This window comes from Strix aluco, chromosome 1 (assembly GCF_031877795.1).
Source record: "Strix aluco isolate bStrAlu1 chromosome 1, bStrAlu1.hap1, whole genome shotgun sequence".
In the NCBI taxonomy this organism is placed as follows: Eukaryota; Metazoa; Chordata; class Aves; order Strigiformes; family Strigidae; genus Strix; species Strix aluco.
The window spans coordinates 100,855,211-100,988,020 of record NC_133931.1 but is presented as its reverse complement, the minus strand read 5'-3'; the positions used below and the strand labels follow the sequence as shown (position 1 = coordinate 100,988,020).

Here is a 132,810-nt window from a genome sequence, read left to right as displayed (position 1 = left end):
GTAGTTGCATGCACAACTTGAGCAGGCAGAAACCTTCACTGTCACCAGAAGCAGTCCAGCCTTTCACTTATCATTTGTTCCTGCCCCTGTGCTACCCCTCCCTTTGCTTGTGGCTGGGAAACTGATCTGAGTTAGAGCCAACTATTATTTGGGCTGGGTTAGTCTTAGCTTGTATCAGTTCCTGATCTGTTTCACTGCAGGGCTGCACAGAAAATTTTTTGTGCCAACACAAGGGAGGGGACAACGTAGAGGCAGGGATGATCCAAGTGCCTGGAAAAAAGGGAGCTGAGATGCCACCAGCTCAAAGAGTTCATGAAAGTCCATCCTTTTTCTTGATTGTGCTTTGCAGGGGTTCAGTTAATGAGGTCAGTTGAATTTTTGCTGTTTTGTCATGCTTCAATTGTTCTTCATCCATCTCTGCATAACAGGTCATCTACACTACTATTTCTCTGGGCTTTTCTTAACCACTCCTGCTTTCCAAGGTGGGACGCTGGGAGCACAGAGTTCGGTGAAGACATGGCTGTCACAGCTGCCTACATCCCAGGCAGGACAGTGGAATCTGGTGGTCAAAGAGAAAATTGCAACCAACGAGATCTCACCTTTCACCGTTGAGATCTTCAGCAAGCATCTTTGGCCTTAAAGCTTCTGCTCCATCTGCACAACAGCCCCACACAGGCTTCCTCTTGGCTGAACAAACTGCTTAACACTGCACGTTCTTAATAGCAGTCTCTGTACTATGTTGACTGTAGAACGGATCTTAACAGGGCTGATGCTTTCTTTTGTTGCTGTGGCTCTGGGCTGTGTTTGGTTTGTTAAGAGTGCAGCTGCAGACCCAAGTTTCCTCAGACCTGGCAGTAAAAGCTGATATAGTACAGACCAGCTGGCATTGTCCCACTCTCCAGGACTCTTCTGCATAAAATGCACGTAGGGGTGATACCATCTGCACCCAAACTCGAGGGAAGAACCAGCTGCAGATGCAGCTGGGACAAAAGCTACAGGAGCAGCTGTTGATCAACCTCTTAATCTCAGTTTTAATGCACACCTATCCATGGCAAGGTCCTATTTACCTACTTTTCTTATTATTTACTTAGGTTGGCCTTTCTCAGAACCTCCTCTCACCAAACCATGCCATTTCCTGCCACCACTTCATTGCAGCTGACTTTGCTTTGATCTCACCAGTCTTTGTCTCCTTAAAATAAAAATAATCTCTTTATAACTGAGTGTCATTGCACTCCATGGGTACCATTGCAAGGACAAGGATTATAAATATTACAATAGTTGTCTGTTGAGGTTGTGAGTGATAGTGGTGAGATGGGAGGGACTCCCAAGTAATATCACAAAGATGAGCAAATCTTTCTCCCTTCCTCTGGAGAACCTGCATATGCAAAAGTAGGGGTGCTATGATGTGGCTGTCAAAGTCTTAGAAAATGATGAAGCTTGTGGAGTGGACAGCTGTGAGATAAGACACTAATGTAAATTGCTCTGTACTTCTAGTAGGGAATAGTGTCTGTTGTGATGCAGTCCTTGCCCACAAGGAAAACCTCTTGTCAGGTTTTCTGGTCCCTATGTGTCCCCAGGTTTAAGCACAATCTGGTCATGCATGAAGATTTTAGGATTCAATTCTCAAAATGATCAGTCTTGCTATGCATCTTTTACAAAAACAAAGAGATTCAAGTCCATGAAAATCCTCATTAAGCCAGACATCAACATTCTGAGACTAAAGAGAGTAGCTGTTGAAAGAAGCATATACTTGCAAAGCATATTATTATTTATCAAGGTGAACAGAAGGGAAATGTTTCTCCGATTCTAGCTCTTTTTTTTTTTTTTTTTTTTTTTAAATTTTGGGTAAAATATCTTTTGTATTATAATCAGAACAAAGATAAGTTATGTCTCATTTTAATTCTAAACTTAGCAGAACACAAAATAGAGGGTTGTGCTTTGTTTTTCATAAACAATTTAGCATTTCATTTTCAGAAAATGTATGATATAAGTTGAGTTAGCTGTGCTGAGTTATAAATGCATTCTTGTTTTGGTCCTCAATTCACTTTTATGTCTGACTCATCTGGGAAGATCTTGTCTTTCTGGGAAAGAGATGGCAACAAATCAGTTGGGAAACAGCAGATTTCTTCAGATCTCACATTCATCTGATTTTGCGGCATGTCATTTCTAAGCTTGTGAGACAGATGGAAAACCTTAGGAGCTTGGAAACTTTGGAGACTGTTGCACTGAGATTTAGTGAGATCTTCATGAACTAGCCAACAACTTCATCAATGTTGTATCAAATGTTATGCCTCTTTGCATTCCAGGAAACACCATGGGTAAATATGCAATCTCTCAAAGATACAAGAAATTTCATTTTTGAGGTAAAGGGTAGTAAAGACAACAGGATAATTGCATACTCCTCATTTACCCAATGGGGCAGCACTACTGAAATACACAAAAACCCTGAGGATTGTTATAAAATGTGCCACCTGAAGATTGCTTTCTTGATCTGAGGACTGCCAGAAGCCTCTGAAAGGGTGCCATGCTGCAGGACAAAGAGCCAAGCATCATGTGCATGTACTTGACAGGTTCTCATGCTGCTGATGGAGGACACTGGAGTTAATTTAGCAGAGAGCTGTAGGAGCAGAGAAGGCTCCAGGACATGTGGTGCTTATGCAGGTCAGTCTCCTGCTTGAAGCTGAACTACTGCCTGACTAGATCAAGCCAGATGTGACCTTGAAGTGGAAGTGTCATGACAGGCAGCAAGAACAATCCCCTGATTATCAGCTCCCCAATAACAAATTGTAGATTTTGTTTTTCTTCCAGATGCACTGGTCATAAACTTATCCATACACACTTCCTCAATTCACTGACAACTCTCTGTTCTCTTCCAATTCATAAAGCCCTACTCACCTACCAAAAAAACCCCATGCAACATAAAAACAAACAGATACATATCCAAGTCTTCTCATCTGTTGCTCAAAATCCCTTTCCACCCATCACCACTTCACAATCATTTCAAATTACTGTGTACTTAGGTAAGCAAGGATTGCAACTGAGAAAATACTTACAAACCTAATAACTAAGTGCTGTCAAGCTTTTTAATAACTAGGTTTCCTTGGAGGTGCCTATTTAGGCTGATTGTGACTTAAGGTTAAAAAAAAATGGCTGTGCTAGTAGTACAAGTATGAGGTCAGTGAGCAATTTGGTGAATACTGATTTTAAGGAATGCCAGCAGAGTATGTTAATAAAATCAGCGCTGAACAATACAGTTTGCTTTTGCCTGCCATTGAGGCTCCTTGTCTCAAGCCCGGCTGTCTAAAGAGCATCTTCTTGTGCTCATTGAAATTATAACTTAAAACTGTTATTGCACCTGCTCTTGTGCTCATTGAAATTATAGCAGCTTAGAACTGTTATTGCACTCCCAGGCATCTGATAGTCTCCAACAATGTTAAAATGAAGTTTCCCTTCATACAGAGTTAACTGGTTACATCAAACTGATGTACAAGCATTAACAATTTAAATTGGGATGTAAATGAAAGGAATAGCAGAAGTAACCCTGCTGTTAACAGGCAGGGAATGGGGTGCAGGATAAGGAACAAAGATCATTACCTGTTTCTGAGTTTTGATATTTCCTCATCTTTGTTTCAACAAGACCCATTTCGGTTCAGATGATGCATATCTTGAGACCTTTTTGCACCAGGTGTGCAACATTAACCATCCGAGCAGGGTACATTTAGAAAGCAAGTGATGGAAGGTGTTGAGAAGGGAGGTGGTTTTCCTTCTCCTTCTCCTTCTTCCTTTCCTTTCCTTTCCTTTCCTTTCCTTTCCTTTCCTTTCCTTTCCTTTCCTTTCCTTTCCTTTCCTTTCCTTTCCTTTCCTTTCCTTTCCTTTCCTTTCCTTTCCTTTCCTTTCCTTTCCTTTCCTTTCCTTTCCTTTCCTTTCCTTTCCTTTCCTTTCCTTTCCTTTCCTTTCCTTTCCTTTCCTTTCCTTTCCTTTCCTTTCCTTTCCTTTCCTTTCCTTTCCTTTCCTTTCCTTTCCTTTCCTTTCCTGTGGAGGGGTGGTTGGCTGGAGGTGGGCCCAAAGAAGGTAGGACAAGGTGTGTGGGTGGGTTAATTCAGTGGTCTGTACTCATAAACTGTCCCATTGAGTAATTTTTCCCCCTGATTTTTGTCTAACATAGTTTTGCTGAGGAAGATCTTAATTTTTGTGTGCTACTGAATCATGCGGTGTTGCACCTTAATTCCTCTAGGCCTGAATTTAAAAAATAGCCTAATTTGTGCTTTTTTCTGTAAGAAAGAGAGAAATAAACAAAGAAACCTAGAAGCAAAAATCTCAAATGATCAATCAATCAATCTGCCCAGAGATGTATGTGTTACTAAGAAATTAAAAAGCATCAGGGAACACTGCTGGACATGCATTTTATTTTATTTTATTAAAAAGTTTTAAATTATTAGAATAGTTGATGGCATCGTTTTGGTCCAGACTAACTACCATTCCTCAAAAACAGTTCTGGGCAGAGTTCAGGAGCTGCTGTGGGCCCAGGACCATTCCTGGTAAACCACTTGAATGTGGCCACCCTGCTTCGGAGCACATTATGGATGCCTAAATTTCACTGATATATCCTACTAGTTTACCCAATGACTTGTGTTTTATTAGACTACTAAACTGCAGTTCCTGGAAAGAAATTAAAACTTGATTTTAATATCAAAAGAGATGGAAAATTCCCCACTTTTTTTGAGAATTTATTCATCTTAATCATTTGAGCTTACTGTCTGTTTCAAAGTACAGCACTCCAATTTCCAGTCACTGCTTGTGATTTTAACTTTTTTACTGTTAGCCTACGGTCATTCACTACTTCCTTCTTCAGAAGATACTTATACACTGTAATTGAACCTGATTTTTATAACTGACTGTGGTTTTCAGGTCTCTGTTCATAAAGCATTTTCTACGGCTCTGTAGTTAATACTGCTGCTCTTTTCTGTATCAACGCCCATTTTCAACATCCTTCTAAATAAAGATAGCTAATGCAGTAATGCAGACTTCTAGTCTAGTCTTAGTTCTCAACTCCCTCCTTCCTACCATTTCCCTCTGCATTATTTTCCAAGCCGTGACAATTCTCAGCATTGCACTTGGAGACTTTGTTCAGCTACTGTTTCCTGCAGTTCCTCCCAGAGTCACTCCTGTCCAGCCTACAGCCTCCCATGCTGTAGGCAGAGCCTCTGTTTCTTGCACAATTTTATGTTTGGCAACAATTTGTTTGAAAAGGCCCAGGTCATCCCAGAATGACTCGTATTGCTCTGTACAAGTGCCCTGTCCACTCAAGTAACTCTAATCAGGCAAATCTGTGTTGTCCATAAATGTTATGGGAAGTGATATTTACAGCCTTGAAACAATTTTACTATCGTCATTTAATAATAACCATAAATATAATAAAGATGTGAGACTAACAAGGCCCTACAAAAGTATCTTTCTGTCAACAGCAATTCATTGACCTTTATTTCCTAATTTTTATTTACATAATTTTTATTCTACATCGGGTTGCTATCTCCCCATCCATTTTCCATTTATTAAACATTTCTTTGAATACTGTCCATTTTGTCGTTACTATGGGATTTTTTCTTTAAAAAATAATTATTCAGCATATATTTAAGGAGCTGCTACAAACCAGATGCTTAGTGATGACATTCAGGCTTCAGCATCGTATTCTTTGGGGCAGGTTTCTGCAAGTATGGAGTGGTTTCTTGAGACTAGAAAAGCCTTAATAAAGGAATGTCCTGAGCCAGTTTCACTGTAAAAAACAAGGGGACAATGTCAGTTTGAGGAAGAGAAGGCTGAGGGGAGACCTCATCACTCTCTACACCTACCTGAAAGGACATCATAGAGAGGTTGGTTGCTGAGGGAATGGTTTTAAACTGCAACAGAGGAGGTTTAGACTGGACATTAGGAAAAAAATTTTCACAGAAAGAGTGGTCAGACAGTGGAATAGGCTGCTCAGAGAGGTGGTGGAATCACCATCCCTAGATGTGTTTAAGGGCCGTTTAGATGAGATGTTGGGGGATATGGTGTAGGGGACAACTTTGTAGAGTAGGGCTGATGGTTGGACTCGATGATCCCAAGGGTCTTTTCTATGATTCTAATGTCAAAATGGAGCTATCTGGCAATGAAAACAGTATTTGAAAATGCATATAGTATTTTGGAGAAGCTTTTGCCTGGCCAATTCTGTGTTCTCACCAGAGTGTTTTATAAAATATCTATCTAATTCTAAAAGCAATGTTATTAGAGAGAATAAAAAAACAATTTAACCTAAGTAGCAGCTGATGAACGTGACTGGTTGTAAATCTGGAATAAAGTCTTGATTGCACATCTGGAGTAAAGTAGAAGGTAAAACTTCTATCCTCATCTCTTCTGATATATCAGAGAGCAGAGCCCTCCATGAAGTTCAAGGTTCTCAAGATTCCTTAGGCCAAAGACATGCACATAGTTTATAGAGTCAAAATAAACAATTAGCACAGCTTTTAAAAAACGGTTAATCCATTTCTATGTGTTATTAGCTCAGCTGGTCAATTATTTGCTTCTCAGCATGCCTGCTAACCCTCTAGAAGCTTCTACCGTTATACTCCTTACCATGTATAACATACAACGTTCACTTCTAACTATTTGCAACAGACTTTCCTCTTTACGCTTTAGCTGTTAAATAGACTCTTGAAATATTTGCTTGAAGTAATAAGTAGTAAATATTTTCAAGTATGTAGTTTCTTGCTTTTCCTGTTCACAGTCTTGAATTCAGAAATGAACTTCAAGTGCTAAAAGCCATTCAGTTTTACTTTTCAGCAGTAAATAACTCAGACTATCTCCTAAGTTACAGAACTTTGAACTGTATAAAATGTAAGCCAAACACAATCTTCAAGAATAGTCACATACTTAGGAAATAATTGCTGACGTTTCCTTATAACCATGAAGCAGTAGCTGGGTTTTTCTTGCCCTCAGCCGTTGCAGGCTGAAGAACCCCAAAGATGGTGCCAGAAACTTGAAAGCTATTCACTGATGCACAGGACAGCCTCAGGCACATCTTGCTGTAGTAAAGGATGGTTTCTTTATCTGCTAGGAATATTCCTGCCAGTAAAACTATTGCAATTTTCAGATGGCAATGGGTGTTATGCAACAGAGAGTTAGTACCTACTGAAAGGACCTTGCTTTTAGGAACAGTGTGATTTTTGGGTCCACAACTTGTTCAGAATCCTTAGTGAGTCAGAATAACTTTATATCACAACAAATCTTGTAATCATCTAGTGGTTTTAATTTTCTTGTTTTCTTTCCATTACATCCCTTGGGAATATTAGGATTATTTGTGTGTTTTGCATTCTTTGCCATATCCAGAAATGAAGATGGATGCTTTCTCTGCAGGGATCTTAAAGAAACAAATTTGGACTTTTTGATGGAATTTTTTTTATTTCATGATACCAGCATGTGTGAGAAACACAAGTAACAGTTTGAGCAAGCAGTCAGCTCTTAATTATCCGCCCACTCAAACTGAGTTGAGTTAAGCAGAGGCAAATAAAACTGGGAGTTGCAACATTAGGTCACGCTTTCCCATCCTGTACAGAACAGTCTAGTTTTAACCCTCCAAAAGTCTAAGTAAAACACCAGGACGCTGTTACCAACCTGCTCTTCCACCCCCATGCCCAGAAAAACCTTGCATGATGAAAAATTGCTGTGCAAAGCTATGGTTTCCCAATGTGGACAGGACAAATAGCCTTGCTTTTCCTTCCCTCCCCCAGTGTCAAATCTACAGTTCAGAGCCATGTGGAAAGGTTGGCAAATCCAATGGAAAGGGGGAGCAGGGACTGCTAAGCAGGGACATTCAGAGTTAATATACTTTCAGCTCTATTAATTCTCTGTTGCACCCTGTTGTTTTCTTCTGCACGTCACAGGAGTCAGAGTGCTTTGTGGGGAGAGTCAGGCCATGAGAACACAGTCACTCTGCAGTAATTGAAGAGAGGGCTTTGCCTGTGTACATGGGGGTTTGGGACTGGAGTCCTGAGTATTGCTTTTTTTCAGATACTGTCCAACTACCTCTTCATTTAACTGGTCCCACAGCCTGGGTGTGGAGAAGATGCTTCCTGTTAGTAGACACAGTGGGGCAGCAGAGCTGGAACCACTCTTTTTCAAGACAAACAACACTTGGATGCATCCCTCTGTTTACATGGTAGACGTAAACTGCAATCCTTTATGGTTTGAATTTAAATCAAAATCATTACACTGCTTGGTTTCAAGACATCAGGGAGCTCTCCATAAAAAAATCAGGCCAGGCCCCTAAAATCAGTAGCAGCATTTGAAAAAACCCACATAGCCAGAATACATGTCACCCACAGTGGCACTCAGCAGTGAGGTAGAGCAACAATCTATAAGATGTATCTGCAGCCTAGCTAGAGAAGAAAAATTCAGGTTAGATCAGAAGCCTAAACGCTTCCTTATAGGGATAACTCAGGAAAGCAGCTGACTTCCATGGAAACTACAGGAGTTCAATAACTACATAATGGCAATCACCCTTATTGTCTACCTTGGCTATACATGGGATGGAAAAGGAGATCTTTCACTAACTGTATAGGACGTTGTCACTACAGCAGATCCGTATCATACTCTGTCAAGTAGAATGCAATTTGTCAATTCCTGTGTAGTAAATTATGATGATATCCATTTAAAAACACGTTTGCAAGCAGTCAGCTGGCAAGTGCATTGTACACTGGCCCATCTGTTACCACAGTAATTGGGTCATCCACTTCAGAAGAAGCTGTTTTGTCCGTGTAGTGACGGAAGCAATGATCTCATATGAAGAAAACCTGTATTGGATCAGGGATTCTAACAGTGGGATAGAGGAAAGAAAATATTCCTATGGAACCAACTGGAAACAGCAAACTCCCATTAGGCATGTATTCAGCTGAGGCTCTGGAGCAGGTCTAATTGCACCTCAGAAATGATGCTGAAGGACAACAAGGAAAAAGGTTCTCAACGACACCACTACAGAGGGGACTGCAACCTACCTAGAGATGGTTGCCATGACTAGCTGTCTTCCTGTACAGTGCTACAGATCACCAGCTTCCGCACTCTTCCGTTAACAGCAGGTACTGCCCATGTGAAAAAATGATATTGGGAAGGTACTGGTGTATTTTAAATTTTTAGGTTGGCAATTTTAATTTGGAGTTTCCGTTTTAATAAGAGTTAATAACAGAGCTGGTTTCTGATTTAAAGATAATCAGATTTTTGGTTACAAAAATTACAAAGTTATAACTCCTATTTTACCTGTTCATGACAGGAGAATCAGGCCTTCCTCTACATTAAGTATTCATTTTTTTCTTCTCTCTCTGTCTCTCAGGGCAATTATTCATTGGAGTAACTTTGCTAGGATTATAACTCTTCCCTGTCCCTAGCAATTTTAAAACCTAGAGTACCTGCCTTTCTTAAAGTTAGTCTCTAGTCTGAACAAGAAATAATTGTTACAAAAAGCTTCTGCTACCTCATCAGAGTGGATTTTGTTTTCAATGTTTAGCCCCTGAACCTTTTAATTTTCTCTTCTGAAACAAGCTCCATTACTATGTGTACAGAATGAGTTTCTGAGAGTTCAGGTGTCTGTGATGCCCTGGCCACCTTTGCAGAACAGTGTCAGGTCAGAGCTTTTTGTAGTAAAACTCAACAGTTTCTCACTGACACAGATATATGGAAAATATGTAAAACAAACTGTGAAAACAAGCAAAACTTCCCCTCAAATGTAAGGGAAGCATCTCATATCTTAGTAAGAGATTAAGCACCAGAAAAACCAACATATTCTCCAAATGAAGTCCAAAACTGATTTAGTGGAAGGAAAACTATAGTAGGAAGACAAGAGGAAAGTTGAATCCTTCAAAAATGAAGCTTCATGCATCATACTCTCCCAATAGTTCAGACTTTGTGACCACCAGGGTCACTTCTGGCCTTATAGCCAGTGAATCTCCACTGCCAGCAATGTGTGAGTGGAACTTTCAGCTACATCAGCCATTTCCATCACTTCTTTCACACTGGACTTTAAAATTCCCCAAAATATTTAACGGAGTCATCACTTGAACAGGACAACAGTTACTGAAACTCATTAATGTTTGATTTAATCAAGCAGACTGCATCACTGCCAATCAATCCATATCTTAGATGAGCCTGTAAAACATACAGTGAGAAACATCCAGCAAAAACAAGCTCATCACATTTCTGTCAGCTTGGGCAAAGGGCTTGTTGCTAGTGGTAAGGGAGCTGACTTTTGAAAGAGGAGCTAAATAGTAGGACTGAGGCAGACAGGGTAATATTCAAACATCTTTTCAATACATGGGATCATGCTATCCATATAACATCAAGCCCCTCAGTGCAAATAATCTTTATGTAATCTTCTCTTGCACTGCTCCAATGGCACTTGGAGGCCCAGTTTGCTATACATCTGATGTGGTATGAGATTGGTCTAGTTGGACCACTAATAAAACTAGACACTTACTTGGATGCTCAGCTTTATAGTAGGGCAGATGATTACTTTTTATTTTCCTGTACTGCTAAGAAACTTGGAATTTGTTCACATACAGTCACTTAATACTGTAGGTATGGTACTCTCTGAGCAACTGCTAAAGCAGGCAATGCTCAACTTCATCTCAATGGTTTCCCTTAACCAGGTCTCTTTTTTTCCTCCAGAAGTAGCCTCACACTTATGGGACAGTCAGAAGGTGTGCCAATATCCACTATAAGTTTATAAAATATCTGTTGACAGATGTGATTGATGGGAGACTTTGAAGACGAAGGTCTCAGTTTCTCTTCCTTGTAGTATCCACAACCTTTCTTTGATGATCCTGGCTTGAGGCAGCGACACGAACTGATCCACCCAGGAGGGTCTGTTAAGTGGCTGCCTTTAAGACAAACATCATCAGTGTTTTAGAGATCAGCCAGCAGGGGTCCTGCTTTTGCCGGTGATGGAAACACACTTGAAGGTCCCATTTGTTAACTGGGTCATGTTCTTTCTGGTGGAGCTTACTGGGCATTGAATTCAGCCCTCTTACCCATGCACATAAATATTATACTCATAATAATAATCACAGCAGTAATAGGTTTGTTATGTTTATTATCACTGCACCAAGCAGCTGTATTCGTGGAGGAAGACCCTATTTTGCTGGATGTTACACGAGCCCTGAATAAAGCAGGCGGCCCCAGCTGAAGGGACTAATGATCTAAGGAGGAGGCAGGATTGAAAGTTGGATATAGACCAGCTGGCATAGGAGGCCAAGGAAACAATAAGACAGCCCTAATCAGTGAATATGCTGTGATCTCAGCATAACAACCCTCTGTTGATAAACTTTCAGTAGAAAAGCGTTTTTCCCCCCTTGAAACAATAAGGGAAAAAAAGTTTTACGAAGTAATTAAAAAGATGATAGTATATTAATCTTGCATGATTATTGGGGTCAACTCCTAATTGTAAAAGGGCAAATTCAGAAGAAAACCCAGGAGTGATTGTTTGAAAATCTAGCATAAGGGCTAATGCTTGTCTTAGGGTGGATGAATAGACGATGGGAACCTAGAAAAGGAACAATGACACAAGATGGAGCAAAACAGAATATGCAAAAATAGGAGTGACATGTTCAAAGAGGTGAATTTGGGAAGTACACTTTGCAGTAATATTGTGATCGGACAAGAGTAAATTTACCAATGCTGCAGGAAAAAAATAAAGTTTCAGTAATCAAAACAAGAGACAATGAGAGCCTGGATGAGATTTTAGCTGAGCATGTGTTGTCTAGATCTCTACAGGTATTCACTCAAGTAGAATAATGAAGCACTATTTTAAAGTAGAAAAAGGCAATTTCAATGAAACAGATTAGAAAATCTTTACAATCCAGAATTTCTTGTAGTTACATAATTAATATATTGGTCATCTCAAATAACACTCATCAGCTTCAAACCACACTTATCTCTAATTTCTTTTTTCCTTTGGACACTATTTGAAAAAGTCATGACTATCCACAACTAGAACAGCAGTACACACAATTTGACCTCTTTAACAGTGTACTGTAGGACAAAGTGTTCAGTTAGCACTAGTGTTACTAGATACCTCATTCAGGCTATACATGTTGCAGAGCAATGGATTTAGCTAATGGTGTTATTTGATAGCACTAGTGGACTACAAACTTTGTAGATCTTGGCTCCCTGAATCTGTGCACCAGTACTGAATGATTTCTGCAATGTAATTTAATCTTTCCATGAGACTTTTGACTACAATTGAAAGGGCTTGTTTGCTTATACAAGTTTAATTTTTCTTTATATCAAATTGTAGTATTATACCTCCAGCCTTAAAACATTAGAACAGCTGTCTGCTAACTGCAAGTCTTGACTGGTTTCAACATCTTTTTTTTTTTTTTTTCACCTATTGTATTTACTACAAAAAGGATTTCTGGGAAACAATTATGATATAGGGAATTGGAACTATTTATCTTGCTAACAGTTAAAAAGACTCTGTGTTGTACGGTTTCCCCTCTAGATGGTAGCACAGAACAAACTCTAAGGTACTTGCACTGTGAAAGCTGGGATGATACTAAAGAAAAGCAATGTTGTCGGTGAAATACAATGCAAAGAAGCTGAAAAGTCATGCTATATTAAATTACTTTTGTGTTCCGTTTTCATCTGACATAGGTAAGAAGAGTTATGCTGGATACACTGGCGGTTCATAGTAAACTTAAACCTGGAATTTTGAAGAAATGTTACTATCAAAAACTTTCATGCACTACGATTTGCTTTACATGACTGTTCTGACAGCTCTTAAGAATACAAACATCATTATATAAATATTTTTTTAATATAAAACATTATTTTAATACTCCTGGATGTCTTCTGTTTTCTTTATAAAATCCTTCTCTTGATTTCCTTAAATGTAGTTGAACTAAAATCTCCACATGTCCAACAGTTACTGCCCAGATCCTGAACTATTTCCATGAACTTTTCCCTTTTTCATGGTAGTTATGAGTAATTCTTATTAAACTTCAATTTTTGCAATTTCTCATTTTGTAAATCACAAAATGCCCTTCCACATTTTCAGTTTTAAGAGTATTCTATATCTCAGAATGTTCCTGAATGAAGAGTAGTAGAGCTCACAAAAATACCCAATATAAACCCTCTTCTTTTCAATTCACTATTAAATGGAAAAAAGGATCCTTCTATATTTACATGTGCCTGCCTTATGACCACTGGTTTTATTAAAGTCAAGAGATGCCTCTCAGCAGTGAGAAAAGAAACTAGGCTGCAAAATTATCTAAAGTCCAGACACAAAGGGCCTCATGTTGGTAGAATGAATCACAAGCTATGAAGTATACGTAAATCTCTATTCATTGTCTTCTATTGTCTTTAATTTTGCATCAATAGATCCTGATTCTAATTCACTATTATTTGAAAATATTAAAAATCATTATCCCATGATCTCTGAAGTCTCCTTCAGCAGGTACCATTCTCTTTTGATAATGGTGAAGGCCATCAGTGCTACCTTACAGCCATGTGGATGTATGGATGTTATCTATCTCAGTTGCTCAGCTTTGTTTCTTGCAATATTATCTTCTAGACCTGCAGTTCATTCACAGGCCACCACAGTTCCTATGCCTGAGTTTCCAATGTCAGAAGGAATCACGACTTGAAAACAAACTCATTCCCCTTCATTCTGAACCAAAAGTTGCACAGGAGTAATTTCTAACTCATCTCTGGTTTCATTCACACACATGAGATTACAATATGAAGGTGCCCATAAGGTATGTCCTTGACTGCGGAATTAAATTCTTGGTTTCTCCCCCTGACCCCACCATTTCCCGACCTTTTCTGGATTCTTCCAAAATTAGTGTTGGCAAGACCAGAGTTTAAAACACCTGTGCAAAGCTAAAAGGGACTTTTTAGTGGCAGACTAACATTTCTATTGATGAAATCATTCTAGATGTCTCACAGAGTTGCTAGGCAGTGCTTGGATGCTGCACCAGCAACCTTCATTCTTGCATTTCTTAACTATTAAATGACTGTCTTTGTGACTTCTCCACATTGTCCAGTGAATTGTTTTCTACTGTTTGTTTCATAAAACAAAACCTTCCACTGAAGAGTAACATGCACCATATGGAACTGTATCAATCAGGCAGGGTCAGAGAATCACAGAGCAGCACTCACTTCCATACACAAACTGGTAGAAACTGTACAGCAAACGATGAAGTGAGTAGACACCCAGGCAGCTACGATATAATGGGGAAACTATAGCCATTGTACAGAAGTTATGCATCACAAATCCATTAGACATCTGTGAATGCTAAGGGTCGTCCTGTCAAGAAAGTATATTTGTATTTCCAGATTATTGGGGGTAAGGTTTTGCACCCCCAGAAATTAAATAATCACAGAATAGTAGAGAATACTCCCTCCTGGATTAATAGCTGTTTAAAAGGAAATAAATAAAGGAAGAGAATAAATGTCGAGTTGGAAATTAATAAGAAGGAATCTGTCCTGTTGAACACATTAAGTTTTTGGAAAAGGAAATGAGAAGACAAAGTTAGCAAGGATATGAAATAACTCAGGAAAATCAAAGCTGCATTACAGAGTTGTAACAGATTTTACAATGTGGTATTGTGGGGCAATTTAAAGACTGTTAACATTTAATATTGATAAATGTAAACAGGAAAAAGCAACTCTGATTATACATACACATTAGGCTGTAAATTACCTATTACTTTTGAAAAAAATAGACTTTGAAGTCACTGAGGATGATGTCAGTAATTCTTGGTAAAGGAATATAGAAAACATTATGTTACCACATAAATCTATAGTCTGTTCCTTTCAAAAAGGGTGAAAAGGAAGAACAAAGATACCAATAACTTCCATATAATGCAAGATTAACTAGACTCTTCAGTCTCGGGGTATATACAACTCAGGGTATATAAAGTTATGAATAGCATGGGGGAGGTGATTAAGCATTGATTACTCACTTATTTCTCACAGCACAAGAACAAGATGGCACCCAATGAAATTAGAGGGCAGCTGCTTTAGAACAAACCAAAGGAAGTACTTCTTCATACAGCACATAATTAAATAGCGGAACTCATGGGATACTGTGGAGGTCAAAAATATAAGTGAATTCAAAAAATATTAGACATGTAACACAGGTCCATCAGTGGCTATTAAACATGATATTCCAGATGAAATTTCTATCTTGAGTAGTCCTGATGGCTAGAAGCTGGGAGAGTACAAAGTAAAAGGATTGCTCTGTATTTGTCATGTTTCCTGTACACCTTGTCTAAGCATTCTCAGTTGTCACTCTCAGAGACAAGAGACCCAAATAACCTTTTGGTCTGACAGGTTATGGCTACTTTTACAGCTTGTAGGTGGTCCTGCCAGTGGAGGAGGGGACAACAGACAGTGACATACAATTTCCATGTGCAAATTAGTTTACAAATGAAATACAGCAGTGGTGCAAAGGTACTCAAGATGGGCCCATTCAGACACATAAGGGTGTGGGAGATCTTTCTAGCCTAAGTGGACTGTATCACAAATGTAGCTTTGCTGAGCCAGTTCGGGTCCAGAAGTGTGCTCTCAGTTGGATTTAGCCCTGTTGAATGTCCCTTGGCTCCATGCCGTGCCAGTTCAAGTGTCTCTTATGGCAGGGCTTCCCTTTTCAGGAGCACAGACTCTGCGTAACACACTGCATTGCTGGCTCCGTACATCTGTACTACCCTGTAACCAAGCTAGAAAAGCTCCCTCAGAAGGGGGTGCACCAAAGGCTGCGTTGAGGAGACATCAAACCAAGCTATCCTGCTGAGAGCTCAGGTTTGGAAGCAGAATCTCTTTTCCTTCTTTTGGGATTGTACCAGCCTTCTGTAACTACAGACTGTAGAGCTGACAGTATTTTGCTTATGTGCTTCAAAGCTACGAGCTAAAGAAGGAGCACTGAAATTCAGGAATAGTAGTTCTCAACGGTAATAATTTTTCTAATAATTTCAACTTTCTTTCCTCCTGTTGCCACTCAGCTTCTGTCTCTCTCCAGTGCTTCCATCTTAATACTATCTTGCCTTTCTACTCAAACTTGTGTCCCACCCCCTTCTTGCTGATACACTTCCCTCACCAATTCTGTCCCCCTAACCACAGCTCCCTCTGCTTCTGCTCCCTCTGCTCCTGTTCATTTGTATCTGTAGCCAACTTTGCTCTAGTTCCCTTCACTGGGCTTCTTGTGTGTGCTAACCCACTTCAGAATCACCATTTCCTCATTCTTGTGCTCTTGCTCCTGGCTTTCTCCATCTGTCCTTTTCTCCTTCCAGCTGTTTTCCGGAGCAGCTGTTTCCACCACCGCACAAAGCCCAGATGGCCGAGTACTGACTATAGAGAGACAGGCACGCTCTTCTCAGTTCCCGTGCCTGAAGCCCTGTGATATCCCACTCTGCTCCTGTAGCGGCAGAAATAGATGGAGTCCAATCACATGGAGGAAATGTGAAGGGCTGAAGAATGCTGATGGTATTCAGAGATGTTATATACCGACCCCCTGAGTCTTCACATGGATTACACATGGCTTTTTCCCAGAACCCTGGCACTTGGTCACTCTTGAGTAGTTTCACAAAGACAATGAAAGGCATTTCCTCGATTCCAGGAAAACTACCATGTCTAAACTTGAAGTCACCATCCCAGAGGTACAAGATTTCCATAGTGAAAAAACTTTGACGATATCTGTGGTGTGTGTAATAAATTACTTCTGTTTCCAAAAGCAGGTCAATGGTTTTAGCCGAAGCTCAACAAGCAGCCTGCTTGTGGTGGAAACAGCCCATGGAAAGTTCCACCCAGATGATAGTTTCAGGCTGGCAAATTTTAAACAACTGGAAAGAGGAACTTCTAATGGAAAATGTTAGGAACTCTCATGCATAGCTACATAGTCTTTCCAAACCGCTTACTTTCCCTACTTAAAGTATGTGTGTGCATGTACATAAATACATATATTTATATACATATTCAAACTGGCACCACTAAACCAATACTATTAAGAGAACACTTGCTGTAAAACTCCTTCCCTATGGAACCATTTTTGCCTGGGTTTTCCAGCACAGCACCCACTTGCACAGTATAAGCAGGACACCTGAACATGGCACGCTACTGTTTTAAGCCACTACTACAGCTTCAGCTACCACAGTTGGCAATTATTTGAAGAAGAGAAAATGACGGGCCTATTAAAGAGCCTGAAACTGAGCACACAAAGAACCTTTGGGGTATTTCAGGTTCTAAGCATGTCAGCAGCACGAGCTGAACAGAAAGCCTTGCAATGCTGCCCAAGCTCTCCTTGGAACACAATACTACATTGTCTGGGGCAAGTGTAAGAACACTCCTTCTGCAGATAGATGATCTTGGCAGAAGTACGTTTTTAATGGCTATATTTCACTTACAAGATAAACATATCACTTAAAACTTGTACTCCTTTTCATTTTTTCCCCTATCAAGGAAAAGTCACCATTTCCCCAAATCACATACATCTTAGTTTCCAGCAATGCGAACCACTGGCTGAATCCTTGGTAATTCTCCATTAAAAACATTAGTACTTCTAAGAACAATGACTGAAAAAAACGCACCTGTGTTAAAAAAGCAAACTAAAAAACTTCTTACAACTGTTTTGGTTGTGAAACTCCAGCTCTCCTCTGCTTGGGGCAGGTGTGAACTGGTACCTTGGCCCTGCAGCTGTCAGGGAAGTTGATGCTTCTGACGAGAAGCTGGGTCAATGGAGCTCGTTTTAGCTGGGGCTGTTGGTGCGTGCTCGGTTGAGCCGAGCTCACCCGCCCCACGGTGAGCCCGGTACCGCTGCGAGCGGGTGCCGTGCACCCGCGCCGGGCCCACTCGCTGTCCCCACCGGCACAACGCGCCCTCGCCCCACCGCCGGCGGGCGCCCGGCCCCGCTCCTCCCCTCCCGGTGCCCAGCTGCGCCACTGGGCTTTAACCGCTCTGCCCCTCTGCCGGCCGGGGGGACCCCCGGGAGGGGACGCGCAGGCGGTTTTTCACTTCCCGTAACACACGCGAAGCCTCAGGGCGGGGGTGGGGGCTCCCTCAGGACCGAGCAGCTGCCTCTCAAACTCGAAGGCGGCCAGGGCAGCCCGCTGCTATAACGTTAACCGCCTACCCCACCCCGTCCTTCATGCCGGGTGCAACGGGAGCCGGCGGCGGTGGCGCCAGGTGAGGCCCCAGGGTAGGGCGAGGGCTCCCCAGTCCCCGCCCGCCGGGCCCGGCCGGGCCGACGCCCCCCCCGCCCCGCCCCCGGCCGTTGAGGGCGGGGCCCCGCCCCGCCGAGCGCCCCCTGCGGCTCGGCGGCCGGCGCGGCGCGGGGCGGCGGCCGGCGCGCGCGGAGCGGCGCGGGCCGGGGGCGTGTGGCGTGTGGCGGGTGGGTGTGAGGGTGTGAGGGGGGTGTGTGTGTGTGTGTGTGTGTTTGAGGGTGTGTGTCGGGGGGGGGGGATGCAGCATGGCCGAGCCGCCCGGCGCCCCGCACCGCACCACCGGCTCCACCTTGCTGCACCCGCTGAGCGGGCTGCTGGGCATCCCGCTGGACCAGGTGAGGCTGCGTGCCGGGCTGGGACGCGGCGGGTCGCGGGGGGCTCGTGGCGTGTGTCCTGAAGGTGTATCGGCGCGGGGGGGCTCTACCGGCAGAGACGCGTGTCCCGTGGGTGTCGCGCCCTGCATCGGCCGGAGGGCCTCGGGGGCAGCGCCGAGACACCGTCCCCCGCGGAACGCCCTGGGGTAGGGACGCGTTTGGGCGAGGTGGGACCGGGGCCGGGCTGAGGCGGGCCGGCTGGCGGGCGGCTGCTACCGCCGAAGCCCTTTATTTTTCCCGGCAATGCCTCGCGCTTGTCGTGCTCTTGCAAAAAAGAAGTCGCTGCTGCTGCTGGATGCCGTCAGCCGCGGTGCCGAGCTGAGTGCGGCGAAGTTTGAGGTGCTTCCGTAGCTGAGGTGCTTTCCCGCCTCTGGGGGACTGTTGGGGAACCGGCATCGTGCGGGAGGCGGCGGCGACGCGTCCTGTCAGAAATCGTTACGTTCAGGCGCTGCTTTTGCGGCCACGGATGTGTCGAGGGGAGGCACAGGAGTCTCTTCCAGCCTAGTACAAGAGCCCGGTGGAATTGCAAAGTGGTTTTATGGAGTCCTGTGAAACGCACAGGCACGCGTACAAGAGAGTGGTCTTACGGCGAGCAAGCTACTGTGAGATGCTTAACAGCGTAATATATTTTTGGCTGTGGTGTTGTCTGGTCGTTTATAGGCCCCTAGTTAAGCTGACCCCCAACAGGCAGAAAACGTTGCTCCCCCACCGCCACCTTTTATTGTCTCTCAAGCCTGCCGTGCACCTGCTGCCTTCCTGCATTCTTTCAGCAAGGAGGAAGCTCGGTCGGGAAGTTTGCGCTGACCAGAAAAAGTCTCCACCGAACTATTAGGAGGCTGAGGTGTGCTCTAAGAAACCAGGGCAGCAGAGCCATGCTGTTAAAAATCAACAGAAGATTGGGATTTATTTGCTTTCTTCTGTTTGCAGAGTGGCTGGTGCTATGTGTCATTTTTACTACTGTTTGTTTTTAAAGTTGAGTAAGAAATATATCATTTTATAGATTAAACCCCTACACCTAACCATGCCGGTTTTTCCTTTTTTAACCGAAAACAGGTTTTGATGCAAAAATGAGATCTGTTGCTCAGCACTAAAACAGTCAAACAATAAAGGCCTGTAATTATCTATAAGCTAATACCTTAATTTAGGAGAAGGTGCATGAACAGCAATAGCTTCTTTTTTGAGGTATTCTGTGCTGTGATTGACGAATACGGGAACACCAAAGGAACCAGGAATAGCAAACGTTTACTGTTCCAGCTTGTTTGCAACACCATGGTGTACGTACAGTGTTAGGCTGCCTGGGTCACTGAAAAATGAAGAGTTGACAGACTGCAGTTTTTCATTCTAAGCTTTCCAAAACTTGTCCTTCCATTCAGCCAAGGTGATACAAAGATGATGTTGTAGGTGGAGAAAATTCTTCCCATGCTCTTCCGGGCCTGAGGATGCTTCGCTGCATCTGGTTAGGTGCTGTGTTTGTCCCAGAGCCCCGGCCTCACGGGTGCTGATGGTGGGCACCTCTGTGCCTGGTGGTTTGCATCTTGAGCCCACGCCAGTATGCAGGGGGCACACGCTCCAGAGTTAGCAGCGTGGATGGGCTGTGCAAGCACCTGTAGATGCCATCCCTGCGAATGACCCCACTGGCTCCAGTGGCACAGAGCCATGATGGGCCGGGAGAAAACCCCCTTGCTGGGCTGCATTGCAGAACTGCAGCACAGCTGTGCTGAAATGCAGCTTTCCTCACCTGAAAATCACCTTCCTGTCCTGCGTTGTGTGCCCCCCCACCCCCCGAATACTGCTTATCCCTGTGAGATTATGCTATCAATCATTTAAAAGAGTTTCCCCCACCCCTCTTGCCCCACTGCAATGTGCTGGACCATCAGTGATTTTTGCTGTCCTGAAGTAGGAAATACCCAGATTGCTGCGTGGAAGCGTTGTGCCACCACAGTCCCCCGAAATGATATGAATTTCAACTCTGATCTGTAGTGCTAATGCCCTCGGAAGCAAAATGAAAACACTTTTCAACACTTTCACAGAGGTCTTTGCCAGGTGAATTGGCAACCTTCCTCATGAGAGTGACAGAGGGCTTTTGCTCAGGGGGAGAAGAAAAGCTCACTTGCTCCTCTGCACAGAATGGAGCTCTGCATATGAAAGACTTTAGCTAGATCTGAATCCCACATGTAGCAGGGGCTGGTTTTATATGAGTCTGTTATTGCAATGCTAACGGGCTCTCTATGCCTTCCACTCGGTGACTAGACTGCAACACGGGAGGTAAGCTCTGGTTTGTCGCTGTATGGCAGCGTCATCTTGCGTGGCCTGTTGGATGGTGACAGCCTAAATCTCCCTCCAGTCCATGTGGCTGGCGGTTCCCCATGGCTGGCCCTGAGCCTTCAAAAATATTGAGAAGTGCCCAGAGAGTGAGAGGCAAAGGTGCACAGGTGGAGTTTAGACCCTCCAAGTCACTGCGGTATGTGAAAGCTGTGTGTGTCTGCCTCTGCATTAAGTGCACAGGGGACTTGTCCCTTCTTTTATGGAGATGGTTTTCCATGAGGTCTGTGCTTGAAAGAGATTTCAGTCTGAGACAAAGACCAGAAGAAAGTTGAGCTGAAGGTCTGAAAAATGAAAGTCATAATCCTTACCCTTTCATAGCAGGGGCAAAAAAGCTGTAGTAATGATAGGTGGAAAATGTTTTGTCATCTAATAAGCAGCTACGGTATCACTCGCTATGGGAAGCATGGATGAATATGAAAATGTCATTTTTCACATTGGTTGTTTTGTTCATTTTAAAAAATTACAACTGGGGTTTAAAACCAGCGCAGAATTACAGAGGGTGCAATTCCTAGCTGCGCTGTATACCTGGCAGGCTGTTCACATTTTATTTAGTAGCCAGTGTACTGCATGAGAACATAGCAATGTTTTCTGCTTTAGATGCTAAGATAATCCTGATGTCTCAGTGTGTGTTTGCATGTCTCTTTAATGGATGGTTTGTCTTTGAATTTAGCATTGAAATACTGTTTTTTAAGAAGTGCTATTTTCAGTAACAAGATTAATGAGCTTGAAAGAGGATGAAAAGACTCTGTGTTCGATTCATCCTCATATCCCAGGAAAGCAGACTTTGAAGTTTAGCTGACTTGTGTTCTATAAATATCTGGCTAGGTCAATGACGTACCTTCAGCAGCATATGGAAAAGAGTTTTGGGGTGTTTTTTTCCTTATCACATACACCCCAAATCACTGATTCTGGAACGTCATCCCTCCAGTGTGCTTATACAGTAAGTTTTGGCAAAGTATATACTTTTTTTGTCATATATCCCCTAAATCACCGATTCTGGGACATGGTCCTCTACCATAAACCATTGAGATATAGAAAGTTAAATGTTAAACTTTTAATAGCGTAATTTCTGTAAACAAAATGCATGTGTGTATAAATACAGCGAAGAAATAAATACACTCTTTAAAGGTCTATTAAAAGTAAGTTTAATGATGTTGTTTATCTGTATGCAGTTTTACCATGACTTCCTAAGCTCTAGGCATCTCTAGAAATAATTCAGATTCAAAGGGTTAAGACATATGATTAAAAAGTTTCACTTCTCAAGGTTATTTTGCAGTACCCTTGATATCCCAGGTTACCTATTGCTGTAGGAGCAGATGTAGGAGCAAATGCAAATCTTCAACTGCTGTACAACAAACCTTACATTTTAATAGGCCTTTCCCTGATGTATGTCAGGCAGTACCAAGTTTGTTGACTTTCAGGGAAATATGTTCTGTGTTCAAGGAGACTCTCTCAAAAAAATGTAAGAGCATGTTCTCATGTTTGTATCAGAGGGCTTTTAACTTCAGTGTTTTCATTGATGAGGCCAGCCGTATTTCCCCAGAGGGAAAAAATGTGCATTTAAACTTAATTTTGGATGCTTTGGCTGCTGGTTGTACACCTTATTTTTTCATGTTAATCCTTTCATTGGAGCTGGTCTGCATATTTATGTTTTGGCAGCAGTTTAAATAAAACACTAACTCTGTGGGGGGACTGTGGGACATGCCTCTGAGTCTTGGGACAGTTGAAGTATTAGAGATTTCTTCCCACCATTTCTTGAGTTTGAATAGCGCTCTCCCCAAGACATGCTGATGAACTGGTCTGAAAAGAAGAAGAAAAAAAAAGTGTGTTTTGTTTTTCCTTTTACAAAAATCAACATTAATTCTGATTCCAAAATTAGGAGTTGTTTTGTTAAATTCCACATTTTTCAGCTCTTGTGTTGTCCAACTGCTATGTTTTACTTCTGTGCTTTCTGGTTTAGCTAGTAAGCAGATACATTGGTCCCAAGCCTCTTTGCATGACTTTTCTAATCCACTTTTTGGGCAGTGAAAAGCCAAATAAAAAAATCAGCTTTCTAGGAACTCTATAGACTTAGGCTGGGAACTTTGAGGTTTCTGCAGTGGTTGTCAATAGAGGCATTAGAAGATGTAATGTTGAGGAAAAAAGGTAATTTGTTACAGACTGAAGAGAGGTAACCGAAGATAGAAGTTCACGGAAGACCTAAGTGGGGTTAGTATCTGATTTCTACCTGAAAAAAGGCACTCTAAGGCAACGGCAACAGCTGTCCATGTTTGGTATGAACTATGCTACATATTCATTTCCTAATGCCAGTCATTTTGCAATTTAAAATTCTATGTTCTCATTTTGAATTGCAGCAGTACTCGTCAGATTTAATGCCTCCCTGTCTGAAGCCCTCAACTGCAAAAAATAAAGCTGTGTAACTTTTATTTGGGAAAGAGTAAGCAAAAATGAAATGTGAAATCAACATCTTAAAACACATTTATAGAGAGATATTGATTAGGTTGCCAAAACCAACTTTAATTTTGATATTTTCTGACTTTTGAGTACCCAGATTTTGTAAAACTATTGTCCTTCAAAGAAATCATTAGCTTTTTACTATAATGCCATGAAGGACATAGCCCTTGATTTAAAGAACAGAGGCACAGTCTTGCTGACCCTGTTCTGAGTCCCCAGTTAAGCAGGTGCCTGCAAGCAGGGCAGTTTATAGCGCTTATGGGCTGCACGGCTTTTCTGTACATTATAGAAAGTCCACTCTCTAACTTGTTGCACCCGCTTGTGCAGGGCCCAAGATTCTGTATGTTCCTGAGACAGAGGTATAGTACTTTCCAAAGATTAAGGCCATCTCCAAAGCGTTTCTTTCTGTTCAGGTCAACTATTACTAACAATTGCAATCATACACATTTTCCCCTGCCTTGGAAACACGTGCTGCCTTTTTCAACGTGTTCTCACTCAGTTTGGCACTGCAGTCTTGAACCTCATGGCTGATGTCTTGATACTATGGGTGTAAATATTTCCACATCCCTCATGCCTTGAAAACAGCGTCTGTCCTATTAAGTTTTTCATTTGGCAAGGGACAAAAGTGCAACTGGAATCAGCTGCTTGTAATTTTCCCCCTTTTAAGCACTTTCCTTCTCATTTGTGTTAAACAAGATCTGGAAAAATAAACGTTGAAGTGCTGCATAAAGTTTCCTGAAACCTTCTCTGCACATTAATCGCACCAGCACTGATTTAGTGGTTCTCTGCAGCTATTTTGGGACAATATAAAGCAGTGACGAAGATTCTTGGGCTCCAGCCTAGGGGTCTAGGCACCGAGCACAGAGCTGGCTCTGTGCTTTCGGGGGAGCTCCTAATGCTTAGAATTTACTGTGCGTTGGCCAGCCTGGCACAGTATTTAATGCCCTGGCTGCTCCTTGGCTCCTGTTACAGTTCACAAGAATGGGCAGCACTCGAGCTAGCTTGCCAAACTGCAAGTGGTGCTGGTAATCCCTGGGCAGGGGAGGCTGCAGCGCTGGGCTTGGCATCAATGCAGAGGTGAATCCAACCTTTTGTACTTGTCCAAAACCAAGTAAAAAGTCTGATGTCAATGGCCTGTGTTTCTCTTTGGAGTGGAAAAAAATCCCTCTGTACGTGACCTAGTAGTTACAGGTAACCTTGAGGGTACCAATCCTCATCTCTTGGATGCTCGAGGAGTCTGGTGGGGGTACTTAAGGAAAACTTCCAGAAACTCAGGCTTGCTCTTAAAAGTACAGCCTGATGCATACCTTTCTGCTGTCCTTTACTAATAGTGTGTTTATTTTAACGTGTAGTTTGGATCAGGAGTGTGCTTTTGGAATGAATCTCTTTGTCCCCACTTAGCACACTTTGTATGTGAAGTGGCCCTGGAGCCTCTACATGGGGTTGCTTTCTGAGAATGTGAAGCAGAAGGATGCACCCTAGGAGCCTACAGTACTTCAGCTGCTAAAGGGCACACAGCCCGCAGCACCAGAGCTCAGCTCCTCTGAAGTGAGACCCTCCAGACAATGAGTCACGTGAATGTGGGGTCCTCATCCTCAGCTGTTTTGCTCTTCAGACCCACTTCTGCTCCACCACAGCACTTGCTAAGATAGGTGTGGTGGAAATCTCTGACCTTCATCTGGTGATTTCTTCAAAGCATAGCACTGGTCAGGCTTGTTTGGTCACTTCTGACGATGTGGAATTCAGTCCCATTCTGCATGGGGCTCGGCTGGGGCAGCCTGTCCTACCTCTGCCAAGGGGAGAACGGCATATGGAGAAAAACAGCCAAGGGGAAATCCTTTGGGTGGTCATTCTGCAGAAAAAAGTGGGATTTGATCATTCTCCCTTCTTACGATCTGGACTGGAAATGTTTGTTTTCACCAGTCCTTTTTTCTCTGGCATAAGGCATTTTAAACAGCTTTTGCAAAATTGTAGGTGAGCACTGAAGCAAAAACAAAAGCACAAGCAATAGTTTCTGACATAAATGTTTTTTTAGAATTTTTTTGGGGGGGGCTACTTACAGTATGTTGTATCCTTAATGGAGTTGGGTGGGAAGTAATTTTTCTACTGTATTTTGGGCTTCCTTCATGATAAGAAAATTTCAGGCTTAAAAAAAAAAAATCTCAATAATGTGAGAAAAAACTTGGAAACATATTTTTGAATCAAATAAATGGAAACATTTACAGATTCTCAAAGAGTTTGTCCTTAATTGTTCCTCTAAGTTTTAGTAAAATACCCAAATGAAAAATAATTTTTAAACTGAAATTAAAAATATTAACTAGACAGCTTTACCAGCTTGGGGTGTTTTTTTGGGTTTTTTTGTTGTTTTTTTTTTTTTTTTTTTTAAACAGGAAATGATAGTCATTACTCTGAAAACTGTTAAGTTAGTCTATACCATGACTGTTGCCATGCTATCTGGTCTTAGACAAAACAAATACTAGAATAATTAGAATAATTTTTCATTCTTGGTTTCCCCTCTTTCTGAATGCTTTGTCCAGGTGGGATTTGAGGACTCTGAACATTTACCTGGTGTTCCTTGGTGATTGGGTGGCTTGATAATGGGAATTTTGCCTGTGTCCTCATGTGACACTGCAGAATAGTGGGTGAGATGCTGTATGAAAGCATGTGAGTTACCTACCTACATGACTTATGCAAAGGGCAGATAGCCCTGAGTGTGTGTATGTGCCTAGTAAATCCCATACAAAAATCTGGCCATCCTATGGAATAGAAACTTTAAAAATTATTGATCAGTGTCAGATTATATTCTGCGGTTTTCAAGTTCAGTGAGTGCATCAGGCTGGGGATGTCTGGGAGGGAAAAAGGAGGCAAGAAAATACTGCTTTAGATGAGTCTTTTGCATTGCGTGCAGAATGCTAAAAAAATAAATAACAATTTTAGGCCAAGAAAGAAACTTCAGCTGCTGGTTGTCATGCACGGGGTGAGTGTTTGCTTCTTCTACAGGCCCTGGTCTTGTGACAAAAGCTCTAATTGGACTTGAGCAATTTCTTCGATTGTAGTTTCTTGTTCACGTGCAATTTGGCCCTAGTATGCCGATAGGGGAGGAGTGGGGAAGGCAAAATGACAAGACAAAAACCAAGACATTTGAGGACCTCCCGCTCTCAACATTTCTCAAATAACTTCCATGTTTGTCTTCATGCTCATGTATCAGTTTTATTTTAAATTTTTTTTTAAAGGACTGCTGAGTAGAAAAGATTTAATTATTAACTCTTACACCTAGCTTAAATGACATTATAAACTGGTGAAAGTAGGTTTTTTTCTTCTTATCAGTGCAAGGGAGTGTTAAAGAGTAGTACAGTATTGACTTTGTTTATCTTCTGTGTGCACACACAGGGGGCAGGTTCAAATCACTGACTCCTACGGTTTGCAGTAAGTATTTACACTAGAAGATTCCAGCTGATAGATCAATGATTTATCAATTTGAGAGAGAGTTTTAGAATTACTTTTTTTTCACTCACAAGCAGAGTTTAAGTTGTCTTACATTTATACTTCTTATGTGGCAGGGTTTCCCAGGATGTTTTGCCAACTCTGCTGTATTGAAGGTGAAAAACAAGTGTCAACAAATGGTTTGGAGACAGTGTCTGGGAAGTTAAAGAACTTACTTTTTGAATTAAATCCAGTTTTTGATGGCAGCGTTACACATCCACAGTGAGTTGTAGGCACTGTTAGCACCCACAGCTCTTTATGCCTTTATGTGTGTGTTTGTGTTCATGCTAATTCTCTTGAGGCAAAAAATTGTGGTCTGCAGTTGCCACAGCAATGATAACACTGCACTCAGTGTATGGGTAGGTTTTGCTTATTATATACAAGTAAGTTGAAAGTGTAGGCATTTTGCTGTGGTACATTGTGAAATATGATAGACTTGAGAGAGAGGAAACATTTGGTTTTTATTCAGAGAATGTAACTAATTTTGTGTTACCTTTTTTGCTTCTGCTAGGGCGCTAGTTCCCAATTGCAGATGTAACATTGCAGAGAGGAAAATGACCTCAGCCGTATGGAAAAAGAAAGTTTTAGAGCTCTTCTGCTGATGCTAACCAGTAAATAAAATGAGGATTAGAACAAAGAATAACCCAGGGCAGAGAGAAGTGGGTGACAGAATTATGTTTCTGTCCCATTGTAGTTGCTCTTGTCAATTGAAAGACTACTGTAGCTGTTCTTTGCCATAAAACCAGAATGAAAATATGAACAAGGTAAAAGAGAAAAAAATTACAGGGTAGACTTCTTTTCTTAAACATGCAAAAGCAAAGTGAAAGAACTGGATTGTTTGCTTTAGAAATGTGAGTGTTAAGATGGATCATGGTGAAAATATATGTGAGCAGCATAAATGAAATAGATCTAGGACTTTTTCCCTGTGTCTCCTAGTGTTTCTCCACGTGAAGAGAAAAATGTGGTAACGTTGGAAGGCTGCAGATTCAACAGTGATTAAAATGAAGGTCTTTTTCATGAAGTCCAGAACTGGACTGTGAAACCCATTTCAACTGGAGGCTCCTAAGGCCAGGAACTTGGCCAGAGCCAGCTGTGGACTTGGATGTTTGTGTGAAAAACACGAGTATCTAGAGTAAGATACTTAATAGCTTAAAAGGGAAAGCTTTTGGAAGTACATACTCTTTTGCTGGTTCCTTTCAGGGCCTGTCCCCTCTGCAGCCGCTGGTTTCTGGCAGCTCTGCCTCTGGTGCTGCTGTTTTTGGGATCCCGAGTCGCTGCTGGCAGTCCCAAGCATGGCTGCTCCTTACGGGTCTGCTAGAGTTGTCATCCCCTCCCAGGGCTTTACTTGACGCTGAATTTATTACTTGAGTTTCTTCACATGGTGATACATCAGGAAGCAGCAGGTCTCTGTAGGGAAGATCAGCCAACACCCAGGAAAGGTCACTTCTCCAACATCCCACTTTCAAGAAGCCCAAGCTACAGCTGTCCTTCTATTAGTTTATATAGGAAGTGACTGGCCCCTTATATGCTTTGCAATGTATTTCCGTCTTGGTTACCCTCTTGCTTCTCTGTTCTGATTTTTAACTGTTGTGGGGGTTTTTTTTGTCCATACACTGAGCATTTCCTCTCTGTTCAGTTCATGCTGCGTATCTCTAATGCTGTATTTGGGGGTTCTGTGATCTGTATATTCTCTTTGAAGAGACTATACCAGCAGGTGTCTGGTGTAGTCTGCCTTCATCCTTTGATACGGATCTGCCATACTGATCAGTAGTCCGTTATCTAACTTTATCGGTCTTACATGTTACGTGTGTTTTTACCTTAGTTGCCTAACTATCTCAGTCAGGCTTCCTGTTTTTTTGGCCTGGATATAGTTGAATCAGGGTTGAAATGATTATTAGGAGAAAATTGATTCTGTATCTGCCTCCTCTTTTTCCTTTTTCTCTGACACTTCAGTTTTTGAGCATAGTTGCTAATAAGGGCGATGTACCAGACCAGTTTGGAAGACCCTAAATGGCAGGTGTGCCTCTTGTTTCCTGTGTCCAGGACCAGGTCTTTGCAATTGCTTGGACTCTTTCTGCCTATGAGACTGTGACCTCATTTATCTTCTGGCAAGTGGAACTACTGGCCTGTGCCCTGAAGAGGCTTTGAGCAGGTAGTGGAGATCCAGGTCCCTGGTAATCCCGTTCTGAGTCTCCTCTCTCTCATCCTGTATAAAGTACGTGATGCTCATTGCTCAGGTGCCTTCCAGCGTTAGGGAAGCTGAAATGCTACCACACTCTGCACTTTAGTGCTACGGTAACAGTGGGAAAAACTCCATGTGCATTTTGCGGTATCTTCAATTTGCTAAAAATCAAACCTGAAATGCTTTCTCAAAGTGCTTCTGAGATAGCCAGATGTTAGTGGTATAAAACCTTGCACTAGAGAGATTGAAACAGCTGTACAGATCATGCAATGTCCTAGTTCTTTTAAAGCCTGTTTTTTTAGGCTTTACGTTTAAAGGGCTTGTTTGAAAGCGAAGTTACAGTTATTTATGCAACTTAAAGGATTGTTGAATTTCTTTTCCTTGACTATGTTCAAGTTCATAGGGTATTTTGAGAAGAGCTCACTTGGAGTTTCTGGAATTTTGTTGCTGTACTTCGTTTCTTGGAGAATAAGTTGCCTGTTACTGCGTAGTAGGAGCATCACTGTCATCATTCTAAACTGTAAGAGCGTTCCTTTCTTTTTTTTCCAAACTGTTAAAGGGGAAAAAATGAGACTTATTCCTGCTGCCTAATGATTGCTGCCCTATGTAAAGGAAAGCAAGTTAAGTTTCTGCTATTGCTGAATTATAAGCATGGCAAGAATATGCCAGGGGAAAAAATACAATTCTGTGGTTAAGCAATACAAATGTGTGTGGGTTTTTTTTTTTCTCCTGATAGGGCAGTTATCTTTGGAAAATATCAGTGTTACAACCCAAAATTCTGCTGTACTCTATGCAAATAGAAGTATGCAACTCTAGTGGAGACTAAAGAAGGCAGCATTCTTCTAATGAGGCAAGGAAATAAAATCTTTTTTCCTCAAATATAGTATAGTGCAAATTAATTTATAGCAAAATCCAAGTATCTCTTCTGGTTTTTATTGTTTACTTTACATTTATTTGTGCTTGTTCACCAACTGACACTTGCTCGTGCTGTGTTTTCCTGTTAACTTTTGTTTTGATTTGGTTGCTAAGTTTGAAAATTAGGAAATCTCTCTTTTTTTTTTTTTTTTCCTTTGGAGGGGTAACCCCTGGAATTCATTCAGAGCATGACTTTTTAGAAAGGTACTAATGATTTCCAGATATTTTAGTTTAGTAATGCATCTCAATGATGACTTTTCACCGAGTCCAGAGCACTTGACATCTCGCAGTTACTTGTTTTCAATAGTGTCTGAAGTTGAGTGCCTAAAATTAGACATGCTCCAAAGTTCAGCTTCCAGAGATGCTTGCTGTAGATGTAAGGTGCTTGTAACACGGGCATAACTAAACAGCTGGGGCTACGTTCTTGTCTTCTTGCATGGTTCAAGATCCAAAATAAATGAGCGTGAAGTGAGCCTGTTGCAACTTTTGAGCAGAAATAAGGAAGGAAAAAACAGCCACAACAGGATATTGTTGCTGTACATGTTTTATTGGTGGCTTCTCTTCCTGCCACAGTTCTGAAGGAATTAAAAATAAGTCTGCAGCCCACATGAATGAAGGTTAGATAAACATATCTTATACTAAACAGCATAGAGCAATAATTTTACTTTTAAACTGTAGAACAATAGGGAAGAACAGTATTTTATGACTGTGAAATCTCATGATTGTGAAAGCGAGTATCTGAAGTTGGCAGTCATGGAGTCTTGCTGATTCTACACAGTCACTGTTACAGCAAAGGAATGAAACAAAAATAATTGTGCTTGAATTGGAAAAAAACCCAACATGCACAGCTCTTTGGAATTAGGCTAAAAAATGAAGATAAAAGCTATGTAGAAAATTTGCTTGCCGGCAGAATCAGGGGTCGTGGTGGAAATGGGGGACTCTGTCAGCAACTGCAGAGTATAAAGTTTTCATTGTTTATGGAAACAGAGTGAGTTACTAACAGTTATGTTTGCAAAGTTAATTGCCAAAATATAAACTGATTTTCCTGGTCAAATAAATGGGTCTGACTAAAGTTTACTACTAAAAACGGTGATTCTGTGTATATTCCCTCCCCTTGTGCCATGCTTCTGCTTATTCTCTTGTGAAAAAAATCCCAGTTGTGCATCTGCACAGGTTGAGCTGACTGAAAATTAATTTCACAAAAAAAAAAAATCTGAGCAGATTCACTGCAGACTTTCCCTGACTCTTACTGATGGCTTCCCAAAATCTTTGTGTATCCTTTTCTTACTGTGAGGGAGTTCCATGTTGAAAGGTAGCTGGGAATATTTTCTGTACCTCTTTTAGCAGATTTTGTGGCTCTGCAGTGTTGGAAAAGGATATGGTGGCACTCTGAGATCTGTGCCCCTTATTTCACTAGGTTGGTGCAATGGCAGAACATAGATCTTCACCTATCTGTTGATGTACTTAAGTGATGTTTTTAAGCTCAACTGAATACATTTTCTTTGACGCTCACAAGGGTTTTCCTTCCCTTCTTCTGCAAGCGCTGTTACTGGGTGTTTCAGAGATGCAAAGCAGCTTAGACAAGGAAGAGGACAGGAAGAACTGAGGTTTGCAGCACCTGCTTGCGGAAGCGGCAAACTGGGTGCATTTGACTACACCCATTGTGTAGGAGCATTGTTACCCTAAAACTCTTACACGCATATCTGGCAGTAGATGTACTAGTAATTTTTTTCAGAAATGCCTCCTGATTGGCACGTGGGTTTTTTCCCCCCTCCCAGCTCTATTTCAGGTACTTGAAGTAGGCTTAGTATATTGCAGAATACCAACTTCTGGAATATGATACCATTTTACGGTGTCTTTAAAAGTGGAGCACCAGGAACTGTGGGTCATTTTTTAAAATTTCATCTCTTACAGCTAAATGGAAGTCCAGAGATTTCTTTTTGCTTCTGTTAAAGTTAATGTGTGTAGTATGGCTACTGTTCGTCTTTGTAAGTCTGCAGTGTACATTTCTACATCTAAACTTACTCATCTAGATTACTTTTATAGTAGAAGTACCTGGTTTAGACTTGTGTTTTAGGATTAGATGAATTGTAACCTAGAATTACCTTTTTCCCATAAAAGAAATTTAGATGGACTAGCTCAGGTATCAACATCAGTGTTAGAACAGATAAATTATATCCCTTCCTCTAGCAAAGTCCTTGCATAAATTTTTAAAGCACGTCCTAATACGCTAATTTTTACAGTGCCCTTGTTTTAAGTTACTGTGAGCATGATTGAGTGTTTAAATACAGGATGTTCCAGATTTTTGATGTGTAAGGGCCTAATAAATTCTTATATAATACCTTTGCGATGTTTGAAAGGTTTAGTCTTTGATCAAGCTACTTAATTCCAAGTATAATGTGCCTAAAGTTGGCACAGTGCTGACAGTTTCTACAGTGGTGAAAAAAAGCCCAACTTTCTTTCGGTTTAGGATAACTTGTGAAGTTGGCACTTTTTTTTCCCTTACTGATGTTTGTTTCTTTCTATTGTGTGCACTTACTAGGATGTCACTGGGATAATGTGAACAAAACTTCTCTGTTGTATTGGTGTGTATTAAAGACCACTGACACATTTTTTCTATAGAAAAGGAACTGAAAATAGAATTGCACAGACATTGCAACATCGATAATGGGGCAAGTTATTTTAGATGTGCCAGTTCCCATTCTAGTGAAGGATTGCAACTTTAAGCCTACTATTTAATCTTTAAATTGGTGAATATATGCAGGTGCAATGGTTTCATCTAGTCTGAAAGTTCAGCGTGTTTCTGACTTGGGACTTCAGAAACATTGCTATAAGGATCCTGCCGTTCCCGCATTCATGCAACTCTCATTGGTATTTGAGGACTATAATTTTCATTGAAGCCACAGAAAGATGTGCCAGCAGGGTGGCTGGGTATATGCACACATATATGTCTGTATTGTTTTCCTTCTTTGCATTTTGAATAAATCAACTATGTACTTATGTCAGTTACATAGACAAAGTGAAATGGTGCTTCACTTGCTGTGCTGTGTTCTAAGTTTGTAAAAACTAAACCTTTAAATCTGGAGGAAAAGTGCAGATCTGTGTTGATGCTACTCTTAGCACTGCTACTTTGAAGTTATTTACTGAAGAATACAAAAGTAGAAACCGAGCTGAGATCTCCAGAGCAGTTAGTGCTTGAGGCTGGTGAACTTGGGCTGGATCATGCCTAATGAAATCTGTCTTGGTCCTGCTTTTTTTTGTTGCTGACCCACTGTCTGTGGTGGATGAGATGACGGTATTGGAGAGCAGAGGCTAGGCAATGCTGTTGAGAGGTTGTGTGAAAATAATTGTTTGGGGTTTGAGAGCACTCATCAGGTCTGAACAGACCAGTTGGGAACAATATCTATTATCCAAGAATCCATTTCTGAGAAAATGATGGGTAACTGGTGTATTTAATGAATTATTATGAAAACTAAGGATCTAAGCTCCAGTTAATTGCCTGAGCTCAACAGGTGGCAAAGAAAGGGGGGAAGCAGTGCTGTGGTGTCCCTGCCACAGGAGGCTTTGCAAGCACTCAGGTCTCTGCTTTGTTGTATTTTACTCTCCTGGAGTTGTTGTTTTCCTTGCTTCTGTTAATTTTAAGTTCAACATCTGTCTCTTAACTTTACATATGCATAAACTGGGTTTTCTGAGTGGACCCTGTGAGAAGAGGTGGAGTGATGGAGTAATGTGATGGTAAGGTCAGTCTGTTCCCACTGCATCAGTATGAATCTATGCATAAGCAGGGAGGGTAGGTGGTAAAGGTGCCATCTTTCCTACAAGAAGTACAAGATCCTAGTGACTTCATACTTCCTGTGGAAGCCTTTGGCAAAGTAAGGCTGGTAGTCCCATTGTGCTGGTTTGATTTTTTTCCTGTCAAACTTCCCAACTGGATAACAACATTTCACTCCTCTTTTTCCTTTTCTTATTAAAATAGCCTCTATACTCTGACCTACTGGCTGTAGTTCTGCTTTTAGACGTCTGCCATGTTATACTATATGTCTGCCATGTGATGCTATACCTGCACAGAGGTATGTCAAATTATTCTTTTTTAAGTACTCTTTTCGGGTTAAAGGTAATGTAATTAGTGTGCTACCTCACTGCTGAGTAGTCTGAAGAAATGAGGCAGCTCTCCTAACAATCTAAAGGCATTCTGGTTTAAAAAAAAAATCACCTAAATGACTAAAGACTCCAGCTTGTTTGATTTTACTGCTGCTTCTATTACAGGTAGGAATTAATGCTGGCTATCTCAGGTATAAGAGAATTTCATTATGTTATGTTTTGGCATTAATCACTGAAAGAACAGTAATTACTGAGTTACAGGTAGTGGCAGAACATCACTGCACATAAATGATCACTACTTAAACATCTGTTCAACATACAGAGTCATTACAGTTCAGTTGTTGACATGAAGCTAAAGCTGTATTTGGATCAGGTCCACACATTAAATTTATCAGCCATCAAAGGTAAGTGTATGGGTGTGTGACTTAGCATTTTGATGTAGATTTGACTTCTCAAGCTTACTTTTGACTTAAATGTTTGTCTTTTAAAATTTCTGATGACTCAGGGGTTTAATCTGTTCTATAGCTATATTTGTGTGTGCTGCTAGTGATTATTCTGCTGGTGGCTTCATAGAGGTAATCCAGAAAGAACATCTGTTTCAAGTTTATAGTCTAAATCATGGAAGGATATTTGACCCTGTAAGTAGGGAAACAGCAGAATTTACCCAGGAAAACAGCACAACAGGCCAAAACGCTGTCAGTTTGGCATATTCTACTTTACCAACTCCATATTCCGCATGCAACAGCAACAAAAAAGCCAGGGCTACAAGAATTTAGTGTTGCTTCTGAAGAGGACAATAATCTTGAATTAGTCATGCATATATACATGAGAGAAATTCTATTTTCAAACCTTTGCTTCTGTCCCCTCAAAATCTTCCACAGGACTCCTACAACACAAAGTCAGAGAAATGAGTTGTTTCAGTATAATATTGGAGAAGCGGCTTTTCAGTAGTTTATCAGTATTTCCCAAATGTAAAAGAATTTGTCTCCTCTCTGATCCATTCTGTTTGCAATTTGCAGTGCCTGGCTGTAGACAGAAAATACAGCATCTTGCAAGTGACTGTCAATTCTGATTTCTTTACAAGTGCCTGTTTGTGCTGGCTGTCGGCGCACTGAGTTCTGAGCAAAGTGATACCACTCTGGGTGATGGGAGCCGCACAGATGATGTTACACGAATCCTTTTCCTTTGTGGAAGCCTAAGTCAAAATTCTAGCAGTGGGAAACTTGACATGGTTTCTGTGATATCACACTCCTTTTTGGGGGTGTTTATCCCCTCCCTGGGTAGAGCTAAGTGATCTCTGCAGAGAATATTTGTCCTGATGGTTCATAAAAATAGTCTGGAAGATCAAAATATTTTGAAAAATTTCAGTAAGTATCAGGTATCTTTGAGATGATCTGATTAAAGAATACTCCATCTCTCAGTTTTAACACACCCATTTTAAATATCACAATTTGGATGTTACAAAATGCTATCATAACAGCAGGTCTGTTTTTCAACATCAAAGTAGAAATGTCTCCAACAACATGAACTTAAACATGTTGTTTGCCAGGTGTCTTTGGTTATATGTGCAAAATAATATTTTAAACAGAGAAAGCAAATTATTACACTTCTGTAGTTCTTGCTTTATTCTTTGCAGGAAAGACACCATCCTGGAAGATGGGGCTGATGCCTGGCAAAGTGGAATACTTTATTATAATGCTTTCCAAAATCCAAAATACTACCCAAGCATTGTTGGACTCTACAGACAGTGGTTTGACTTGAGGAGGAGTTGCTGTTGCTGTCAGTAGCTTCTGTTAACATGGTTCCTTATGCTTTTCCAAATACTGAAAACAACTGTTTGGTGATCTGTGGTAAGTTAGGGAATAGAGGAGAATTCTAATCTACCAGATAAACCCTTGTAGAAGCCTCCTAAACTAATGCTCAGTAGCTCATTAGTAGATAGCAGCAAATACAGAGTTATCTTGACCATGGGCTACAACTTCATCTTTATACTGAGCCACGGTGGGAGGCCTCTGCTTGTATGCTTTCTTTTGTTTAGCAGATGAAATGCAGATTTAAAGCCTCATTCTCTGATTTGGCTGGTAAGCACAAGGCCTAGAATAAAAGTAGAAGTATCTTCTGTGATATCTATAGTCTGAGGACAGTCTGCATCATCTGCTGCACACTGAAAGTGGGTCTGGAACTGGATGCTAGCTGGGAATATTCTGGCAGCCTGGCTGTGCCGTAGCACACTTGTACCTCTGTCTGTGAACATGTAGGAATGTGCAACATGCCTGGTTTTTGTCCAAAGGTTGTGTGCTGTGGGGGACACATGAGCACCTTGTCATCCAACAAGTAACAAGTTAGCAGTGTGATTTCTCATAGTGATTTTCAGAGTGAATGAATTCCAGCATTAATAGGAATTTTGCTTACAGAAGACTATCTGGTTTGGGTAATGGACTTAATTGCCATTTGGAGTTTGGAGAGAACTGCGTGGTCAATTTGTTATATCCTCACAGATTTTTGGAAAGTGAGATCAGTTTTTCTGCTAATAAGGGAGGAAAAGAGTAGTAAAGGAAAAGCAAAGTATTTTTGTGGTCAAAACAGAATGCAGGATATTTCTTCCTGATACTTAACTATAAGGAAAATGTTAAAAGCACTAAAATAACAGACTACATGCTTAAACTTACTTACTATCTCTTCCTAGAGTGTGATCTAGTAACCCTCAAATGTCTATTACCACTTTTTTTTAAATAAGGGGATTTGCAGATACAAGGCTTATGGGGTGAGGGTCATTCAAACTTCATGAAGTGGGTGATTAGTAACCTACCCTGAACTACGGTAAGTGGTAACCAAGTCTATTTGTGATGGTTTGTTGGAAGGGTATAAAGCCACGTTTTGCCTCCTCTCATATTTTCTGTTTCCCATCTCAACAACTTCTAGCTAGGAAAACCACTTTCATTTTTTTCCCTTGTAAGATTTTTGTGGGTTTTTTTCAGTCATTTTTCAGTGCAGTAAACAACACATTTACCTGTCTCCTTTTGGCTTTTCTATTAAAAGAATTTGAGATTGCTACCTTCTTTCCTGCTACGACACGCCCCCCCCCCCCCCCCCCCTTTGTCCCCAGAACAAAAGGTGGTAATTGTTCCTGTTATTGGCAGTGGGCTCATGTCCTCCAAATGCAGAGATTTCAAGACACATGTATTTAATGCCAGGTATTTGGAATTTTTATTTTGTCACTTGCCAACTGGTTGTTGCCCTTACAAGTGCCCACCTGCAGATGGTTAATGGGACCCAATGAAAGATAGAGCAAAAAAGTTTAATGGTTTTCCTTTGAGAATTGTTAGGAAATTGAAGAGATGACTTTCCCATGTAATATGCCCTGCCTGCTGATGGAGATGGCTGAAGAGATGGCTCCAGATCCCTAGGAGTTAGTGTTTCCCCTTCCTACAGTACCAGTCCAACATTTGCCAAGTTGGTTTCACCCTATTAAAAATGGGAGAAGATGCAAAGGCTCGAGACAGATGGAACTAACCTTTTATATACTTCAAGGGCTTTGATTTTAGCATAATAGTATAGGGGGATCTTGAAACCATTATGTTTGGTTATTCCTGTGTCAACATCATAGGTGTTTGGCCGGTTGGTTTGACCTGACTGCTCGCTTTGTATAAAACTAAGATTTGCAGTCTAAACATCACTTTGAGTTATTGCTACTATAGAATTTGAATGGATAAAGGGAGGAACTACAGTTTATTGTGTTTCTCATTGTTCATAACTGATGTTTACATGGTCTGGATCCATCTGGCCTTTTAAAGTCAAGACTATTAGATATTAAAGAATTCCTTAACCAGACAACAATAACCACCAACCCAGTTGGGCTGGAGCTGTTCCAGATTTTCTTTCTCTCTAAAACTGTGGATATTGTTTCTGCATTGCAAGGATGTCTTCAGCTGGCTGTGACTCTGATACAGGTCTGGAAGACCTGTATCAGAGTCACAGCCTATTGTTGCAGGATACTGTGATGAGACTGCGTTTCTGTCTTCCAAAGTTTAATCATTGAAAATGAAGGGAAGATAGTATCTTGTTTTGGCAACATATCATGTGCTCTGATTTCTTGTTTTATTACATCTTACTTGTTAGAGCATGGAAGAAAATGACTGTAAAAAGCAAAGGTGTTTCTTTTCTACTAGTGAAGTTGAAACCAGATGTGCAGAAATTTGATGACAACACTGAATAGATGTGACTAGCTAAAAACATGGGTTACATGACTTATAATGGTGGGTTGGAATGAGAAGGGTTAATTCTCATATAATTTCTTTCCTGTTTCCATGTTATTTTTGTATGGACACATTAATCAATGTTCAGAAGGCCTCAATTTACTGTTTACAAAGTGTTTTTAGCAACATTGGAAATAACCGAAAGGGAGTAATATAAGGCCTTTTGTCTTTGGGAAGGGAAAGGGAGGAAAGTGTAACTGTTAATTCACTTGTGATGCCATACAGTTCTTAAAATCTTAGGGATGTGTTTACTTAGGTACCTTACATACGTAGAATGAAGAATAAAATTAATGTTAAATGGAATGCAGTAAAGTCACTGTCAGAAGAACTGTCAGTCTGTGTGTATGCATGTGAATGCTGCATGTGTTTTAAAATTTTACATATAAGTAACTAGAGGTGGTAGTCATATGAAAAGCTATCATATCCCTCTATTACTCTCTGGTGAACAGATCAGATCTGGTCTGGTACCATTTTAAATACGGAGTTCAGCCTGCCAGGCAGAACAGATTTTTCTCAGCACTCGGAAAGGAGCATGCCAGTTTTACTGGTGTCTTGACATTTGTCCTGCATTCCTCAAACCCAACCGACAAACAACTTCTCTCTCTTTGTGATGGGTTATAGTTAAGAAAAGATTTGGCCTGTATTATCCGTGCTTTCAGCTTGGCTTAGGTAAACTCAGAAGGGAATGATCTGCAGAAGTATTCTGTTATTACTCGACAAGTAATTATCCTTGCAGTAAACTATGTGCTAGACCTTGCAGTGAGCTCTGCACAGCTGTTTGATCTTCAGACTGAAGCCCACAGAAGTCAGAGGTCATCTTGGTGCATTCTGATTGGGAGTGTAGGTTTATAGGTGGACAGATACAAGAAGTATTCTTCAATACTATTTCCCAATGTTTTTGTCCAACAGGTACCAATTACCTTGTGAATGACAGAAAGGTTTTATCAGTAATTGTTGTATTTACTTGGCTTTCTTGCTCACTGGTATCCCTCTCCCAGCCTCTCTGCTGATTAATCCTTTAAAATCAATCATGTTGTTTGTAATGTGTATGTGTTACTGTAAATACACACAAAAAAACTCCCCTGAAAGCCTTAATGATAGACAAAGAAAAACAAATGCAGCATGTTGTTTAGGGGGCAGTGCTGTCTGTCAGAAAAACATGGCCATGGAGAAGAACCTGGAAAATTGCTGAAGTTATGATGGCTGCAGTTCAGAAGAGAGGGCAAAGGCATGAATGTTCTCAGCCAGTGAGCGAAAGTCTTCTCTTTCTGCATTTCAGACAGCATTTTTTTTGTATCTGGGAGTTGATCTCCCAAGCAGTGCATTGGATGCAGCCTTCTCACTTCCTTTATGCTGTTGAAGTAGGACACATAATGTTCATATGACACTCGGGAATCCTGATGTGTTTTTGTGACTCTTTGACACCATCACTGTCATTTACGGATCCTGAAAAGGAAGGTTAATCTTTAGGTTTTTGAATTGTATTTGTAACTTTTAATGGTGTCTTGTAGTCATTCCTTTGTAAGGTACTTTCTAGCTTAATTCAGTACAAAAAGGGGTAAACTAGTATTCTGGAATTAGTGCTTGCTGAGTACATCGGGTCTGTGTTGTTTGGCTGCTCTGCAGAAGCAACCCTTAGAAATTGAAAGCTGATTGAAACATAAGGGTAGCATGTACTTTTGCTTTTATCCTGGTACAAGGCTTTACTCCAACTCTTGCAAAAACAGCAGAGAGAAGAAATTGTCTTGGTTAATTTGCACAACAAAATGAAGATTTGATAGTGCATGGTTGGTCTACCCATGCTAACTTTAATCCAAGTAGCACAGGTAACACATGCTCGGACAAATTGATAGTGTAGGCAAGCGACAGCGTATGTATGCAAGGCTGCTGTGCTGTCGTATATTGTACGTTCACTTGTGATGAAGTCTCTGCTGCTTGCTTTCTACTGCTGCTGTGGTTACCTGCCTTAGCTATGTAAATGCTACTACAGGTGTGTCTGCCATGGGATATTGCACTTTCGTTTTGCTTTCATTTTCGCCAAGTTCCAGCATCTTTTAACATCTCAAACTGAACATACGAGAACTGGATGAAAGTAAAAACCAAACGCTTATCGTGATGGTTTTTACTGGTGTAAAGCTTCTGTGAGTGACGCTGGACAGAAGGGGGTATTGTCTTTTAAACAATCAGTCACATCAGGTTTCTTGGAGTATTTGCACTTTCCTTCTTTATGCTGAATCAGAGGGGTTCTGCATGCCACAAAGTTGAGCTGCACTGGATGTACTAGCGTGACCCTAAGTGGGAGCAGACAGAGGGAGGATTAAGATTCACTCAATTGTCATTGATGAATTGGCAGGCATCGGTTTTAGGAACTGGCTTAGAAAGGATGCAATGAGGGCAGCCCTGTAGGGGATGTCCTCTCTTCAGCCATTTCTTCGGTATCTCTGGCTGGGGAAGGAGGGGAGGAGGGAGGAGTTGGTGTTTTGAGTGTAATTCTATGGTAATAGACCAGATAAGAGTTTGGGATTTGTACTATATCATCTGGGTTTTGTGAGACCAGTGCAATTTTGTTCTCTTACTTTTTAAACCTTGCACAGAAAATAAGAATTGTCTTATTTAAATAAAGTGTAAAGTATTGTCATAATAAGACATTGCTAATTACTTGCTTTTGGGTATAGTTCTATGATACCATCTGTTATAAATGCTGGTTGCTTATATTAACAAGAAATATATCGATATTGTCTCTGCTTCAAAGAACTAAAATTCAGCATATCTGAGTATTCAAATTATTGCATTATTCTAGTGCATGGCTTCCTGCATCACTGAAATAAAGGAACTGCAGCAGTGTAGCCAACAAATTTTTAATAAAAGCATTTGCTTGAACAGCACCATGCTGGATATAATCCACCAGTATAAAAGCAGTTTGAGGCTGTAGTGTCTTGTTAAACACATTGTAAATGTTTTTGACAAGAAGCTTGGCGGAATCCAACCACCTCTGAACAGCCAGCATGTCGGAGCATTTCCGAGTGAGATATATCATCCTGACCTGGACTGATAGTTTTGGATAATCCTCTAATCTGAGTGATTGCTTAAATGTTGCAGTTTATTTAGTTTTGCTCAGTGTAGGATGACTTGCTGCTAGAGAGCTCAGGGTGAATTTGATTAGGTTTTTTTTTTTTTTTAAAAAAAAAAGGACTGCAGCTGAATAAGCAAATTTAACTCCAGCTGTCTAGGGTCCAGGCTGAATTTAGGGATGTCGTATCCTAATGTTCTGTTAGAGACAGCTCCTGAGCTCTGTTGTTCCTCTGACTTCTGGGATTTTTGCTGAGGCTGTCAAAGAGAAGGTGACTTGAAGAAGGCAGCTTGGTGTTGGTTTTACTCTGAGGAGTAGTCTCTAGTCATGGACTGCTTGCCCTCCACATGTACCTGTCTTCTGCTCCCACTGCCGTTGCTACTTCCTTACAGTGGGGCCAGACCACTTTCCACACTCTATAGAGACATGCAGTAGCCAAAGAACAATTGGGAGGCATTTTTCTTTAGCTGTCTGCTTGGTGGTAGAGCAAAGTTGTTTTCTTTTGCACTCTTCGACTGCAAAAAAATGGTAAGTTGAAAGGCCTGCTTGGAGAATGCTGTGGAGTGGAGCATTTCAGCTAAGAAGTCTGTCCAGTTACTGCTTGTGAAACAGCATCACATCAGGATTGTTGATTTTGCCCTTGTTTTGGGGTTTGTGGAGAAAGTCAGGCACCAGGGCAGTGCTTCAGAGTCCCAGTCTGCTTCCTGGCCTCTGCCTCCCACCAAGAGGACAGAGATGGGGGTGATGTCCCCTGTGCCTGGGTTGGGCTGGCGTGCCAGCATTGCTGGCAGCAGAGCAGAGCCCTTCTCTGGGGGGAGTGAGAACTGCCCAGAGCCTGCCTGTACCTCGGGTAGCTGGGGCCTGTTCTTCCCCTTGTCTGGGTTTTTGGGTGGCTGGCTACATGCTTGTTTAATCCCTTCTGCCCTTGGCCAAGGAAAGTTACTGCTTGGACTCACAAGTGAGAATGCTAAGAAACAAAAGATTAATTGCTCTCACTTCTTTTCACCTTCTTTTCCTGGCTCCACTCTTTATTGTTCTGAGAATGGAGAGACTCCTTCTCCCTCCTCCTTCAAGAATCACAGCCATTTTTTGTTTTGTCTTTTACAGATCAATTTTGTAGCCTGTCAACTGTTTGCACTTTTGGCTGCGTTTTGGTTTCGTATTTACTTGGGTCCCAGTCATGCCAGCTCTGCTGTTCGCCATGCATTTGCCACTCTCTTTGGAATATACTTTGCTGTCTTCTGCTTTGGGTGGTGAGTATTTAGTCACCATTTAGATAAGGCTTGGGTAAAAATATTTCTTAACTTCATATCAGCTTTTCTGGATTACATCTTTTTAGTCTTAAGGGACTTCCTGTGTTATAAAAAAAAAATAATTCATAACCAGCATAACCATCCCAAACCCTCACAGTAAAATCAGCCATGAAAGTATTTGTGAGTGAAGTATTTAATCTGTGATGTTTGTTCTGGAAGTTAAAGCCACACCAGTCTTCTGTAAAGATACCTCTTTTGGAAAAGATGTATCCAGTTTGAATATTCACTTTGAGCCAGGCTGCTCTTTCTCTCCATGAAACACGTTGACAATATCATGTCAATAAGTATTAATCTATGTTGGATATTCAGGCTGTAAAGGTGTCATTGTGATAATCCATGTTTACTGATACCCTGATATGACATCGCATTTATGACATTTGCATAGAAAAATATTCCCTCGCTCTGAACTGCCAGCCTTTCCAGGTCACATAGAAATTATCTAAATACCGGCTTTGTTGTTTTCAAGGTATTCCATTCATCTTTTTGTCCTGGTGATGATGAATTATGGCATTATGAATATGGCGAGTATTCCCAACATCCACAGGTGAGCTGATGTGGCTGCAAGTCTGGAGCTGCCCCTCTGACAACTTTTTTCCACTCATGGAGAAGCATGAGGGTTTTTTAGGACCATTTTATTTTCTTTTAATTTTCTTTTTCTCTTTTCTCTTTTTTCTCTTTTTTCTTCTTTTTACTCTCTTTTCTCTCTTTTCTCTCTTTCTCTCTTTTCTCTCTTTTCTCTCTTTTCTCTCTTTTCTCTCTTTTCTCTCTTTTCTCTCTTTTCTCTCTTTTCTCTCTTTTCTCTCTTTTCTCTCTTTTCTCTCTTTCTCTCTTTTCTCTCTTTTCTCTCTTTTCTCTCTTTTCTCTCTTTTCTCTCTTTTCTCTCTTTTCTCTCTTTTCTCTCTTTTCTCTCTTTTCTCTCTTTTCTCTCTTCTCTCTCTTCTCTCTCTTCTCTCTCTTCTCTCTCTTCTCTCTCTTCTCTCTCTTCTCTCTCTTCTCTCTCCTTTCTCTCCTTTCTCTCTTCTCTCTCCTCTCTCTCTTCTCTCTCCTCTCTCTTCTCTCTTCTCTCTCCTCTCTCTCTTCTCTCTTCTCTCTCTCTTCTCTCTCTCTTCTCTCTCTCTTCTCTCTCTCTTCTCTCTCTCTTCTCTCTCTCTTCTCTCTCTCTTCTCTCTCTCTTCTCTCTCTCTTCTCTCTCTCTTCTCTCTCTCTCTCTCTCTCTCTCTCTCTTCTCTCCCAGTTACTTGCAGGAGCCTGGTTCATTCAGTTACAGAAGCAGCTGTAATCTCCATTTGTGGTTTTTTGCATTGATATATTGCATTTCCCTACTAAATTGCTGTCATCAAAAGTTGGCTTTTGCAGCTTAATAATTTATGCCTAAACCTCTGGTTTCTTAAACGTAATGAAGTCATATTCTCCTTGGTCTTGTGTCCTTGAGGATTGCTTTTGATAATCCTTTTAATGTATTTTCCCCCTTGCTGTTTGGCCTTTAGGTATTTTCCACTTCTTCTTGAGTTAGGTAGTTCAAATAAGGTCACTGTGGCCGCTTAACTTAGTGATCTACAAAATTAAGTCTTGCATTTGGTACTGGGCTTTGACCTTGAAAAAGTAGAAAGTACCAGAAATGTCATTGCTTTGAAGCAGAAGCTTAGGGCATCATCATGAGAAGTTTTCCGTCATGGGATCTTTCTTTTCCCTATAGAAATGTCTCAGAGGAATGAAGACACCTAAGACTGCTAAAGTGCTTTATCAAACAAATGCCTTCCTGGCCGAAAGACAAGAAGCACTTTCATATGAAAATGAAAACTACATGGTAGTTATATGTGCTTCTTTTACTGCCTAAGAGGAAGTTCATGTAGAAGAACTTCTCTGCTCAGTCACTGAGCCTTCTTGTGTGCGTACCATACTCTCTCCTAGAGGTCAGCACATGAGAGTTTTTAAAACTGTGTAGGTGGAGTCATTTGGTTCACATCAATCTGCACAAATGGAAATTTTTGTTTGTAAAACTGCAACTTTATAGCAGGCTAGAAGGACAAGCTGGCAGTGCTTCCCACTTCTTTACTTTTGTGTTGGTCTCCCTAACAGCATGTGGTTAATACTGTGGTTTGGTTTGGGTGTGTTACAGGTGGTTTCTGTCTCTACACTGTGTGGCTGTTTCTGTAGCTGCTGCTGAATGCTCACATCCACATCAGTCTGGGCTGGGGAACGGAGACCCTTTCTTCGCTTGTCTTCAGGGCCAGGGCTGTCTGAGGATCTGATGCTCAGATAATCATGTCCCCTTCTTCTTTATCACTTCCTGAGGTGACACCTCTCTAACATCTGCATGGGAACCATCACTTAGGATTTCTCCAGGATTGTTTAGAAACTTGAACCATAAACAACAGTCTTGTTTATAGCAGTCACTAGCATTTTGCACCAGCAAGATAGGTATTAGTCAAGGAGGCTTTTTTCACCCCCTCACAGAGTCCAAAGCCTGGAAGTCCGGAGTTAATTAATTTTTTAAAAAAGTAATTGGACAATGTTTATGAAAGAAATGCTATCCAGAAACCAGAAGGAAAAATGTGCTGAAAATGTGTATTACTTTCTTCCCAGTCATTGTCCCTGCCCATCACTTGGGGGAAATGCAGGAGTTACGGACTGTAGATCAGAGGAACCAAGTGTAGATCAGAGGAACCAAGTCTGCAGAGGGAATCATCCAATATTTATGTCTTCTGAGACAAGCTGAGGTGGTGGTGGGGAAACGGGCACAGTTTCAACAGGAAACCCACTCACTCTTACTGTTTAGCCAACTAGTCACAATGGGAAAAATAGCTGTATACTGCAACACAAATTAAGCTGGTTCATATAATGTTGCCCACTGCTACAAGATAGTCATGTATTGATTTGAGTCGATGTGAAATAGCAATCCAACATGCTGAAAAACTGTAAGAAGGCTGAGGGGATTGGGTTAGGACTCTTCTACTGTATTCCACTAGCCATAACAGTGTGACTCAAAGTACATCCACATTATTAATTTTGGCAAAATAACAGTGTATTCAAGCTGCTTAGAATAAGCTTGAAAAATGCCAGTTTAAGGCTGACCTGTTCATACAGAGGGCCTGTAAGAGCACTGGATCCTTCATAGTGGTGCTCCAGGACTTGGCTCTTTTTCTCCCCAAACACAAGTGGAAGTGAACAAGAAACTACATAGTTTAACCTGCATGCTCCTTTCCCTGGTTATTTTCTGCTAGTTTGCTTTCCTAGTGAGGCTGCCAGCCTTAAATGGACAAATTAATCCAGCATCAGAAATGTTCCCAGCTGCAGCAGCAATTCAGTATATCTCTCCCTGCTCACCCCCCTTTCAATCTAGGTGCTTTACACTGAAGCACTGAGGCTTATTTTAGATGCTTCATCCCATCTATCACTGTTAGATGTCTCAGCTGGGTGGCTTGCCTTTGGAGGGATGCTTGCTGTTCTCTGTTAATGAGAGGGAGCCCAAGGACCTTGCTGAGGCTGGGCTGGATGCCTGACCCAGATAAAGTAAGATAGATTCTGCTCTGAATCTCCTGAAGAAGCTGTCGCATCTCCTCAGTCTGCCTTTCATGCAGCTGTTTGCTGCGGGCCATGTGACCTGCAGGTTGCCTTGCTATCCATCACTGTCATTCACACTGCACTTTATTGGTCCCCAGGGAGGAAAAACTAATTTCTTCTAAAGCCAGCCATGTTTTGACAAACGCCTGGCTCATTTTAAGTCATCTGCTAACTGTTCGTCGAGTCTGATTTCACCTTTAGATCCCCACCATGATCAATCCTCCTGTGGGTCTGGGGGGACCCTGCTTGGCAATGTGTGCTTACCAGGCTGCCTGACCTCCCGCAGCTCAGCTCTGCTGGGTGTGCAGGATGTGCAGTCTCGGTCTGTAGTCTGCAGGTCGTTGCATCTTGTCTCCCATGTGGCTAACTTCTGATGCAGGGGGCACCAGTAGACTTGGTCCTGGCCTGCCCATGTGATGCAAGCCTTTTGTTCTGGTGTTCTAGTTCTCCATTGCACTGTCTAGTTTGCTTCATGTGTCAGTCCGTTTCCAGATACCCATCCGCTTCTTGCCTCCCCAGTATCCTCTTTCTTGCTCAGGGAGAAGTGAGTTGTATGAAAGGTTGCATCTGCCCCACCTAGACACTGCAACACTTCTAGCCCTCAGACCATTCAACTCTTAAGACAGAGTCATGCTACTGTCCTGCCTAACATAATTTTGTGATTATCTTGAAAAACAGAGAGTGAATTTGTCATACTCCACTTAAGGAATGCTGCTTCGGTTGGACTCAACGATCTTAAAGGTCCTTTCCGACCTAAGTGATTCTATGATTCTTCTGAAAGATGGCATATTTCAGCATGTAGACCCAAAAAGATTAAGCTACAAGTTATCTGCTTTATACAAAATCAGAAGAGAGAAAATATCTTAAAATTGAAATATTTTAGTTTCTGGTAGATCTGAGGAAGAGTTGTACATGTAAATAAAGAACATTTACAGATAAAAAAGGCAGTGGATAACCTCGGCGACACATGTACAGTATCATCTGGTTTCAAATACGTGAGTCAGAAATTTCAAAATAATACGTGAGCATGGGAACTCTGAAATTGAAATGCCCAACTAGAAGTGATCCTATTTCTTCTTTCCTTTTTTCCCACCCCAGTGTGAGGAGACACCTCTGTAATGTTTTAACTGGGTGCACAAAACTATCAGTCCTCTTTGAAAATTTCTGCCAGATCTTGTAACATAGCTTCAGACTTGTTAACAACCTAATTTGCAAAAATCAAACTCCACTCCTAAACAAGCCCAAACCCAATTTAAGTGATTTTAGTTCTTGCTGGTACTTGTGTTGGTAACTATGTGTTCTGTATGTTATTGTTTTAGGTACTCCTTTGTCGTAGCTATGGGATACCTCACGTTGTGCCACATAAGCCGAATATACATATTTCATTATGGTATTCTCACTACAGATTTTTCCGGGTGAGTGAGTCTGCAAGCTGGGTCCTGTGTCAATTAGTATTAGTTGAATTCAGTATGTTTTAAGAACAATTTTTGTTATCTGTAGAGCACCTGCAATTTTGTTTCCCTTAAGCTTTAGAAAGCCTTAGAAAGACTTCTCTTTTTAAGGAAGGAATAAACACTGTGTGATTTTTGTATTGACTCATTGTTTCTGACGTTTTCTTGCTAGGCACTATCTAGTTAGGAAGGTAGAGCTTGGTTAGCTAGACTTCCACCTAGAGCAGCCTGGGAAGATAAGTCTGCCCAGTCACTTGCTGGAGCTGGAGGAGTGCTTACAGCCCTGGTAAGCAGCATGGCTGGTGCTCTGGTCCCTGGTGGGCTGCCCTGAGAGGTGTGGTGGGCTGCTCTCCTCACACCTTCCTAGCCACAGCTGTCTGCTCCGGGTCATCCTTTCCCCTATTCTGATTTATCTTGATGCCCCAGCTGGGAGGGTGTTTCCCACCCCAGTGGACTTGGACAGGGAGTAGATGACTGGGGGAGCTGGGAGGTGGGTGGGTAACCTGGGCAGAGAGACACTAGAATAGCTTTCGCTCTTGGCGCCGTTCTTACGGGTTCTCTCACGGGGGCAGGTTGTGGCTGCTATTTAAGTCACACAACTTTTTAAATGCCATGCATTTCTGTGGAACAGTGTTTTTCATATATACTGTAGTCTCTGATTTCACTGAAGCAGTAGAGGATGCTTGCAAAAATACAAACAGCTAACCCTATATATTTTGTTATGAGAGGAAGGTATGCTTTTGCATAATTTAAAAACAGTGTGGTAATCTGTATTCCACTTGTTTAATTGAATGTCTGAATACAGAGTAATTAGTAACATACTATGAAAAATTTCTGTAAACTGGCACAGTAAGTTGTCGATGCCTCTTCCAAGCCTCTGTCTTCTTAGAGGCATAGAGTAGGAAATCGAAGGTTTTTGCTGTCTGTGTGCATGTGTCTCTGTGTGAGGTGGTGGATTTAAGCATTTAATTAAATTTCAGGGGGTAGGGGGAAAGTTCCTCTGAGACTGCTGAGTTTTTTTATTAGAGAAGGGGCAGAAATAGGAACTCATAATTTAGAGAAATATAGTTCTATAATATTTTCTGTGGTTCTTTTAATGCACAAAAGCATGTCCTGAAAGAGCATGACATACTGAGAAACCTATAAATGGGACTGGAATGCTGTAACTCTGTGCGTGTGAGACAGAGAGAGAAATGCGAGAGAGCATGCTTTTCTGAATAGTGCATTCAGAAATGCGCTGTGAGGCGTATTAGCTCTCTTTCTGTGAAGACATTTAATAAAGATCCAGCTGAGACTGGGGGTAGAAGAAGAGGAATGGTGGCTGTTTATATTATAGACTAGGTAGGATTTTCTGCTGTCTTGATGAAAAAGGAGCTACGCTTACCTAATGATGAGCTTGAGGATAATAACGGTACTGGAAGAATAATACCTGAACTTTGTTATTTGATTTTGTCCTGATGCTTCAAGATATAAACCAGTTCCTAAACTTCAGTCAAACAGAAAACTGTCAAGTAGTAAACAACTGGAAAATGTAGTATGGATATGAACTACACCTTCATGGTATATTTTAAAAACTAAGAGTAAATAAATAAATAAATTGTAATGGTATTATTAAAATCTTGCAATCAAAGTGCTGAAACACAGTTCAGCCTCATAAATCTGTCTTAAAACCTGTTTTCCTCAGCCCCCACAGAGGCTTTATGCACATGCCTAAACAGATGTGATGACCCAGAGAGAGAAAATATACTCCCTGACCACAGTTGTACCATGTATGAGCAGCAGCTGAACCTCCTCTTGCTTGGTCTTTCATGTTTGATGGTTCCACATCTATTGCATGTGGTAACAGGGAAGCATTCAAACAGGCTCCTGGCTGGAAGGGTGGCCTTAAAGTTCTCCCTCTGGACTTCAGAAACAACCAAGACAGAGTCCATCGATCGATGCCCATCTCCCTCCAGCCTCAGATCCTTTTGGATGAACATGGCTGGGGATGTACATTGAGAAGGCAAAACACTGGATTTAAGGGAATCTTTAAGAGGGAACAAAAAGCCTGTCATCTGCTGACTGGTATTTGAGGTCTCAGTATCCCCTAAGTCTCTGGTGATACCTGATTGCAAGGAGGAAGTTTTACTCCAGATCAAATAGGCACATAACCAGTTCTAGTGCCATCAGCTTTCCAATGTCAGTTCTCTAAACTGACAAGCCAGACGTTAAATGGGTGTTTCCCAGTGTCGATGCTGAAAGCTGGCAAACGTTGTTTGCTCTCTTGACCTGCTTTATGCACTTAACAGCTTGCATGCATAACCCTTTTGATGTGTGCTTGCAAATACATTTTTTTGGTTCTTTAGTAATAGTTGATTGTGCTATTTGTTTGGGTCCCCCCAGTTTGAGAACACAGCTGTAAAATACAGGTAGAGATGGAGAGAACAAGCTAACTTTTGAGTCATGACTTAAGTAAACTGGAAAATCGAAGATCAAACTGTGACTCATCACTTAAGATTAAGAACTAAGAAGACTTGCTCCCTACTAGTGACTAGTTAAGTCTTCTAACTGATGCAAAGGGTAGGTTTAGTCACTGACTCCCACAATCAAAACTGTACTCAAGCTGCTTGCAGCAATTCCTTGATTTAAGAGTTTTTCATGTATTGCATAGTACTTGGGTGAAAACTCCATTTTATATTTTTTTAAAACTACGAGCCAGGTTTTAATGAAAACAAATTCCAGTTTGCTACACTTTTAATTACTTTTTTAAAAATGTATAGATATTTTATAAAAGTTCTTTCATTTATATTATTTCACAAAAATGTGGTGACATAGTTTAGGAATTTTCTCTTGACTGTTTTCTCAAAGAAAACTATCCATTTTTGAACACTAATCATAAAATACCTGAATGCTGTGCTTCCCCCTTAATTCAAATCAGTCTTTGAGAGAAACATGCATATTTTATTTTGCTTGGTTTGCCATGGCATTTATACATTGTACCTAGGAAAACTAAATCCTAACTCTTTCTCTTTTTTGTCTCTCTTATTTCTTCTTCTTTATGCTAAGAGGATTATGCTGGTAAGTTGCCTGGTTTCTATACAACTTTATAAAAATGGTAATGTGAGCATACAGTTTGGGTTTTTTTTTTCTTTGTATCACAGGCTCAGACCAAGTATAGTAATATTATGGCTTTAGAGAGAAATTAGTTTAAAATAAATCAAGGGATCTTGACTAGGGTTTTTGGAAACTAGTAATAGATATGGTTTCAATCTAGCAAGCTACATGAAGAAATGCCATATGCATATGATCATCTGGATGGAATTCAGAAGAGCTCCCTGTCCGTATGAAGCTCTGTCTGCTTTAATCCTTTGCTTGATTAAGACCATAGAGGTTTTTGGTTTCCTCTTCAAATTTGTGCAGTATCTGAGCAAGGTTTCCTAATATTGCAGCTCATTCAGTGAATGTCAGGGAATGGTTATGCATATGTGAGTTTCTTTGTGCCATTCCTTACAGAAAAGAAACTCAAGTTTGTGAAAATCACCACACACACTGGCATTGCTTTCAATCTTCTGTTGGTCTTGGAGAGACCAGACCTGAATTATCAGGGGGACACGAGCAGTTTTCCTCCCTGCAGATGTCAACTCTGTACCTCTTACATGAGTGTTTTGGTGGACATCACTCTCCAGAAGGAATGGACATCTTGATGTGTTTGCTCTGTCCCAAATGCAGAACAGCAACAGCATTCTCAGCAAACTGCTTAGAAAGGGATGGCCATTGAAAGAGTGCTCACCAAAAGCTATATAAGCAGATACTTTAGTAACAAGTGTCACTTCAGGCAGTGAATTTCTGTCGGGTGGTTAGTGCTTTGTTGCTGGTTTTGCCCCTCTCAGTGGCTTAGTTTCAACCAAGGAACAAAGGTATAACAGCTGTTTTTTACAAAGGAAACCCACTTGCTGATGGAAACAAGCATAGATGTACTCTGTTACCATGTTAAAACACAATGCAGAAATACTAACTGGTCCTGCGAGTTCAGTTGGTTATTTTTATTTTCTTGTCTTTTTAAAAAGTGTATGAAGTGCAGTAAGTTGTTGAAGTGTGTGTTCCAGCAGCTCTGGGTAACTTTGGTCGGCAGCAAGTCCCCAGTGGCAGTACAGCAGCGCAGGTGCAGGGTGAGTAGGGGGAGGTTAGTCAGTTTTCTGTGCCCGCTCGCTGCTTGGCTGCTCCCCTGGGCATTTGTCCACTTGAAACTGCTCTGAGGTCACTTACCATTGGTTACACAGAAGCCCTGCAAGAGCTGCAATGTGGGAATTAGCCAGAATTCAAGCAGGCAGGCATTACTAGAGAGCTCCACACTAGTGCATCCCAGGACACTTCTCCAGAAGTAAATACTCTAAGTAAAATGCTTCTATCATGAAGGTGTAAGAAACGCTCTTTTGGAAGCTTTCACCAAAAAAACCATGAAGCAAATTGGAAGTTGCTTTGGAGACATGAGTGTGTTTAGTGAAGTATTTTTTTTCCTCTGTGGGCTTCAGCACTTCTTCATTTTGCTGTCGAAAGCAAAAGTAAGCACCCGCTGCCAGCAAAGCTGTGGTGGTGCCTCTGGCTTGCCAATCCCCTCAGCAGTAACAGTTAGTGTCGTAGCAGAGTGTGACTGTGTGAACTTCTCATCGTGGCTTCTGGGCTAAAGAGATAAACCTGAAATAAATGTTTGCTGTTTTGGAGTCTTGTCTGCAATGAGCCTTTTGACTCCACCTCCTCTCTTAGTGAAATCAGGTCAGTGGAAACTATTTCTGGTAAGCATGTGCCAGACTCCTCCACGGGATTACCTAAGGTCAGACAGACTCTACTCGGTAAACGTCATTTCTCTTGTAACCATCGAGGCTTGCTCAGTGCAGAATCCAGCCTGTGTTATGGGGAGGATCCCCACAGCAGGCTACAACCGATGCTGACATTTTCAGTTCCACTGGCCTGTGCTTCCGGGCAAATTTATTGTGTTGGGGCAAACCATGTTTAAAAATGACACTAACTGGTATGTTTTCATTTGGAAGGTTTAATTAGGGGGTTAAAACCCTTTATTGATCATTCTCTGTAAACTGTTGCATCTTTGTCTTCTGTTACTTTTCAAGGCATCTAAGTAAGGTAAAGACAATTTTGGGGCTTTTTAAACATTTTTTTTATTTGTTGAAATTTTCTATTTCATACCGACTCCCTGGGACCATTTATTGATTTTTTTTTTTTTAATCTTTTTTTTAGTTAAAAGTTGGCCACTGTGATTTGTGTGTGGGAGGTACAAGGCAGCTACACCTGAGATTAAGCTCTTAGCCAATATCTAAAACATTGTGCGGGGAAGTCACACCACATGTAAATCAAAATCTGTGTTTCTATGCTAATTTGTAACTGTAGTGCTTAGTAGGACAGGTGAAGAGGAGAGGATGTAGAATCAGCACTCTGCATGTGGCTGCAAAGCATTTGGAAGGTGTTCAAATACAATGGAGTTGAAATAATTTAGACTTCTTAAATGTGTTTTATTTCAAATGATTCTTTTCTAGGGGTAGGTCTTCATGCCCAAAGGAGTGCCAGAAGAAGGGAGAGCTCCAGTACTGCCATTGTTTTGTTGTGCTCTGCCCTTTCCTGCAGTGAAGGGTTGGTCCCCCAATGAGATCAAGTCAGTGGGAGAGTGGTAGACAGGTGAGGGAGGAGGAAGATGCTCCCTGTTCACCTGAAATTTTGCTTACCCTTTTTGTGAGGCGTTTAATGATATGTGATACTGATCTTGTGAAAGATTTAGAGGATGTCATCCCATTGCCACTGTACAGCAGGTTTCCATCTTCCTGAGTGTGGTATAGAAGAGATACGTAGATGTGTAATATGATGATGGCAGGAGAGAGAACTGAAGGTATGTCAGATGCAGTTTGTGGGTCTCCCTCACCCACAGTATCAGCAGCATCGCTTTTGTGCTCACTTGTCTCATCTGGAGTTGGGATTTGAGGGAGGCAGACCACTGTCTTTTCTGATTAAAATGCGTGAGAGGCTGACGTGTTCTGCTGGGTTACAGTGTGGCATCAATGAGGCAGTGAATTCCTAATATAGATGAAGAAAGCCACTCTTCTCTGTGTTTATACATTGTATGACTTTAGTGCAGACTGCACTTCTGCTTCACTCGGATAATCAGCACATCAGGATTGTTTGCATTTTGCTTCTCTCTGGCTTATGGTGGGGGGCCCAATCTTCTAAGACAAGTGTCTAAATTTAGGCACTTAAAGGCACACAGTTTTGGCTCTGAGCCTGAGGTTTAAAGTTACCCACTTCAATATTGGCATGAAGTGCTTGCTTTAAGAAACATATGCAACAAATTGAACCAATTTGAAACAAGTGTTACTGTTCACCCATAAAGCTAAAAGGTCAAGCACTGACAAAATAAAAATCTGTGTTTATTGCAGTAGAACTGCTGGTTCACTGACAGCCTCTGTCTCTCTTAAGGATAAAAAAAAATGTGCTTTTTGTATGTTTAAAGGATTGGGATTTATGTACCTTTGAAACCAAAGCTAAATTTTTGTCTGAATAGGAAAATTACTTGGAGCAATAGGATGTTGAAGATAATGGTGAAAACAACTTCCAAATAACTTTTCTTGAAAGGTGAATTGGAATAAAAATTACAATGACTATTTCACAATATTGGAGTTGTCTGGAAGGTGAACAGTCATTGTTGAATTTGTCCATTCCTTAGCTGCAATCAGTGGACTAGGTGACCCAAGGAGAGCTGCTGTACAAACCCTTGTGTTATGGTTGTATTCCAGATCTGTGTATATTTAAGCTTGTTCTGGATTTTAAGTGCAAGCTTTTATACTGACATTTCAAGTAGAGACTGCTGAACTGATACAAATAGTTTCTGATTAAGAAATTGGCTGATATTGCGTATTCTCTGGTTTTGGGTAGAAAATGCAAATTAGCCATGCAGAATTACATGTGGACTCTTGAAAAAGATCAGCTATATTTAGTATTAAAAAAAAAAAAGACCACTTACAATGAAAGAATGTCTTTGTCCAGTATTCTTGTGTTTACTATGCTCAGCATATTAATTATCTTGAAAATCAGTTTGATTTATCATAGTGGGATAGTCAGGTTGCATACAGTTTATCTTAGCCATTGGGTTTACATTTGTTGTAACCAGTAGGTCGATTTAGTCGAGGATGATTGAGAATCTCTTTAAAATCTGCAGAACATGAATAGTTGACTGTTATTTTAGACAGAGGTATCATTGAATGTAACTTCTGCTTTTATTTTCTTACTTTGAGAAATCGGTGGGGAAAACACAGTGCTCAAATTAAAAAAAATCCTTCAGCTTTTTTTCTTTCATTGAATTCCAGAAAATATATTACAATATTTAAAATGAATAGCCATAATATTTAGAGTAATCATCTACATTTCTTAAAAAAGTTCCATATACTGGTCAAACTCTGGAAATATCACGTACACAAACTTGGGTTTTAATTTCCATGTTGAAAACATTGTGTTCAAGCAGAAACCTCTGTATGATTTATGTTGATAATTTATCACCAAGTCGACAAACAATTCATTGTATTAATCCTCAGCAAAGACAAATCTCTTCTGTTGAACTGGTTTTACATATAATCACCACAATTAGTGATTTGAAAATAATGACGTATCCTCATCACCCATTACAACCTCCTGGCTATTGCAGTGGTAAAAGTCTCGTAGGTAGTGTGAGATCTGGGCATCCTGTGCTGGTGTCCCCAGTGGCAGTGTGGGCAGGTGCTCGTCCCTCGCTTTGCCTGCCATGGGTCCTTCCAGATTACAGATGTTCTGTGCCAGGTTTTGTGTTTTGGGCTCCACAGCCCTTAGAAGCTGTATATGGACCACAATTAGCCCTGGAGCATCTGCTTATGAGGGACTGGTTAGTTGTCCCCATGGTTTCCCCCCAATCTTTCTTCTTGTGTACCTCTGAATCTGTGTCTACCCTCCTGGGGGCTAGCTCCAGATGCCACCAAGCTGAGTTTTGCCTTTTTTCTATTCCTTAGCTGCAGCAGCTCACATTTGCCTACAATGCTAAGAAGCTCCATAAAGCTGGATACTGGAAGTATAAGCAGCCCCTACTGAATGTAGTTTGCTGCTTGTTTGGTTGGCCCCAAAGCTGCTGGGTGGTTGTAGCCTGTAAGCATGGCTCAGGTACAGATAGCTCATGTTTTTGGGACGCTCCAGATCCCACATGCCCAAACACTTCCAGCTGGATGGCACATCTGTGTCCATAAGGCTGTCCACAAGGCACTTGCATGGCCAAGAAGCATGTGGGAAACTGCTGTGCTGACAGCTATTCTGGTATTTGAATGCAGTCCTAGCTGATAGGGCTATTCATGTGGGGAAATAAGCATGTGTATCTGCAGAGTCAACCTTTTTTTTAGGGCACTGAGGAGACGGACAATAGGAGAGTAACAGTAAGAAGAGCCAGAGTTATGTTACAGCAGCATTGCTGTATTCTAGTGTTGCATTGTGTGGGGCTTGAATTTGGTCTTTGCCTGAAAGGAAGCCCAGTGGACTGCAGAAGCTGGTGTTTCCTAGTGGTGCGATTTCTTCTGAATTACAATTTGCACTGCTGCTGGATGGGAAGACATAAAATAAGGCTTTGTGTGCACTTAGCAATTAAAAATTCCAGTGCAAGTTACTGTGGGGTTGTTTTGAACCCAGGCAATTGTCTTATGCCTGAGTTCCTCCTTCAGTTTTAATTGGATGTTTTTCACTTGTTGCTAATACAGCTATGCCTTTTAAAGGGATAAAGACATTCAATAAGGAACTTGGGAATAATTTGTATTACAAGACATGTAACTGTTGTTTCTGTCTTTGTTGTAGTCCACTGATGATAATTACACAGAAGATCACAACACTTGCATGCCAGTTACATGATGGTAAGAAAAGGAATCTCTTCTCATGTCCTGAAGACAGCCTTTTTATTCCAGTCCATTCTGTGGTTGAGTTACAGAGTTGGACAAATGTAGTTCAGCAAATTGCTCCAAATGAAGATGAATGCTTTGTGGAGAAAAATGAGAAACTTCAAGTTTTGATCAGTTCTCTAGGATCAAACTGTCTTTGCAGTAATGAAGACAACTGTTTTCCCCTTTGGGTGCTCTACTTCCTTGGGGCCTGATTTGGATTTTAGCTAGTATCAGTATCTGCTGTTTAGATGCCACAGTGCATCTCCATTAAGCGCTCTGAAGCTGTTATTGATTCTCAAAAATCAAGGGTTGTGTTTGATGCTTAGGTTCAATCATTAATGTTAATGTAGCAAAAATATGCTATCACTGATATATTCAGTGATAGTTTACTCCATGAGTTGAGAGATGGAATTCAATAGCTATTTCCCAGTGCAGAAAGAAGCACAGTTGCAAGCAAAATAACATTGTCTTCAGTCTTGTGCTGTGCTGTGACAATGAAAACTATTATTTCCACAGTAAAATGCCTGTGTCTAGTTCAGTGCAAAGGCTAGAAATGTCAGATGTCATCAGTACCGTTATTGCCCATGTCTACTGATGTTGTGGTGTGAATTTCTGATGGTCTGAGGCCCACCGCATTATAAACTGTGGGTGGCTAAGTAAGTAGCCTGCTATAGAGTTGTTATGATCTGGGATTTAGCTGATGGCCACACCACAGACCGCAGGGTCTGCCATCGTTTGCAAGTCATGTTTACACAGGTGGGTCTGCTGTTTTTAGCTGACTATAATGAATGCACCTTGAAGCTCGGCTGATTGTCCTTATCATTGACATTCACGTTGCTGGGGCTTCTCTGCTTCTGTTATTTAAGCTTGCCGGCTCAAGTATCCTGCGTGCCCTAGTGGTGTGCAGCCCAGGTGCACACCTAGAATATTGAAGGTAAACGAACAGACAGAAAGGAACAGTTAACAGCAGAGGCTGGAGCATTTTAAGCAAACCAGAAATCCCACAGGTTAATGATGGTGGAAAAGGCTCGTTACTTTGTGAACATCCACATATGGAGCAGTTGATCAGATGGAGGCAGCTTTGCAGTTCAAGCATCAGTGACAACTTTCTGTTTGTAAAACTTTAATGTAACTGCCCTTAAATGGAAACAGACAAACAAAATACCCAGCCCTTTAAGTGCTTAATTGTTTCCCTGGAACTGGACTTCTCAGTATTTACAAACTGAAATAAGGGAGAGAAAATGGAAATTAGCAGTTTATCAGCAGTCTTTTTTAGGAAATGGGTCTTGTGTGTGTATTGGTAATGGCCAGTAAGTTTAGAACAGTAGTGTTAATTGATGCCAGGCCCCTGATCTTGTGAAGCTGTATATATTGCATGCTCAGCATCAAGTGCTGTGATTGATCCCAGGGTGAGCTGTTCTGCTGAAGTCAGTGAGATTTCTCACAGTAAGCACAGCTAAAGCTTCAGAGTCAAGGTTTTGAGATACTTGCTATGAACAACATCTGTTTACACACTGGCCATCATACAAGATTTTTCCATAGTTTTCCTGGGACAGCGAGTCTGCGCTTTACCGCTGGCCCCAAAGGTCTTGTGTGCTCAACAGGAGGTTGCCCTTCCAGTCTGGACCTTGTACAATTCCAGATTATTACTGATGTTTGCGTTTAGGCTTGCTCCAGCAGCAGGCAGCCGGGCTGCTTGTTCACACCAGTGGAGCTTCTGTTCCGAGAGCCCTTTCTCTTCCACTGCCCACTCCTCCTGCTGTGAAATGCTCCATTTCTCACCAAGGACCCAGCGGGAAGCTTGTGTTTAAATGAGCCAGCGGCTTCTGGGAACAGAGGTTTTTCCAGCCCAGGACTGTTAGTAGAGGCTGCTGGGGGTCGCTGCCAGTTGGTGGCATTGGGAGTGGCATTGTGTGTGGGGGAATACTATGGCTGCTGTTCCTGAAAGTGTAGCAAGGGTGAGAAGGGTGGAGTGAGGTAAGGAACTGGGTGAAGAGGTAGGGTAGAACATGAATATACTTGACCTAAAAGTTAGGAATTGAGCTGTATTGCAACTGCCTGTGACAAAGAAACCTTGAAGCTCAAGGCTTTGGAAAGTTATCTGTGGGATGCAAATGTAAGGCTTTGGGGATAGCTTTCACTGTTTGACTTTCGGAAAGATCTAATGTGACTTCTTTCTTTCTAGGAATAGGGCGACAAGCTGAGGAACTCACGGCTGAGCAAAATCGGCTTGCTGTGAAGTAAGAATTTAATTCCCCTACTAATTTGTGTTTAATTTCATCCAAAGAAGTTCAGGGTTTGGGTTGTGTTTGTTTTTTTTTTTTTTCCCTTTGCAATGTCAGGACCAACTTAGTGGCCTGGCCATGAAAATATTCCCTGCTTCTTTCCGGTCCATGATAAGCCCAAAAGTCCTACCTGCTTTTTCTATTTGCTTGAACAGTTTTGTTTTTCTAATGTGGCTGTTAGTGCCGTCCTTACACAAACACAGCTTCTCTGCTATATTCCTTATTTCTTCAATCCAGGACTTCTGCCTCTGTCACCCTATGCTGGTCTACTGAAGTACTTGGCAACATCTCATTGACTTAAATATATACTCCGTATGCAACAAAACTTCTTTGCTGAAGCAACTTCGTATATTCAGGCTAAGACTGTACTATATAGACTTCTTGGCTGTTGTCTTCATCCTGTCTATGATACGCTATTTTACCAAGTAGAATAATTCTCCTCTGTCAGCAACCCACTGCGTAGTAAAAATCCATTTTGGTTTGACTCTGACACTTCAAGTGCTGCTTTTCTTTGCTGTCATTTTTGGACACTGGAATTTTATTTTTCCTATCTCCCTTCATAATGTTAATACTCCTGGTCATTCATGTTGTGTGACTAGTTGTCTCATTTTTCAGAGGGAGATACCGTGTTGATCCCATGATTGAGCACCCTTTCTTTTTTCTATTTTGTGTCTCAATAAAAATGCAGGAGGCAGGTGAATCCTTTTTTTTTTTTTTTTTTTAAGAGTAACTAGTGTTATAGAATTTGTCTTAGAACTATAACTACATTTTACCATGAAGTATTTGTTTAAGGCCAAGGCAATTATTTTCTTAATTTCTAAGGCAGAAGGTTCAGCCATTAGAAAATCTGCCTATGAACTTCTAAATGTAAGAAGAGTAATTTCTTGAAAAGCAGAAGTCCTGTAGGGAGACTTGTATAACTTTTTCTGTGACCCATAGCTTTATGTCTATTTTTAAAACTCACAGCATAATGTTTAACTGCACTGGGCCCTTGTGACCATATGATTAATTCTAGTCATATTCTCACCAAACAGGCTTTTTTTTTTTTTTTCCCCTTGTACAGTAGATGAGCTCATAATAGAAAAGTACATGCCAATAGCTCAAGTGTCAGTGGCAGACAAGTCATAACTGAAGAGTTTTAAATCCCCTTTGGTAATACAGCCTTTTGTCTTCCCTCCTGTTCTTGGTCTGTTTTTGTTTCTCACTCATCCTCTGTACATTCCTTTGTGCATTGCTCATGTCTCCCCACCCACCCATGTGCAGAATCTAAATTGAAACTAATGACTTTGTTTTTAATCTTACTGTAGAGCTCAGAAACACAAATCATGGACTCAATTTTGCAGAATAGAAAGATGAGCCTTATCCCAAATTGTTTGCTGCATCTTTCTGTGAAATGCTTTCACCAGAGAACATATCATTCGGGCACTAACATGTACGATAACCAGCAGGGTGGATGCAGAAAATCCTGGCCAAGCCAACTGTTTATTCAAACTAATTCTGCTTCAGAATAAAAGTAGGCAACAGCAAATGTTTAACTGTTGATTAGTTTTTCTGCTAGAAATTTATGTTTTGGTCTGAAAGAATTTTAAGTGGGTTTTGGTTTATGTGTGTCCATCTGTGTCTTGGACAGGAAAGTCTTGAAACACTGTGCCCTAGTTTCTGTTCTCATCTGGGGACTCCTTGTTTACTTGGATGGTGACTGTTAGCACATTTGTGGAAAGCACTGTGTATCCCAGTGCAGAACTTAGATGTTGGTATTCTCTGCTGCATAAATAAAGCAAGCCCAACAATTTATGAATTACACTAGCAGTGAGAGGCCTGTGCATCTTATTTTTCCATCCTACTGATCTGTAGCAAGGACAGTGAATCTTCTTCATTTTACATCTAATGTAAAACCCCCCCAAGGAACTTGTGGAATATGCAGTTTCAAAATGGAAATAACGAACATGGTGGACTTTCCTTGACTTTCATCTTCCGCTGTCTTTTGATTTATGTGTATTTTTCCCTTTAGTTCCTTTTCCTGTTCATGATGAAATACAGGCAATTACTTCCTTTATTTGCACAGTAGGACAGAGTGCCTCTTCATTCTCTTCCTCTGTCTCACATCCCACTTCCCATTTTTCAAAAGGCTGAACTGAAGGGTGGGTGAGAGCTCCTTTCAAGCCTGAGAGTCCTGGTCTTAAATACTCCTGCCCTGTGGTTTGCATAACAAGGCAAGGTACTGCATTGCACAACTTGGTGAGACCAGCGTTACTCAGCTTGTGGTCTGCCAGCCGTTACTGGTCCCCGATATGCTGGACAGATGTCCAAAAACAGTTGCCGGCTTCTCGCTCTGGTACTGCTGGCCTGTTCAAAATATGCAAGTCAATTTGTTTGAGAGTGGGTATTTAAGTTGATGACTGTTTTTAACTAAAATGTTTCTAGTAACAAGATTACAACTTTTCAGATGAGTAGCATTCATTCACCTGTAGCTTAAGCATTTCCACGTTACCCTTGTTCTGACTGCCATCTGCCAGACATCACTGGGATATAAGAGAGGCTGTGCTTCATTTTCTCCAAAACAGATCTAGTGAGCCTTCAGCTGGGGGGAGGGTGGTAGGAGAGAGATGGGCACGGAGGCGGACAGTACAACAAAAAGCAATTGTGAAAACCTTTGCTGGGTTTTACCTTGATTTGATTTTTTTTCTGTTTTGTCATGTGTGGATGATTTTCACAGGACAAGACCTTCTTTACTGGAATATTTAAGCTATCTCCTCAATTTTATGAGCATCATAGCTGGGCCTTGCAGCAATTACAAGGATTATATAGCCTTCATTGAAGGGAGGCATGTGCACATGAAACTGTTAGAAGTGAACTGGAAGCAGAAGGGTTATGACAGACTTCCTGATCCTTCTCCAACTGTAAGTTTTAAAATGACAAAGATTAATTGCAAAGGGCAAGAGAGTACAGCTTTGTACATGATTCTCATAATTAAAAACTAAGAAGAAAATCCATTTTTAGATATCTTTCTAGTAAATGTTACGGTGGGTTTTTTTCTGTGAAGTGGCTGCTGTTTTTATCATAGGGTCAGGGGTGAAGGGGCTAGTGTCTTCCTCTTGTATTCCCCAAATGCCTTTGGCTTGCAAAACAGGTCATTGGTTAATGGGTGTCCTTTGTGCAGTAATGGGAACGGTCTGCAGGTTCTGGCAATGACGAGTTGCAGTTCAGCTCCAAACAGAAGAGGCAATGTCAGGAAAAAAACCTATAGTGCAGGAGATGTTAGAAATACATGAATCAGGGCTACTCAGAAACTGTAGCTTGTCCAGGTGCTTTGCAAGAGATTTTCACACTTTAAGATTATTCGAAGGTAATTTTTCACATACAGTTAACACATTTTATTTTATATTTTTTTGTTATTACTTAAGACCTTCTTATAAAATTACCTTCTTGTAAGGCAAGATGACAGCGTGAGAACCAGATTCCTCTCTCTTATCTTAAGGTGACACTTAATGTGTAGCTTTGTGAGTGTGTGCCAAATGTCTCCTCTGAAATTATGTGCCTATACATACCCGATTTCTGTTGCACATGGTTGTATTTCTACTAATTTCAGTGGTGTTCCTTCTGACTAGTCTGCTGAAGGCCAGAATAAGGCCCGTATTGTGTTAGATACAAGTCAGCAGAGAATACTAAAATTTGCATTGTAACCATTTAAAGATAATTGTACATTAATTTTTTCCTGAATGTGAAGAAGATAGAAAAAGAGTACTTGGGATCAAAAAATGCATTGTTGTTTCAATAGTATATGACACTTTCATTAGTCTTTTGAGAACATGAGTCAATTTTTACATGGTACCCAAGTGCCAGATTTACCTTTTTAATTAGGACTGTATCAAGGAGAGTTTACTCCTAATGTGTATTTGAAATTGAGCTTCTAACTACTGACATGATTGTCAATAATATTAGTATATAGAAAGCTAGAGAGTGGTAACAGAAAACAGTATTGCTTAGCAGATACTCTATATGATGAGAAGGTAGGCATGCTTTTTGGACAAGTGATTTTTAGCAAGACCTCTGGATGGTAACTGGGCCTACTATTGTACTAAATACTGATGGTTTTGGCTTCCAGGAGGAATCCAGTCTTTAGTTCCAGGAGATGGCAGTCCATATAGGGAAGATTTCTCCCTTTACATTGTAGGGTTTGGTGTTTTATTTGTTTCCTTTCTCATTTTAGGACTTTCTCTAACTGATGTAGGAGTCTCCTGTGAAGTTAATCACCAATATTGACTTCTAATTGTCCTTTGTACCTATCTGTAGGTAGTTCAGTAAAACAAACCAAAGCTTTTCTTTGCTACCTCTTCTAAATTAATTATATCAGCTTTGTAACTGCTAACTTCATTGGTTCTTGAAGTGCATTGCTTTTGTATGTCATGAGTACGGCCTTTTTTTTTTTCCCCTAAGCAAATGTTTCTAATCAATGTTTCATTGTTCTTTGTGCTTTTTAGGGAGCAGTGATGTACAAGCTGTGTATCACGCTAGTATCTCTCATTTTATTCTTGACGCTTACCAAGAACTTTCCTATGGCATATATTATTGATAATGAATTTCTTGATAAAACACCCTTCTTGTCAAGACTTGGTTACCTGTATGTTGTAACACAGGCAGCAAAACCAAAGTATTACTTTGCATGGACGTTAGGTAAGTCTGGCTACATCATTTATTTTTGTAGGTAACAAATAAGTTCATTAATGAGGGAGGGGATCTGAAACATTAGAGGGGGGTGGAATTAGTCCCTAGACCTGTAGTTCCCATGGGAGATGTACACGTGTTCCTGTAGGCAGTGGACCCCACTGAAGTGGAAAGATGTCAAAAGTTTTGAAAAATGTGCATATAATCTCTTCTAGCTTGTCTGACATCCCCTGCCTCTGGAACCAGATCTGCTTTTCAGCTTCTTGCCAGTAAAGTCAATGTAATGATTTCCTCTGATTTAAAACTTTGTACCAAAATAATTTTTACAGGAATTCTTAGGGAAAGAAAAGTTTGCCTCCTCTAAACCTTGATTTTTATGCTTTATTCATAATTTGCCACGTACTTCAGTGGGGTTGGGAGGTTAAAATCGGTCACACTGGCTCAGGCTTTACAAGTACGTTACAGTGCAAGCAGACCTCTTGCTTCCTTTAGGGACATCTTTAGCACATACATCTGTATTAGAAAGCTGTAGTGCTCGTTTGGGGGGCTGAAGTTAGGCTTTGCTTCTAAGGCACTGTGTAATCCTGTACACGTGTTAGCTTTCAGCAGTCAAGAGAAAGGATTGGAGAGCCATGGGGAAGGTGGGGAACAAAGGAGATGATGGGAAGGACACAAGAATCTCTGCAAGGAAAAGGAGAAGAGGAGGAGGAGGGCTAATTATAGAGAGAAGCAAATTTCTTTTATTGGGAGCTAGCTAGACATGTGAACAAAATAATCTTTTTTGTATTTTACCTTCTTCCTTTTAGAAGTCACCTTTCCCATCTATGTGTGAGGAGTCAAATCCTTCTAGGCCAGGCTGAGGATTGAGAGACTGAATTTTTTTGCTGGTATTACAAGACTTTGTGTGTAGGGATGATCCTGAAAGCCCAGCCAGCAGTGCATACACCTGAAACTGAGAAGCGTGTCATTGAGATGGGACGGAAAGAGCCAGGGAAACTCATTGCGAGGCTGTGATTAAACTGCTGGGAATAAAAAAACCTGACAGATCAAGGGAAGACAGCTGGGACTGGCATGTGTGGGATGGGAAAGGCTTTGGGATAAAGAATTGCTTGCTAAGAAACTTACTTTTGTGGGATCCATAATTAAATTGTTGCCTCATTTTTTTTTCTGGCATTATAGTTAACTAAAAGTCCATTATCAGATAAAGTGAACTTGGATTTGTGACATGACTAAGCTGTAGAAACCGTAGAAATATCTTACAAATGAGGGGGTTTGGGAAAAGCATGTATTGCATACTGGAGGGTGAGGTCTCCATTATTCACATGTCAAATCCAGGCAGCAGAACAGCAGACACTTTATCCCTTCTCAGTTTAGCTCCTGGTGGCATGGCCCAGGGCATTGTAAAAGTGCGATAAGCGCTTCCTGTCCTCAAGAAAGGACAGTCACACTATTGTGCGAGATCCACAATTCCTCCAGATCATGGAAAGACAGAAAATTCGGCTTCTTGCTACATTAGCAATAGTCACGGGAATGTGGCTGCAAACCTAACTCAGAGCTGTAGATGAAACCAGTTTGGGACTGAGCACCTGTATCCAAGGAGCTGTGAAAGCGATAGGCCAGAGCCGTTCGAGTCAGCAGGGAAAGCGCTGCTGGGCTTTGTGGAGCTTGGGGTGTCATGAGCAGTTCAAGGGTGGACAATTGCAATTCTTCTGTGCTTCGCACCTTGCTCTGCAGACAGCAGCTCAGGAAGCGAGAGGCTGAGGGGTCTGCTGTATTCTTATGTCCCTGAATTTCTGGTTTCTTGGTTTTGGCAAAGAAACACTATAAACAGTCCCTGCCACCCTTGGAGCAGCAAGGAGTAGAAATCCAGGAGACCCCCTGCTTTTGGGAAACAGTTACATGCAGCTCCAGTCTCTGTGATTGGACAGGGTCCTATGGGCCTCAGAGCTTGTTACCTACCTCATAGCAAGACACTGGCAGGCTATAAGATAAATATAATTTCCACCAGGGTTGTTGGCTTTTTTGAGGGTTTTGTTTTTTGTTTTTTAACAGGGAAAATTAAAAACTTGGAGACCTTTCTTTCCATCAGTAAAATCTAGCTCGTTTAGTAAAGTGGAAAATAAAATTGAAAGTTTCAGGTTAGAGAATGCTGCTAATTTATTTATTCGTTTATTGTTACTCTTGTTGCTTTTAATTAGGTTCTCTCCCTAGTTTTGTGCTTTGGGATTCCTCCTTGAGCTTGTACTTGTATTCATAGCACTTACAAAGCAAAATCAGTTTTCATTCTTGGGAAAGAAATGCTGACCTTTCTAAAAGCATAACTTAACCAGGCACGTATTTGGTAAATGGTCTAGAAGAAAAAGCCTTACCTGTCTTTTCGCTTCCCTTTTTCTTGCAATAATCCTTGGTCTTGGCTGTACCTAGTGATCCAGAGGTAATGAGTCCCTCCTGTTTTTTTAGGACAGTGAGAGAGGATTTCTGGCAGGGGTGCATTAGAAGCAGGGTCTTGAGACCCAGTGATGAGATGGCTCCCAGGCAAAGATCAGAGGGGAAGTAGCTGACTGGCACCCTGGGAAAGAGCAAGAGTGCAGCATGTGAAATGCCTACAGTTACCCAAACTTTTATTTGCATTTAAAGTAGTTAAGTCTGTCATTGAAGTTACTCAGTATTTGATTTGTAGAGATGTTGAGGTACCTAAGGAGGCACTGAGCAACAGGATTAGCAAAAGGCTTTGTCTGCGGAAGTGTGAATGAAAGTCTTAATTAAAACAACCATGTTGAAATTCTTAATAGGAATGGTAAACATGTCTCTGAGACACTACAGTTTTTCTGACTTCTGGAAAATGCTGTGACATACAGGTACCCTGTGGAGGAAAATGCTAATTCATTTTATGGCAACTATTGTATATCCATCTCAGATGGATAATAAAGGCAAAATAATGGGAAAAGTGATTTCTGGCCATTGTTGGTTTATTTTTATTTTATTTTATTTTATTTTATTTTATTTTATTTTATTTTATTTTATTTTATTTTATTTTATTTTATTTTATTTTATTTTATTTTATTCTGCCCAAGGAGTAGCTCGTCTTTCCTCTTGAGGAAATGACTCTTGTGTTGCCTTATAGCAATGCCCTTTTGCTAAGAAGCAGCTTCTCGTTGAAAGAGAGGATGTTAATTGCTACAAAGCTGACTTGAATGTGTATTTGGTGCCATACTGACTTGTAAGAAAATATGGTTCCTCCAGCCGTCTTATTTGACCTGTTTTGCTGTGACATTGCAGCAGATGCAGTCAACAATGCAGCTGGCTATGGATTCAGTGGAGTAGATGAGAGGGGCACTTTCCGCTGGGACCTGCTGTCCAATTTAAATATCTGGAATATTGAGGTGAGTTAAAGAGTGGCTGCATTGGCATAATTATAGAGAAATGGGCATGCTGGAAGGAAAATAAGTCCATACCACCAGGCTGCCCCTCTTTAACATGAAGAGGTTTTGTATTTTATCTGTTGGGCAGATAAAAAGCATCTGTCACGCAGCCTTTGTCACGCTCTGTATTCAGGTTGCATTTCTAAATAGTTTATAGACGGCTAATAAATGATTAATCAGATGTTTAATAAATGAGCAGTCAATTACTGTAGATTGTGGCTGAGTTCAGTGGGTCAATAAATTGCTCGCAGCTATGATTCTCCACCATCTGTGGTGTATTCTGTTTATTTACTTCTAACAGCCTTCCACTTTTGTAACCCAGTGGAGATGGGCGGTGGTAGTGAAAGAGGCCGCCACGAGTAGACATGGCACAGACACATGCAAGAGCTGGGCCCCTGCATGTGCCTGGAGTGCCTCTCGTAAATGGTGAAAAGCAAGGGTTGGAGAGATAACAGGTACAAACCGAGCAACCTGAATGGGAACTGGCAGGGCTGCATAGAGCTTAGATGGCTGCTGATCTAGAGCTCCATCCAGCAAACCACACTGTTTCTCAGAACATTTGTCACACATGTGTCTTGCGACTGCAGTATCCTTTTAACATCCATTAGTCTATTGTAAGTATTTATGTTTGTTTCTCTAATGCAAAAGATGGCCAATGTAATTTGTTTGCCCTGAAGAATATTTTGTGAATGCCAGTGGGAGTGAAAATGTTTACATGACTGAGACTGCTTTCTAAAGGCTTCTTTTCTCTAGAAATAGGAGGAGCTTCCCCCTGTAATCCTGTAGTTATGATTTTAAAAAGAAAAGCAGATGAAAACAAGTTGACTGCTTTATTACTGAATGATCTATGACTAAGTGAATGTACTGTAATAGCTCTTCTCAAAAATGAAAGAGCCCCTCTAATTCTTCATTGAAGGATGCCAAAGCTGGAAGTATCATTATATATTCTCTTTCTCAACACCCTTTCTCTGTAACCTTAATTAATTCTCAGTGTACATCTCTCCTTGAGCGGTACAGAAAACACAGCCCAGAAATGCTTTATACTCCTCGATGGCGTCAGCACGCCAGATACCACTCTGAGATCTTGGATCAATATCTGATTCAGTTTGGGGGCAGGAGATGATTCCTACCTTGATGGGCTGAGGCAGTTCCTGCTTGAAGGAGGCAAGTGAAGTGCAGGCAGTGCTCTTTAGTCAAGCCAAATTAAGGAAACAGGAGCCTTTGCTCCTCTCTAGCTACTGAACTGTAAGGTCCCTCAGAATGTTTTTTCCTTTACTGGTCACATGGGCAATAGAGAATTGGGATGGAGAAATTATTTCCAGGAGCATAAAACAGAGTGCTCTCCATTGATTTGGTCATGTGTGCAATCAGAAAAAGAGAGGCTACAGAGACCATTACTTTGGGTAAGCCTTGAACTGTCACTTTATGCACCAACAACAATTCCAGGAGCTGAAGTTTAAGTGATTGTTCAATCACTGCGATTGTACAGTGCATTTTAAGCAGGTATAGCCACCTGCATATGTAAAATTGCTTAAGAGTTGGGAACTTGAGTGTTAAATGTGTCTAAGAAATTACCTGGTCTGTAGTAAAGATAAGCACATGGCAGGAGTTGTGAGGGCATTAAAATGTGATGGGGGCTAAATGCATGTGGGGGACTTGAAAGCCTTGGCAGCATGCATATTTTGACAGCCAATGACTACTTTCTCTCTTGGTAATGTAACAGAGGAACTTAAAGGAGGCCAACAGAGAGTGACAATATTAGTTGGAAGAGAAATTATATTTTTCTTGGCTTCTCCTAGTGCAGTAACGCGATTAAAATGTAGCAGTACTGTATTGGGAATTGCTAATCATTTTAACTCTTTAAACACAGAGGATGAAGCACTAGCCCTTAGGATTCTGCATGGAAATGCAAAAATATGTGCATATGCCCCTTTGCCTTTAATCCATCTTTTCAGTGTGTCCTTGCCTTCAGCTGATACGGGAAAATAATGTGATGTCACTGAATCATGTCCCTGCATGGTGAGGACATCCTCAGAGGTTTCTGTCAGCAGGCAAGGAGCAAGGGGGAGCAGGGATGGGGAACCACCAGAGGTGAAGTTGACCAGGATTAGGGGAACTGATGCTGAATGGAGTCAGCAGTCCCCTAAAGCTGGGGGTGAAGAGGTACATGTGGTTCTACCAGGACGCTGGAGTCTACTCTAGTTTCTCAAGCTAGTCAGTGGGATGAGAATTGGCTTCTAAATTTAGTCCTAAGATTTTTTTTTTGTCCATATTTTTGAGTCTTCCCCCTTCCTTCTCCAAATAATAATGCCCTTTTTTTTTTTTTTTTTTTTTAGTTTTTATAACACTTTGTTTTAATAACACTCTAGGGAAGTTCAGACTGCGTAATAGTTAGCAAGATGTCTCTTCCAAAAATGAAGCTGTTTATGAACTGAAGGGAAGGCCAAGCATTTAAAACAAGAAAGCTTTTCAGATTTACAGTAATTTGAAAAATAACCAAACATTGTATTTCATTTTACAAAACAAAGTGAGATTTTACAGCAAGTGCCAAGTGTTAGCAGTGAGCAATCAGCCTAGTTAATGTCCCTCCCAAAACATATTAGTGTAATGACAGACTGTGGCACAGTCTTCACACAGTTACCTAGAAGAATTAATATTTTTCATGTATCTCCTCTCTAATTTAAAATACAGGTATTATTTTACAGGTTTCAGTGCTAACATTTCATGTGAACTTCTTTCTTAGACTGCAACAAGTTTTAAAATGTACATTGAAAACTGGAACATTCAGACAGCTGCCTGGCTAAAACGGTAAGAGTAGTGAAACAGTAATTTCCTTGTGACACCCAAAAACTCTAGATGGCCTAGAAAAACTCTGACTAGTGAATCTTATAAATGTATAGCTTCTTGGTCTTTCTTGGTTTCTTGTGTCTGTTACAGTTGGTGGAATACAAGGGTTTTTGGTGCTGTAAAGTTTTATTGCTGCAAATGAAAATGCCCACATTTTATATATGAGCAGCAAAGCCATAAATGAACTGTTCAGATCTTCCATAATAAAATGTAATATCATTTTGTTGGCATCTTTTAGGCTGCTGTTTGCCTCCATTATTCTTGCTTTACGGTTTCACTTTGCTATGTTATGTTTCCCATACATATTACTACCAGAGGTGAGCCTTGCTGTGTCAGTGGGGTCCAGTTCAGTGGTCAGTTCAGCTAAAACTGGAGAGAAGTTGAAATCTCCAGAGCCCCAGTGTAGTCCAGTTTGGAGTTACCAGAAGATGCTTTCCAGGGAGTCCCTGTATACGATATGGAGAAGAGACTTCTTGTAGCACTGAGAGGTTCTGGTGTTAACCCATGACTGTTAAGGCATGTATAAATATTAGCATAAGTCCAAATTTTGTAGATTGAACTGTCTCTCATTACTTGTTATACACTTCTTGGCATGATTAAAACTCAGCGTACAATCAGTGTGGTGTCTGAAATGCAGGCAGAGATTTATTGTAGTTATCATAACTATTTTTGTTGTTAAATATATACATCTTAAAAGTCAATGTCTACTATTTTTCATGATTCCAATGATGCTCCTGGTAAGAAGTGCATTATTTTGACTAGTTTCTTTGGAACACAGCAAACTTCAGATAGCCAAATAGACTGGTTGGTGTGTTCTTGAACAGGTGTCATTTGCTTGCATCTTTGGTGTAAGATTTTGGACTGCTAAATCTAGCAGGAATCCCCAGTTTTGCAATAGCTTACGACACTCCCAGTTGTTCCCAGCATCTGCCAGATAACAGTGTTTAAAAATACCTCCCTTTGCCAGAGAAGGGTGGGGTCATGTCTCTCTGTCCTTTGACTCACTCTTGATCTGTCATCAGAGTTTTGACGGGTAGCGTGTGATTCCAGATAGAAGTATAAAGGTGAAAGAGAAGTCTTGCCTGCCCTTTGCCCTGTTATTTATTTAAATACTTTGAGCACTGGGAATATTTGTACAGGCGCTCTTTGGATACTTGGTGCATAAAAGCATGCTTCCTCTTTCCATCTAACCATCTAAATGAAGGGAGAGTGCCTCATGCTCTGGTCTGTAACAGAAGCAAGATAAGACCATTAAGAAAACAGAGTAAGACCTTAAAAATGGAGAAGGATTTGAAGTGCTGTGTCCATTGATCAGTTGTGTTCAGCCTCTTCTTGTTTTGTTTTCGTCTTTGCAGCGTCTGCTATGACAGAGCTCCCTGGTACCCTACGGCTTTAACGTTTGTCCTGTCGGCCCTATGGCATGGTATCTATCCTGGATATTATTTTACATTTCTCACTGGAATCCTTATCACACTCGCAGCCAGAACAGTATGTACCTTTCATTGTTCTCTTCTAAGGCCCATGCTTGATACTATCCAGCTGTCAACAGCAGGGACCACCCTGACATGGTCAAGCAGCATGCCCCTGCTGTGAGCCCTCTTCCATGGCTTTGCGGGCTTGATGTTCACTGAAGCTTTGTTCTGTATTAATGCTAATTAAAAAGTACCCCCAGCAGTTAGAACCAGCACCAGTTCTGCACAGGCTGCAGTGCTGTCCCTGGCTGTCAGAGGAAATGTTGCTTGTGGGTGTACAGTTGGTATTGCCACCGGCTATGTCCATGCAGTCAACTGGGGATTCAAGGTCATGTTGGAGTCCATACTTCTGGGTCATGTTGCCTATATGCTGGCGTGTAATTGGCCCTGGGCCCAGTCTTTCACAAGAAGCTGCTATGGGTTGAGCATTAACCCAAACTTGAACTCTTTCATGTGGATGCAACTGATGCAGTAAACTGGTCTCTGTGTTTATGGGCCTCATGTTGGGTAAAGTCACCAGAGACAGAACAGGTTTCATGTCTCGTTGTTAAATTTATTACTGCTGATCTTTCAGGCTGAACCAGCCAGTTGTGCAGGACTGGGAAACACCACTGTTGTCTTTCAGAGTTTGGTTATGGATAAATAACCAGGTCAATTTGAAAGGTGAATTAAACTAGTGATCAGTATTAACCACTATGGATAGAACAGGCTGCTGAACATGTGATCTTAACATGTGCTTTGCCTCTCATTTATGAGGATTTCATAGATGTGAAGCTAAAGCAAAATCCCTAGGGAATAGCACACACTTGCAGGTATAAACACATATTTGTTCATTTAAAGTAACTTTGTTTCACTGTTGATAACAGTAATAAATCAAAACCAGGAGGAAGGAAGATCAAATCATACCAACTCTCCTCCCCAAAGATATGGTGCCAGATACCCAGCATGAGAGTCTGCTCCCATGATTATGACAGAGGAAACTGGGGGACGCTTCTCTGTTTTCCGCTGGTTGACTGTGGGATCTTGGATGTGCCAGTCAATGCACTTTTGTCCTCCTACTCTCAGTGCTCTCTAACTGGAGTATAAACTTTTCTGTAATAGTAATGATAAGTGGAGAGTCATACGCTACAATGCATCCATGTGACTTTGCCTAAGAAATGAATTTATATAATTTTCTGTTTACTTTTCCCTAACCTTTAGGTAAGAAACAGTTGCAGACATTACTTCCTCTCAACAGTGCCTCTCAAGATAGCCTATGATGTTGTTACCTGGGTTGTCACTCAACTGGCTGTGTGCTATACTGTTGCACCATTCGTTATGCTGGCTGTTGAGCCCACGATTAAGTTTTACAAGTAAGTTCTTTCCTCTTAACCATTATTCTCCAGACCGGCACAGGCTTTTGTTAAATAACCCAAACCACACTGAAAGGCAGTTGGGCATTTCATCAAATTTGCAAGGACTTCAAACAGGATGCTTAATAATATGTAAGGGGTGATTTTTGCACTCCTGTGTCTTAAGATAATAATGCCAGGGCAGGGCACCTCACTTGTACTTCTCAGACTTTCCGTGTCCTTATGTAACTTTTCACATACTCAGTTTGTCTTTTTCAAAACAGTTGAGTCTCAACCATTAACAGTGGCCAAAACTGGAGAGGTTAAGAGTGACATAAGTTGGTGGTAGGAAGGACTCGATGAGAAAAGACCAGGTTTCCAGCTGCCTAATGCATAAAACAGGAGATGTGATTGGTCAGCAGGCGATAAGGAGGGTCCCTGGCAGAGCATTACTTGAAATGAGTATGCTTTTCTTTTTGAATACTTTCATAGAAAGTGAGCAGTTCCTTAGATTCCTTAAAAATAAGAAAACACTGGTGTTGCAGAGTATAGTGAATATACTCTAATAAAAATAATTTGAAATAGAGAAAATAGTTTGCAAAGGGAGACTGGACTACATTGCTTTACTTTTCTTTCATCCCACAGTGTCACACAGAGTAACAGGTTTTGGTTTAGAAGAAGGACAATTCCCTTCTCTAATGTAAAAGACATAAAACTGGTAGTCAAGATAGCTGCTGTCATTAAGTGTTTGAAGGCGGTTGAATTTTGCATAGTCTATTCCTGTTTCTTAAAATACTTGATTTCAACACAGAAAACTTACCATATACAAATTACTCCAAATCTTTCTTAGTTTCATTCCTTAATATTTTTTTCCTCAGTGACTTTGAACATAGTTAACATTTAAACTTAGAGACTGTTAAAGCAAAGAAATTGTAGACCTTTGGACCAGGGCATGAATTTTTGAAGCACTGCATGCCTAGCAGTGGTCTTAAGCACCTTACAAGAATATTAAGAACTGAGGTAGGAAGTATAAATGAGACCATAAAAAGGTGTATCTCTGTGGTTAAGAGCTGGACCCTACTGCTCCCAGATGTCATTCTCCCCAAGCTGCCAGAGCCTCACGTAATTGGTTTAAGTATCTTTTATTTCTGTTCAATCTTATGTATACTGAATTATTTGGAAAAAAAATAGTATTTAATAAGATATCAAATAATCCTTCTGTAAACATCATTACCTGACCTTCCTCAGTTGAGTGTTTTGATTTACTTCAGATCTTGGCACTTGGAATGAATTTTTTTCTTTCTGTCACACTTATTTTTTTAAAACTTGTACAAGCTTTATATTCTAAGCATGTGGGATGTTTCTTCAGAATGTAGCCTTGTATACTCTAACATTAAAAGAGACACGTGCTGAATAAGTCTGAGGTTGAATTACATGGGTTTGTTTATCTGAGCTGTCAGACTTTGGATTCTGGAGTTTGATTGGTTCCTTGCCTCATTAACATCCACAGCAACATTTTCATCGATGCCAGCAGATACCACATGCATAGGCTGTGTGAAATTCAAGGGTGTATTTTTGTGCTTTCTAGGTCAGGTTCATACTTTCTGTATTCATCCCTTATGTCACGGTTTAACTACAGCCAGCAACCAAGCACCACACAGCCGCTTGCTCACTCCTCTGTGCTCTCTCCCTTTGCCCCCCAGTGGGATGGGGAGGAGAATTGGAAAAAGAAAAGTAAAACTTGTGGGTTGAAATAAAAACAGTTTAATAATTGAAATAAAATAAAATATTATAAAAATAATTGTAATGAAAAGGAAGATAACAAAAAGAGAGAGAAATAAAACCCAAGACAGACAAGTGATACACAGTGCAATTGCTAACCCACGCACTGACTGATGCCAAGCCAGTGATCCATGCCCCCTGCCCCCCCATCCAACTTCCCCAGTTTCTATACTGAGCATGACATTCTGTGATGTAGAATATCCCTTTGGCTAGATCGGGTCAGCTGTCCTGGCCATCTTCCCTCCCAGCTTCTTGTGCCCCTCCTCACTGGCAGAGCATGGGAAAACAAAAAGTCCTTAATTTAGGATAAGTACTACTTAGCAACAAGTAAAACATCGGTGTTTTATCAACATTATTCTCATACTAAATCCAAAACACAGCGCTGTACCAACTATAGAGTTAAAGAAAATTAACTCTGTCCCAGCAGAAGCCAGGGCAACTTAGCACTAAATTCTGCATGGACTTACTGAGGTTGCACAATTCATGTTATTACCAACAAAAATATAATATTCTCTTTCTGCTTTTGTTCCCAGGTCTATGTATTTTCACATGCACATTCTAAGCATCCTGGCATTGCTCGTGTTACGGATCAGACCTCAAGCCCACTCCATAAGAAAGCCTCAGAATCAGGCCATGCAGAACTCTGTTAAAAGCAAAGACAAATGATGCCTCCAAAGAAAATTGCTGACATTGGGAAATTGAACTGTCATACTGGAAACAAAAAAAGAAGAACGGGTGGGATGAGGTTTGAAGTAGAAGACAAGTGGCATTTCTGGTGGTTATCTTAAAGTCTTACTGGACAGGGCAGAAAAGAGCCTGAATGACTGTATTTCAAATTATTCCAGTTAAGAGAGATTTTACAGGCAACGTTTACAGGCTCATGGGGCATTTTGATTTTTTTAATAAGTATTTTTATGAAGTGTTTTTATATATTTAAACTTTTTCACACAGAGATGCATTTTTGCTCTTTTACAGAAATATACAATTATTAATCAATAATCTTGTGATTAGAGGGACAGGAAGCAGCTCGTAAAGCATTAGACCAGCTGCCTGATAGCCTGGTGCTGTGAGCAGCTGGCAGGGGAAGCTTTTCATCTCTTGGCAATGGAGAGAGACGGTGCAAGTAGAAAACTACGGACATGGGGTTGCTCAAGGTGCTGGCGCTGACTTCTGCCCCAGCAGGGAGAAGGGGAAGCGGGGCTTTCCCCAGCAATCCCCGGAGCAGGGACTGAAGCCTGAGCTTGGCAGCAAGGGTATTTCACATCCTTCAATGTGGCACCTGCTGGTAATGAGGGCCAGACAAGTCCCTTAGGAATAGGTGTCTGGGAAACACTGGCAACTGGCTAAGCCACAATCTAAAGCCAAGTAAAAGCAAAACAAAAGGCAGGGAGAGGGGGGAAACCCAACCTAGAGTAAAAGAAGGCACATATGCCCTGTGATCTATGGAGTTGTGCTTCTTGTAATGATGCAGCTGGTGCTCACTGCTACATCAGCATTACTTTGCAGTTTTAGCATGATACAGCACTTCCATTTTGATATCAAAATATCTGACGAGTCATGCAGGTTTAGTAATTTAAAGCTCACAGTTATGGGTTAAATCTGAAAAAAGTTTGTAATGGATCAGACTGTTCTTCTCAGAAAATCCCATCTTATGAAGGGTTTTCTTTCCAGCAGGGTAACACTAATATGAAACCTGAACAGTAATTATCATACAAAATATTGTGATGAAATGATCATCACAAGAGTCAAGACAGAGTCCTTGTATGATCTTGACATGTGACTTAGCCTGTTGATTCGAGTTTCTCTGCTTGTAAAGTCCTTGGCTTACAGGGATGTTTTGAGGCTTAATTTCTAAGAGCTTGTTGTGCTTTGAGATAACCTGCTGCAAAATGCTGTGTCAGGTTTTCTTATTTAATTTTTTTTTTTAAATCCACTTACCCCAATAAAATAGGCTGGTACAACACATCAAAACCAACTAAAACATTTTAAAAAATGACTGTTTTCCAGGAATGTTTTTATCAGGATTTTGTAGAAGCAATTCCCTCGTTAAAGTATTGGTATTGCTTTATGATCGTTCAACTGACATGTGATGGAGCAAAGAATGTGCTGTTTTACTGCATTGTGATTTTTGTGTCAGATTAAAATTTTGCAGAATCCTAACCTTTTGGAAAGAAAAAATAGGTGAAACCAAAACAAGTTCCAAAAAAAGTTTGATTTTTGTTTTTTTCTTTGGTGGGAAGTTTTTGTCCTGTGACCACCTCATGATTTAGAGCATAGTTCATGGAAGAGTTTATTTGGTAATTTATTTTGAAGGCCAGATGGGATTAAAAGGTTGATCTGAATAACCAATTGCTTTGTGTCACTGCCTGGCATTATTAATCATAAAAGTGTAGTGTGAAAACGGGTGAGTGGGTGAGATCCCTCTCACTTATGAGGGGAGATGTTCAGGTCTGGTGGGTTTTACAGAGCAGCTGAGCTTTACGTCCTGCTCCTGCTGAAATGGAGAAATGCCGTTTGTTTTCGTGGCAGCTTTGTCCTTAACTTGGCCTGTCCTTGTTTGTCCTCGTGTGTGTGTTCTCCTTGTGACACCAGCCTCAGCTGCATCCTGTTTCTTGTGAGAGGGAACCAGGGCGCATCCCCAGGGAGGAGGGGGAATTGGGCGCTGCTGGCCGTGGGATCCTGAGGCTGATGCCAGCCCGCGTTTACCTCCCAGAAACAGGAGTGAATTGCTATGAGCTCTGGCAGAGCCGGCATAACGCACATCAACTCCAGGCTTCGGCAGGCCTGCAGAAGGCAAATATTTCCAGCAGGTTGACTTTAGCACCTCCTTTGGAAAATAAATACACTCAAAGCGGGATGTGGGTTTGTATCTGCTGCTCTGTGCCCTGAGATCTGCCTGTACAGCCCGTGCCCTGGTCTGCAGCCCTTCCCAAACTGTGCATTCAAGAGAGGCCAGATATTATCAGTGGGGTTTCTTTTCTAGTGTTTCACGTAAGTGGAACTTGTTTAGCTCTGATGCCATCGACTTCTACAATGTGATGAATTAGTCAGGGCTAGTGAGCAAACTCTTATTTTCCTGTCACGTTGTCTTCTCAGCCTGAACCTCTCCATGAAAACAGGAACCCTGGCCTTCAGTGAGAACTGGTCATATGGATTTAATATGGTATGTGATGTGAATTAAAATTGAAATGGTCTTTTTGAAACATTGCATTTGCAGGCAAACTTAATGGGTGAATTAGTCTTAAAGCAGGGGGGATGTTGTGGTTTAACCCTGGTCGGCAACTAAGCACCACACAGCTGCTCTCTCACTTCTCCCCCCCGCCAGTGGGATGGGTAAGAGAATTGGAAAAAGAAGTAAAACTCATGGGCTGATATAAGAACAGTTTAATAACTAAAATAAAATATAATAATAACAATAATAGTAATAAAATATAATAATGGTAATAAAATATAACAATCATAATGAAAAAGAATATGAGAGAGAAATAAAACCCAAGAAAAGACAAGTGATGCACAATGCAATTGCTCACCACCCGCTGACCGATGCCCGAGCAGTGATCCACCCCCCAGCCAACTCCCCCCAGTTTCTATACTGAGCATGACGTTCTATGGTATGGAATATCCCTTTGGCTAGTTCAGGTCAGCTGTCCTGGCCATGCTCCCCCCCAGCTTCTTGTGCACCTGCTCGCTGGCAGAGCATGGGAAACTGAAAAATCCTAAACTTAGGATAAGTGCTGCTTAGCAACAACTAAAACATCAGTGTGCTATCAACATCATTCTCACACTAAATCCAAAACACGGCACTGTACCAGCTACTAGAAAGAAGATTAACTCTGTCCCAGCTGAAACCAGGACAGCGGAAAATTGTCTAAAATCTTTGCTGTACTGTGTTACTGCAGTCTAGGCAGCTTACCTAACCAAACATGGCAGTCTTGCAAAGCTAACAGAGTGGATTTAAATCACTGTGAAATATTCCTTTGAAAAAAGGCTGTTCACTTTGGTACTACCTTTCTCAATCCATTGTACTGAATCTTCCTCTCCTTTTTTTCTCAAGGGAAGAAAATTTGGTTTCATAGAAATGCTGTAAGCAGCCACTACTATTTAGAGGAGACTTGTGCTAGTAGTGTGCATCTGTTTTGCACAGGAGTATATAACTCTTAAGAGCCAAAGCAGAAATTCAGGTTATAAAAGTGTGATGTTGGGAACCTGAGTACTGGCCTTGCATTACTTAGTGTCTGTCTGGAATACTGTAATTTGAGGGTGTGCTTCAGTGGTTAAAATACATGATTGTGGTTACCAATGTTATTAGTTTCTAATCCCTCTCTGGGTTCCTTGTGCTGCAAAAAGATGAGGAGCTGAAGCTTCTAGAGAGATTCTGAAGACAAAACCAGTCTTGATGGTTTGAAAGAGAAAAATACGGGACTGTCAGACAGAAATGAAAAAGGTAGATTGTACTGGTTTGACAAAGGCTTTATTTTAAATATGGGAATACCAGAACGACACCACCATCACCCCCTTGGATTGAATGCAAATTATAGCTGCTATTTTTCAGCGCATTTGTCTGAATTTAAACTAAACTAGAAGTTGAGACACGCTTAGGAGAGGGGACTGAATGAAGAGCAAAACTTCATTTCAGCTTAACTATGGATCTGATATTTAAAGAAGCAACAGCTCAGCAATTTCCTCAGTGGACTGGAAACACAAAATACTTTCTTTTACTGTCCTGTAAGCTGTCCCCCTCCTTGAGTACATTCCTGCATGTCCCCACAGAGCATGCCAAACGATGGAGGCAGCACAAAAGTGGGATACAAGGTGGGCAGACATTTTTCCTCCCTTTTTGACTGTTCTGTTCTGTGTGCATACATTGCACATAGCTGGGATTTTTGAATCACTTAAAATGAGGTAGGTGGGTGAGAAGGCCGTAGATTTTTACTCTGTTGGTAGGTGTTTGCATAAACCTGCACTTACCTCTCTGCACATGTAAAAGCAGGCTCAGCAAACTAGATCTGGAACTTTTCTTGGAAATACAGGTTGAAATCCCAACACCCAAGGAAGTCTAGTGGTAAAATTCCTATCAGTGAGGTCAGTGTCTCTGATATTTAAAGTCTTTATTTATCTCCTTATCCCTGAACTGGGGACTTTAAAAAAGTATTCTTCTGGCTGTAGTAGTAAAGAGACTAAATATAAACTTGTCTTTGAGAAATGTCTATAGTCCATACATTGTGGACAGAGAAAAAGCATGTCTCTCTTCATCCTTGCCCAAGACAAAGTGACGTGCATGGCTGCATATTGAAATACCAAATATCCTTCGAGGTACCGTTCTCTTTCCTTATGTGGCTGAACTGATGTACTTCAGCTCTCTGGGGCTAGAGGCGTTCTACTGTGATACAAAGTGGGAAGCCTTGCCTGACATCTCAGCGTGAGTACAAATGCACATTATGTGCTTTAGAAACGTATTCTTTTGTGCGGCATCAGCCTGCTGCTCCCTTTCTTCTTAGAGATGACAGTAATAATATGCATGAAGTGTTTGGTTTGCTCTGGTTGGAAACCGCCGGCTTCTGAGCGCTGATGTGACATGAAGTGGGAGCGCGTTTGCTGGGTTGCATTTACGAGCAGTGCCCTCTGTGGGCGACTGGACCTCTGCGAACACTCGAGTGAAGGTTCAAGGGTGCGACGTGGGAGACACTGCAAAGGCCATGGTTTTTGTGGCAGTGCAACCGGGCTAACTGCAGGACAGCTGGGGGTTTTCACATGTGTGATAACAAACGTGTTTTGCTTTGGGGCCAGAGAGCAAGAGAAATTGAAGACCTAGGTAGATTGGAAGAAAAGATTACAGGATGAAATGCTGCCTTGTTCGTAGAAAAGGTTGTGTTTATATGCCTTAAGAACTTGGGGTACACTTTCATTCTTCTGACTCAACTATGGTCTGTGGAAGGGAACCACAAGATGAGGGAAAATCAGTTCTGAGAAGTGCCCCAAAACTGCCCTCAGGACCCAATTTATTGTCCATCCATAGAGCAGCTCAGAGCGTGAGAGCCCAGGCTTGCCTGGAGATTTTTCCACTGCAGTCTGGTTCCCTGCACACCCGGGTGAGGGGCCGTGCAGCTCGCCTGCGAGGCTGTGGCATGAACGGCAGGCAGCAGATCTGGGAGCATGCCATGCTCACAGTCAGTTCTCCCGAGCCCTCTGTCAGATGCTGTACAGGTACATATTATGCCCGATGGAAGAGTTTGGAGGGTACCGAGGTTGAACCAGTCATGGTGGGACAGGGTGAAGGGAAACACTGCCAGGGCCTGGACATGCTAAGCAACCCTTGCCTTGTCCAGGGATGGAAACTGGTACCCCTCTTCATCAGAAACATCTTCAGATGGTGACATTGTCACTGCTCTGAGACGCATGGATTTCTCTTTGTTAATATTTATTCTTGCCTTGATCACTTCTGTATTAGTGTGCTTTAGTTTTTCTGCTTTGTTTTATCTGTGTTTGAGAAAGATGGTGTTATGTGGCTATTTTATATCTGATCAGGAAGATACACAACTAAAGGCAACCTCTAAAGATGTGGTGAATAATGTGAGTATAGGAATAAATAATGTGAACGCATTCTAAGTCCATTAATTGATTTACCTGTCTGTGACTCTGACGTGGGGTTTTTGCCTGAGTGCTCTTAAATGACATCTTCCAGTGTGCAGCAGATGGTGCAGGTTTTCCCTGAAGGTGTCTTGGGAAGCAGCTCAGACAAAAAAAAAGCCCATTTCTGACACCCACTGGCCCCCCCAGCTGACCTGGTCCATGGCTCTTCCAGGGCAGCTGGCTGAGGGGCTGCCCAGGATGCTTTTGTGTAGCTTCAGGGTGCCGTGTGCTTCCTCCTTCTCCCACCCTGTGAACATGTGTGTGATCGATGAGAGAGAGAAAATCTGCTTGCAACTGCAGCCCTCAATGTGCAAACCCGGGTGCAGGGCCCCTCGATTATGTGAAATAAGAAACGATCCTCGCACAAATCATGAGCAGAAAGACCGATCGCTTTGGGCAGCAGACAGCAGAGATAATTGTGTAGGTGGGGACCGGAGGTACAGAGAGATTGTGACAAGGGACCATGAGCAGGCAGCTTGTGCCACAAGAAGGAGCAAAGGGCAGGTTTCCAAAGTGCCAGCCTACAGCTTCACACATCTGCTGACAGAGACGCTGGCAAGGTTGGCCTGCTGCATTTGGAGGAGTCTGTGTTCCACCCAGCACCTGCGGGGCCAGATGCAGCCCCCATGGGAACAGCTGCCTGCCACGGCGTGACCGCAGGACCTGCGTGGCACGGGAGGAGGGGACCACAGCCTCGTTAGCTGCCTCGCTCTCTGGGTACATGCGTGTGCCTGATTGCCAGGCCTGGGTGTTTCAAATCCTGGACTGGACCCTCCTGTGCTTCCCCCCACCCCAGTGAAATCAAGAGATGCTCTTAAAATATGAAATGTTATCAAGAATCTTTAGTGTCTTTATACTCGCCTTCTGATCTTGGCACCTTTGAAGCTTGCACATTCAAGCTGCTCCCAGCTGCGAAGGCCAGAAAGGCTTTTGGAAACCGTGGCTGTCAGTAAGACTGTTTCCACGCTGCACCCAGTCCCCCAATGCGTTTTGCAAATGATGTAGAGACACGATAGGCATGGGAGCCCCGATGGGCACGGGAGCTCTCCTTGCTCCTCACTGCTTCCTGCCCAGAGTTTTGGCTGGCAGGAGGGACAGTGGGAGAAACTGCCCAGAGGATGGGAAGTGGCATTATCGGCAGCTTTCAGAGAGCTGGCTTCTGCAGAGTGGTTTTGTTTGCAGCCAGCCGCATGGTCCCAGCAGCGTGCTATTGGCCTGCCTCAATTAGACTTCTTGACTGATGGCCAGTTTAATGAGCCTATGTACAGAGGGTCATTCAACATGGCAATTATACCTATAAATCTATTTGCAGCAGGGCTCGAATAACCTTTTGCGCACAGTTCTTCATAAAATGACTGTCTGATTAATTAACATTAATTTATCCACTGTATGGAACCAGATGCAGTCTGTATGAAAGCCTCCGCTCTGATGTGCAGACGCTGTGTGAACTGGGAGGATTTGGGGATGGGAATGGCTCTGATGTTGTTTAAAGCCTCTCTTTCAGATTTTTTTTTCCCCCTCTTTCTTCCTCTCTCTGTCTCTCTGGTCCCAGTTGATTAACATTCCAGGGCAGCATCATATAACAGGGGGCAAAATTCAATTAATTGAATATGAAATATTTATAACCCTACTCTATGTGTCTATCAGAGAAGGGTCCTTAATAGATCTTCTCATTAGCATGGACTGGTGACTCACTTCTCTGCTTTCACAGTCATTTGGAATTAAAATCCAATTAATCTAATGTCCCTGTGAATATTATTAAACTATTTGAAAAACTGCATAGAAGAGATATGAGGCAGGGGGTGAGGGGCTAAGAGAAGAAGAGGGAATATGTCTTGAGCTCATGAAGATTCATTTCTTCTCTGTTAAGCACGTAGTCTGGAAAGACTAATTCCCTGTTTTCTGGAAAATGGATAGCTATTTCTTAATATCAAAGCCTAAGAATGGAAAAATAACTTGCTTTCTACAAGCAGAACTATGTCGTCTTTGAACAGGCAAAGAAATGCCCTTATCTCTTCCCACCTTTCAGGTTGCTCCTACTTCTTGGGTGCGAATGTTAGCCTGAAGCAGTGGACAGATTTACACAAGGTATTTAGGCACCACAAGGTAATTTTGGGGCTCCTTCCCAGCTCTTCAGCAGCATTCAACTGCCCTAAGCTGCGGGGCTGGCTGTGCGGCCAGAGACCCCAGCTGCCCATCCTGGGGACCAGGAGGGCACTGCGTGTCCCTCCTGACCCTTGCAGGGAATTTCCCTTCCCGTGGGAAGGGGAGCATGGGGAGGGGCAGGGTGAGACTGTACCTTCCCAGGCAAAAGTAGATCCCTGGGCTGGGGAGCACTCCTGGACTGCCTCGTACAGACGTAGCCCAGAGGACTCTTTAATTGTTAAATATCTCTGTCTCTTCAGTGGATAGGGCACTGACCTGAAACTCAGCAAAGAGGGATCTTAACCATGAATTTCACATGCGAACTCTGAGCAGGAGGCAAGTTTCTAAATTGAATATTCCCCTGATGGGAATGACTTGAGGACAAAATCCTTTAATGACTCAAAGGAATTCAGAGACTGCTGCAAGAGCGTGTAAGTCAGGAGATAAATATTTCTGAGCTGGAAGAATATTCTGGATATCCAGATAAAAGATGTTCCTCTTCTATTTTAAAAAGAATAAATTAAAAGATCTATCCACAGAGTTTGTTCTGGTTCTGTTTGTTTGCGTTTTGTTTTAACTGGGAGTAAACTATTCCTTTGAACGCTGCCCCTTTCTTTTTCTCTGTTAGAAGGTTAGTTCAAACATTATCACAGAACATAAATACATATTAAGATACAACTACCATGCATCCCAATGTCTTTATGAAGCCTTATAAAGCCAGACTTTAGAGAGACTGAACATACTTCTCCTGTCACAGAGGTGCAACCCATGGGAGACACTTAGCTGCAAAGTAATGCTGCTGTACGGACTGCAAACCAGAAACAAGGAATACTTGTGCGTATTGGGCAGAGGTCAGGCTCAGTGACTCCTTTCCTTCAGCATGTCTGGAGTTTTTGTCACCCCTGTATTGACTGGTTCTGATTTATTTATCTATTGCAACTGGTAAAACTGAAGGCTGTGCCTATGTGGTACCGTGAAGTACAACATGCAAATCTCCGCTGCTCTGGACTTGATGCAGCAAATGTATCACAGGTGAATGTATGTATTTTTCATTTACTGAGGGAAATCTATGCCTAATGTGCCCTTTTCCCCCTTATTGCACCCCTAAAAGTCACCTAAATCTTTTTAAAGTTGCTTATTTTACTAATAATGAAAATCTCATCAGCAGTTTGGTTTGGTGCTCATCTGCACGGAGGAATTGAAGTCAGACATGTCAGAAACATATTCCCATTCACGGTAAATATGAGTGAGAAGCCTCTTAATTCAGACCACAGCTTTTCAGGGAGCAGAAAGCAAGAATTAAAATCTTAACCTTCTTCACTCTGGAGAAATCACAGTACTTGAAATGCAGGGGTACCTCACAGGACAAACGCAGAATGCCCTGAAGGTGCATTGTTGGTCTGCTGAAAGCTGGTGCCACTGCAGAAAAGCTGCTCTTTGCACTTGATAGCATTTCATACCTATTTTGTCTGTCTATCAATCGATATTTATTTATTTATTGCTGCTGACTAGCAATGATGGATATAGGGAGGTGGCTGAATCTAAACCACAGGCTTACAATTTTTTTATCTAAGGCCCTAATTGGGTTTGCTTTGATATTAGAAGATGTGGCAAAACTCTGGAGTCCAAATTAAGAGAAGGAACAAGTTTTTCTTTTCTGTAACTGCTTTTTCTGCAGCTGGTCACTAGATGTTGTCCCCAGTTTATTCTTATTCCCTCTTCCATTCTAGCCAGAGATAAATGTGGCAGCCCTTCTTAGTGGCTTCCCTCTCCCTTTGTCTGTTGTTTATGGTCTATGTCCTAGCTTAGGCTCCAAGCCCCAGTGGTCAGGCACAAATAGTCTTGATTGCCCCTTTCCCTGGGATCTTTGCAGCAGGAAAATAGAGAGAAAGGCAACATAAAGTGCACTTGTTCTGTGCTGTGAAGATTGCACTCCCACTTTGCGCTAGTATAAAATGACTGCTGCTGCTGAAGGGCAGTGGAAAATCAAATCTCTGGGTCTTTTTTTCAATCTTCTGTAGTCCCCTGCACACTTCAGGCGCTGTATGAATCATTATAATTTCTTCCACATTGCCACTTTGTCTGTGAGCTTCCTTTGAGCAGTGTTTTCTGTTTTGTGCTGTCTTCCAGCAGGCTCCAGCTTTTCTGGAAGTGGCTGCCTGAGCTCTTTCCCAGGGCGAGGGTATGCCAGCCAGTGCATCAATCCACTTTTGTTTTCATTATGCCAGCTTCCTGTGAAGTTTTCAAATTAATTTTAATGCCTCCCTCAATTTTAAGGCCTATAAAAAGATGTTGGTTCTGCCTACCTTGGTGAACTGGGACCTGTTCAGGAATCCGGAGGATGCTTTTGCTTTGGTGCCGCGGGTAGCCGTTTCCCCCGCCTGCATTCAGCAGGTTCCTGGCATTAGCAGTCCAAAAACATCCGGACCCCTCCCCAGCACCCTGGGGGCAGAGGATGGGGCCACACTTTAGATGTTATACCCCTGCCCCACACTGTGCTGGGTCAGGCAATCCCAGCAGGATGGTCCTGAGCCTCGTGCCTGCATCCCCGTGCTTGGCAAACATGTCGGAACTGGGGTTGTTCCATGCAAGCCCAGCCAAAGCTGAGGGGGAGTGCTGCAGCTGAAGTGACAAGCAACGCAGCGTTTGTGTTTTTCCTATACAAGGTCAAAAAAAAGAGGACTGAATAAAGGGTTTGGTCTGTGGCTGGGTTGCAAGTCAAAATGGTGACAGCAGCTTACAGAATTTCACAGAATCATCTAGGTTGGAAAGGACCTTGAATATCATCTAGTCCAACTATTAACCTAACACTGACAGTTCTCAACTACACCATATCCCTCAGCGCTATGTCAACCCGATTCTTAAACACCTCCAGGGATGGGGACTCCACCACCTCCCTGGGCAGCCCATTCCAACGCCCAACAACCCGTTCTGTAAAGAAATGCTTCCTAATATCCAGTCTAAACCTTCCCTGGCGGAACTTGAGGCCATTCCCTCTTGTCCTATTGCTTGTTACTTGGTTAAAGAGACTCATCCCCAGCTCTCTGCAACCTCCTTTCAGGTAGCTGTAGAGGGCGATGAGGTCTCCCCTCAACCTCCTCTTCTCCAGACTAAACAACCCCAGTTCCCTCAGCCGCTCCTCGTATGACATGTGCTCCAGACCCTTCACCAGCTTCGTTGCCCTTCTTTGGACACACTTGAGTAAATCTTTTTGCAGTGAGGGGCCCAAAACTGAACACAGTAATCGAGGTGCGGCCTCACCAGTGCTGAGTACAGGGGTAAGATCACTTCCCTGTCCCTGCTGGCCACGCTATTTCTGATACAAGCCAGGATACCATTGGCCTTCTTGGCCACCTGGGCACACTGCTGGCTCATGTTCAGCCGGCTGTCAATCAACACCCCCAGGTCCCTCTCTGACTGGCAGCTCTCCAGCCACTCCTCCCCAAGCCTGTAGCGCTGCTGGGGGTTGTTGTGGCCCAAGTGCAGCACCCGGCATTTGGCCTTATTGAAACTCCTACAGTTGGCCTCAGCCCATCGCTCCAGCCTGTCCAGATCTCTCTGCAGAGCCTCCCTACCCTCGAGCAGATCAACATTCCCACCCGACTTGGTATCATCTGCAAACTTCCTGAGGGTGCATTCAATCCCCTTGTCCTGGTTTAACCAGGATAGGGTTAAGTTTCCCCAGCAGTGGGGGGGAGCTCTAGCCGGGTTATTCAGATACCATGCGGATGTCACATCCTGGCAGGTCACATTTTCCTGGCGCGGAGCGCAGTGTACTCGTGGTTTTGTACATCGTGCTTCCCACTGCTGTATTTGGTAGCTATTTTGCTCTGTTCATTGCTATCACTATTACTGTTATTGCTATTGCTGTTGTTTGTTGTGTTGCTATTGCATTGTTGTATTAAACCTTTCCTTATTTCAGTCTTGGGCCTTTGTATTTCACTCCCTTTGTGGGGGAGGGGTAGCGGCCGCGTGGTCTCAGACCCCGGCAGGGGCTAAACCACCACACCCCTCGTCTAGATCATCAATAAAGATGTTAAACAGGAGTGGCCCCAAAACCAAGCCCTGGGGGACACCACTCGTGACCGGCCGCCAACTGGATTTAACTCCGTTCACCACCACTCTTTGGGCCCGGCCATCCAGCCAGTTTTTTACCCAGCAAAGCGTGTGCCCATCCAAGCCTCAAGCAGCCAGTTTTGCCAGGAGAATGCTGTGGGAAACGGTGTCAAAGACCTTACTGAAGTCAAGGTAAACTACATCCACAGCCTTTAACTACATCCACAGTCCACATAAATCAGCTTATGTGGACTTATTTATGTTAGCTTTAAACTAGCTGGCTCTGTGACAACATGGACCTTGGTGTGGGCTCAGAGCTGGAAGAGGCAAGGGGGGATGAGGACGTTCTTGTAGCTGTGAAAGCTGTCCCCTTGACATGCTAAGTCAGAGGTCTATCACCTGTGAATGCTTGTACGTCTGTGGACAACTGCTGAGAACCTGATGTTAGCCTTACATTTGCAAGTCAGGCATCTTCACCACTGGTGTAAAAATGTTTTGTGGCCTACAGATGGGAAAAAAAACCTCACCATGAGACAAGATGCCAGATTGCACTGGGTAACCCCTTTTCTGCTTTTTGCTTAGCTCTCTGCTAAGTATCTTTAAGAGCTCCCCTTTCTAATGAAAGAAAGGATGTGTGTGGTAAAACGTTTCTTGCAATGGGTTGCTAAGTCTGTGCTTCCAAGGGGCACCCTCTTCCTTTCTAAGAGCTGTCTCACCATGAGAAGGTTGGTGGGACACACCAGGCTGCAGAGAAATAACCGTCCTGTGCCTCTGGAGTCACAGGTCTGTGTCAGTGGAGAGTGGCCGTGAGCTGCAATAAGTCACAATGGAGCCAAACAACATTCAGCCACTTTGCACCCAAGGGAGGTCACAGAGACAGCGTGACTGAGGCTGGGGGGAACCTCTGGAGGTCAGATGGTCCAGCCACCCTTGCTGCTGCGTGGGGCTGACATGAGAATGGGGGAGAAAGGGCAAAACACTGATGAATGGCTCCCACAGCCATCTTTCCATGTCTAGTTCTCCCTGTTCACACTGGTAAGGGACTCTGCTGCTGAAGTCAGTGAAGTGGCAGTGCCAGAGCATAGGCTTTGGGTGGGAGAGACTCCTGCCTTTCTGCTACTCCCAGGTACCTTTCACAGTTCAGGTGTTTTAAATAACAGAAAGGGAAGAAACTTCTAAAAACTTTCTATTCACAACAAAAGAAGAGACAAATCTGCCAGTTTTTCTATTGGCTAAAGCCTCATGGTCTCAACTCAGACTTTATCTGGTGCATCAGGAGGCTTTCCCCAGCCAGGTGGTGAAAGGAGCTCCTCTGCCAGTGCTCACTTGCCCACCTAGTACTCCACAGGCTCAGATAAGGCTGAGACCTGGGTGGCTGAGAGATAACCTACTTATTTTTTTTTCTTTCCCAGCATCAGGCTGCAAGTGAAAATACCTTTTCAGCCCTCGTATTATTACCCATATGGATGGCACCTTTAGTGCGTGCCATTCATTGCTATAACAGCAGCACCTGTGTATAGCACAGGCGCTGGAGCTGCGGCAGCTGTGGACTGTAATTGCAAAACATTATTTTCTGTTTCTCCCTGAAAGCTTTTTTTTTTTTTTTCCTTGTTGTTGTTGCCATGAAGGTCCATTTATACTGACTGCAGACCTCTTTCTTTCTGCAGGGCTCCCTCTTCCTATTACACCTATTTCTATATGCTGGAGTTCTTCAAAGAGCACCCATGTGAGCGCAGGTACTGTCTCACGTGGGCGTGTGCCCGGCAGCCCCCACACCACGGACGGGGTGCTTGCTGTGGGACCCGGTGCTACACGGTCAGCCCAGGGGCCAGGCTGCACCTGCCACCACCGCTCCAGGTAGTGGGCTTTTATGTGGGTTGGCATGGAGGCTCCAAGATGATTAATTCATTTGTTCCTTGAATATTCTGCCCCTGGGTGCCTGCATTACTGTGAATCAATTTAGTACTTTCGGGCCTGGATTAATGCAAGTGCCGATGGAGCATGCACGGGAGGAAGGAGGGGGATGGAGTGGGGGGAGCAGAGGGATATCCAGAACACAGCTAGCAACTCTTAAAAATGAAAAATACAGAGAGGGAGTGCTTTAAAAAAAAAAAAGTAATCATTTGTTTTTCAGTCCTCTCAGCTATCATGCTAAATTCAGTTCACTGAAAGGCAACCAGCTAGTCAGTGTTTCAGGTTGTGCCTTATAAATCAAGGCTGTAGCAAGGAATTTGAAATGTATATTGACACTGGCTGTTCTCTTACCTCCTGCTGTAATGAATTCATGTCTGCAGACAACAGACACAATTATTATGGAAATTACGCGTGCACACACACACACAAACACTCAGAGGAAAACTGGGGGTTTTTTCAGAGCTCTTGCTTTACCCCTCCTAGTCCTGGCCTCCAGCACCTGACGGGGCTGTCACGGCTGGTGACAGGATTTTGCCCACCTTCTTGGGCAGCCGCTGGAGGACATCACCCGCGGTCCCCCCGAGCAGCTGGGTGTCCGGCTGGGGGTACCACCGCCCCCCAGCCCGGAGCCCTAAGGCAGAAGCTCGAAAGCTGGGTGTCTGCTCGGGCTGAACAGCAGCGCAGCGGGAGGTGCGGGAAATAACTGGGCAGCCACCGGTCACTCCGAAGAAGGATGCTGTAATTAAATTAAATCAATTTAATTTATTTAAATTAGGCGGCAGGGCCGGCCTGGCCCGGTAGGTGGCAGTGCTCCCTCAAGAATTTGGGAAGTGAGGTTAAAAACCCAAACCTGGAAACCAGCGATTTCTTTGCAGCTGCAAAACCGAAAGAAAATGAGGACAGAGCGCTGGGACCCTTTTCCCTTTCTTTCCTGCTTTTTCACAGGTAAACGTAGAAGTGTTCATCTATCCTTTTTCTGTGCATTTAAAATAAACCCTGAAGAATTCCTTTCTGTGCCTAAAAGTAAAAATGAACAGACCTTCAGTTCACTAGCAGGTTACATATCCAAAGGTACGTATCTATTTTCAGTCGCCAACCACTAACAACATACAGTCGCCACTATATTTTGTATCAGGGAAACGGTACTGATGGCTAAAATACTGCAGCTTGCACATAGATGGATTTACTTCTCCTTAATCTCAAGCAAACACATTTGTTTCTCCTCCAGACGCAAAGACAAGTTATGCAGCTTTTTGTAAAACGTCAGGTTCTGTTTTGCTTATTTTGTTCTTCCTTTTGCATAAGTGTTTTTTTTCGTATTTTATTTCCACATTATGGGCTCTTGATTGCTTGCTTTTTGTTAGTGCCCCAAAGGTTAAGGCAAGGGCAGGAGTACAGTGGAGGCATTTCAATGAGGCAGAAAGAAAGCCTCACAAGAAAAATTGTCCAGATAACGATACATCTGAGTGCTGCATACAAACCCTCCTTGAATGTCACAGCTTCATGAGAGTCACTGTACCAGGAGCTAGAAGGCTTTTTTTAGGGTTGTTTATATTGAAGCTTCCTGAATTCAAACTTTTTTGGACTGCATGCATACATAAAGGCTCTTCTGCAAGTGCAAGCGAAGGGGCTGGATGGTGGCATGGTGTGAGGGGTGCTTTGTAATGTTATGTGCATTTCATGGCTGCCTCTATTTCTGACCCAAAAATGCTAGTGAGGAGCATTTGCAAACGTTGCCTTTCCTTTCAGTTCCTTTGAAAGTGGCACGCAAAGTCCACTCTAGAAATCTTCCTGAAGAGACCAAACATCTGTGAGGGATAAGGCTGAGAGTTCATGGCCAGCTAACCTCTGTCTAGCGCATTGTCTTTCTCCTCCCCTGTGAATTTAGCGCGTGTGGCAGTGGCAGGACGGGGAGCCCCAGAGAGGAAAGCCCTCTGTATGCAAAGCCAGCACAGCAGCAAGGGCAGCTCCCCTCGCATTGCTCACCTCCGGAGGCACCCCAGACCTGCATGCGAGGTTTTCCTATGGTCTATCCCTTGGGATGCTTGGACACTGTTTCGAACCTGCCAGCGTGGGTGTTAGTTAATGTTACCCCGTCTCAGATATTTTACCGAGGCCATGAATTGCTTCCAAAGAGGCTGTCAAGTGACCGCTACAGAGCAGCAACGATTGGTCAGTAGCTTGCCAGGCTGAAACTGTAACGTGGTGCACAGAGGTGATGTGTTCCCACCTAGTCTTGCTCCTCACCACGAGCCTTGGCCTTCCTGGCTTGTTTGCTTTGAAAGAAATCATTTTATAAACCAACAGGTCAATGCTGAGAAATCTTCCTTGTGGGGAACAGCTTCATCTGGATTTCAAAAACTATCCAGAGTCTTTGAACTTTCTCTTATTGCTGCTCACCTTTTTCTGTGTGCTGGGTAATTCATTTAGGGGGAGCCATAAACATAGAATTCTATTATTTCCCTTGAAAATGTTTTTTAAAAAATGTATTTCCTAATTAAGAAGTTAATTGCAAAGCAGAGCAAAGCATTGGGTGTAAGCTGGCTTTACCGGTGGGTTTCTGTGACCACAGCTTTTTTGTGTCTTTATTTCAGAGAGGAAATCTTAAAGGATGGATGAGGTGTACAGAGTTTGGCCATGATACAGCAGTTCTTACCTCCACATCGCTGGCTAAAACCAGCTGAGGGCTGCGTAGATAGCTGTTACCATCTGTCAGTTGTGAAATGATTTGATAGTTTCGAATTGTGTTTCTATGGGACAAGTTTCTATTTAACAAGAAAACACCAGTGAAACAGGCACTCTTGCTAATCGTTAGAGAGGCCAGAGATTGAATAGATGATGGAAACTGAATTTCTTTCTCATCTAGCTCTTGTCAACACTGCTTGAAAAATAGAGCAGATCTCGAATCGGGAAAACAGATTCATCAAATTTTGAACTTTCAAAGTTATTTTCATTGTGCAGGGACCAGAATGGACTTATTTTATTTCTTGTGAAATAGGCCACAGCATCCTTTAATGAATTTTATTAGCAGAATAACTTTTGAGATATTTAATTTACTGAAAGTAGATTTTTTTGAGAGAGAGCAAAACCACTCAGCAATAACTTTGGTGTTAATTTTGTTGAAAATGATGACAGATTTTTTCAAAAAAGAGGAAAAATCCTGAAAAGTGTAATTTTTTCCAACTCAAATGTATTTAATACAAAAAATTCTCTGTTGTTCCTAGGTGAAAGATGTGTCCCAGCCATTACTGAATAATTATTCAAAGCCAGGTTTGGGTTTTCTAAGCTAGTTTTTCTTGCATATAATAATTAGTAGTGACACTGGAAATCAGATCTTTAGCTGACATTCATTTCAACTCCCTGCAGTAGCCTGTCTTTGAACATTTTTCCAGATTTTGAAGTGCTTACACCTTTTTTTTTTTTTTTTTTTTGCATTACAGCCCTGCCAACAGACTTGAGAGAGGATTAGGATCCTGTTGTGAGTAGGTTGCACAAGTGCGTAGCAAGACCCAATTGCTGCCCCAAAGAGTTTTATAATCAACATAATGAAGGCAGATGACATTTGGGAGTGGAAGCAGGCAAATGGAGACAGAGGAATTTGTCCAGGGTCAAGGCTGGGATGAAATCCAGATTTCCAGTGTCTTCATCCAGGGCCTGACTCATGACTGGCTCAGGCTTTTGCACCCTAACCCCTTCTTCAGCATTTTGCAGTTGGGTGGACTTTTCCTCTGGCATCCCCTCCCATTCCACACCATGTTTTGGGTAGCCACCTCCTTCGTGGTCAGACCTGAAAGGAGATGGCTGAGAGGAGAGGTCAGACATCAGAGGAGATGCCTCAGTGGCTGGCTTGCTGAGCTCTGAGCCCTATCACCAGCAGTTGCCGGAGCCAGATGCTTCAGGGGGATAGAGGAGAAACCCACAGCAGGCAGTTATGAAATGGCTTACCCCTGGGAAAGTTTCCTTTGAACTGCTGTCAATTAAAGGATGACTTGTGGCCTCAAGCACTACTTTTTTTTTTTTTTTTAATATTTACTATTTAAATTCTAGATGTTCTTGTTACACAGACTTGTTTATGCTTGGTCTGCCTAATTTAAGCTAAAACAGCTCCTCAGGGCAGAGTTCTGGTCTTCTTACATTTGTAAATTACCAAGTCCCCCCTAAAATCATGCAGAATGTAATAAATAAAATAGCAGTGCTGGGTCCTTCTGGTTTTGACCAGCCTTTCCCAATCTTTCCTTCTCTTTTTGGTGTTGGTTAGGCACACTGCTTGGGCTGAAACCATCTTTGCCTCAGATTTTAAAGCAAACGAATGTTGTATTTAAAGAGAACCAAATCGTATTTAAAGAAGTGAGGACCATCTTTGGGATGTCCATGTCTTTGTTTCTGTGGCCTTTTTGATTTGAGCACCTGAGGCACCAAAAATTCCTCAGCAGTGAAATTCAGTATCAGGAGTCAGACCTTCAGCTGGGATAAGTCAGGTTGCTTCCCTGACGGTGGGGGGGGACTTCAGGGCATGGCACCTTGGGGTCTACTGCAGGGACACTTGCCAGACCAGACGAGACTCAGTTGAGGATGGCTTGTGAAGTGGCATGAGCCCCTCAGGGCAGAATTCTGGGGAGGTCACAGCTGTCCTCCTGCCCACTTCTGGCATGGCTGTCAGCCAGGCTGAAGCCAGTGTGTGGTGGGAGAGGTGGATAACTCAGCTCCTCCTCAGAGTGGGTGAAGGAGATGTAGTTTTAAAGGGTCTTTCACAAGCTAGTATTTCAGATGACTTTGGTACCACCTACCCTGGAGCTTGCAGGGCTTTTCCCTAAAGTCTGTTAACTGCTCCAGAAAGTGCTGGTAAACCTGATTTGTGTAAGCACTTAAAGCAAATTTCTTGTGAAGGGTGCTCGATAAGGCTTAGCGCACATGCTAAGAAGGTGTGCATGCTGAGAGCAAAAGCGGCTGCCAACTGCTTTTGAAAAGGAGGAGATACCACCGCACCTGCAAGACTTGTGGTCCTGATGCAAGGTGTACTTAACATCAAGAAGGGTTTGGCACCTCTATCATAACCCCTTTCGATCATACACCTCCACCACAATATTGTGGAGAGCTTTTTCTCAGAGTAGGACAAAGAAAAAGGTTTTTCAGGGCAGGATTAGTTTATTTGACGTGGTAGCCTGAGTTAGATTTCACTGTGCTTGTCTAAATGTTGCTAACCTAGTAGCTTGAGTTAGATTTCACTGTACTTGTTGAAATGTCACTAACCTAGCTGTGAAGCAATCGAGGAAACCGCATTACAGCTACACAAATGTTGTGAATTAGAAAAGAAAGCCACCACCCAAATCCCACTCTCTCTGGTCCAGCCTTACTGAGAAAAATGAAGATAAACAAAACCTCATGTGAACTCTGGCCTAACCCCTGTCCCCAGGTCTGGCTGAGATTGAAGATGAGTCATTTACTGCAGTGAAAATGAGCATCTGGATTGGGTTTCTAGCATGCAAAAAGCGACATTGTTCACACTGCGGTCCTGCACACTGAAGTAGGTTGAAACACTGATTTTTTTTAACAAGTGGATTGTTGGAGCTTTTATCTATCTTCTTTCACCCCTCTCCCTCTCCTACAGCCCCACAGACCAAACGGGGAGAGGTCAAGCAGAGGACCTCCTACCCCAACGCGTACTAGCCTGCATCCTCAGAACGAAGCAAGCACGCTGCCTGCCTGCTTGGGAGTAGTGCTCAGATGCAAGCCTTCACCACAGATGGCTGAAACTGAATTTTCGGTTTTCTGGGTGTGTTATTTCTAACCTGTTTGAACCAGAAATATGTTTGTTTAAATATTTGCTCTGAAATTTCACTTTTGGAAATTTGCCTTGTAGCATTTCAGAACTAGTTCAGTTGGTGATTTGTTTAATTTGGGAACTAATTATTACAATTTTATGGTATTCCTTGATATCAGTTATCAGAACTATCCTGATGTAATTGGTAAGTAATACTAATAGTAAAACCCCAAAATGAACCACCTAAAAACATTCTGACATTAGATTCTCAAATTTCATTTCAAAACTTCAAAATCTGACCAACATGTTCTGGGATGAAAACACCTAACTCATCTGTATTTCATTTCAGTATCTTTTTAATGGGACTTTTACTGAGTTCCTTACTAAAAAAATTAAACTGGGTAAAGCCACTACCCTGCACCTGCAGCAGAGCCACTTATGTGAGGTACATGTCTCCATCAAGTCTGGATGAGAGGCTTTTGGCTGGGTCTTAGAGAAATGTTAAAGGTATTATCCTGTTAAGAGTTTGATTTAATGCCACAGTGAATTTATCTTATTGTGTCTTTATTTTCTTAGACCTATCTGGGCTCCAGCTCTTCTCATTAGGGGTAAATGCTCAGAAAATATGTAAGTTGCTGCCTACTTATGTGTTGTACCTGCCTGAGCCAAACCAAGAGGGATTTATGATGTCGATATTAAATATTATATGGGCTAGTAACATGTAAATATGGTGATGGAGAGGACCAAGAGAGGGCTCCTGCCATATTAACACATCCCTTTCACCATTCCTTCTGAGAGGAGCGTGGAAAGAGCTGAAGGAGGGGTCAGAAGTAGACAAGGTTAGGAGATAGGGCAACATGCCTCTAGGTTTAATGTTGAAAATGGCAAATCTTGAGGTCATTTTAATTTCTGATGGTGGCAAATTCCATGCCACGTAAATCACAGGTCTGTGGGAGAGTGGCTGGGTGCTGCTGTCAACAGGAGATGGATGGCTGGTGGGGAGAGGTGGCCTTCCAGGTGAGCCCAGCTGGGCCACACATGGCCACAATGGGCAGCGTAAACCTCTCACTGGCTGCACTGAGGAGCCTGTGTCCTGCTAGTGGAATGAGGGCGGAGGTTTCTTCCCAGGGACCTGCTTTGCTGAGCAGATGTGTTGCTCTGCTTCACACCAATGCATAGCTTCTTTTTTTAGTATAACAGCATGAAGCATCAAAACTGCACCCACCTCACTCACCCTGGGGGTAAGCAGTAAGCCATCACCGGCAGGTGATGTACCTGCTGTTTCTTACCTCTCAGTGCTCAGCGCAGTCTCCAGGGTGACAAGGGCTGACCCCAACAGCCTGAGAGGGCACTGCCGGGGAGAGGAAGATGGCTAAGGCTGAACAAGCCTCCCCAGCAGGTGGCTGATGCTGCCAGTGTCCTGGCAGGATGCACCTGGGAACAATACAAAGCCACTCTCACCCCATCCCTCTGGAGACCCACCACTTCTCCTGCCAGCCCAGCATCCAGAAATCCTTCTCCTGATCGAACTGAGAGCTGGGGTAAGCCCCGGAATGGCTGAGGCTTGCAGATGGCCCGCACGGCTTGCAGAGACTGCTGTTGCTGGCCCTTTGCATGAGTCTCCTTGTCACAGGACAGCAGCAGGGTGGCAGGGCTGTACTCCACACCATCACATCCCTGGTTGTCCCCTCCTGTCTCTGCACTTCTTGCCCTGTGCTGAGCAGAATAGCACAGTGACGATAATGATCCTCATTTATATCAGTTAAGGTCTCAGCCCACTCTGGAATTTACTTCATTAGGACTGTAGGCTGAATTTATTTTCATTTCTCCTACCCTAGCGGCTTGCTGCAGTGTAACTGAAGCATCTCCTTTTAGAGTACTAAAGTACCAGAGTTGTCTTTTTTCATTTCTTTTAACCTTCTTCAGCTTTCTCTTCCTCACCTTCTCACTTCTTCTCGCTCTCCCTTTTGCAAGTTGTTTACCCACTATCACCCAGCCTCTGACACCGGGCATCATCTGGATTCATCAGTGCAAACAAAGAAAAGGCAGAGGACAGGGACACCTGCCTCACTCGGTACATCACTTGGCCTGTGGGTCAAACCCTCTCACTGCAGCGGACAGGTGCCTCTCCCTCTTCCCCCAGCTCCAGCAGGGCAGAAGATGCACTTAAGCCTGCATGGGATAGGAGGTAATTTTGGCTGAGGGATGGCAGAAAGCTCCTGCTACCTCTAGAGCCAGGAATAAAAAAACAGGAGGCACAAGAGCTGAAATTTAGAAAGAAGGGAAGCAGGTGGGGACACTGGGAGTAGAGATCATGGCCCATTGCCTTTGGCTGAGAGGTGAATCTGTGTCTGGGGTGATGCGACTGTGCATATCCTACCTTGATATGGCCAAAAGCAGTTCTTCATGTCCAGCCCCATTCCTCCTCTAACCAGGGACTGGATGGGACTGCCCTTTGAGAAGGTGTCCCGTCCTCAAGGAGGCTGGGTCCTCCCCTTCCCCTTACTCCCATTTGTGCCTTTGAGGGAGGGAAAGGAAGCAAAAGGAAACTTTTTAAGAGTCCTTTTAAAGGTCGCTGTCTCTCAGAGATTTGGTCTCTCCCAGTGAGGGGTGAGGAGGTTGTGGGGACATGGCTTTTGTGGTGGTAAGGCCCTGTAATGTGAGCAAGAGCTGCAACAGGAGCAGCAACCCCAGAGGAGCTCACCCCATGCGGGCAGCCCGTCCTCAGTGCCTGCAGTGTCCACCGTGCCATCTCTTCCCATGCCAGCGAGGCCGTAGTTCCCACCCTGCGGGTGGTGGATCAGCTCCATGTCTTGCCAGTTGCGCCGCATAGTCCCCCCACACCGCTGACAGTGCCGGTGGGTGCCAGGGCCGTGGGACCTGTTTTCAGGGAAGGGGACACTGCAATGACTTTATTGCCAGGTTTATCAGGTTTTGCCTGATTTCTGCCATGAGACTGCTACCTCCTCCCCTTCATTTTCATCCAAACCCCAGTGCTCCCTCTGCTGGGAAAAGTAAGGAGGTGAAAACCAGCATAAAATAGGCAGAAATGGCCTGAGAAGTGTTAACACAATATTGCACTTTCCACTCTGTCACACACCTGCGTAGCCGTAGCTGCAGCAAGGTCATGGCCACTGACTGCCTGTGAACATACACAGACAGAGTTTTTGGATTTTAATAGGCTTTCCTGTGAGTCTATGCTTTAAAGGAGATGAAGGACCTTCTTTCATGACAGCCTGTCTTTAATATAGCTTGTCTGCCCCCTCTGTTTGCCCCTAAGGTGGGACTTTTTCCAAAGCCTGACCCTAAACTCAGGGTTCTGGGGCCTGGTGGCTCAGCGCACCATCACGTCTTGCTCTTACACCTGGTATAAGACCCTTACAAACTCCCTAGATGCAAAGATTCCATCACTGGGGGTAACCTCATGGTGCATATTGTCCCCTTCATGTAGCACTGGTGCTGCATTATAACACTAGAAATACCTGTTTTGAATAAGGGAAAACAAGATTTAAATGTGCGTGCTTGTGTGGTGCACAAGCCTGGGTTTGCATGTGTGCTATCAATGGATGGGGAGAAAGTGTCCGCCAAGCTCTTCATCCGTTTTGGAGGTGATGGCAGCACATTTGCTTCTATAGAGAGCTTTATAGACTTGTTTCCAATCAATGGGCAGCCCTGACTGCATTAATTCCTTCCATTGAAACAAATGAGTGTGTGGCTGGATCTGACTGCATGGCTTTCAAGGGAATTCATTCTGTATCTTTCATGTTAGTGATATCTGTGAAAAACAGGAAACTGTTTTCCCATCTCATTCACATAATAGATAAGATGAGAAATTAGCTGCTGGATGAGCATCCTGGGGGCTGTTCATTTTGTCACAATAAATAAGGCTCTGCTGCTGCTGCCTCCTGTGTGCACGCACCCCACACACACGTGCACCCCCACATACACGCACATGCACACTCACACTCACGCTGTCTCTCTCTCAGGATCATCTCATTTAAGGGCAGCTCTGCCTCATTGCTCCAGACAGCCTGATTTGGAAAGGTTTTCCTCCCTCAACTTCTTTTCTCTCTTGCTTTCTCCCTCAGCTGCTGCCTGTGGAGTGCAGGCTCCCCACAGCTGGCTGCGTGCATCCCCAAATGAGGAAGGTTTGCGTGGGGAATGGATTTTCACCAGCACAACATGGTAGATAATCCCTCCTGCTAGCTACACTTCCCCCTCCCATGTCCAGGGGCAGGGACCAGACAGGAGCCCTGACACTCCGCTGCGGTGAACTGAGGGTGCACCCCAGCTGGTGACCCCCTTGGTGGCCTCCGCAGCTTGACAGCAATGAATTTTCTCCAGTCGGATGAGGATGGCACCATCCTTCTGCACTGCTCCCTCAACAGCTGGTGAGCAATGCCATGGCCAGGTACCACTGTAACCCATGGGTGACAGGCAGCACCAACTTTCTTTTGAAATTTGCTTTTTCCGCCACCTCACATTTTGCCTACTTCTGGACAGTAACATGAAGCCAACATTAGGCAGAATTAATCATGTTCAAGAGCTGCAGTTAGTGTTTAGGACAAAACAAAAGTATTCCCAGGAGGATGCTAGAGAAGGAGAGGGTGCTTTTGCCCTCTGAGTTATCTTCCTGCAGACCTGGCTTGGGGGGAAGCTCACAGCCTTGGAGCAAATTTGAAAAAAGGAAAGTGTAGTCAAAGCAGAGGTGGTTCTTTTTGTTTTGTTTTGTTTTGTTTAATGTTTAGAAAACTAAAGAAAAAGAAATCAATTATGAGGCCTACCTGAATTTTATTTCCTCACCAAAAACCAAATTACTCAGCAAACTTATCGCTTGCTATTGCAGGCCTTGGTATTAAAGAAAACAATCAGGCCAGCAGGATTAATCTCTGACAGCTGCCTTATCTTTAACTTGCACCTTTGTTATTTTCTGATGAGCTTCTCTTTTTTTGCTGCCACGTTGTACCATACCTCACTGGTTCCTTTCATTTTATCATCAGGCAGGAGCGGAGGACCTTTCAGTTTATTAAAAAACCTTTATTTGTGAAGAACAAAGAGGGGGGAAAAAAGGCAAACAATGAGGTCAGACAATCTCCTTCTTGCCAGGAGTCACTCACCTGTTATTTAGAGTGTTATCAGTTAGAGGAGACTTGCATCATTGAAAATCAGTCCCTGACAGCATACTCTGTTAATGCGCACACCCGCGCGTGCGCGCACACACGCGTACAAGCACGCACACAAAAGCGCCCTACGATTGATTCATACCAACCTCCAGACAAGGTCCTCTCCTGCCAAGGCTATAATATTTTCACCAGGGGAATGTTTTTGTTCTGCCTGGGGTGCGGCAGTCAGGGTCTGTGGAGCAGGAATACGGCTTTGACAAGTCTAGCTGCACGAGACTACTTGCACCACAAACAGCGTCCTCTGCCCCCCAGGAAAGCCTCCTGTCCTAACCTGCCTTGTGCTCTCCTGGCAGCTAGTAAGATGCAGTGTGACTTTGAGATTTGCTCTCAAACAATAGCCTTTCTCTTCTGCTGGGGTTGTTCATGTGCCTCTCCAGTTAAGCTTTGCTAATGAGGTTGACTGAGGTAGCACCCAAAATGACTTTGTCAGGTAGGAACATGTCATTTCTCAGCTGCAGTCCTCAGTGTCATGCAGATGCTTATCCCCTTGGTGAGGGAAATGCCTCCTGCCTTTGTCCCGCTGGTGGGTTTTGCTGTGGAAATCTTCACAGAAGCTTGAGGGGCAAGATGAGCTCTGATTGCAAAATGTAGAGCTGGTGTCCTGCTCTTGATATAACAAGTCCAGTTTGCAGTGTTTTTTTTTTTCTTCCTTTCCTCCCATCAAGTTCTGGATTTGTAGGATGTGAGCTCAAGAATGAATGAATTTGAGTTAGTGGCATCACACTGGTACCACAGGACTGAGAGCTGCACCTATAAAAACTGAATTTTAAAACCAGACTTCTCTTTCTGGAGTTTGAAGAGCAAATCAGCTGTGAAGCTGTCTTTAAGGAACAACGTGTTGAAGACATTGAGATTATTGGTGACTACTTTATGATGGTGGCAATGGATTATGTGCTCAGTAATTTCATTGTACTCATAGCTCATCTTGATGTGTGCGTTAAACACGTATGTCAGTTCCATTTGTATGGTGTAGGTGAGCTGGGGGGTACTTGCAACATATGAATTTCCCATAGGCTATGGTCATGGTAGGGAAAGTCTCTCATGAAGGAAGGAAGAGGTCTAGGCTGGGATGAGGACTCAGTTACAAAAATGTCATGAGACAGAGTTTTAAACAAACAAGACTGAGAGCCAGACAGGTGATTTTTAAAGTCCTTTTAAGCTGTCTCTGTACAGTTGAAGGCTAGCCAAAGACTATGTGCATGTTGCAAGATGTGGAGTTAATGCCACTGAAAAATGTCTCAGTATTTAAAAAGAGCTAGCAAGAGAATCAAGTTAAAAAAACAACCAACCCATAAATAATCTTACTAAATTGGTGTTACTCAACCCCCACAAAAATTAAAGAGGCCTGGAACACAAACATGTGAACCTATGGATACATACCTTTAGCTTACCGCGTTCGTGTGATCACATAGTTATGTACATGATGATCTAGCAGTATAAGTGCTTTACTGGCAGGAGTTTAAATTGGTCTGACGTAAATCATGCTGCCAAGAGTGGTGTATGGCATTCTTGTCCTTTGCCTCTCCTCTGAACCAGAGGGGGAAGCAGATGGTATAAAACTGTTTCTTCCAGCACTATGCCAATCCCCATCTCAGGGAAAAAACCCTCTGCTGACTGTTTGAGGCAGCTTTCAGTCCCCTTTACACCACTGGAGAGCAAAACTCCCCCAAGAAAGCTTTTCTACAGGTAAAGAAAACATAGTTCCAAAGGGCTGCCCTTTCCTGGTTAGATGCTTTGGGGAGTGGGGATTCTCTCCTTTCCTGGGTCTTGGGGTGAATTCTGCAGTGTGTTTTGTCCATAATTTTGTCCTGTGAACTCTAGGCAAGAAGTCTTCTCTGCCACACATAACTACAGAAACTGAAGGTCTATAGTTGTCATTGCATATCCAAAAGTGACCATGAGTTGTGACTGGTTTATTAAATAGAAATATACACAGATCTCTAACTAGGAGGGATATAATTGTCCATGAAAGGAGTAGATGTGTTTCCAGGCTCTGAATATGCACAAAGAAATGCTTTTTGCAATCATGATCTATTTACCTATGTGTGTATATATGTACATACATGTGCCTTTAGACAGAATCAGCTATATTATCTGAGACCTTTGGTTATTTTCAGCAATCTGCCTCTCTTCTTTCTAGGTGTTTTCATTTCTCTATGGAAGCATTATTCAGTTTGACGGCTCAGTTCAAATCTGCAATGTACGAACCCAGCTGAAAAGAACCTGAGAAAATGAGCAGAGACAGCCACACAAAGGGAGCGTGGGGGGGACTAAAATCAGAAGGAAAAGAAAGGTAGGGTAATTCTTTGACAAAGGGGTCTTTGGGATCTAATACTGTTGTGGTTGTTATGTACTCCATGCTTTGTTGTTCGTTGGTTATTCTTTTTTTTTTTTTTTTGACAGTGTGTCTTGGTCAGTATCTCTGTCCTTTCCTCTCTAGACCAACGGCAGTCACACATTGCAGTGAACTCTCAATACGAGCTTGAAAGACACATCAGGCCCCAAGAATCCCCTTGCAAGGAAACTAATCAGTGGCATCCCATAGCATGAGCTATGGAAGTGACCTGGCTTACTCCCTTTCATCTGGCCATACCTACTTAATTCTTTCCAGGGCAGCAATACTCTACTCTTGTCTTTCCTTCCTTGGCTCTCTAGTAAACAGCACTGGCCTGAAGCAATTGTAATTATTTATTTGATTTCATTTATGCTGTGCACAATCTTAGATTGCATTAGCTACAGTTAAAATAAAAACAAATAAAAACTTATATCCCCTACTGAATTATACTGCCATGACAACAATGAAAGTAAAAGTGTCCTCATCAAAAACCTCCTTTCTTAGCCCACCCCAATATATTAAACTAAAGCTTAACAAAACAGACAAGTTTCACAACGTGCCCTGAAGGTTCACCACACAAGGAAGCAAATTCAAGAGCTGTGGGCCTTCTTCTGCTGAGAAAAAAGCCATTTCCAAATGCGCTGCTCCAGGGACTGTCACTTCAAATGCCTCGGCTCATCTCAATGGTGGACCTAGCATTCATAGGCAGAGGTAGTCTCTGGGGGACGGGCAGGTTCAAATCACAAGGAGATTTAGAAACTAAGGCCTGAATTGCACCTGGAAATGAACTGAAAATTGGCGCAGCCTGTGTACCATCTGCGCTCTATGGTTTGTGTCTGAAATGTGGATATGTAAGCAGGCAGCTGCATACTGCAATTAGCTGAAGTTTCTGAGTGGTCCTCAGACGTAGTGCTGAGCAGACCACATGGCAGCGATCCAGTCTGGAGATGAGAAAAGCACAGACAATGGCGACACAGTCCAACAGGACAAGAGGTTGAAATCTCCTCACCAAGCAGATAGGAGAAGGGGAAATAAACACTCGTAGCTCCTGCTGCCTCTGGAACATTCAAAAGCATCTGGAAATCCAGGAGGCCTTCTCCAGCCGGGCAACAAAGGGCAAGGCTTCCCTCCATCCAGACGGCAAGCATCACTTTTGCCATCTCCTCCAATTATTTCCTGCCACCATTATCGTTTTGATTTCATGTGCAGTCAGCTCTTGTCTTCCAAAACCTGAATTTGGATTGAGCCTGAGAAAGCCAAATGTCTGCAAAACCTGAAGTCCCATGAAATAGGAGTCACAGAACTGAAACATCATGAGCATTTTGATGGCATTGTTTTCCAGCACTGTGATGGTTCCTTTGTGAGTATCACAAGCCATCTGTGGAAAAAACAATGAAATAACCCTCTAATAAACCAAAATACATGCAATTTTTTATTCACGTCATAACATCTTGACCATAAACTACGTTGGTGCAGAATATAAGTACTCTGAGCCGTAAACCCTGTTATGGAAGACTCTTGCTAAAGTTTTCCTCAAAGGTGCTGGTCTCCTTGGTACAGTGAACGAAACCTATTTGAGGCATGCTAGGGTTATCACATCCAGAATTCAGGAGTGTGATGAATTTTAGCCCTAGTTGTAGAAGCGAGGAAGACTGCAGAGACTTTTCTGCGGGAATTTTTTGGGGGAAAATAGTGTCTCAGAGTGGGACGCTGAGGTTGGAGTTTTACTGTTGACCAAGAGTCGCATCGGTCTGAGCACCCAAGTATACTGTACCATGAGTGCCTGATGTATGGAAGGGATGCTGAACTGATTAAATTACAAGATAAAAACTGCATTATCATGAACCCAATGGGTCTGACCTGTCCCTGCATTGCTTGGGTTTTAGGCTGGTGTAACTCTTCTGAAGTGAATTCTCTCTGCTGAGGCTTGCTGGAGCAACACATTGCCCTGGAGCCATGTGATGGTGCAGCCAGTGTCCTTTCTGGAGGGACAGAGACCAATCACGCCTCTTGGGGTGAATAAGTAAAATCACTATACCTCAGAGTTTAGACAACAATGTAATCTAATGGCAGCCATTCATCAGCTAAAAGGAGTTTTTATCAATAAAACAACAAACATGTGGAAACTCAGAGAAATTCACAAGGGGAGCAGATTCCAGTTTTTTAAGAATGATTTTATGTCAGAAGTTGTAATGTAGAAATCCACCTTATTCTATCACCCAGGTGTGAAAGGTTTGGTTTAAAGTTATATTGGCTCACTGTGCTAACTGCAATGGAGGGTACACTTCTTTTTGTCCAGCAAGTGCTGAATAACCTGCCCATTGTGGGATACCCTTCTTGATTTTGTTCTGATACAACCAACATCCTGAGGACTGGCAGATAATTTCAAATTGGATGGCTTTGGTTGTTAGTGATGTGTAAGGCAGAATGGCAGCACAGGCTGAGGCTGTTGCTGACAGTTAAAATAATGGTCTTTTTACTAGTGAACTGTGCACATTTGATCTTGAGTCACTGAGAGAAAACAGCATGGACAGAGTTCCAGGAGGAGATTGCACAGTGCCCTCTCTAGAACAATGTTGGGGAATATTCACAGTTCAGATTTCTGCTCTCTTGATCCCAGCTTCAATTTTGTTCAGCTTTGATTTTGTTCCTAGCATAAAGTGCACTGTGGTTCTGATCTGCTAATTCATATTTATGCCTAGGAGAAGAGCAATGCAATGGTGTCAGTGTAATTGTCTGCATAATGAATTTGGTAGTCTTGATTTAAAAATTCTTTTTTGGAGCTGTGTGACTTTGTGAAACTTTGGGGGCATGCTGTCTACCAGGTCACCTACCTACTCAGACGTCCCAACACATTAAATCACTTGACCATCACAATCCAAGTTTTCTATGGCTTGTTGCATTGACCATGCCTGTCTGTCTTGAGGGATTCCTTCACCTGCTTGTCTTCCCATGCTGCATTGAACATCAGTTGCATATCTTCAGTTTCAAGGCCTGATTCCCCAGCTAGCACATCACTGGGTCACCACCATCTCTGGCATACTCATGAAAAGTCTACTTCCACCTCCAGTCAGACAATTTTCTGGTCTCTATTACTCGTTTGTTAAATTTCCAAACAAGAGCTTCTGTGTTTTCTTCCCTGTTGCCTTGTTAAAGTTTCAAACAAGTGTCCCTCTGTTTTCTTTCCTGCTGCCTTTTGTGCTCAAGATGCATCCCCTGCAGCCAAATCCAAACTTGCCTTATTATTGCTGTCCAACCCGCCTTGAAACCATCCTTTATAATGGTATCTATAAAAGGCTGGACAACGGCTTGTGGGTGTGCTGGAGCGACTGCCTGTCCAGCTGACTACTGTTTTCCTGTTATTTTTTTCTATTTCCTTCCTGTCTGCATTTGCCTGGGGTCTTTTTTTCTCCCACTAAGCCTCATTTCTTTGTAGTTTAGACTATTTTCTTGTGCTGTGCTTATATAGCACATGCCACAATGCCAGCCTTGCCTATGGCTAGGGCTCTTGGATATGATGATGGTTTATATCAGGTGAAGATGTACTGCTGGGAGAGAAGAGGATCCTGTGCTACCTGTTGCTAGCCCTGGTTAGTGTGGGACATGTGTTCCTCAATCCCGCAGCACAGCTGTGCAGCCTTCTGGCACTTTCGCTGGAGTCCAGACCTATGAATTTGAGATGTAATCTGCAAAATTTGGAGAGGTTTTATAGTGATGAAATGCCATGCTGCAGCACAAAAAGGTGCAGGGTCAAGTCCTTCCCTGATGCAAAATGACAAAATGCCATCCAAGCTAATGGAGGCACAGCCATGGTACATCAGCAGAAAATTAGCCCCTCTCCAGGTGGGTAAGTGCTGTGCGGCATTTTTGCCTCTGGTTTGAACCAGCCACCATGGGCTCATGGCTGTCATGAGCCACTCATACCAGGTCAGCAACGGGAAGAGGAAGAGGGAGAGGGAGAGGGAGAGGGAGAGGGAGAGGGAGAGGGAGAGGGAGAGGGAGAGGGAGAGGGAGAGGGAGAGGGAGAGGGGGAGGGGGAGGGAGAGGAGGAGGAGGAGGAGAAGAGGAAGAGAAGAGGAAGAGAAAGAAGAGAAGAGAAGAGAAGAGAAGAGAAGAGAAGAGAAGAGAAGAGAAGAGAAGAGAGAGAAGAGAAGAGAAGAGAAGAGAAGAGAAGAGAAGAGAAGAGAAGAGAAGAGAAGAGAAGAGAAGAGAAGAGAAGAGAAGAGAAGAGAAGAGAAGAGAAGAGAAGAGAAGGAAGAGAAGAGAAGAGAAGAGAAGAGAAGAGAGAGAAGAGAAGAGAAGAGAAGAGAAGAGAAGAGAAGAGAAGAGAAGAGAGAAGAGAAGAGAAGAGAAGAGAAGAGAAGAGAAGAGAAGGAAGGGAAGGGAAGGAAGGGAAGGGAAGGGAAGGGAAGGAAGGGAAGGGAAGGGAAGGAAGAGAGAGAAGAGAAGAGAAGAGAAGAGAAGAGAAGAGAAGAGAAGAGAAGAGAAGAGAAGAGAAGAGAAGAGAAGAGAAGAGAAGAGATGAAGGAGGAGGAGAAGGAAAGAAAACAAAAGGCATTGTTTGGACCTATTGGCCAAATATGTTTTTAAAATGTAACTGCATTTTTCAACCTCAACAGAATATAGAAATTCTGTAAAAGTATTTTCAAAGATAAGTACTAGTTAAGTAGCCCCCAAATAATATTTTTCTTTGAGCTTTATATTTCTCTTAACTTAAATCCATTAGTAGATTAGGTTTTGCCAGCTCTATTCATGGATATTTGATCCTTGAATTCTTTCAAGAAAATCAATGCGTGGCTTCCGGCTAATTAGCATAAAGTTAATAAAACATATAACGTGGCCAGGATTGCCGGAACCCCACACCTCGTCTTACATAGTCTATGGGAAGGTCAACAAGTATTTTGGGTGCATCGGCAGGGTGGTTGGCCAGGGGCAGGGACTGTGGCATCCTGGGGGCTTGGGGGAGCATCAGGGACCAGGCAGGCAGAGATGGCCTCCCCTTCTCTATTTTCCACTCCCCCTCCCTGCATTCTTCTGCAAATCAAAGCCGCCATCTGCTGTGACAAGTGTTCCCATTCACCTTTTCCCTCTTATCTGCTCCCTTGCAGGGAAGTGCTCTGGAGGCTGACAGCCTAATCTCTGTGCTGATGCTGCATTTCTGCAGCCATTGCCCCCCGCCACCCTGTCCCCCACTGCTTGCCCTCCGTTAGTGGTGGGGGGACGGGGCAGCATGGCAGTGAGGAGAAGGGGGCTCCGGGTCCTGGGGAGGAACTGGGGCTGCTGGCATACAGGGCGAGGAGTGGAGGTGGAGGTGCTTTGTACCCCATGGTACCTCGCTCTTCCCCAGCGTCTCTCAGCATCCATCTCTGGGTGCTTGCTCCCTGCTGTATTACTCCCATTTTTAAGGCAGACGCTGGAGGGGGAAACTTTGCTTGTTTTCCCCTTTGCCCTCTTTCCTGCAAGCTTGTGTAACTCATTGGTATTTCTCATTTTTGAGAGGAAATCATTTGGGTGACTGAGAAGCTTAAGCTAAAATACATAACAGGCCCTGATAAATCACGGCAGTAATGGCAATGCAACAGATCGCAGAAATGCTGGGGGTAAATATTTTTTTCTTTTCCACCCAGTCAGCTCATGCTGACACGTCTGTGGTTGCATAGGTATCAACAGAGAAAGAATTATTTCCCTACATGAAAGAAACCTGAGAAGGAAAAAAAATGACGAAGGAAGGGATAAGAAGCTCCCGTGAGTACTTTTTTCCTGCTGTAAGGGAAAAAAAATCCTTTTGTTTTGTTCTCTTGTCTGGATGTGACATTTTACACCATTTCCTTTCTATTCTTTCTTATCCAGTTTTAAAGTGGATGGCTATCTCATAAATATTTCTGTGGCAGCTGTTAGCTGTGCCGAAGCCTGCCAGCATGGGCAGGCAGCAGCAGCTCTGTCCTCAGGGCTTCACCCTTGTGGTCCCACAGTGCTCTCAGGAGGATATTGAGTGATTTCTCGGAGTTAATGCTGATTGCTTGAGAGTTAATGTTGTTTTATTGTAAAGTATATTCCACAATCTCAGATTTTTGCACCCTTTGGCCCAGACCCCACTGTCCCGGTGTCCCCCTGCACAGCAGCACAATAAGACCTTTCTGTTCATTTGAACCGTTGGAGGGTGAAAGAACTTTGCCAGTTCAGTAAAAGTGAACAGCAAAATAACTTTAATTAGAGGTAAAATTATTAGATACTAGTAACTGATAGAACAATATCACTAGACAGGTTTACAGGAGCTGTAGATACTGGGAGAAGACTGAGTGTGGGCAGTAAGCCTGCTTTTGCCACTCCTAAACTTGGCTTGAGTCTGACTACAGGTTTTGTTGCCTTTTGACTCTCATAGGTGCTTCATCCGTGAGAATGTATTGATTAATGTTCTTTTCTTCAGAGCTGATACTTAATATTTTCATCAATCAGCTAACAATATTTGAGCCGATACAAATATGTTTAGATTATTCAAAGCTTCTGAAGACTGAGGAACTTCAGAGTAACTTGATAAATTCAGATGCGTAGATTGCTCAAAACCAAATACAAATAGTGAAAAAAGGTGAAGGACATCCATGGAAATAGTTTGAATAAATCACAGGTGCTAGTGGGATCTCCAGAAAAAGATAATATAAGTAATGTGTTAGAGTCCATGGGATTAAAAAAATCAGCTCATCTTGTGTAATTATAGAGTCTTCAGCCAGAGAAGAAAAGTCAGTCTATCTTGCAAAACTTTTCAGTTAATCTAATCAAAAAAAAAAAGAAAAAAAACCCCTTGAGATGAAAGATGAAAGGATCTGCAATATGAAAGGATTGAAGTTGGCTATGGAAGTTGTTAGAGATAGGGAAAGATAACCTTGGAAAGAAAGGGGGAAAATGCATGAAATCTAGAGTACACCAGAGACTTGTAAGGTGTTCACAGAGGTGTGTGACCCAGAGAATGCCTAAAGGGGAAGGAGAGCTGCACTCTGCATGGTATTAGAGATGATTTAATCTATCAGTGGTATAAACCCTAATGCTTGATAGTGTAACTCAGAGACCCACTGTCTAGCTTCAGAAGACATTTTTCAAGTGGGTAGTTTATTTCATAACTACGTACTATACATTTCTTTGATTTGTCATTGGGAATGCTCATACCAGTCGCTTGTGGAGGCCCGATACTTGCCTCCACTTCTAATGTTATGGGATATAATTACATGTCTCTGTGCCAGACCTCTAAAGGTTCTCAGTGAATACATTCCTTAAAAAAGGTTCCTAATATCCTGCCACATAAATGTCCTTGAAAATGGTCTCAAGAGCTTCTGCCCATATACTTGGCGCTTTCTCCCAGGGCACTGTATTCATGTGAGCGCAGCCACATGTCCCTGTTTGAACAAGCCAGGAAGTCTGTATGGGAGGACATGGATCTGGTTCCAATGTGTGCTTTTACATAAAAGAACCTTTTCCCAATAAAAGAAAATGTGTGTGGCTAGTACAGTGTCAAAGTGCTGAGCAGTACATTTTCTGAGCATGAAACATATTGACAAAAATTCCCTGTCTCACTAGATGGAATTATGATAAAGTGCCATGGCTTCATCACTATTACTGCTGTGTTGGGTTTTTGTTCATTGGTTTGTTTAGGTTAACGTTTGTAACATTGCTAAAAAGCAATTCTCTGCTTGTTCCTGATTCAGCTGTTCTTGTGTGTGCTGGACTATGTAGATGTCCAAGTGGAGAGCAGTGACGAGTGGCATTACTCAGGAGTCATTGTTGGGACTGGCATTGTTTAACATCTTTGTTGGAAACATGGACAGTGGGATTGAGTGCACCCTCAGCAAGTTTGCTGATGACACCAAGCTGCGTGGTGCAGTCGACACTCTGGAGGGAAGGGATGCCATCCAGAGGGACCTGGACAGGCTGGAGAGGTGGGCCTGTACAAACCTCATGAAGTTCAACAAAGCCAAGTGCAAGGTCCTGCACATGAGTCAAGACAATCCCAAGCACAGGTACAGTCTGGGCGATGAGCGGATTGAGAGCAGCCCTGCGGAGAAGGACTTGGGGGTAGTAGTGGATGGGAAACTGACTATGAGCCAGCGATGTGCGCTCACAGCCCAGAAAGCCAACTGTACCCTGGGCTGCATCAAGAGAAGTGTGGCCAGCAGGTCGAGGGAGGGGATTCTCCCCCTCTACTCCACTCTTGTGAGACCCCATCTGGAGTGCTGTGTCCAGCTCTGGGGGCCCCAGTATAAGAAGGACATAGACCTGCTCGAGCAAGTTCAGAGGAGGCCCATGAAGATGATCAGGGTCTGGAGCACCTCCCCTATGAAGACAGGCTGAGAGAGTTGGGGTTGTTCAGCTTAAATGGAAAGTTCCAAGGAGACCTTATAGCAGCCTTCCCATACTTAAAGTGGGCCTAGAGGAAAGATAGGGAGGGACTCTTTATCAGGGAGTGTAGTGATAGGGTAAGGAGTAATGGTTTTAAACTGAAAGAGGGTAGATTTAGATTAGATATAAGGAAGAAATTCTTTACTGTGAGGGTGGTGAGACACTGGAACAGGTTGCCCAGGATGCCCCCTCCCTGGCAGTGTTCAAGGCCAGGTTGGACGGGGCTTTGAGCTACCTGGTGTAGTGGAAGGTGTCTCTGCCCATGGCAGGGGGGTTGGAACTAGATGATCTTTAAGGTCCCAAACCATTCTATGATTCTATAAGTAAAAGGACGCAGAGTGGGAATATGGTGATCTGTGGCTGGTGTAGCTGGGATGGAGGGCAAAGCATGGGACTGAAATGTCCCCACTGTTACATTGTAAAGTGTGTGTGTGTCTTGCAGTGCTTTGGGGACATTGCCAGAGACACAGAGCTTTGACTTTTGATTGTCTCCATGTGACAGATGCAGACTGCTTTTCAGCTGGGCTTGCTCTTGCACCCACAGCAGTGATGCCTCGGTCATGGCTCGGGTGGTCTAACACATCAGCAATGTGGAGGTGACGCAGGAAGGTCTGACCCAGCCCTATGGCTAGAGCAGAGGGAACTGCTAGATGTCTGCAAGCATGAAAGACATTTCTGTCATCTTTCAGGAAGCCTCTCTACCTTGAACTGACTGGCAAAGGTTAGACTAAACTTTCTGTGCTGATTAATAAATCCTCTATGGACGGGGTCCAAGCTGAACCTGTGAACAGTCTCTATCTCTGAATTTCAGTTTGTTACAGCATTTACATTAACTTGTAGATAATGTGCTCATAAAGCATTAATCTAATACTCTGAATTATGAAGCAGTTGCAGTTGAATTAATGTCTTTTTACAATCAAGCCTTATTTTGATACCCCTTACATTCCATTTCCCCAAAAAAATCTCCTTTCTACCTAAAATTTGCATATCTGTTTTTTAACAAATCTGGTAGAAGTGTTTGACGGAAAGTATGAGGTAGATTAGCGAAGGTATTTCACAGGCTTAGGCATGTAAAATGAGCTGTAGTACGTATTTTGCAATAGCTTCCTCCATTTTTAACCCATGTCTCAAAGTTGTCGTGTTTTGGAAGCATCAGCCGTAAGTAAAATGCAGATTGCGGAAGATACATCCTGTTGACTTTGAATTTAAATCAGTTAGACATGCAGTAGCTCACCTTGTGAGTTTAGGAAGAAGTCAGTTCAAGGCTGGAAGATAAATTTGGCAAACATTTGCAAAGGTGAAACTGTAGGAACTGTCAGCCAAGCATCTTGTTAAACTCTGCTGGGACAATCCTAAACTGAGGTGGCACTGGAGTCAGAAGCCTGTATAATTCTGATACTGAATGTATTGGGGTTCACGCCGGATTTCTGGTGGCAGCAAGACAGACCAGGACCTTCACATTTCTCTGTTGAACCTTATTCCAATCACTTTTCCTATGTCAGGAAATACCTGATGTTTATTCACTAGAATGAACTACATCTCAGAAAACTCAGATTAAAATCTTTGCCAACAGGGAGTAGACTGCCTGTCCACACTTTTAGGTAGCCCAGATGAGACAAGACATCAGGATCATTTGTGCCTAGTCCAGCTTTCAGGGGGTTCAAGCAGTACTTTGTACATAAAGCAAATCTATGGTAAGAAGTGACTTGAGATGTCTGAGGAGTAGTATGATCATTAGGTAAGCATATTTCAAAAAAATAAAATACCTTTTCATGATGGGAAAAGAAAAAGGACATAAATTTGATTTTTTTATTGCACCAATGGGTTGCTGTGTTAATGAACTGTGATATCAAAGTTTGAGCATTACAGCATTTGTCAACAAATTGGTTTCCCAGCCTGTTTTGTTTACCAGCTAGTTATTTGATTTGGATTATCAGTAAAGTAGAATTATTAGACAGCAAGTGGGGTACAATTGTGATTTTTCAGTGATTTACAATGAGTTCTTTTAAATCTTCCGGCTGACTGCCTCAAAATACTCCAGGAATTTTCAACAAAGTTATTGGTTATGTTTACTAACTGCAGGAGAAAAAAACCAACTTGGCAAGTTAGTTTTGTAATGATATATATTCTTAATATCCAGATAAACTTCTAATCCTACTGATTTTTTTTTTGCTTCAGTCATATCTGTTGACAGTTAGCTCCAGAAGTTACTTGCATGTTGTATACAAATAAATAAATCCTTTTATCAATTTTCATTTGAATGTTTTTCAATTTTCTTTAGCTATCTCTTGTTCTTTCATTATGAGAAACAGTAGATAACACAAAAGTAGAATTTTTTGTGTCACATAGGCTAGCGAGTCCCTGTTTTCGTTTTCTCTACACTAGAAGTCCTGTTCTTTTCAATCTCTCTTCCTATGGAAACTTTCCTCATATCTCTAATAATATAACACTGAATTACACAACGATGAACTGAAACAGGATGTTTCCTGTTGTGCAGTTAGCTTTGATGAGTGGGTCTGCCAATACTATTGACTATCAATTGTCGGTTTATATCAAGTACTTGGGGTTCAGGGTTCATGAATGGAGTAGACTGACACTCTTCCTGGTGGGAAAAGGCCAGGAGGGATTTGCTTATCTAATTTTGAAGCGGATGGTAAGCAGCACTGTTGAAGGGGCAAGGTGCCAACTTCCTTCAAAGAAATAATTGTTGAACACTTTCTCAATAAATCATCTCTTGTTTCTCATAAACTCACCAGTGTTTGTTCTGCCTCTTCTTTCCTAACAGAAGGATCAGGCTAAGCAACACCAGCATTATCAGAGCGTTTTGCCTTTCTTAACCCTAGCGAGGTTGATGTGTGCTGTGGGAACCCCATGGGAGCAGTGCTGGCCAAGTTGTTTGATAACACTGCAGAGGGTCATGTTGGTTGTGCTGACTCCCCAGGGTCTGGGACAGCTGAGCACACCATGTTTGTCTGGTGTGGAAGCGCATACACTTCCCAAGAGAACACAAACCTGGTCACCATGGTGGTAGCATGAGCTCCACACTGGGCTATAGTTGTCCCAAGACTTTCCTTGAGATCACCTACACCTTTGGTGGGCCTTGCTTCTGTTCTCACTCCTGTCATCTTCAGAAACACAGCATTTGTGGACCACCCCAGTCTCAAGCTGGCTCCTAGCTGAGGAACTCCTAGGTGTTTTCTTCAGCGCCCACCTCCGCCTTTTCCCCTCAGCCTTTGCCAGTGGCGCAGTGCCCCTCTGACCCCTATCCCTTGTCCAGGTGCTATCCTCATGGTAATTTCCTTTCCCCATCACTCATGACTCCCTGTGGTATCTTGCTTCCTCACTGAGTCCCACAACAACTCTATCGGCCTTGTAACAGGAGCATTCAGTTATGCAGAACTAGTGCAGAGCAAATATTTTGGGAGGTACTTCTCAGGAGTGTTTAGATGTTGTCTCGGCATTTTGTAAGACCAATAACCCTGGTTTTTGCTCTGCCTGCCAAAAATCTACCTTTGTGCAATTCTGTGTCCAAATCATGAATACCTGCTTCCCCCGAAACTCTGCCTTCTTATTAAGTAGGTGAGGAGACTGCTTCTGTTGCCTGTTTATTACTTATAGAAATGTCAAAAGTAGTCTTGACTAAAATGTAGACCTTAGCAGAGACAGTTCTATGGTGGGCTTGATTTAATGAAACAAGATTTCATTTGGTTTAGCTTCCAAACACCTCACTTTTCATGCAGAACCTCAGATCTGAGTATGTTTAATCTGTATGTACCAGGATGCTTGGGAGATGGGGAGTTTGCTTTGGGGCAAACTGATTTTTAGGCTTAATATGGTTGTTGATTTGTATCATAACAACAATAAACTTCCATTATCCAGGTACCGTTTCTCAAACTTTTGATCTGACATGAGTAAAATAGTGATATTGCATTAATTGAAAGTCATGGCTTCTGGCTCCTATATTGTATGTGTGGAAAAAATGTACATAGCATATTTTTTTCCTATGGACATAGACAAATTTGTGGTTTCTAGATTTCATCCTGAGTATATTGCCTTAAATATAGCATACAGAAAAGCATAAAGGCCAGAAAAGAAACACAAAAATGTCTCTATCAACCCCTGTATGACCCTGGTAGAAGTAGCTGCAGGAGTGGCCCTTCAGTGCATCATCTCAGGCTTCCTAGCTCTGAGAGTATATTCTAATGATCACTGGAGAGAAATATTGTATGGAAAATAAGTGTGTGTGAGTGAGAGAGAGAGAGAGAGGCAGGCAGGGAAAGTTTTTTAAAATTAGTATTTTAAGTCTTCTGTAATTTACAGCAAATCAAAACACAATATTGCATGAATAATATATAAAGAGATAATAGTATAAATGCATGCTACATTTCTGTTTCTGCACACCCAAAGAAAGAAAATTTTATTCACTCCCATAGTTTTTTTCATCCAGTTCCTGTAAAAATCTCTCTTCTCTCACATCTGTCATTATAGTATCTGAAATACAAATAGGCATCCAGACAGCAATATCTAGGTAGACTGCAGAGAAGCTTCTGCTCTTCCCTGGGTGGCAAAAGTAGGTCTTTGACAAAATGGAAAAAAAAATCACCTTTTGTTTTCAAATTTTTCCATTTTTATTTTACTGAGACCTGCTTTGATAATTTTTTTTTCTGTTGTTGTTTCTTCTTCTTTCACCTGAAATTATTTCTCCAGTAAAGAATAAAGCAGAGCTGTAGCAAAAAGCAAACGAAAGCATGGGAAGAAGCAGGCTTTACTCACCCCTAATTTTGACATAAATCTTCAGAGAAAATAGTGAATGAATGAAAAAGTTTGTCCCAGAGCTGTCAAAGGAAAATATTACTGGAAGTCGTTACAATTTTTGAGGAATTTGAATCATCATTGCTTGCAAGGGAGTAATCAGCTGCATTCACTTAGCAATACAGCAAACTGAGGTTTCTTTTTCCTGGCTGCTGATGTTGAAACACTGCCACTGTTCAACTACTTTCTGAAATACTCCATTCCTAAGGCACAACATTTTGTGGGATCCTAAATGTAACGATGATTTTTGTAGATTAGATTTATTTCAAATGCCCTGGTGAAACTCATTTCTTTGGTACAGACGTCTCATCTGATCCCTGCTTTTAACATGCACATTCCTTGGTTGAGAAACCCATTGTTCTGCCATAAACCAGTGAGGACACAGATTAAACTATCCAAAACCAAAGCACTTAATGGGGAGTAGCCTTCAAAACATGCATACATGTGTTTGTGCTTGGGAAGGTGTCTGTATTTTGTGTAACCCAAAGCTTCATTATTTTTAAAGGGGTGAGAATCATTACTTCTGAAAACAGAGTGTGAAGGAGATGCGATCTTGCACTCTCCCTGTTGCACCACAGGCTGCAGCGCTGCTTACTAGGATCTTTGTAAAAGTACATGACCCAGGGATTTCAGTGTCCTTAGTGTCGCCAATGCATGGATGCTGCAGACAGATGTGTACGTATGCAAGTGGATTTTTAATGTTTGGTTATATATTCTTAAGTGCATGTGATTTTATAGATAGGAGACATCTGTGCTTGGCAAATAAAATTTGTTAGAATGCAAAGTGTCCTTTGCTGGACACAATGGGTAATATTAAACAGAAGACTGAAAACTGTTAATATCAAGTACTGTTACTGCTTAACATGCAGTGCCAGAAGATAAACTTTTCTTATGCTTCCCCTTGTCCTGTGACGTTTAAGATATCCTGTTTACAGCCGTCCTTACCTTACCTAATTCTGATTTGACATCAAATAATTCCATCCTGAGGTCGCTCCTTGACAGTCTTTAATATGACAAAATGATTTGGGCTTCTTGTCATCCAGTTTAAATCACTTTTCTACCCATGCATAAAAAAGCTCCATCACAATCCTTGATGGCCACAAGCAAAAGACGGCTGGTCTTAGTCTAACCCTCAGCTGCACGGCATTGCATTGTCATCATAATTGGACATGTTTGATTTTCACTCTGCTTTACTAAAATTTTGTTTGTAATTGAGTAAATGCGCCACTCACAGTTGAAAAGAAATTAGCCCAGAGCAACAGCAACACAAGTATTTTTTAAAAATGTGTGTGCTTTTTATATACATACATATAGATATATACACCTATATATACATATGTGTATAAATAAAATAGAAAGGCTGTATGAACAGGTCAAGTGCCTAGCTAAGATTAGAAAAAAATCCCTTCATTGCTAAACGGCGTCCTGAACTCCATTTTCTTGACATGTGTTGTACATTTTCCCCCTCAGAGAGGGTGAAAACATAAAAGCAATACTGCAGACTGTGGTGTGGGGGAGGGTTTTCTTCCTCACACTTTCTACTTCTGTCAAGCCACCTGAGAAGTTGATATGAGAAGGGCATTTTAGAATAAAGACATTGCTCTGACAGCAAATACAAATGAAATAAAATTGGCCTAAGGCTTTGATGCTAGAACCTGAATGGAGAGCTGAGACTTGGCAATGCACTAGTTTAATACACCAGAGAAATAGAACTAGAATAATTTGCAATGCAGTATGATGAAAGAAGAAAATATAACAAACCCAGAGATTAAAATAGACTTTCCAGCCTTCGTAAATTCGCATTTTGCACGCAAGTTGACCCACAAACATATCAAGAGAAGTAAATGTGCACTTTTTGCTTCCTTTGGAACAAAGCCGTTGGAAGTGGGGGGATACCACTTCAGGAGCTTGGCCCGGAGACTCCAGGGGGAAGGAACTAAGGCTCTCACCATTTGTGGATGAAGTCTTCTTCGTGGGCATCTCCTAACTCTGAAAGTAGCCACCACCAGCCATGTTAAGCCATCGCTCTGGTTACTGAACAGAAAAACAGGCTTTGTGCTGGAAGAGAAGGAATACTTGAGAGACTTGAGAAGGCACTCGTAGGACACCTTGTGCATGCCATTGATGGTTTTTTTCTTGTACATGTGCACACACATACCTAGCTTCCTCCTGATCCAGTTACTTTCTTTAGTGTAAAAACTCTTGAGTTAAGGATTATTTGGGGTTTCATGCTTGTACAGCATTTATAGCCAGAAGTGATCTCAATGCAAAGAGAAAAAATAATAACCAATGTGTTAAAGACTGAGTTGGTTCACATTAACATGAGGGTCTGTTTATTTTCATATCGTCCAGAAGACATTATTTATTGGTGTCTAATGTTTTTCAGGTTTGTATGACCCAAATATGAATTGTTTGACTTTTTTTTTCAATAGGCATTTTGGCAAGTAATGAATTCATTTTATGGTATTAAGTCAGCTGTAGAGAAAAATAAATAAATTGTTGAAGTATCAGAGCCAGTTATGGGCACTGGTTCATGTGCTGGATTCTGCATTTCTCCTTTAGATATTTAAATTATTCCAGTGCACAGGCCCAGTCATTCCAAGTCTTTGGATGTATTTAAAGCAATTGAAAATCCCTTTTCAACACAAAAGTCAAATACTATTACAGTCCCTTTAACAAATACTAATGGTTACCTTAAGATTATGATAGGATGTAAGTTTTAGTATAAAATTCCACTTGCTGGTAAAGCAGTGTTTAAGCTACACAGAAGTGCCATGAAGTACAAGTAATAACAACAGCAAAAACAACTCTTCTTTTTTTTAAAAAAAATTAGTTCAAAGACCACATCATCCTCATCTGGTATAAGTCACTTCAGTTTCTTCAGATGTAGAGGTTGATTGAACAGAGAGTGATTTGTAGCAAATAAATGCAAGATAACTATACAGCATTCTCCTAAAAGGAGGCTTTGCTATTAGCTCTGTCGTGCAAACAGTCCTTAGGAAGGAAACCAGCAATTCAAATAAACCAGTCATTAGTTTGCATCTAACTCGTAAGTCTGAATCCTCCAAGTCATTGGGTGGGCAGGGCAAGAGTACAGCTATTGTCTGATTTTGTCAGTAGAGTAAGAAAAAGAAGATAGTGGTGCTATCTAATTCATCGGGAATTTATGTACATTAGAAAAGCAATAACTTTGTTGCAAGTATACAAACTGTTACAAGGAAACATCTTCTTCAAGCCTGATAGAAAAAGCTCCAGCATGCCGCAACAGCAGTGCATTTGTTTATTCTCATATACAGTTTAACCTATTTTTATGTTGACTGTCTGATTTTCTGCTTTTCACACAGACATAAAAAATCCTAGGTTAGGGTGTAAAGGGAGGCAAAGCTTGTAAGCAAGAGCTGGCCAGCTGGTGATGGAGGTTATTAACTGAGGACAAAGCAGACATTTACAGCAGTGAGGCAGAAAAGAGAGAATGAAACAGAGATCTTTAGTTATATTTTTCTCCTTCAGAAATATCACTTTATCTATGGCAGTTCAAATGCTTGGGGAAAAAAAAAAAGTAATAATATGAATGTTTAGGCTTCCCCTAGGCATTTTCCATGCTCTAGATATCCCCAGAATGTAACAGAGCATCCTAGCTCACCACTGAATAACACGTCAAATATGCCCTTCCCCTTTCTGGCTGGAGGGACTAATTTATGAAGAGAGATTAAAAGAATTAAATATAGATAGCTTCACTAAGTGAAGACTACAGTGGGACAAAAGAATAGCCTACAAATACATGGAGGGGTAAATTCCTGAGGGAGGTGAATTATTTAGGACAATAGGAGTGGGTTTAACTAAGAGTAATGGGATGACATTAAGAATAGGAAAAATTAGGCTTAATATATAAACGAAATCTTCTCAACAGCAAGAGCTATTTGGTCATGGATGATTGTCCCTTGGGAAGTGATGAAAGACGCATCGTTTGGTATGTTTGGAGGCAGGCCTTGACAAAACACCAGTTAATGCACTGTGGGAAACAACTTGCAGGGAAATATGGGAGAGGACTTAATAGGTGTTCTTGGTCTCCTTAATCTTTCTGTAATGCATCACATCAAACCAACAAACCTCCAGCTCAGTGTACCGACTTTGCCAACTTGGACCACATGGGTCCAGTGACTGCTGTGTGAGAGCCACACCATTACCATCGCCTTGCCCAGGTGGAGGCTGGTAAATCTTGCAAGGTCTTCCCTTGGCATGGATTCATTGGGCAGGTCAAGGTGCAAACGATGACTACCTCCATCGCAGGGCTCCTGCTGTACTCTCAGATGCCGAATTATCCCTTCCCTTCCACTTATCTTACACCACCCCATGGAGGCGTGGCAGCAATTTCTTCATCTTCAAAATCCTCCAGCACAGATGGATTCACGTCGGGAGCTCCCTGAACCCGCAAATACTTGAAACGCCTCCTTCTCTTTCAAATGTGTGTTGGGAAGATAGTCCTTACTGCCACTGCCAGTGACAGCAGTAAGCACTGCAGCTTAAGAATTACATTGCATTTTTGAGTTTTGCTGTCTGTTATAAAAAGATACCGATGGCTTCATCTTATTTTTAGGAGTGTGTGTCTGGGCATAAGAAGGACCTGCAGTACAATATAGTTTGTACAAATGTTTATTACAATTAAAATTGCATTAAATAGAGACATGAAGTCCATAGCTTTTAAAGAAGTGGCACACAGAACTACACTCAACACGACTTTACCAGTCATTCAGACCCTCAAAAGAGGAATAACATATTGTGATGGAAAGGTGTGACTTTCTAGATGAATCTGATTTCCATTATATTGAAGAGCTCCATTTTGACACTTTAAAATCATTAAGGCATCCTAGTTGAGACGTGGAATATTGCTATATTAGCCCTGCAAATCTCTCTCACCCGAAGTCTCCATGTGACCCTGTCGATTCCTGAGGACTGCATCACCACCCCAGGGGATGAATGCCCCATGGAAAGGGGGCTTTGAGAAGGACCAGCCTCACACAGAATGAATTCAGCAACTCCAGTTTGTCATTTTGCCCTCTTTTGCAAGGAAAAATACCCACCACCAACAAAAAAAACCCACACTAGTGATTTCTTTTGACTTAAACTGGGCATTCAAAAAGCTGTTTTTATTAATGAATCATATTAAGCCATCAGTGAAAGGCTCCCTGACTCTGTTTAAATAACAGGCTATGATTCCTCCCTCCCGCACCCCCCTTCCCTTTGGCTCCACTGCTATTAATTGAGGAGTTTCTTTGTTTCTTTTCTAATGAAGCTAACAGAACACATCTGTCAGGTGCTTGTATTCTTCACCCGTCTATAGTATGTAATAGCCCAGCTGGAGGCTATAATGCTACACAATACCCCTGGCCGTTGCAGCAACTATTTATTCCTGGGCTTTTCCTCAGATAGGGATTTGAAAAAAGTCTGAAATTTGGGCCTAATTGCTATTTACACAGCGATAGACACCTGTTCTAGCTGAGACACTGGCTCATGAATCCCACACCTGAGACCTTAGGGAAAGCGAAGGGGAAAATTTCAAGCAGCTGCCAGTCCAGTTCAGAAACAGAGAGCTTTTCTATGCAATATGTACGTACAGTACATAAATTCGTGCCTGCGTATTGCCATAGCTACTGTTTCATCGCCAAATGTTCATTTAAAGGCTTAACATATGCTGGTTGTGTGGACACACGTACACAACCAGGAGGAGAGAGTTTTCTGCCTTCACTTCTACATTTTTATTGGACTCTCCCATATTCATTGTGCCAGGATTTCTTTCTCCAAAGATCGGTGGCCGCGGGTTGCTGCCAGCCGCCGAACTTCCACTCTCGCCTCACGTCGTGCAGCACAATCGCTCCATTTTCCCCTTGTTTATGCAAAGGATCCTGCTCTTCTTCTTTGTTTTTGTTCAGGGGAGTTTTTCTCTCCCGTGCACTCCTCAGGAGCAATAGTCCATGGTGACGGTGGCGGCAGAGGCTTTGTTGTCGTAAAGCTGCTAACAGTGGGGACGCAGTGTAAAACCGTACACGAATCTAATGTAAGTTAGAAGCCTCTCCAATGCAGTTAGGAGCTCAAATTGATTAAAATGCAATTAGCTCATAAAACTCCCTGTTTATTACCTCAGATGTTTGTCAAAGACACAGAGCTGAAGAAAAGGTTTCTTTCCTTTTCTCTCCTTTCTCGGTCATCGTCATTCTTCCCCCCTTATTTGTTTCTGTTCGGTGCCAAACAGTCCCATTAGGTGTGGGACAGAAATAAAATGCTATTGCCCTGTCACCTTATTAGACGACAATATCCTCTGCCAGTGCCAGAGGAGGGAGCTGGGGTGTCTGCTTTTTACAAAACTTTTCCTTGCAGTCAGGGGGGGCTTCTGAGCTTTTTGGTTGAGACGTCTCTTTTGTGAGAAACCCTTTAATTCAGTCTGTTTCTTTAATCCGGTGATGCTCTGTCATCCCAAGCCCACCTTTATAACAGTCTGGTTTGGGGGGAGGGGAGAGGCAGGAGAAGAGGTTGAATAATTAACTGGAAAAATTGGTTCTTATGTCATGCAAAAGACATCTGAGAGCTGCTGAACATCAAATGCAAGAAGGGAAGGTGAGGAATAGGAAGGTTAATAGATGGATTTTTAAAAAAAAGGTGAGAAAAGCTCACACAAGGGATGAAATAAGACTATCGAGCCAAGCTGAATATTCTAGAGGCTTTTAAAAACATATATTTCAGAAACAGCAAGATGATTCAAGGAGCCAGCAGAGCTTTTAAGATGGGGTGGGGTGCCCAGATTGGTGAGAGACGAAGGGGATACTGCTAATATTAATTATTTGCCGCAGGGCTCACAAAAGCAGTTCAGTAGCTGAGGACAGAAACAGAAATTCATTTCCCAGAGGAGGAAGAAAGAAGTAGTGAGTGATCTCAGGGTCACTCCAGGACAGGTGATAATGAAATTAGAGTTAATGAAGATTAGGAAGACACCAGGCCCAGATGAGCCTCCATCCCAAGATTATGAAGATGATGCTGGTAATAAATGCTCCCTGCACAAGGAACCTTAAAGACAGAGGGAAACCATGGCTGCATCTGATTTAACAGGAGCTCTGGGATAATAATAGACCTTAACCTTTTTCTTCTAAAGACTGAAGTTTTAATAGCCACTGAGTATGTAGACTCACCCTGGTAATGCTGGTAATGCACCTTCTCCATCTCTGGAATAGCCTCCAGATTAAAGGGAACAGGTAATACAGGATGAATTAGATATGATTTCCTTGCTATTTGGCCCTGTATGGCACTAAGACGACTTTCTGGTGAAACCAAACTCTCAATCTCTAATAGAAATCAAACTATATATACATATGTATATGTATTTATAGTCTTCACTGCAGAAGCTGTACATGCTTATTCATATAAATCACAAGAAACAAGGTGAAAGCAAGCAAAAGTGTAAATGTAGTCCCCTTTGCAGAGACAATAAAGTAATGAGGTGACAGCTCTGACCCACCACTGGCTCTTGCTAGGGTGATTTAGGAGGACACTGCCTCCGGTTGTAGCCTGGCCAGTGGTTAGGGACCCAGTGACCAAGTCTCCACTGTAGTGGCACTGCTTTTGATTGCCTGATATAATTTTATATTCAACAAGGGTGCTGCCTCGGGCAGCTTTGGCGATGTCCTGTCTGTTCTGTCCTGCCTGAGTAGTGCCCTGAGGATGGGTTACTTAATGTCCACGAAGAGAAGACTTTGGTCTGTGATCCTTGCTGAACAAAACTGCTGATTCACATCCCATGTCTAGCAGAATACACAGTTTTTCATCATTTTTAAGTGCCATGAAAGGATGTTAGTGTCCTACCCGCCTCACCTGTGTTTCACCAGTGTGATGCTTTTACGGATTTGTTCTGGACTCACTGTTTTGTCCTCAGTATCAGACTCATCCACTGCTCCTCTCTTTAATGCCTATACATTCCTTATTTGACCTGGTTTCATATATGAACTGTTAAATTTTGGTTCTTAATACCCCTTGCATGTATTGCAGATCCAATCACCTTCCTATTTCTGTTACCACACATGTCTTCACCTGAGCTACAATAAGCTAGTCCTCAGGGCAATCCCTTGAAATGCCTTTTGACTGTAAAACTTTTGCAGGAGAGGGCCTTGATTTCCTTTTTTTTTTTTCTTTTTGTAATCAAGTAAATTATTTCCCAATTGAGAATGAAAACATTATGCTTTTGAGTAAATTGTAGTAATCCTCTCATATAAATCAGGTTTTTGTATGATGCTGCCTCAAAAGCTTTCTTGTTGTCTAGGTAAATAATGCTCAGTTTCCTTCCACTGATTCTGGGTGTTACTTCTGTGATGATTTCTCTCAGCTTTGTTGGCTATAATGTTTCTTAATAAAGATATACCTATACCTTTGATTGGACTAAGCCCCACTGAATATTGCATTACTCCAGCAATGTGTGACTGGTATCTTCCCTGTTATGGAAAGTAAATTTACAGCTGAAAAGGGTTTTTTTAATCATTAGTTCTGCATCCAAGTTTAGCAGTTTCTGATGTTCACCTCACTTTCCTTTGTTATGTCTCTAACCAAAATTACTATATCAGGAAAACCTCATTGTCAGGATGCCATTCCTGGCTCTATTTACTTTGTCATAGGTTAAGCCCTTCTGTGTTATATATGCAAAGTTCAGGGTGAGTAGCACTGGCCTCAGCAAATGTAAAGAATTTTTGAGGCAAGCAATGCAAGTTTAGGATGACCAGACAGTCTATGTGATAGCATCATCATTTTGATTTGGCTCATTATTAACGGGTGAAGTTCTAGATATAAGGGAAAGAAGCAATTAAGAGATTTTAAAAGTTAGCTTTATATGAAAGCTGCTAGTTTCTGTTTGTCGGCAGTCAGAATAATTGGCAACAGTGGTTTATTTCCAGCTCTGGCTGGTTCTCAGATTTCTGTCTAGACTTGATTAAATCTGAATCATGGGTTACTTCCAACCTTTTCACCATATTATTTTTAATGACAAAGCATAAAAAAAAAAGTCACTTGGTCATTCAGAAGTTTTTATGTTAAGTAAAATGGTTTGCAAGGCTTAATTGCTGTTTAAAAACCAACCAGTTTTGATCATTATTGCAATATTACCTTGATACCTTTGTTCGTGTTGACAAACACTTACCTTTTGAGAAGTCCTGCTTGTTTTCAGCAGCACTACACCCAAGACAAAGCACAGTTAGTTTTGGAGAGAGACGTTTTAGTACTGTATGCTCTGATCTTCCTCTGGGAAATATTCTCTAGACCAACACATTTATGTCTGTGTAAAATCTGAAATACAGAATATACATACGTATCCAAATGTATGTATATATGTGTGCCTAAAAAAAAGCATGTAGTTCTATAGAATAGGTCTCCTGAAAGCAGTGAGGCTGTTCATGGATAAAGGCATTGCACAACGTATGCAAGGGTAGCAGATTTCAGAACTTTTAAACCCAGCTCTAGAAATCAAATGAATGAATTAAAAATAGATGGGAAGAGGGCAATGAGGGCTTTTCAGGCTGTGAACTCTTTGGAGCCAGGGTCTCACAACACTGCGTGTTTGTACACTGCCTTGCGCAATAGGGTTTCATTTTTCTGGCTGACTCTTAGGCCCAGCAGTAGTGAAAATGATTAACAGTGACAACACATTTTAGTGAGACTCATGGGGTTGGTCCTTCCCATGTGTGAATGTCTGGCCATACAGACCATCTCCTTCTAACCAGGAACTGCAAAACATCCTTGTGGCCAAGACAGTAATTGCTTACAGAGGAAATTAATATTGGGAGAGTATTTAATATATTTTAAGCTGTATTTTAATGTTATTTAGCAGGTGGAAACAAGGAAGAGATTTATCAGCATGTGAACAGCCAGTTCTCAGTGGACCACCAAAAGGCTGAAGCAGCTGAGCTGGGCTATCACAGACACTTCCAGCTGTTGTCCAACACCATCCATTTGACTGGTTATGTGGAATAATAGTGGAGTCCAGATGTGACCAAGCTACATCTGAGTTCTCAGAGAAAGAAACACACTTATACATGATATAGATATTATATGGTTGCTTGGCATAGTCCAGGAGTTTATTTTACATCCAGTGTTTAACCTCTTTCTCCCCCAAGGTACAAATGTCAATATTGGATTTTCTCTGGTTGAATGAATACGTCACAGTGCAGATTAACCACTGGCAGTGATAAAGGACTTTCACTTGCCAAAACTAAATTTCTCATAAATGGATCAAAACAGTCTGAGGTACAGAAAAGAAGCAAGATGGGAAATCTTGCCAAATCTAGTCATGATGGTTCATTACACTGATTTTAAGATATCGGTATATGTACTTTATCTAGGAGCTCCTGCTTTCAGGTGGTGGGAAGTATAGGCTTGCATGTGCCGGTGTGTTTGTGTGTGCAAGTGCATGTACATTTGGGTACGAGGCAACAGGGCAATAGCTAATGAGACAGATGAAGCTGACATCACAGCAGAGTTCCTCAAAAGTCCACTATTCTCTTAGGTTAGTCCCATTTTCACGGCATAGGCTAAATTTCCCCTCTCACTCTCGGGGTAATGTTGCTGTTCCACCATTTATTGTTGCACTTCGTTAATCACAGAGAGGTGTGTGAGGCACATGGGCTGCAGGAGGACCTGGTCCCCATGAGCTGAGCTGAGTAGCACCTTTGCTGTTGGGGGATCCCTGGCTGCCCCTACTGCGCTGGGTGCAGCTGGTCACACTCCTGGATGTCTGAGTGCCTTAAAAAATACGGCTTCTTCCCCCACCCCATAATGGCATCTATTATTCCTGTGTAAAGAATCTCTCCCTTTGTTTACATTGTAACATAGTTAGCTCAGCTCACCTCAGATTTAGCTCTTGCTGGAAAACTGACCTGCCCTTGTTATTTATTATTCTTTCAATTTTTGTGCTCTCTGCAAAGCTCAACGGCGATAACTTTATATGTTCTTCTGGTTCACTGATTCTTTTTTTTCCTTGGTATCATTTCAGAGGCCTTTATCAGTTTTCCACTTCTGTGATTTTTAAGTTTTACATGTTTATTGCCTTGTTAATTATCATGAAAAGGGGAGGGGAGGAGAGAAAAGGAAGAAAAAATAGGATACACACGCATCTGTTATTAATATATAATGGATACAGTAATGTTGTCCCAATTGTTCACCACCAAATGTTAGCATTCACAACAGTGACTTGCAAGGCAATGTGTTATTGAAGTGTGGTGAGTGTAAGATTCAAAGCACAGATCTGCTTTCTGTTTCCTTTGACTTTACATGACTGTTCGCTGGGAGATAATTGCAAACACAGGCATCTAGTAGGCAATGGAAAAGGATATACCAAAGAGCTGTGGGTCTGACTTTTCAGTCAGGGGCTGCTGGAGTACACATATAAAGTCAGAAGTGGAGTTGCTGGATGTTAAAAAGCATCAAAAGTGATTAAATATTTTAAAATTAGCAGTTTTATATAACTTGAACTGAAAAGCTTTTAAAGGGTTGGCTGAGCCTTTCTTGTATTTGAAAAATGGGGGAGCTCCAGTAAAGTCAAGAAGGTCAGTATTAAAAGAGATTCCTCACTCAATCCAGGTGATTGAAATTACCTTTAGTTTGAAGAAGATTCTGGGCCAATAATGTCAGGGTTGTTACTGGCATCAATACACGGTAAACCGAGTATCAATGAAAACTATATAATGGCTAATTATATTTTTTAAAAAACAAACTCGATATCTTTCAGTGGTGAGATTTCCAGTGTGATGGCTAAAAGTACCTGTAGTGTCATGGTAGGCATCTATAAAGTGCTTGACTTAATGCTTGGTCCATTTTGATCAGCTCAGAGGGCAGTCATGCCACAGAGGCCCATGGCAGTCCAGCTGGACAGGCAGTGGAGTAGGAGCCATGGTAGTTGCATCAGTTCTTGTTGCAACCAGAACATGTCTTGGATGAAATTGTCCTGTCGTAACTGAAAAGCGTGCACTGATCTAAAATCAGTATGGCACAAGTAAAATGGATTACATTTTTCTATTTTAAATAATCTAAAAGCAACTGTATTATTACTCTAATTTCAGTAGTGGCTGGTATGAATTACTGGTATAAATAATAGATTGTAATGATATTTTTATTACAGTAATAGTAACAGAAGAGAGTCAAACAGCCTGACAGATCAAACAATTTCGTGGGGAATCAGTATCTAGTTGATCCTGAAAGGATCTAGTGAGGACATCTCTGCCACTGAAGGGACAGAAGGTAGTTAACAATGGCAGTCTATGATCCTGCTGGTCTGGAGCTGGGTCAAAAGCTGTGAGCGGCTCAGCACCCTTCCTTTGGGTACTGAGGAGCACAGGGGGAAATGTTGAAGCAATGCCCTTTCCATTTAAGTTGGGTTTTTTTAATATTGTGTTTACATATCGCTTTCCCTGTCTATGTCAGGCTGACAGCAAGCAGACAACTGTGGTACTAACAGATTGTTTGAGTAGTGTCTGTTCCTCAGGAGTGGTGATTTACAAAGTTTTACCAAAGTCCTGAAAATAGCATAAGCAGGAAATACCACCCTGAAAGATAGAAGTAGTTTATTTATTAGGGAATGCAAATGAAAATATAAATATAAAGGAGAGGGGGAGATGGCCAAAGGAGAGGGGGAGATGGCCAATAATTGAGAGCTGCTCCAGGAGAGAGGGTGGATGAGGACAGGGCAGCCGTCTCATGCAAGGCAAGAGGAAACTTAAAGCAAGAAACTCTGGCATAAACCAAGAAGCCCGGCCCTGGAAGAGCAGCCAAGGTGTCTGCCTCCATTGGATGTATGTAGTCCAAAGGGCTGGTGCACGCTGCAGGATGTGGCAGGTCCCAGGTCCCCAGACCTCTGGCAACGACTTGAACAAAGGGTGCTGTAGCCTGGTACAGAGCCATGCACCTGGTTTCCTCCTCACGGGGGTGCAGGTAGCATTGTGTAGAGGATTGGTCTTGGGGGGGGGTTTGCTCCAGCATGAGATGAGATGCAGGTCTCTCTGATGTTGCCTAAATTAGCTGAAGTTTGATCTTGAGATGATATTATGACATTTTGGTTTTGTGTAGCTGCTTGCAGGTTTGCAACTGCATGTTTGACCCTGACTGAACAGTACATGAGGGAGCTTTTCTTCCTCCAGCTTTTATCCATCACATTGCTCTGCAATAAACATGTCTGATGTGGTCTGTTGCTGAAAACTGAGGCATCCTTTGCGGAGAGGAATTGGTATAAAAGGCAGCTGTAGTGCCTGTCATCCAGCACAAGCTGTACAGTTCTCAAAAGCGGGGATGTGCTCTCTGCCAGCGTGCCCGCCATGCCAAAACAGTGGCGGGGAGCCGCTCATTGCAGACGTGAGGTAACACCTCTTCAGAAGCGCCTTGGTTTTAGGGTTGGATTATGACTTTGAGAATATCTTGGGTTTATTGAGTCAGGCCAGGCTTATGGGAGCAGCGGGGAGGGTTTGGCTCTGGCAAACAGTGGCTGCCAGCGAGGCAGGTGGGATGGTCAGAGAGCAACAGGTCAAGAAGTTCTGGTCTGGCCATGTGGTGAATGAGCCCATGCTCAGTGTGAGCAAGGGGAAGCTGTCACTGCTTCTGGTGGCACCAGCAGGCCCTGCCTGGGGACATGTCCCTCTGCTGTGTGGATGGTGCTGAGAGCACCAGGCAGGTTTTCCTTGCAGGCAGCTCACCGCACTGCCACAACCACAGGCAATCGAGCGGCAGCTCGCCTGGCCGCCTCTCCTCGCAAGCAGTGCTGAGGCCCTGCGTTTTTACTCGAAATAACCCCGAGGTGTGCAGTGCAGTTGTCCCTACAAGGGATGATGAAGTGCAAACAGTGTATGATTTAAGAGGTTGGTTACAAGCAGAATATGGAGCCTTTCCCCTCTCATTTCTGCAGGCCCGTCTGCCTCTTGCAAGCCGTATCTGACCTCCTGCATGGCTCCTTCACAACACGTGTACAGAGTTGGTTCAGGTCCTGCAAACCCTGAGCACTGTTCCTCTGAGGAGCTGCAGTGGTCTGGGTTCATGGGGAGGTTTGCTGTGCATGGTCTGCAAGGAAAGCCCTTCCCTTTCCCAGTGCCATCAGCTCTGCTTTTCCATCAGCACTCAACTTGCATGCAAAAAATTTATATTGATAACTTTAAAAAGCAACATCAGTGGTTGGAGTCAGAGCAATAAAAGTGAAGTGCATGGCTGCTGCCAGGCTTCTTTCTCGCTCCTTGGTGTTCTGGCTCCAGCATTCAAGCAATAGATTTAAATATAAAACAGATCATTAACGGCTGGCTCAACATCTGCTAATATTATTTTCCTTGCATTGTCTGTGCGTCTTTGTTTATCTCAGTGTGCTACTTTGTTTTTCCCCTTTTATAATAAGGATCATTCCTTTATTTTAAAGCGCCGCATCAATTTTCAATTGCTTGGGCTCTTGGAGCCTCCCACGCTTTGCCCACATGCTTGCACCACACGAAGAGGTGGAGAAACAAAGCGAATGCGAAGCGTGGGATGATTGTTGCTTCAAAAAACAGTAATTAAGAATCTGTTAGAAAAATAACAACTGAGTTTAATAAGAGCTTAACTTAGCTGTGTGAGCTGGACAGAGAGAGACTCCTGGGCTGTTTCATAGAAACCAAGCAGCTCAACTCTTCAGGAGTCTTTCAAGTGACATTGAAGTGGATTCATGAAACTCCAGTAAGAGGCATTGTTCTTGTTTCTATTGGAGAGATGACTTGCCTTTTTCTTTAAAAAGAAATTATAATAACCAGCATTGTAATGAAAATCAAATACGAAAAGTGAAAACTTTGGTATAAAATCTACCCTTATACTAAGAGAGTTGATTTATATCAACAAAACCCTGGGCAATTCTCAGTTAAGCCCCAAAGCCTGTTGTTATTATACATATCCCTCTGCCTCCATACCACAGTGCAGATGATACAATATGCAAAATCACCAGCTGTTCAGATATCCATAGAGTACTTAAGCTAAGTGAATTGAGGACAGAGCGTACTTTTTTACCGTGAAATTCGTCTATATTTCTTTTGTCCCCACTCTCCCAACTTCATACCTCTTAAAGTTCATCACATTTATCCTGATGAAAAAGAACTAAAGAGAGAAATTAGATCTGTAAATACCTACTGAACATAACTTTCTGTGAAGCAGATGGACTTATAATATGGTATTGTATGACTAGAGCTGTCTTCTGCTTAGAGTTGTTCAAGAGGATCTCAGTCCTTACTTGCCAGAGACAAGTAAAGAGTGGCTTTCAAGTATTCTTTTATTTTCTCACAAGCAGAAGCAAAGATCTCCTTTCCTTTTCCTAGACCTCAAGAGGTCTCCCAGTACCTCAAGGAGGTCTTTCACTACACAAGAGGGTTTCTGGTTGTCCAGAGGAGTCCTCATCTCTGAAAGAACAGGGACTCTCCACCACTTTTAAGACACTTTTAGTTCAGGAAATCCAGGTTCAGTAGTGTATTGCTGATCTTGGGCCAGAAAGCACTGCGGCTCCCTTTGTGCCCCTCACCTGGGCCTGGGGAAACAGTTTTGAGGTGCTAGTGTGTTTGCTCCCCCTATGTCAGAGACAAATGCCAGAAGACAACTGGCCAAATTCCCTTGTTGTACCCTCTGTTTCTTCAAAGGTGTCCCTTGCCTGCTTTAGTCTTTGGTGCTTGCTGAGATTTTGCTGGGACTGATAGCAGTTACTGTACATCTGCCCTAGAAGAAGTCTCCCACCAGTGTAATACAGACATGGACTGTTTCGTGTCACTCAGAGAGCTCTGAACAGTCTTCCTCTATGGTAATGTGTTGCTAGTTGCCATTGTTTTTAAGGGACATTGAATTTGCAATATAGGTGAGAGGTGAAAGTAGTATATTAATGGTGCCTCCATAAGTAAAAAAGGAAACTGCTCTGCCTAGGCATGACTATTTCCTTTCTGCTACCTCTGTTGTGCTGAGGTTTTTTGGGAATGTCACATTTCCAAAAGGTTTGATCAATAAAAGGTTGCCTCAAATTTTATGACAGCTGGTAGCCAGTTTATGCCAGAGAGAAGTGCAAGTTATATTATCCAGTGTCTCAGGATGGTTGGGCTGGAGGAGAAACGGACCACTTGCAAAATCCATCCCTGGAGTGACAAAATTTGGAACTGTCTCTGGTGCTCATCCACCCTTTGGCTTGAGGAGGTATTGCAAGACCCTCCTTGGTGTTAAGTATTACCTCATTACAGTGAAATGTTAAAACAGATAGTAGTTGCAGTAGCTCAGTAATGATAACTCAGTAGTCTGAAAATTTCCTTTGGGTATCTCACATGAAATACTTCAAAAGCTGAGGCACGTCATTCTCAGTATGAAGCAATAATTTGAAATACTGCAGATCCAGATGCTGACTTCCCACTGAATTCATTGTAAATCACATGCATTTGTACTGTCTAAGTCTGGGCAAACAGCTCTCACCCGAAGAAATGAGTTATGCTCAAGTCTGCATAAATAAACCCACACACCAAGCTTATTTCACCAGGCAAAAGTCCACTCCTAAACACAGGTGGGGAGATCTGACTGTCAACTTCCCTACATGGAGACCAGAAAAGGCTATGCTTCTTTGCTGTGGAAAGACAGGATATCTTCACTAAGGTCCTTCAACTGTCACCCATCTGGTTGATGTTTCATGGCCTGTATTCACACAGAAAGTGTTTTTGGGTCAGGGTCACTGTTTTTCAGCAAGCAACTTACAAAGCGCCTGGCATACATTTGGACAATGCATGAAAGTGGAGGATAAGGTTCATCCCTGCATAAACGAAGCACTGGAGAAGGATCATCAGAGATCAGGTGGATCTCAAGTTGTTGGTTCCCATCACCAACATGAGCAGACCCCATGAAATAACATCAAAAGCTGAGGTTTCCCATCTGCTCCAGGGCTGGCAGCTGCTTCAACACATGACAAAACTGAGGACATGACAGCATTTTGCTTCTGTGCTTCTTCAGTGCTTCACTCATGTTTTAAATAAACTTTTGACTTCTATCCAAATGCAGTTAACTGGAAGAAAAAAGAAAAGTTGAACTGCCTTGCAAACTCATGGAAATAGGTGATAAATAAATGCAGTCTGCCTGATATTATATGGTA

At 42.3% G+C, this 132,810-nt stretch overlaps 1 protein-coding gene across 2 annotated transcripts; it reads left to right on the top strand.

Moving 5' to 3' along the window:
* Positions 1-18,481: 18,481 nt before the first annotated feature.
* MBOAT1 (membrane bound glycerophospholipid O-acyltransferase 1) lies at positions 18,482-76,804 on the top strand. 2 transcript variants are annotated; one of them, XM_074829345.1, is made up of 13 exons: positions 18,482-18,571; positions 42,504-42,649; positions 43,176-43,253; positions 47,593-47,688; positions 56,569-56,624; positions 58,837-58,891; positions 61,653-61,836; positions 63,418-63,610; positions 66,881-66,984; positions 69,767-69,831; positions 71,226-71,358; positions 72,543-72,694; positions 74,989-76,804. In XM_074829345.1, the coding sequence occupies exons 1-13, from the start codon at positions 18,482-18,484 to the stop codon at positions 75,119-75,121; spliced, it is 1,485 nt and encodes a 494-aa protein (XP_074685446.1). In that variant the 3' UTR covers positions 75,122-76,804. The 2 variants fall into 2 exon arrangements, with proteins under 2 accessions (XP_074685446.1, XP_074685456.1); XM_074829355.1 differs by lacking the exon at positions 18,482-18,571 and adding an exon at positions 35,832-35,920.
* The last annotated feature ends 56,006 nt before the right edge of the window (positions 76,805-132,810 follow it).

Excerpts from the sequence above, each read along its gene's own strand:
- MBOAT1 (XM_074829345.1), top strand. The coding sequence starts at position 18,482 with ATGGCCGAGCCGCCCGGCGCCCCGCACCGCACCACCGGCTCCACCTTG. Across the intron at positions 43,254-47,592 it reads AGTATTCCCAACATCCACAG|GTACTCCTTTGTCGTAGCTA; the intron begins GTGAGCTGATGT and ends TTATTGTTTTAG. Across the intron at positions 47,689-56,568 it reads CTCACTACAGATTTTTCCGG|TCCACTGATGATAATTACAC; the intron begins GTGAGTGAGTCT and ends TCTTTGTTGTAG.